This window comes from Notechis scutatus, chromosome 3 (genome assembly GCF_049901735.1).
Source record: "Notechis scutatus isolate UNSWTSFEM ecotype Mainland chromosome 3, rNotScu1.2, whole genome shotgun sequence".
In the NCBI taxonomy this organism is placed as follows: domain Eukaryota; kingdom Metazoa; phylum Chordata; class Lepidosauria; order Squamata; family Elapidae; genus Notechis; species Notechis scutatus.
The window spans coordinates 38,312,483-38,456,661 of record NC_142011.1 but is presented as its reverse complement, the minus strand read 5'-3'; the positions used below and the strand labels follow the sequence as shown (position 1 = coordinate 38,456,661).

The window sequence follows — 144,179 nt, the reverse complement described above, 5'->3', positions numbered from 1 at the left end:
ATCTCTTGTCCCCTGTAGTGAGATCGGCTCCAACCCTCCTGACCTTCTGCGAGAACCTAAGACCTGGCTCTGCCAGTTGGCTTGGGACTCCAGTGGGACAGCATCATGGTGGAGGCAGTTGATTGATTGAATTCCACTTCCACCCCCAACCATTCTGCTCCTGCCCTTCCCATCTTTTAGTTAGGGTGGAATTTTTTTTATAGTTTTTTATTCATATTCTGTATAGGTTTTATATAGTTTATTTTTAATATTGTATGACACCCAGAGTTACCCTGTGGTAAGATGGATGACCAATAAAAAATAATAAAATAAAATAAAACAATAAATAAATAAATAAATAAATAAATAAATAAATAAATAAATAAATAAATAAATAAATAAATAAATAAATAAAAACAAAAAATAATGAATTGACCAGAAGAACTGCATTTAGTCCAGCATTTATACCTCTGGCTGGAGAAAGTTCTTTTCCCATTTGTATCACCAACTTCACATGTTTCTTTCCTCTTCTGGAATCAAAGATCTCTTGTATCTTCAATACAAGCTGAAACCCAATAAGAAAAAAATCATCAAGAGGGACGACAAGTTTCAGAAAAAGAAAAACTGCATTTTTATACAGGGGCTAGTATTAGAAAACACTACAGAATTTAGCAGAGCTATAATAGAAGAACTGATGGGAACATGAATGCCCCAAACAGAAAAGACTACTTTCATCTGCATAGTGCTAGTAATATACAATGATCTTTAATCTGGATATCAAAAATATTCTAACTCATGATGAAAGCTAAATTGAATAAAACATGGATGCAAATAGGTTCACTGATGCTATCTGATGAATGCATTTACCACACAGCATCAGCGAACCTGTTTGCATCCAGCCTCCAAGCATTATAGGGTTTTGCTTTGTTTTGTTTTTTTGGTGCAGGCATAGTTTGAAGAAAAGATGCCATTGTGTTCAGCTTGATCTTGCATCTATAGAGTTTTCTTGCAAACATTATGGAAGTGATTTGCCACTAGTTTTTTTTCCAGGATTTATATTAACTTCTTATCTAGAAAAGAGCCTAGAACTGCCAGGCATTCTCCCATTTACCAACCAGGACCAATCCTGCTTAGCTTATGTGTTCAGTCAAGATTAGCTAGATACTGTTAGAACAAACTGTTAGAAAATGGTATAATTCTTAATTCTACACTTTTTCTTGGGTAGTTGGTTTCTACCAATTTGCAGAGAAATAGCCACATGTTCAACAATAGTAGTGGTGGCTGCCCAACCCATCAAGCATCATGTGGTGTCAAGTGTCTCAAGCCATAGGCAAAAGACAGAAAGATCTTCGTCACAGCATGTCTAGTCAAAACTTGCTGACGATCTCAGCTCCTGCTCAACTACTTGCTATTTTAGACAATGGCATGCAGGCCAAGTTCACTCTTGCCTGGCTTCAAGAATGCATTCAGCATTCCATGCGAAGGCAACAGGGTGGGGCCCAGTTATTCCCTTCACTGCGAGTCATATAGAGATGGAGAAGACAGTTAGCAGGTAAACAGTTCTTAGTTCCAACTCTTTTCTTAACTATAGCAACCTAAGTAGAGTAAAAAGAATTTCAGAGATCCAGTCTGCAGCTCAAGGAAAAGGTGATACAATTTGACCTCAGGAAAAGTCTGCACCTATGCAAGAAACTCTGCAGGCCTTCTACTCTTTCCTTCAGCTTCTTTTCCATTCCTCCCAAATTTTCCCAGCCCTGGTTTAAATGATTGGTTTAAGAGCTTCTTCAGATTTTGGATGTCAAACATTAAAAAATGAAGTGGACTCAGAAATATGTGGTACCACGTAAAAGGATATCAGGGAGCTGCGACTGATGCTTTCTGGAATACACGTAGATGACAGAGACTTTAGAAATATGCATTCCCCATGCATAAGTTTTAAGCTGACTGTTGCAAAGTCTGGTGCCTGCAATATTTGTAATGGCTTCAAGAATGACTAGAAAATGCTGAATGTATGATGTCAAGGTGCTGGAGAATACATTATTTTCCATGCTGGAATTGAATAAGAATGCTTGGCTTACTTGGGCATTCTTCCAGCAATCATGGCCAAGTCCTATGAGTTCAGGATGACAGAATAACATACACTTCCTCTCTCAGTAAATTACTCTGACATTTCTGAATGTGGTTGGGGTGATCATTTTGTCTGAGAAATAATGCTCCTATGGGACTTTTTAATCATCCTTCGTGGTTCAATTAATCATCTTCGTATGCTCCACACAATACTGATATGCAATACTTAGAAAGCGAGCAAAATTGACTTGTATATATGCTAGCTTTCCTTCTGTCCACCTCTATCATAATGAAAATAAATTCTAACTAACAAAGTGACTCTTTTTGCCTTCTGGCTTTGAGTAACCAAAAATGGGACCTTCTTTGGCTCAAATTCTTAAGTAAACATGATGTCTGATCTGCAGTTCTTTTCCTTTGCAATGTTTCATGATTGTGAGATTCATTAAAAGACAGTACATATGTACGTAGATTATTAAAAATTAATAAATTACTAAGGTTGATAAAAAGATACTAACTGTAAAAGATTCCAATTTCTTCAATGAACAGGCAGCAATTGTTTATTTACAGTAATTACAGACTGACCCAAATCTATACAACTCTAGGTGATAACTGATGCTTCTCAGTTTTCCTATGTTCGCCTTACTTGCACATTTCTACTAATCATTCATCCAGAAGCACATTAGGAAATTATACTGAAATTTTATTTAATAGCCTCATCTTTAATGAGCTGCTCAACAGCTTTAAAGTACAGAACAGTTGAAAGTTAAATCATGAGTCAAAAGTAAGCAACCCCAGAGAAAGAAGTCCAGGCAAAGTAAAATGAACAAGGTCACTTTAAGCAATCTAACTCAGAAACTCTGTTCCCCAGTTACTCCTGGTATAAGTGGGAACTTAACTGCGTATTAACTATATATTGCCCAATATTGCTGTTGACATCTAGTGAACCTGCACTGTAATCTAAATATAGCAAGACAAGATGTCAAGATAACTTTTTAAAGATATAATTTCAGTTATTTTCCTATTCAGGTCTTTTTACGTAATATTGTTTACCGAATATTTATTTTATTATGATTATTTTGAATTCAGATTGAAAACATTTGAAATAATAATCCACTGTTATTGCAAGACCTTCTGGATGTAGTGTGACAGCAGTTCTCAAGCTTCCATGTAGTGTGATGGCAACTCCCAAAATTCAGCTAGCTTGAATGATGGCCAGACAGGGAATTCTAAGAATTGCAATCCTACACAACTGGGGGCACCCAATTCAGAAAGATCAGCTAGGTCTCTGTTAAATTTATACAGCCACTCATCTCATGCTTCTGACTCCGAGTGGCAAGTACAATTAACACAGTTAAGAACTATAATAAAATCTGATATTACCAACAACTCTCATATTTAAATGATGCAGTAAAGAATTATTTAAGAAAGCAATTGCTTTTCATTAAAAATGACAGGAATGACCCAACCAAAGGTTGTGGTACAGAGGAGATAGGGAGAAGAAATGGCAACAAAAACTGGTATTTGCCCAGAAACTAATTATTAATATTTTGGCTTACCCGGGGAAGATTCTTTCTCTTCCTGCTTCCAGCATCTCCTGCTTTGAAGAACTTCCATTCGGTCAACGTAACTGGTAGTGTTGAATCTTTTGGCAACTTCCCGCGCAAACAGATTCGTGTGTTCTTTAGCTCCAACGTTTTACGGTGAAAAAAGTGTGGCTTGTGGAGAAGCTAAAGAAATGTGAAAGAAGGATAAAAGAATTACAAACAAAGCAATCCCCACTGAACTTGATACAAACAGACATAGACTCAAAAACGAAACATCTCACCATGCAAAAGGGTAGCTTGGTTTTTAGAAGAGTGAAAGCAGCAAGATCTAAAAATTGGATTTGCTATTATTATATGAAAGTCTTCAGTAGATATAATTAAAAGTCAGACGGAATCAAAATAATTCTTGGATTAGGGACAAACACAAGCAGGTAAGTCTACTTAGATATTCCCTCCCTTTTAATAGACTATATAAGGTCTCTATCCCAAATTATAGGTGGTGCTAACTAAGGCCTTGGAAGGAAAGGTACCTTGCCCTTTCTCTTTTCTCTCTAGGGAATCAATGTATAGTAACAATGGGACTAATAGATATGAGAGCTCTTTGTTTGAACTGTACAATAAGGGAAAAAGTTAAATCCTCTTCCTGTCCATCCCACCTTGTAAACCACAATCTCAATATTCCCTTTCTCCATGAATTCTACTTAGAATTAAAAGAGAGAAAGAAAAGAGAGATGTAGCTTTCAGGAATGAATTAATCATTATACCCATCATGGCCATCAACCACTGGGCCAGATTACAAATCACAGAAAAAATTAGGATTGTTCAAGATAAGAAATCCCATGAAAGCCACCATTCCTTGCAGTTTCTTCTTTCTAGCTTTTCCACGTAAAAAGAGATATTACTGTGGAACATAGGAAATTACTAGGGTCAAATGTATCAGTTTCAACCTCAGCAGATAGACATATGTAGCTGACCTCATAAGCTAAGCATGATGGGGCCTGATTAGTCTTTGGATGGGAAATCGTCAGAAATCTCAGTTCTATTTACTAAATTAAGAAGTTAAAAAAACTTGCATAGATACGATCATCAAGAGGTGGACTTAGATACAATCATCAATAGGCTAAACTTAAAAAAATAAATTAAAAAGAGCAAATGAAAAATACATAATCATATTTTAATATAAGCAACACATATCGTATATTTAATCTATACAGTACGGCCCATGAAGATCTGAGACTAAAGGAAAAGTAAACTGGAAAAATATCCAAAATTTCAATAGAGGAGAATATGGGCTGATTTTAGCACAAGCAGTCATCAAAAGAACAAGGACCACATTGCCTTAAACAACAAGGAGATCATATGTCAACAAATTTCAACATCAGGCAAGAAAGGGCACGGAATGATATATTAATCAAAAATATCAACAAACAGCCCAAGATAAAAAGAAAAGGAAATGAGGAATCTATTTAAGAGGATCCAAAAAAAATCATCAGAAAATTTATAGTTAATGTTGGGGCATTCAAGAATAGTGAAAAAATATATTTCATAGATTTCACTTCAAAACAAAGTAGCATAGAAATATTTTAAATACATAAATATCAAGATCTTTTAGAAAATAATATTATAGATTGACTGGAATATCCATACAAACAAAATACATTCAGAAACAATTCTACAAGAGAATGAGACACGACAGGCAGCAGATTCGCTGTTAATAAGAAAGTATTAAGTGCAGATAAAATATCTACTGAACCATTTAAAGCTGAAGACGAAGACAGCTGAAATCCAGATAAATCCATGTCAACTAATATGAAACAACATAATGTGCAGATTGGAAAGCAGCAACAGTAGTAATAGTAACAAATTATTGACCCAATTTTCACATTTTGTTTAAGATTTCATCATTAAAATACATATAGAGAGAAGATCTTATGGAGGTAATGCCAGAATGTAGAATTTGTTAACATAAATAGATTTTTAAAAAAGAATTATTTTATGTCACTTTCGTAACATAACTCTGGGCAATACACAGTAAAACTGCCCACAAAATACAAATGACACAGGTAGAAACTCCAAAATCTGGGGGAGAGACCCCTTCTTAGCAAAAAACAAAAGAAGATCCACCACTCATTCAAACCAAGGCCAAGAGAAAAACTAAGTTTTAAACACAGGCAAGTTGGGAGGTCAAATGCATCTTGAGATGGCTGAGGTGATTCCAAACAACAGGTGCTGTTACAGACAAGGCACACTTCCAGGTCCCACCAGATGGCACTGCTAAATAGGCGGAAGCTGGAGGATGCCCACTCTGCCCAATCAGACCAGTTTTTCTTTCAGAAAAATAACAGAAGGATTAACAGAAATAATAATCAGAAGGAACTTCCTAATGAGCAAGAAGCTGCTCTAAGAATTAATTTAGAGGAAAACACAGTAGTTCAGAATAAGTAAAACAGTGCAATAAGTTTACATATTGTTCCCATATCTGCATAACTTACACTGTTAGTATACATTAGGAATGGCTGGGCGAAATCAATATGTATGTATGCATATATGTTTGTATGTTTGTATGCACAATAGCTCTACTCATTGAGGAGCACAGACAGTTAAGTCTTAAATTCAAGGCTTTTTTCTTCTGCAGCAGTTTTTCCATTGCTAATCTGTCCTGTAAAAAGAGGACAATTGTATTATTTTGCTTATTAAAAGTACCGTAGACTGTAGTCAATTAGTCCTGGATTAAATAAAGGCCGATTGCTCTCTTTAAGGCAGGAAGCAAAGTCTAAAGAGCATTGGACATGTGAGGCAAGTGAATGATGGATTTGAAAAGTTTTTATGCTTGACAGGTTGAAAGAAGAAGACAACAGGCTATATCGATGGACAAGATCAAACAAGCTACAGGAATGTCCTAGGGAGAATTACACGTTATTATTGCATATAGGGCATGATGGTTCATGCAGTCACTCCAAAAACTAACTTGATTACGCCTAAAAAGTAACTAAATTGCACAAAGAAACAAAACAACAATGAGCTTTGGGGCTAAACCTTGTAAACTGCCTGGAGTTGCTGCGAGTGAGTTATGTGGCCATGTAATTTTAATAAATAACTAAATAAATAACGACTAATAAAACCTTGATTTAAATTACATGAAGAAAGATGGAATAGTATTTGTGTTAGGGTAAGCAGTTGCGTGAGAACAATTTATATCCCCATGTCTCCCTTTTTTGTGCAAAATGGTTTTTGCCTAAAATAGTTCTTCCTTTTAAATGGTAGCTGTCAGTACTTCATTAAACACCTATAAATTAACATATTTCAGAATATGTTTCAGAACATTATATTTCAGAACAGTACAGAGCACAGGTGTCAAACTCAATTGTGTCACATGACATATCACGACGTTTTTGGCCCAATTGTAGCTATTATAATTTCATTTGCCAGGGAAACATCTCCTTTTCCCCAAACCATCAGGGATATGCAATCCACTCCCATCCTCCAATCCACTGCAGGTGGTCCTCAAAGTATGATCACAATTGAGCCCAGAATTTATGTTGCTAAATGAGACATTTGCTAAGTGAGTTTTGCCCCATTTTACGATCTTTCTTGCCACAATTGTTAAGTGAGTTACTGCAGTTGTTAAGTGAATCTGATTTATCCATTGACTTTGCTTGTCAGAAGGTCATAAAAAAGGTGATCATGTGATCTTGGGACACTACAACCGTCATAAATGTGAGGCAGTTGCCAACAGTCTGAATTTTGATCATGTGACCATGCGAATGCTGCAACGATCGTAAGTGTGAAAAATGGTCATAAATCATTTTTTTCAATGATGTTGTAACTTTCAACGGTCACTAAATGAATTATTGTAGGTCAAGGACTACACGTACTAAGTACAAAAAATTAATTGGGATGGAACATTTTGGAGCTATTATTATAAGTAACTTTGGTAAGTAGTAGGCAGGTAAGAGCTCATAACATCTAATTCTCTAAAGGTTCTAAATTACAAATCTTAACACCCAGCCAGTATGGCTAATAGTAAGAAATATTTGAAGATTTAATTAAGCAACAGCAGCTACATAAGTATAGGTAGGGAAGAGAAAAGAAATAGTTGGGTTGGTTAAACAAATGGCAAGCTACACTAGCATTTGGTTTGGATCACATCCATATGAATCTATTCCTGAAAAGGAAAACCTATGCCAAACACAACTGTACAAATACTGTACAATTTTCTCCTTTTACACCTTTTCTTGTTTTGGTTCTGTGCATGGAAGGGAAAATATTCTCTTCGGGTCAAATAGAGACCAAAGAAAGTTAAATCTGCTGCACGGGCATCCATTCTCTTAAAAGTGAATGTACATGCCTCTATGTTCTTCAGTGAACAACTGCAATATGATGATTCACGTGAGAGTGAAGACAAGGCAAAACAACGAGGCACCTACTTATTTATAATCTCAGAGCGATGTAGACAAATAACTTCATTTTGTTCAGATTTCTGCATGGTAAGAGCACAGGCACAAAGCCCAATATTTAACTAGAGAGGACAATCACTAAACGTGCATTCACCTTGGGTGGCTTGAAGGTATTTCGAGGAGGAGGCAGCTTCCAATTAGATGGGATCCTCCACAAAGGCTTCACTTTAATGTCCTCATAGGGATTCTCTTTTGCAGGGTCTAGGAAAAAAAAGTATTTTGAAGCAGAGCATGGGTAGACAAACCAACCGCATACATTTGCCAATTACTATTTTTCTACAGGCACAAACTGGCATCAAGTATTACCCAACGAGTGACAAACAGAGGAATCAAAGGTAAAGGTTCCCCTTGCACATACGTGCTAGTCGTTTCTGGCTCTAGGTGCTCATCTCCGTTACAAAGCCGAAGAGCCAGTGCTGTCCGAAGACGTCTCTTCGGCATGACTGAATGCTGAAAGCGCACGGATCGCTGTTACCTTCCCACCAAAGTGGTTCCTATTTCTCTACTTGCATTTTTACATGCTTTTGAACTGCTAGGTTTGCAGAAGCTGGGACAAGTAACGGGAGCTCACTCCATTACATGGTGCTAGGGATTTGAACAGCTGAACTGCCAGCCTTTCTGATCAACAAGCTCAGCGTCTTAGCAAGTGAGCCACCAGGTTCCCAATCAAAGTAAATCCCCAAATGACTGTCTTTAATTTCTAGCTTCCCAGTGGAGGAGCTGTGTATATTCATCAGATAACTTTGAATATATTAGCACAGGAGATCAGAATATGTATTCTGGAATGCTCTAGAACTGAACCGTAGCAGTTACTTTTCTTTCAGAAGGCTGTTTCTTGTTTCTTTTAAATAGATCTGGAATCTTACCAATAATATCCTCGTAGAGGTTGTCCTCTGACTGTGTGCAATAGAGACAGACACGTGTGGTGCCATTTAGTTCTTCGTGAAGCTTTTGGTACTCGATGGCTGCTAGTCTGTTTCGATAACTTTGGATGTCCTCAAATTCAAAGGACTTTCTATAAATAAGAATAGGATATGTTATCACACATCTTAGGTGCAAAACCAAGCGCTGCTATTTATCTCCTAGCCTTTTTTAAGTGTGCTACCTAGCAATGCATGAATTTTAAAAAATACCTATGTATATATAAATATTATGTGTATTACTAATATGTATACACAAACAACCGATGTTTTAGAAAATAAAATTATGTGCACAATTTTTGAAAATCTGTCTTTCTCAATCTTCCACCAGCAATGTAGAATGGAAGAGGGGAGGGAGCCATCAAAGACAATTTGATTTGATACTAAAGCACAGTTTATTTATCCAAGCCACGCCTGCTTGGTGCTTCAGTTACATAATATAAATCATGAAATATAGTTTGCAAACCACAAAAACTGGAGTCTCACAATACTTTAAAACACACCGGATTTTTATTTGGTTTTATATTTATTCTTCTAAGGAAAAATAAGAGAACTTAGTTAGATAGTACAGTAGCTCTCTTGAATCTGGTGTCCCCTAGATTTTGGTAGACAATCAAATAATAGTACCACCAGCAATATTTTAAGTGTGTTAAGTCTGTATTCCATATCATTTTAATGCAGGGCTTAAAAAGCAAAACTGAAATGATAGGACCAACCCCATAGTACCGTGATGGTGAACCTATGGCACACGTGCCACAGGTGGCACGTAGAGCCATTTGTGCGGGCATGCGAGCCCCAGACAAACTTACCTGCACTGAGCATGTGCACGCCTCCCACTGATTTTTGAGCCCGTTATCGCCCTTCTGGAGGCTCAAGGGAAGCCTCTGCAGCCTCGGGAGACTGAAAAGTGGGCCTTCCGGAAATACTGTAAGTGCCAAAATGCACCCATTTTTAGGCTCCAGAGTCTTCCCTTGAGCCTCCAGAAGGGCAAAAATGGCCTCCCCTGGACTCCAGAGGCTGTTCGGAGACTGAAAATGGGCACTTCTGGAAGCCCCATTTTTCGGCCTCCTAAGGCTGCAGAGGCTTCCCTCAAGCCCCTGGTAGGGCGAAAATAAGCTCAAACGGGCCAACAATGAGCTGGGACACACGTGCATGCACAATGCAGATAAGGGGGCGGGGTGGGTGTGTTGCACACGCATGTGCAAGGGGGCCTGGATGCATTGCATTGTGGGTGTTGGCACGTTATCGCGTGTGTGCGCACTTTCAGCACACCACAACAAAAAGGTTTGCTATCACTGCCATAGTACCATTCTCTCCAAGACAACACAAGAAGGAATCTGAAAATCAGAATTTGTTGCCTGTAAGTAAATGATGAATGAGAGATATATTCTATATCTGGTTATACTCAGATACTTTATATCTCCATGAGTCTACAGGGTAGTTCTCAACCGGTGGTTTTACAACAGTTTAGAGTTATGATAATCTCAAAACCTGTGCTTTATGGCCTGTAAAGTACTTGAGGCTATTGTAAAATGGTGCCCCCCCATGATAAAGTGACTGCATTTTGGGTGCTTGGTAACTGAATTGCCACTATGACCGTTTGCAGCACCCTGCAGTCACATGACTGCAATTTGGAATGATTTTTGCCAGTTTGTGGCGAGTTTTGTTGGTTTCTGGCAAAAAAAAGGCCCATTCAGGAGAATGGTTTCACTTAATGAATGTGATGTTTATTTAGCAGCCATGTGATTGCCTGGCAACCACCATGAAAAATGTCAAAAACGTGTGTTTAGTCATATGTGCACCTGGACTTATGACCAGAATGATTTACGACTAGATTTCCAGTCCTAATTTGATTATAAACTGAGGGCTACCTGTTTCTATATTTCATATAATTTAATTGAATTAATTTTATTTTATTTAGATTATGACAGATTAAAGTAAAACAGAAGGAGGACAGGGATGAGCCTAGAGTCATTCTCATTGCAGCACTTGTAACTGGCTGGCTTGCCTTTTTTTTTTTTTGCTGGCTGATGACTTGCAGAAAAGGAAGGATAGGAAAGTCAGAGGAATCAGTCAATCTCTTTGCCCATCACACACTGCATATGCATAACCAAGACAGCAACATGGACAACAGAGACAGGATAGGGATTGGCAATAGGAGCAGAAAATATCATGTCAGTATAATTTTCTGCCACCTTAAAAGATCAACAGGTAGCACTTTAATTCAACAGAGGGGAATAGCTCTTAGTGCACGATACGAACCGTATCAGTGATAGTGTTCCTATCATCCTTCATTTCACACAACCAAAAATGTGAAAAACATCTGCAATTTCTGAAAGGTGTTGGTTTTTCAAGTCAGCTTCCATACACACTAATAAACTGTCATATTCCACTTTAAAAGAAATTTCTGCACCGGGATAATCCACATCATGCATAAATGCTGAATCTGACATATGTAAATGTGTTTATCTTTCAAACACAGTCATATCGGGGACTGCCTACCCATTTTAGTCTAATTTTATGATTATCTAGCTTCCTGTTACGTAGCAACAAATGCAATGTCTTCATTTTCAAGGCTGAAATTCTATTTTAATGCAGCACTTTGCATGCCAAAAATAAAAAAATTAAAGGCATATCCTATAAAGCAGGGATTGCCAACCTTTTGGACCTCAGGGACCACCGAACTCATAATTTTAAAACCTGCGGACCACTAATATGAATTTTGACTGACGGTGGCTTGCTGGCGTTGGTGGGAAAGTCGATCCCCTATTCCAGAGCTGCAGTAGTCACAGGACTGGCCCTTTGGTCATCGCGGAGCAGCTGCTCCTCCACCCGGGTGCATCGGCCTGCCAGGGACTGGAGAAGCTGCTCCAGGATGATCAAAGGGCCAGTCTTGTGACTACTGCAGCTCTGGAATATGGGACCGACTTTCCCACCAATGTCAGCAAGCCAACCTGGGGCGGATTTCCCTGTCCCGCCGTTGCTCTTACCTTCCAGTTCCAGCTTGCATGACTCTACTCAAGGTAAGGTTTGTGAAGGGTGGGGGCCAGTGAGTGGGTGGGCCATGTGGGTGGCGCAGCCTTGTATTCCCACGCAGCCTGGATTAATTGCTTTGGGGGGTGTTTTGGGGGGGACATTTCTCTGCAGACCACCAAAATTTTCCCGCAGACCACCAGTGGTCCCGGCCCACCAGTTGGCAAACCACTGCTATAAAGCACCTACAAGGATGCATGCTAGTACACAGTTTCTTGCAACTATTGCAAAAATTAACATTTTCTTCATTCATTTACTCCACTCTAATGAACAAAATTATGAAGCAAAATTATGAAAGTAAATGGAAGCAATTTTCTAAATGGAAAAATGTTTGTTTTCTCAAGAATTATGCAAGCTTCCTCGTTAATGTTTATAGGAGAAAAAATGACCTAGTGATTGACTGATTATTTGCGCTAACAAGTCAGTGTTGACTCTTAGCAATAAAATAATGATGGTGATAATAATTCAGTGACACTGGACAGTTTGCAAATTATTAAAATAATTTAAGAACAAGTAAAAATACAAGAAACACAAAACAAATAATCAAACATGGCAGGGAAAACAAACCCAGTTGGGAACAAGGAAAAGGAAGAAAAATGGTGTCCATCATCTTGTCAAAGTTCTGGGCAAACAGCCACTTCTTCAGGGCCCTTCAAAATGGCAATTGGGGGGGGGGGAGAGAGAGCAGTCAAAACTCTTTGGGGAGGGGTCCTTCGAGAGAGTAGGCACTGCAATAGAGAAGGCAGACTTCTGGGGTCCTGAAATATGACATTGTTTAATCAATGGCATCCGCAGCATCCCAACCCAGCCAGATCAAACCAGTTGGACATACAATGGGAAACAATGGGTGGTTCCACAAGTAACCAGGACGTTTGCCATGTAGCCCTTATAGGTAGTGACCAGCACTTTCAATCATACCTGGAAGCAAATTGGCAACCAATGCAGCTCATGAAGCAGCACTGCTACATGGGCATACCAAGGCTGTCCACACTACTGTATTCTGGGCCACCTGAAGCTTCTGATTATTTCAAGGGCCACCCCATATAGAGCACCACATAAATAGATTTTCTCCACAAATGACATACTACTACAGAACACGACAGTCTTAATAACTGCTTGTAACAAACAGAGCAAATTAGATTCCTCCCCTACAGAAGAGGTCAAGCTTCAACCCACCTCTTAGACCTGCCTCGGATTCCTCTGCTGCCTGTTCTGCGGTCAGACTCATGGGAGGCAGTTGCAGGATAGATCCCATTACACAGCTGTTCCAATGGCTTCTTATTGCTGGGGTATCCATTAGCAAAGTTTGCCTGGTCCTTCTCGGAATGGTAACGGAAAGTCCTCTGCGGTTTGGGCACTGGGTTGATGGCTGGCCGCCTTTCCTGACCTTCCACATCACAATATATTGTCTCCAGGCTCTTTGCTGGAGCTACATTCAGCTCCTTCTCTGTCGAACCACAGCTTTCCCGTTTCCTTTTTAAGTCCAGTGCAACAGAAGCTTCTTCATCAAAAGGAAGCGTTCCTATCTGTTTCCATAGGCCCCGTGAGGTGTAGAAATTCCCAGGGGGCAGTCTCTCCCGTGGCCATTCTGTAGCATCTGCTGCTTCAGATAAAGTGTCACTAGAAAGTTGCTCCACTGAATGGTTTCTGGAAATCTCTTGGAAGTGATGGTCCTCCTCCTCCTCCTCCTCTTCCTCCTCAGTCACAGAGCCGAGATTAGAGTTTTCCCAGAAATCTAAACCTAAACTCTGAACATTTGCTTCTATGCTCTTGTCAGGTGCAGGAGCCGACGGCTTTTCCCTGCTGTCGAGGCCATATCTGACCCCAAAATCCCTCAGTTTCTGCCTTTCTTCTTGGCAGACCCCTTTTGTCCGACCTTCCCACTGAGAAATCTTTTGCTTTATGTTCCGGCAGTGGCTACGGGACAAGGTTTGCACAGCCGTACGGGAAAAGCTGGTATCTACACTCCCTGTGGGGTGCATGGCAGGCAAGCTAAACTCACAAGAGCCCCATCACAGCATGCTGCCTTTGGATATATATATTAGAGATTAGAGAATTTCCAAAACTCAAATTCCTTTTCGTTAATTATATCCAGTTTGTGGAATGATCCAACTTTTGCAGAAAGAAGGGCATCCTGATGCTATACTGTAGAAAAAGAGACAAAGGACATTCATCAAAAAGACTAGAAGGCCCAATTAGATAATGTCACAACAAATCAATTATTTTCCACAAGACTCCCTTATTAAAAACAAACAAAAAATTATGATCTTCTCTCCTTATACTGCAGAGCAACAGACCTAGATTTCCAGCCTATTCACCGATAAAAAATATGTAACTTTTTCATTACTCTCAGTGAGAGCTAGTTTGGTGTAGTGGTTAGAGCATCAGACCAGAAACCAGGAGACTGTGAGTTCTTGTCCTAACTTAGGCACAAAGCGACCTTGGGTGGTCGACTATCTCTCAGCCATAGAAAAGAGGCAATGGCAAATTACTTCTTAAAAACCTTGCCAAGAAAACTGCAGGGTCTTGTCTCTAAGAATTGAACACAACAGAATGGAAAAAATATATATACATTTGACAGAAGTTGCAAGTAATACAAGCATTTTAGCCAATGAATTTGTATGATGTACACCAGGGGTGTCAAACTCACATCATCATGGCAGCGTCACTGTCACGTGACATATCAGGATTTTTTCCCCCTTCACTAGACCAGGTAGGGGCTTGGCCAGTGTGTAACGTGTCCGGCCCACAGGCTGGGAGTTTGACAGCCCTGATGTACACTCATCCAATTCTCAAAAATACATTTTTAAGAATATCTCATTAGATATTCTTAACACGTACTATGTTCTATATTTGTGATACTATTAAAACAGTGCTAAGAGAAAAAGAAGCCCACCATCATATCTATGAGAATTGGCTTTATATCAACTTACAACTTCGCTCCCAAATCTAGAAATTTAGCACTGGATAAAGTCAAGAATATAGGTAAGAAAATCTGACCTAGAGAAATGAGCTCAGCCACACTGAAATTTCCTTGCCTATAGAGTTGAGTATCAAATTGAAGCAAATTTGAGAACAAAGTAAAAGATAGTTCCTCAGCCACTGTTACTACTACTGTCTTGGATATTCAAACAGTAGTTGCAGAAAAATTACCATTAAAATCAAAACGCTTCAACAGTTCAAGTCAAAGGATTGGAAGCTCATACCTATTACATTTGAAGCTGATAGAGACCTGCATTAATCTCAGGGTGAAATGTCAAACAAAGTCCTTCTTCGTTGTGATGTGTAGCTCTTGCAAACTGGGTTCTTCCCAGTATCAACCAGATCTCCAAGCTAATTTGTGGCCTTGAGGTATGGCTCTAAATAAAGAATAAAATGAGCACCGTGGAAAGTCTTTACTGCTTCACTGTGCAATTTCTCCCACCTATGCTGATCAGCTGTTAGTCTATCTCTCTTTGAATTCACCCACACAAAACATTTGTGCAAAGTGAGGAGTGAGACTGACAGATGGCTAAACCCATCAGCCTATCTATCTGTCAAAACCTGTCTCTTGCCTTACTCCAGCCCTTTTCTACATGAAAGCTAATGATTGATGGGTGCTCTTCCACCAGTCAGTAATGCTTTGCAGGCAGGAAAGGAAATAAATGCCTTCCCTTAAAATGCCCTGCACCCTTCAAATGAAGACACCACCATTTGATGGCAGACCAGAATAAGCGGAATCGAAATTTGAAGTAAAGGAGCAGATGTTATGCTGATATTGTTTCCTGCTGCTTGCCAAAGGCTGTTTGATAATATTTTATGCAGCAGAAGCCCTTTGTTTCACAAAACCAATATGAGATATTGGTACAATAAGTGCAATCACATAGTACCCTTGCACTCTGATGCATTCCAAAGCACCATTTTGGAACTAAATTCGAAGCACTGCTCGGTTCTAGAATTCACCCATTTTATGGTTGGCTACATGAGCTAACCAGCAACTGACAAACGTCATTGTCACAGCAAGTCACTTTCTACTTGTTGAGATCCCAAGCTATAACTGAAAAGGGAAATGCAGGAGCATTGTACCAAAATTAAGAAAACCCTTCACTCTTGGAGTTTTCAGAATATAAAAGATTGTCTGTGACAAAGTCCAGCTCTGTGACAGCTTCATCCCAAATTACACTTATTTTTTTCCTTTTAAAAAGAAAAAAAAGATTATTTTAATTCCTACGAATCTTAACATACTTATTTTGTTCCTTGATGCCCCCCTCCAAATAGATAAAAAGTGCCCTACTTATTTTGGCTCTTTTTTGACATCACTACATATATCCTCTACAGCAGGGGTGTCAAACTCGATTTCATTGAGGGCTGTATCAGGGTTGTATTTGACCTCTAGGGGCTGAAGGGGCATAGCCAGGAGGTGTGGCCAGCTTAACATCATTCATCAAGGCTCTGTTTTCAGCTGTGACGGCCTCCTGCAGCCCTCTGCCAGTGAAAACGGAGCTCTACTCTACTCTGAGCTGCATTATCACTGGCAGAGGGCTGCAGGAGGCCATCGTGGCCAAAAATGGAGCACAGGAGGCCCACGCATGTCCCTCCCGAGCTCCATTTTCGCTGGCAGAGGCACCATGGGCTGGTCCTTTGCTGTTTCCAGGCGGGCCCACAAGCCAGATCGAAGCATTCTGTGGGCCAGATGCGGCCCATGGGCCTTGAATTTGAGACCCCTGCTATACAGTCTTTAGAAGACCAAAAATGGTGCTGAAAGTAACCCTACCATGCAAAAACTTGCCAACACCAAAAATAGATGGATACTGAAATGCCTGTATGGATGGCATCTTTAATCCAACCGTTATCTGACAAATAGGGACCTCAGTGATAGAAAATACTGTCAAATTAGTAAAGAATTCCTTGACCTCTAATCCCTATAGATACCCCAGACCTTCCCCAAATATCACTGACATAATCCATAGAGATCCCACACAATTTCACAGTGCTCATCCTGTACCACAAGGCAGTTCTCATTCTCTCAGACAGTTCTGTTCCTATTATCAGTTCAGACTCTCTTTTCTAGCATTAAGAATTAGAATCAGAATTAAGTACAAGTAAACCTATCTAGAAACAACATGGATAGGAATCGAAGGAATCACTCTGTTCTACATTCCTTTTGTCTATATTCCTCCTGGCTTGATATAGAGCAGCAACAAGGCCATTCTTCAGAGGAGACTGGCATCAAGGGCTAATGATTTTTAAAAGATCCATGGACATTTTGGAAACCAAAGAAGGATACAGTAGTGTAACATCCAGGGGTAGAAATCATCTCACAAAATGTGAAAAATTTATAACTGACAATGCAGGATTCTCATACAAAGGGGAAAAGAAAGTAGTGTTGCCTGTATGATTCAGATCTTTACAGTGATTCTTTCCCTCAGTGCTTCTCTTTCATTTCTCTTTTCAACACCAGACTAACTCCTGCTTCAACCCACATATTTAGCTAATCCTGGGAATCTTTTTGAAGCTTTTCTGATCTACCTTGCAGAGCAGGTGTCATATGATTGTTACATCCATTAAGAGATTGATTCTGCTCACATAACTTCGTTAACTGAATTATGGTTTAATCAACTCTGTTTCTGGGCTAGCCCAACATACTGAACTGCAAATTAAACAAATATTGCTCGTAAGACACACTAGAATAAATATATGACTCTGTTTGTTATAAAATCTAACCATTGTGGCCACTTCAATAGTATGTTATGTAAACCCAGGCAATCAGGTTAATTCAATGCCCTATAAGTTAAGATGTGGTAGGAACAGATCATGAAATAGCCACATGAGGTAGAAGAAGGTGACCTGGGGTGGTCGACTATCTCTCAGCCATAGAAAAGAGGCAATGGCAAACCACTACTGAAAAACCTTGCCAAGAAAACTGCAGGGACTTGTCTAGATGGTCTCTGAGAATCTTCCAGTCAATAATTGAATGGATTTTTTTTTTAAAAAAATGATGTCAGCAAGACATGATTAGAAAATCATGAAAAGGGTGAACTTTTTGAACACTGGTATTAAAAAAAAAACTATTGTAGAATCGTCTACTTTGGACAAATTAAACTACTGCTGAACTTTTTGTCTTTACGTGAGGAAATAGCATGCACCCAAAATTAAAGCTCTAAATAAAAATAAAGCTTGTCTTTGTAAAATGCCGGAGGTCAGTTTTTGGTTCTCATTGCCTTTCAGTGATCCCTTCTACATTTTCTCCTGACCAAATGACATTCTTTGAACATTGGACACAGTCCATATTAGTCTAATGGCATGTCTCGTTTTTAAAAGGAAGACCAAATCTACAATTTTCACTACAACAGGGTAGCAGGATAGCACTTTAGTATGTTGCTCTTGAAATCTGATAAAGTTTTCAAATATGATCATATCCTAATCTATCTCAGGAGAAATACTGGCTATTCTTGTTCAAGGCCCAACCCTTCATGAGCCTCCACACCCAATGGAAAGAATAGAATATTAGTATTTGAACTTGCACAGGCTTGCAAACCAGGTAACTGTATCTGTCATCAAAATAGGTGACTTTGGGTCCTGATAAGGTCTACTATCCTGTTCTGGTAAGGCACCTAGTGGACAGAATATCTGCTAGTCTTCAATGGAAAGTTGTGGCTATGACTAGCAAGCTGTGTCTGGCCAAAACACTGACAGAAAAGCCCTATGGAATGACAGTTATCATAGAACCATGTTTAATTGACCCATCCCCAACTTTTTTACATATCAAAAACAGAATCAAAAGCCATCCTCCTGTAACCTAGATGCTGTAACTGGAATCTCTATTAAAGAGTTACAGGATACCAGCTGAACATGGCCACATTCAGACCACCAGAAGGTCTACTTCTCTGACAGCATTTAAGTTCTCCTGTTAGAAAGACAGATGGTCTAATTCTAAGTGAAGCCACCCTCAAGAGAACTGACTTAACCATTACAAACTGAAACAGCCTCATGGAAGTTTTAGGAAACCTTTTAACATTCAGTGACCTTATAAAGTAGGATGAGCAATCTACAAACATCACAAGCCTAAGTGTGACTGAAAAAAGACAATTCTTCCACTGTGGTAATTGATAGTGTCTGAAGACAGCAAAATGGAACAAATGAAGTCAGATATTGAACCTTCCCTTGGTTACCAGTAAATAACATTTTTGCAAGAACAGCTAGATCACAATATGAATTAAGTCTAAGACTTCAGAAATAATTGAATGTATTTACAATTTCTTAAATTGTCCTTATGTCCTCCCAATTTCATTTTTAAAAAGTAATCAATAGTTGCTACTAAAGAATACAGGTAGTCCTCAACTTACAACCACAGCTGAGCCCAAACTTTATGTTGGTCAGTGGAACATTTGTTAAGTGAGTTTTACCCCCATTTTATGACCTTTCTTGCCACTCTTGTTACTGCAGTTGTAAAATTAGTAATTCAGTTGTTAAGTGAATCTGCTGTCCCCACTGACTTTGCTTGTCAGAAGGTCACAAAGGGTGATCACTTACATTGCAACCATCATAAATATGAGTCAGTTGCCAAGCATTTTAATTTAGGTCATGTGACCATGGAGATGCTGCAACCAAAATCATCAATGTGAAAAAGGGTTATAAGTTACTTTTTTCATTGCCGCTGTAACTGTAAGCCCAGAACTACCTGCAATATGCTAATCATTTGTTATTGAACTGATTTAGTTTACATGAATTCATATAATATATTAAACAGTAAACTAACTTGCAATTGCTGAAATTGCTCAACACACTGAGCCAATTTCAAGTGATCCAGTCACACTTGTATCTAGCATATTATTAGGCACACAGTCTCCGATTATTAAAATTGTCTCAACCACATTCATTATAAACTTTCTCACCTGTTCTTGCTGTGCTCCAGGCCTTGTTTAACTATGGTTTACCAAATAAAAAAATATCTGGCTGATTTCTTCTCACATATTAACCAATAAATCCCATTGGCTGGAGTCACATAATATATTATAACAAACTTTATTTATTGCTTTGCATGGTGTGTGAGCCCAGCCTCTCCTTCCTTTCCTCCCTCTAATTTTTTTTTAAATCACTGCCTTTCAGTCTTAAATATCTAAATATCTAAATACAGTGTTTCTCAACCTGGGCAACACGAAGATGTGTGGACTTCAACTCCCAGAATTCCAAGCGAAGCTGGCTGGGGAATTCTGGGAGTTGAAGTCCACACACCTTCAATCTGCCAAGGTTGAGAAACACTGTCTAAATACATTAAGCACATATTCATTTATGATGCTGCAACAAGCAAATTTCCTATTTTTGAAATTTGATTGGCTATTGGGCATCAGCAATAAGAAAAAAAAGATGCTTAAAAAGGATCTCCAGAGACTGTTCCAGAGATGGATTTCTATTTATTTTTAAATTTCCCCTTGCAACATTGCCAGGATTGAAAAAGAGAGCATCTTCCCTGATCTCTTTGCAGAAGAGAGAGGGCTGCTGGAAAGTGCTCATACCATGTGACATTGCATTTTTTTTTTCTAACCTCTTTCCAACACTGCAAGCCAAAACACATTTTAAATGTTTTCCATTCCAAATTCCCAACAGGAATTAATTTAATTTCCTGAAGCCAGGAGTTCCAAAACTACAGAATTGCCAGATGATTGAATATCACTGCTCCCCTCATTGCTGAGGTCAAGCCCACCCAGGGAAAGTATTTTTGCCTGCATAAACCAGGGCTGCCGCAATACAAAAGCATCGACCATCACAGTACACATTGACTCATGGGATTTGATTGTATCTGAAGAAGCCTGTTAGGTTAATAGATTCGTTGCTTGTGAGCAGGTGAGATTCCTAAGTCACTTTTGATATTCTCCATCCAAATATAGCCTTGGGTCTTCTTAAATATTTGAGATCTCCTACCATTTGATATAAATCAATGAAAACCAAGTTAAAGGTTTTGATACCCCCTTCAGAAGTTCAATTCCACAGGGAGACCCTATGTACTAATTTCAAATTATTTATATCAACCAGTCAGCATAGCTGGCTGGGGAATTCTGGGAGTTGGAGTGTCCACATGTCTTAAAGTTGCTAAGGTTGAAAAACAATTTTATATAAAGCAATTCTGAATTTGAAGGGCTCTCCAAAGGCATTTGTTGTCCTTAGTATAAAGTTCAACAGATTGCATTAAAATCTAATCCACTGCGTCCGTTAGCATCCTCAATCTCCAGCCTCTTGAACCAGTGGAAGAGTCAAGGTAAGAAGAAAGGGGTGATATTACACCTCTGGGGGTTGCCTGATGTTTCTTGAACAATGAAATATAAAATATAAAATGAAGACAATTCATCTAACAGGCCACTTGCTTTAGAAATGCAACTTTCACAGAGGCAGGTTCAGACCAGTTCTGGAGAACCAGTAGCAGAAATTTTGAATAATTTGGAGAACTGGCAAATACCACCTCTGGTTGGCCCCGCCCCCATCTATTCGCTGCTTCCCAAGTCCCAGCTAATCAGCTGGATCTTCTTTTGTTGCCCTGCAGAATGGACTGGAAAGCAGATTAGTGGGGTGTGGGTGGGGGAATGGGATTTTGCAGTATCCTTCTGCCACGCCCACCAAGCTACGCCCACAGAACCGATAGTAACATTTTTTGAATCCCACCACTGAACTTTCAGTATTAGTCAGCAAGGTGTTGGAAGAGGTCACCAATAGCATTAAGATCTAATTACTTTTTAGAAATATCTTCAGGAAGGTTTTATATCATCAAACGATTTATATGATGAAGGAAGTAATTGCTTTTAAAACTTGTGTCTTTTTTCCGTAAAGGATTTTGCGCCTACATTTTAATTGGTCCAGAAATGACATTAAACAGGAATTGAGTAATGTATGGGTATGGGTTGACAAGAATTTGCACAATTGTGGTAGACTCCTTTCAACCAATGCAGTCAAAAACTATTTGAAAATTATATGTACTTTCTTCCCAGTGCATGGTTAGATTTCTTCATTCAAGAATGTATCAAGTGTAACTTGGGGCAACCTAGAAGTTGGAGCGGGGGGGGGGAGTGTCTGTCTTCTGATTCTTTTCATAATATATGTACTGCAACTAAACACCTCTTGATAGCAATGTTACAATTACATAAATACATGTATCAAAAAATAGGAAATATAGAGTAAACAGAACAATTTATACAAATTCAGGGAATCTCAAATCTGTGTTCACCACATATCCCTCTTCATATTATAAACGAATGTTTCATTGGAATCAGATATGATCAGGAAACAAATATTGTATCAACTTGTAGTAATTTTAAGTTACATCCACTGGGGTTCTTAAATGCTGATGTACCAAAACTATCCATTACTGCCTGGGCTAGTGTAGGCAAAGTGGAGAGTAAAACCTGAAGAGAGTTTTGACAGTGTTCTTGCTTTGCCTTCTGCTGAAGCATGATAGGGTTTCACACCCATTCACCTACAAACCTCTTCTTTGACTTCTAGTTTGGGGAACTTCTGATCTATTTACCTTATAGGTCTGGCTAACCTAGCTACACTGTTTAAAAGTCTCTGGGCAGAAGAGCGGAGTTAATCCATTCTTTGGATTCTCTGCTCAGCACACTGGAGAACAGGCCATTTTTGCCACACTATGGAAGAAATGCAAAGAAGACCAATTGAGATGATTAAGGGCCTGGAGACAAAAACGTATCAAAAACAGTTGCGGGAAATTGATATGGCCAGTCTAGAGAAAAGAAGGGCTACTGACATGGTAGCAGTATTTCAGTATTTGAGGGGCTGCCACAAAGAAGAGGGAGTCAACTTATTTTCCAAAGCACCAGAGGGCAGAACAAGAAACAATGGATGGAAACTAATCAAGGAGAGAAGCAACTTGGAATTAATGATAAACTTCCTAATAGTGAGGACAATTAACCAATGGAACAGCTTGCCTTCAGAAGTTGTGGGTGCTTCATCGCTGGAGGTTTTTAAGAAAAGACTGGACAGTCACTTCTCTGGAATAGTATATGTTGATGTACCATATACCATGTATGTTGATAGGATCTTCTACTTGAGCACGGTCCAGCTCTATTCTGATTGATATTTGCTCCAAGGGCATTCAATAGAGGGCCTTCAAGAAACAAACCCTCTGGCTCAGGGGTCTCCAACCTTGGCAACTTTAAGCCTGGAGGACTTCAACTCCCAGAATTCCCCAGCCAGCTGGCTGGGGAATTCTGGGAGTTGACTGGCTGGGGAATTCTGGGAGTTGAAGTCCTCCAGGCTTAAAGTTGCCAAGGTTGGAGACCCCTGCTCTAGCTAAGCAATAGCTTTCCTGTTTAGAGATAGTTGATGCCAAGTCTTATTAGCTTTTGATGTTAATTTTAGACCCCCGGAATCTACTCAGGGTTTGTATTAAATGCTGCTATTTGGTGTGTTTTCCCTTATTGGTCTGTGGGGTTTAAAAAATAATTTTATATGATTTTATTAGTTTGCATAGCCGCATATAACTATTTGTATAATTTATAAATAAATACTCAATTCTACTGTGACTCAGTGTAAAATTCTCAAAGTGGGGGATGGTATCAATCTAGAAGAGCATTCTGCTGAAACATATGCTGCCAGTGTGGAATTATATCCAAAAGATGGATGAGTCAAAAACCAAAAATGTTGGCTCCAGCTGTTTCCAAATCATGAAACAATTCTGTTAGCACGGGCAAGAATGAGAACCAAAAAGATTTTCTGAGATGATTCTTAAAAGCTGCAAGTGCTTCAATTCATCCTGGGTTGTATTTACTATAATCTGACAGCTAGAAGGATATAATACTGACACACCTTCAATTAATGAGATATGAATAAGAATAAATTTTTTGTGGTTGTGATCTATTTTTCTATTTTGCTGCAGAAGGTTTCTTCAGACACACGAGAAGCATATTTGCTTGTAAATATTTTCAGTAAAAAGGAAGAAGAAACAATGAAACTAGCTCAAACAGAATTCATCATTTGGAAATCCCAGCTATTAATCCAGCTGATGTTTTAGTTCTCCATTTGAATACCCTAAAACCAAATCTATACATACAAATGGCATGTCTCTGCACAGATGATCACCTGACCAAATTACCTTTTAAAATAGGACTGTGTAAATGCTTTAAGAGGCACTTCAGAGTGTACAGAAATGTGTAAAAGCACATCTTTCTGAATTATTAAATTGACCACATTTTTTCCAAACTTGTGAAGCTGCTTCGGATGTTGTTCCTTACTGTTTCTGCATGCACGTTCTTTTCAATCTGCATAAGGACATAAAATAATTGTACACACACGTGTATCCAGAAAAGGCTGGGTGCACCAGTTTTAAAAAATGTTTTGCACAGGCCCCTACATGTTCTGAAATAGTTCTTTGGAAGGATTTGCCCAGCCGAAGTTATATGCTGACATGGAACTAATATTGTTTCAGAACAAGGCTGAATGAAGACTGTGTGTTGTGTTAAGAAAACCAAAGAAGCAATAAGGCATAAAACTTAGCTTTGTAGCAATGCAAGCAAAAACACATCCATGTTGTTATTCCTTAAGCTTTCTAATACCAGACAAACTTTGATTGTTGCGGAAACACAGCACCCCTTTCCTCTACTCTCAGTAAAAAAAAGCTGGGCTTAAAAAAAACCCAAACCAAACCAAAATAACATCCCAACCTAGTACAATTGTGTACAAAAATGTGGAATATCTTTATTTTGGCTAATTTAAATTTATTCTAACTTGAAAATGGTGATTTCAGTCTCCGAATCTATCGTATTTATGTTACAAAGCATTCCATTTAATAATAGTTCAGGAGTATTTTCCTTGGGTTACCAAGTGTCAAAGAAAATATTCTAGACAGTATGTTCTCTGGGACTTGGAGAGCCAACTCAAACTTCTTGGACAATTAGATTAGGTGGAGCTTCCTCACAGCAGAGAAGAAACTTGAGAGTAGGGCAGGAGATCCATCCAACATTGAGGCCCCCATTATGCCTAGAAAAAATTATGTGGACATAGATTTTCAGCAAAAAGTAAGCACCCCAGTAGGATGCCCTAGCTTGAATCATAACTAACCCTTGGATCCAATGTCTTCCTACTTTCCCATGACGCTCCAGGTTTGGGTTTTGTGCCTTAACCTCCCTCAGATTAGGGTAAGCATATTTTTCCCTCTGGTGTTAGGAATAGGGAAGGATTTAAAGAAAAAACTGTGAGGGGGAAAGTAAAATTGTTCTTTATAGTCAACTCTGGCTAACATTAAGAGTTGACAATGATGTAGTTAATATAGTTTTGAACAAAGAGGATTATTTGCCATTTTTCTTCCCCCCTTCCTCCATAAATATTGGTTAATTTGGGACTTCTCTATGTAGTACCCATGTCTTAAAAAAAGACTGGTCTGTTTTTCTATTATTTGAGAATAAGGGGTTCAAGTTTTGCAAGAAGGCATATTCCAATTAAATTTTAGCAGAAACGTCCTAATTCTAACAGTTGCCTAACAGTGCCAATGACTTAAGACTGTGTTTATTTTGCTGGTTGAGTTGAAGCAGTGACTGGATACAAATTTCTTGGGAAAGGTTAATTTGGATTCCTGCACTAGGCTGGGAGTTAGACTTAATAGCCTATTTTTCTCTGATTCTGTTAAGTCCTCCCTGGTTACGTGTATGCTTTCTGCACTGTACCAAAAAGGAATAGTCAATGCAACAGTTATTTGCATCATTTGGGAATTAAAAAAAATACACAGCAAGGAAATCGGATGACGAAATGAAGACCTATTATTAGATTTCAAATCTCTAGACATACTTTTTAAAACTATCTGACATGAGGAGACAACAGGTATCAGATCACGGCAAGCGGTAACCTTCTCTTCACATGTCTTTTTCTAAGTGTAAATCTGGCCCACCAGTTAGTTGCCCCATTAGGCAAATATGTAGGACCTAAAAAGAGCAATGAGGAAGGGAAGTGATACTTTTAATAACACAAGTTTTTAATAAAAGATGCAATAATTCCACACAAACTATTTCCCATAAAGATCTGAAATACCCTCCCAAAATAGGAAAGTACATGAAAACTCTTGCATTTTCACAACGTGAGACTAAAATTAAGATGGCTACTTTGTTCAAACTGTTGTATAAATTCAGTGAACTATAAATGAAAGTTGTAATAATTACCATGCAAATTTAAAAAATTGAGATAACTGAGTAAAAAAACGTAAGGTAGATGTTTTAGATAAGAAAACAGCCACAATCTTTCTTCTCTCCCTTATTCACTCAGAAAATTATCAGTGGTAGATACTACCAATCTGTTGATATATTGAAAGGGTGGATATACTATAATTATATTTTCAGCATATTGAGTATGGGAAAGAAGGCAGAGCATGTCAAGGATTCTCTAATCTATACTATCTTGAGAATTAAAGCAAAGAAAACTAGGAGACATTTCAATAGCAACTTCATCATAATGCCAAACTAGCTATGGGCATGCAGAGATCTTTCAGTGATGACTCCTTCATGTAGATAATATGCTAGAGGGAATAAGAAGTTTATCTAAAATATCATTTACTATAAGTAAAGACACAGTCCCTTAGAAACACTCTGTTTCACTCATCTCCAGAAAAGGTGTGGAGCAGGAAGAGTGATTCATCTAAGACACAACATTAGGCAGGAGCTGGTTTCGGCTCCAATCCCACTGTTCCTCCCCCAGAATTCATCACCCTTCAAACCCCTATTCTGTCATGTAGCTGACATCAACTACTATCAACCTATAACCAAGGTTTTGCCTGCTTTTGGAGGCACAAAATTGTCCCAGTAACACCATTTTCCCTGAAATTCTGCAATATTTTCCCTGAAGAAAATAGACAGCACATCTTGCATTTATTTTCTTCCCATGTTTTTCTCCTTGCTCAGAACAAGTTGAAAGAAGAAAAATCAATTGTACCAGCATCCTGAGAAAATCAATGAAATAAGTACTTAACTTTGTTCTCCAGCTGTAATAGTTTCACAACAAGGCTCTTACTGTTTTTCCTCTTGGCTACACTCCATTCTTCACCAACCTATTGCCCTATGGAAAGGATTCCAACATGCTACAATGCCCTTTCTAATTCTTGATCTAAAAAAAATAAATTAGTACAACTTCTTAACAGGATTCCTAAAGGAAAAGCTGCATACGGTTTCTTTGATGGCAGCCAAAAGGAAATGAAAGAAAAGAACTATGGAGTTTCAACTGCATTCAAAAAGACATTGCATTAATTCACTGACCCTGAAAACAAATCTAACAAGATATAAACTATATTCATACAACACAGAGAACCAAATATTAGGTAATCATTTTTAATTGATATATATATATATATATCAATCTGTAATGATTATCATGCATCATGTGAATCCAGAAACTGAACTAATAGACCATGGGTAAGTATGCTGTATGCTGAATACTGTACAGAACTGGATTTCAGCAAATGCTTTGAGTCATACCATGACTGTGTTCATGCAATACAGTAACCCATGATCACTGAATTAACTGCTGTAGTTGCCTGAGTCAACACATGGAACTCAGAAACTTACATTTTTGTTTGCATATTACACTGAACTGCAACTAGCCAACCACATTTCAACTCTACATATTGTACAAACTCAGCCAGAGAATCAATCATAACTCTTCAAAACTCTTCTGCACAATTATTAGGTAGAGGAGTTCATTCATTCATTTCATCATCCATTCCATCATTCCATCATTTATTCATTCGTCTCTGGCCATGCAACGTTATGCAACAGAGGACAAAACAATTATGACTATGTAAAATAATTTGCTGTTCACGGTGATTAATCTAGGAACTGTGGCAGGCAAGAGAGAGAGGAGAGTGGGAGATCTGAGTTGGCAAATTCTTCCAAAAACTTGATCCATGTGCTTCAGACAGCATTATCATTTTCTTCAACTTTCTCCCCAAAATGAGGTATCTTCAACATTTGAATGATGTCAGCAAAATAATTAAGGTTTTCTTAGGACAGAATGGAAATGCATCAATAAGAAAAAGCTGTTAGGAAAAGAATTGCAAATTCAAGGCCGCAGTGAGAAAGACATACACTCCTATATGAGAAAATTGCAGCCAGTTCTGACCAAAATAAAATTAATTTCCCTTCAGAGTTCACAGAACTCTGCACATTTAGTAGCAGCACCCCATATCGGATCAGGATTCTAATATCAAACCTTGAGCAAGAAGCACCACTTCCCGCTGAGAAAACAACTTAGATACCATAAATTTGTAATCAGCAGTAAGGTCTACGTGGTTACTGGCTCACTTCTCTTTTCTACAGGAACTAAAAACAAACATGACTCTCCTTTCTTAAAAGTAGACTGCTAACTTAGAGGCCGGAGTAGCCAACTCAACTTTTCTCTGACTAAGTCTAGAACAGGATGGACAATTGGCTGTAACTACTAAGGGGACCAGAAAAGAGACCTAAGTGCCCTTAGTATTGGCTCATTGGGGGCATTCTAACATTTCCTCAATTGCAGGACAAAGCCAAGGGCTTTTGTTAGAAAATAGTGTGCCTCATGGGGTAACCATGGCACCAATTGTGAGATAGCCCACAGAGTTTCACTGCAGCAGTTGGCTTTATAACAGAGCCGGCAACCAAAATAAATGGGTGGTGAGTACTATATCTGTCATATAAGGCTTCCTGAAAAATGTACTTCCATCACATAGCAAGCTAAGAAACAGCACAACCAGGCAAAAAAAAAAGTGGGATGCAGAAAAGGCTAATCCAGGAAGCAATCCAAAAGTGTTGCAGAGAAGCAAAGCCCTGAAAAATCAGTCCATGGTTATGTTTACACAGCAGAGTGCATCACAAACTAGCCAATTGCAGTTCAGCTTAGACTGCTCTAGGAACCCACCCATGTCATCAGCTGAAGGGTCAGGCTCCGTGCAAGCACAGACTGCATTTACACACTGCATAGAACCATATTTTATTGAACAAACCACAATGTCTGAGGATGCCCAGCATGTAAGGAGTAATTCACTGCTGACACATAACAATCCCTGGGTTGACACACAATAATCTCAGGGTCCACAACACATAAGATAAAATCAAATAAACAACATAACTAAGCACAATGTGTAAACCAAATTACTACAAAGCTAGTCTCCCCCACTGCTATTCAAATAAATACCCACAGAAAACCTTGTTTCTGACCAGCAGCCAAAGATGTAATGGAGCGTAATTGCGTTTTCCTTGGGCATTCTACAATGAGTGTCCACAAAGAGGATGACCACGTCTGGCAACTTCCCTGCTTCTCTGCACTGTGATGTGAACAAGATTATCCAGCAACCCTCGTAGCCAACACCCTCTCCCTCCTATCTGGAGGCCAGGGCAAATACAGGCTAAAACTCTGGCAAAGAGCCCAGAGATTCACAGCTAACACAAAGCAGCAGAAGGGAAGCACTGGGGAAACAATTTCTTGCAATCTATATAAATATAGACTGAACTAGGGCTGGGTTTCCTGGGAGGCACAGAACACAATAGATTTGGGGTAGACAACCGGTGCCCTCTAAATGCTTTGGATCCCCACAACTCCTGACCACAAGACCTTCTGATTAGAGCCTTTTGCGGACCAAAATAACTGGAAGGCATCAGGTTGCTAAACCCTGTACAATGGGAGCATTTTACACATCTGGCACAACGGAAGCAGTTTACACATCTTGCATCTCACACAGCTTTGAGTGTCAGTCATAAATGCTCTTGCCTGTCATTTCTTTATACACTAGATTGTAGGGCTGCAACAGTCTCCCACAAAACTGAAAAGGGCCTTTCTTAAAAACTATTTTACAAGTCATATACAACTCACCTGTATCTTATCTGTCATAAACAGCTACAGGTAGCCTTCAAATTTATGACCACAATTGGGACCAAATTTCCACTGCTAAGCAAGGTGGTTAAGTACTTTATGACCTTTTTGGCATGGTTGTTAAGTGAATCACGCAGCTGTTAAGTGAATCCTTCCCCCCATTCTCTTTGCTTATTAGAAGCTGCCTGTGGAGGTCACAATGGCAATTACATGACCCCCGGATGCTGCAACTATCATAAATACACATTGCTTGCCAAGTGCCTGAATTCTGATCAGGTGGCTGTGGGTATGCTGTGATAGTGGTAAGTGCGAGGACAATTATTTTTTCAGTGACATAACTTTGAATGGTTGCTATACAAGTGGTTATAAGTCGATGTCTATTTGTAAAAATGTCAGTTGTTAACTATCATCTTGATTTTACCTAAGAGTACAACCTGGAACTTTTTCCATGCACCTTGCAAGTATTGTACACAATGCAATTATATTTATTTCATAAAATAAAAGCTAGGGTTTTTGCTGATTACTTTGCATGCCCAGAAAGGTGAAAGGCAAACATTAGCTTCCCTTAATGTGAGGATCACCAGATATGTTACACTTTAAAGCAATTTCAGCTGTTTGGCCAGAAAGGGAGAATGCAAGTCAACCATCTACAGGTAGTCCTTGCTTAACAACAATTTCTTCAGCTACTGTTCAAAATTACAACAATGCTGAACAAAGAGACTTACAACCTATACCCAAAGTTATGGCCATTGTGGTGCCCCATGGTCATGTGATGAAAATTTGAGCACTTGGCAGTCTTCTCCCCCATTACAACCAACCACAACTGTCCCTATCCTTCTATCTCTCACTGGACAACTCCTCCCTCCACCAAACTTGGAAGGTCTCAACCGGTTCCAGGGCCAAGCAGTGCAAGTAAATTGCTCCACCTACCTTTGCATTTTTCTGCAGCTGATGATAGGCACTTCTACTCAATGTGAAGCATCCCTTTCCTATAAAGGTCGAATCACGCCATTCTGCAAGTAAGCACCACTTTCATGATCAATTAGAAGACTCCTTTTCCAAATTGCACAATTTTAAGAAGGAGATTCCCAAGAAGAGCGTCAGGTCTCATGATTATTTGGAAGGCTATAAAAGAACCTCTTTCTAGCCTTCTGAACGATTGTGTTCACTAGCTTTCCAGAACAAATGAAAACAAATGAAATTGTTAAGGAACCTAACTGGCACTAAAGCACCCCTGTGCTGTTTAATGAACTATGCAATTATTTAATGACCACAATTGGGAGAGTTGGGATTGCAGTTGTAGAATAAACCAGTTACTTACTGATCACTTTATCCACAACCTGGTTAATTGTGATCATAATTGAAAGGGCTACCTAGAGGTGGTGATAGGTTCTAGAAAGGAGAATATATGGACAAGCTCTCATGGTTCAGAATTTTCTGCAGGTAAGGATTTGCATTTGCTGCATTCATCCATGGATGTGCATGTTAAATTGTAAATGAAAAGATATACTTATTTATTTTACTTCTGCCACACTCTAGCAACTCTTAACATCTTTCGAGCTATCTAAACAAAAATTAAAACATATACAATACAGTTAAAACCAATCAATCCAATTGTAACAACTGTGTGGATAACTACAAAGAACCCCACATAAAAACATAATGATGCAAAAACAACAATAGCAAAGAACAAGAAACAGAAAGCAAGACAGCATCACATATAAACTGAAGGAAAGGCCCTCCAAAACAACTCAGCTCTTAAACATTTTCAGAAATCCAAAAGGAGCCAGCCTGATCTCCATCTTCAGGAAGATGTTCCAAAAACCTGGTGCTTCTAGAAAAGGCGTGCCATCCAGCCTCAGACAGCCTTTCCATATTATTCAGAAATGTGGGATTACAAGAAGTTCATCCCTATGAATTCTATCTCTATCCTATTACCCAGTTAAGATTTTGTCATCAATTGCTCTACATGTGATGTATCACTTTACAGGAAGACCACCAAAGCCAAAAGATCAATTTAGCCTCATAGTCTAAAACTAGAACATAACTGTGTGTATACTCTATCTTTATTGTATGGTTACATTAACGCAATCTTGCAAAACAAGATTTTCCCCATCCGGAAAACAAGGGAAGGTCCCTTCTGAAATGCTTCCCATGCCTCCTCTGCTGTGGGCTGAGACATCTTTACATGCCTGTTGTCCAGTTAGTGGCTCTTCCTCCTGTCTCCTGAGATCATTCTCACACACCATTTCAACCACTGCAGTCCTATTGAAAAAGTTTCCAAAGTTCTCCATGTAAATCTTTCAAATGGATATACAGGATACAGTGCAGGAAACAGGACTGTAAAGGCCACGCTTCTCAGAAGGATTTGCCAAAGTGGAAAAAATACAGAAAATGCAAGATTACAAGTTCTTTCACAGCAGTATCACAGATAGTCAAGAAGTGAAGCACAGTTCATGGGAGCAACTGGCAAACCCGATATACCACACTGTGAAAACATATATAAAGAATGTTTAGGGTTAATCTTTTCACACACATATCAAATAGATAACTTATCTTAAATATTCTTTTAACATACCAAATAAATGCTTGCACAATTAATCCTTTTTTCCTCTATTCAATCATGTCCACTTCTTGGAGATTGCCTGTACAATACCCTGCAGTTTTCTTGGCAACGTTTTTCAGAAGTGGTTTACCATTGCCTCCTTCCCAGGGCTGAGTGAGAAGGACTAGCCGAAGGTCACCAGGTTGGTTTTGTGCCTAAGGCGGTACTAAAACTCTCAGTTTCCCAGTTTCCAGTGGATGCCTTAACCACTACACCAAACTGACTCTCTAGATTCTACATTTAATTATAATCCGTGATAACTAGAAGGTCACTGAATATTAATGCAGAAACTAATAAGCAACAGCTTACAAGTCATCACTGTCTGGGCTCACACAATAATCTAAATCAGCAAACAAGATTATGACTTCATACAATGTGGGAATCTGGTCCACATACATACATTAGAGTGCTTAACCTTGTTCTCCAGTTGTAATAGTTTCACAACAAGGTTCTTACTGTTTTTCCTCTTGGCTACACTCCATTCTTCACCAACCTATTGCCCCATGGAAAGGATTCCAACATGCTTCAATGCCCTTTCTAATTCTTGATTTTAAAAAAAAATCAGTACAACTTCTTAGCAGAATTCCTAAAGGAAGGGCTGTGCAGGGTATATGAATCTGGTCCATATATATATATATAGAGGGATTAACCTTAAAAATATATGTGGCAAAATATCTCCGAAATATCAAATCCTGTGGAAATTCAGAATTCAGTGATATTCACTAAATGTGACAGCTTCAAGAAAACTACCAAGCTCAGAGAGCACCAAGGACCCCTTTTACTCTTGCTTGGAGTCCCATTCTTAAAACTCCTCTACTTAAAGAACTATAACTTTTCTCTGTTCTTAAGCAACTTAAAAAGGAGAAACTACAGCCACTCAACTGGAAAATGCATTGAATTGTAAAAGTGAAACCAAGTGGCTGTTCAGGCATGTTTTATAGAAAAAGCAGCTTTGCGATTCATCTCCTTGGATGATAAAAAAAAAAAAATTATAACCCAGTGAGAGTGGCAAACCAGCTAGACAGGTATCACCCACCACGCAAAAACATATTGCTAAGGTGAAGGATGTTTCAAAGACTATTTCAGAAGCATACAGAGACACAAAGATTTCACACATACTGTCAAATCATCAGGTTAGGATGGCAATATGTATTAGTTTCAGGCATCCACAGAGAATTGTTTCACTCTCCCCTGACTCTCTCAAAGAAGGACAGAATCTCACTACTCTTAGTGATCCTCCAAAACAGTTACAAATAACCACAAAGTTTGGCTTATTTTTATTCTCATGCAAAATAATGGACACAACAGATGGAAGTTAGAATTAAAATCTGTGTTGGCTTAGAGCTCCTGATTCTTGCAACATGATTAGATGTTATACACTGAACTTTATTAAAAATATTTTTCTTTTTAAAAATGCAACAATCCAAACCATTTCAATGTCACCAAAGCTGAAGAAATGTTACTCTCCCTAATCCAAATGTTATTATTACTTTAATAGCCAGATATAATAGAAAAAAACTTTTTTATTTTTTTGTAAAGACAAACATTCTTTTTATAAAGAGGCATCAAGCCCAAGGAAGTGGCTTTTCTGTTAGATAAGCTTCCCTTTTTAACAGGACAACACAGAAAGGAATAGTTCCTATATCTTTCCTTTAAACTGCAGAATGAATAGAAGGTAGATTGGAATCTACTCATAATTTTTTGAGCAATTTGCAGTAGATGAGCAATGATTTCTGGCTCTTGTTTCTAAGCAAAGAAAATAATAAACCATTACTTATCCCCATAAATTTTACATCAACTAATCCAATTTTACATTATAGGAAAAGATTGAGAAGTCTGTCCAGTGCTGAAAATTAAAACAAAATGTATGGTCATATAAATTTATAACAGATTCTAGTTGGTGAATATTAGTGTTATATGAAACACAACATAAGTTATGTCCTGTAAACTTTAACTCTGCTAATGCTTACATTAGGATATAAGGCCAGAATTTAGGTTCTTAACTCTCTTATCAGCAACTTCAGGAATCTGACAATTCAATACAATTACACTCCCTTTTGATCCTACAATGGCTGTTATGCATTATTCAAAATTCCTTAGCCAACATTTTCCCTTTGTTTCTCTACTAGGAAAAGCAGCATTGTCCTTCTCTCCTAAATATAATAAAAGGTCACAGAACACCATTACACCATTTCCTGGTAGTGCTGTGAAACTGCTTCAAAACATTGCAGGGGGAAAATTCAACTAAGCAGACCCTTTGACTCTTCTCCAACACAAACCTTTGGAGTTTGCAAACACAATTCTTAACAGCATATAGTGCTGTCCTTACCTTTTTCCAGAAAGTTGCCACTTACCTTCTGTTAATCCAGAGTGGCATATATTTCCCAAAAGTTATCGTGTTTATTTCAGGGAATATTTTTGTGGCCTGAATACTTGTATTCTGAGTTTAGCTTTGTGCATTAGATTTCCAACTTACCTTTTAAATCCAAATATTTATTTAAAATCCTAACTATAATCCTCAAGATTCAAATATCAATATAGATACATTTTAATTGCAATATTTTGGTAAACTCAGAAACAGGTTTGAAGAATAGATTGCTTTGACAGCAACAAGATGTGGTCTTTGAATCTTATTTTACTGACAGCATGTGTGAAGCAGTTGCCTTCCTAGTTCAGGACTGTATCAGAACATGATGAATTCAAGACTCAACACAAAACAAATAAGCACAAAATTGCAAAATTGCTCCTGGCTATGATGGACAGTCAGAGCAATCATTCAGCATCATTTTCTTATTTGACACAAGAACAGGCAATACTTGAAGCCTGAGCCAATGCTATTAATCGTCACTACAACAGGATAAAAAGAGTCCTACTGAATCAGACCATGCCTATTGGAACAAAAACCTCTCATTTTAGTAGCAACTAGAAGCCAGTTGGAAATCAACAAGTGGAACCTGAGAATAGCTCTTTCTTCGAGAAATTGGCATTGCCACCTCATGGAAGTTAAATGAAGTCACCACAACTATTGGTGATTAGAAGCTTTCTTTTGGGTGAATTCTCTTCACCTTTTCATTTGCCATCTACATGAGTGGCCATCAACCCCATCTTGTGGGTGGAATTCACTCATTTAACTATGAGTTCTGGGAAGAGCTACTTTTTCAGGTAGACTAATTAGCAACAGTCTTGTTATAATAAAGCATCAACCAGGCATCCTATCACGCAAGTTATTATTTAAGAGGAACTACAGGAAAAACAGAAAGGAGGATCTGCCTCAACCTTCAAGAATATTCCAACCATCCACCAGCCATTCTATGGGCATCAGTTTACCATTCTGTTTTTCGCATTTTGGGAAGTTACGCGTGCTCAAGCCGGATTTGCCATTCCTTGGCTTTGGTTCAGGATTGAGGGTCGAAGAAGTTTCTCTTCGATCCTCCCGATGAAAGATCCCCACGGGAAAGGAAGGGGGCCAAATAAACTGTCTCCGCAAAACAACTGAGGATCCCTCGGGTTTGAGCGCCGCAGGAAAGCAGAGCCTGCCCTCCACGAGAAGCACCGGTCAAAATGCCCCGCCAGCCTCTGAAGGAAAAGCCCAGAAAGTCCTCCCGCTCCGAGTTAGGCAAACAACCCTTCAAGTTAAACAGGAAGCTCGATGGCAGGACAATTCCCGCGTTTCTCCACTCACCGACTTCCATCGCTGCCCTGCTCCCACGGAATTCCCTTTCGGGCTCCTGCAGCCGCCGCCGCCGCCGCCACTGGCAACTTCGCAAGAACCTAGCAGAGCGGCTCTCCGAAGTTGACACATTTGGGCAGGGCCCTATTGGCTAGCGCTTCCGTCGCTCCGACGCCAAGCCCCGCCCTTCCCTTCTTCGCCTAGTATACAACTGCGCCCCCTCTTGTCTGCTCCCCTACCCCACCCCACCCCCCCAAGTACACGTGGGCGCGACTTTGGATGGTTGTGGCTGGTTTTGCCGGGCGCTTTTGGCCATGTGCTACACCCAGCCATTCAGCCCCGGGCGGCCGCGAAGGAAGGATGTCTGGCAACAGATGGCTGAAATATGCCGTCAGAGCTCCCTTCGGCAAAAAAAAAAAAAAAGAAAGAAAGAAAGAAAGCCAAATGAACAAACGAAACGCGAGGCGCCTTCCCAAGCAACAGAACTTAGGCTTGTTGTGCCGCGGCTTTGGCTGTTCTTCAGAGGCCCGTCTATATAACCTCGTTGCTAGCCGTCTTGGATGTGCGCGCGTCCCATCGCGCAGATAACACAAACGTTCAGGCCGTTGCACCTTCGCGCGTGCAGAGGCTGCCGTTTTTCGTTATGAAAGAACTGGGCAACCCTAGTTTTTCAGCAGCGGGGCCAAGCCAATTACTTTGAAATTAACTTGGACGCCGTGGGATCGTTCAGACCGACATTCACAGATGGCTGTAAAAACTGGATCAAAAGGGATTGTGAAACAATATGAAGTTGTATTTGGTGTTAGGCTTTTTTTTTAACACCTCAAGGATCCTCTTTGAATAACCACTAGCCAACTTTACACAACTCATGGATAATTGTGATTATGTAGATCCCCTAACAGCCAAAATGTATCACAACTTTCAATTGTGAGGCCAGTGCGTTGTATATTGCTAGAACAAACATAAAATCAAGAATCTGGGCAATTCTTGGAGGGATAAGTTGTTTTGTTTCTAGGATCAATCACTTGGGAATACTAGTTGCTGGATCACAAGCAAGAGGGTTATTTCTGCCTCCATGTCAGCCTTGCAGCGCTCTCAAAGTGATTGCCCATTTCGGGGATCAAAGTCTTTTAGAGAGACCTTTGGCCTAATCCAGCCTAAATATTTTCCTTTCCTCCTGTTTTCAGGAGATAACTCAAATTGCCCTTCTTACTGATATATCTCCCTGTCTGATGACAGCTTTCACAGCTGGAGAGGATCCCTGAAGGCTTGGACACCAGTGAGATGGCAGATAAATGCAATGAAGAAAGATCCTGTAACATCCCAAGTCATCTTTTAAAAAGAAACAAAACTGGGATTTTTTTAAAAAGTCATGATTATCTCGGGGAAAAAAAGACAACAATACTAAGCTATTGATGGTTCTTCCAAATATTACTTTATCCCAGACAGGATGCAACTCTTAAGGCAGAAGGCAAAATGAATGTTTGCATTTGTTGCCAAAGCTGAATTTCTCAATGCAATGTTGTCACTGGAAGTCACTTGATTTTTTTCCTTACGCCCACAGAAGACACACCTGCAGAATAATCACCCACTGAGCACTTATCCTCAGCTGCTGTAATGGCACAGTGCCCACCCACTCACCCACTGCAACATAGGAGAATCAAGTGTTTCACCATTGCAGCTGAAAAGCTGTGAGAGACTTTGGTCTGGCAAATCCTTTCACATTTTCTCACATTCACACCTTAGAACTGTAGCGATGTAGTGTCATTTCATTCAGATCAGCAAATGGGAGAATGTTAAAACAAATGGCTGCAAGCTGTTGTTTACACTTGAACATTAAGAAAGGAGAATGGCTATTTAGAGCAATAATGTGAGATGTTGTGACATACTGCAAAACACATGACTAATTTACAGGGTCTTCCTGAGTTATGGCTAAATTTCAATAGAATTCAAAACGACAAAGCTCTGGGGATACAAACTTCACGTCAGAGGTTGGATGGTGGGGTTACTCTGTTCAATAACTAGGCTAAATCTGAGAAAGAAAGTGATCCACTCAGTATACTGGGCTCTGTTGAAAGAGAGACATATTCAAATTGGTAATACTGGTAATGATATTTCCTAGAGAATATCCTATATCATCATAGTGATATATTTCAAATGAATAAAGGCTGATTTTCCCCCCCATGTATACAAACTAATCAAGTTTCTGGGTAGTCCCAATGTTTTTAGTCTGCCCCCCCCCCAATAGTTGAACGCAATTGTTCTGCCAATTTTGTTTTAGCTTGAGACTATCTCTTGTCATTATCCAAATAGTAAAGTATGAATGGAATATGCAGGTAGAATAGACTTGATTGCTGATGAGCATGTTAGCAGGACTTTGCTGCTTTCCTAGAGTCCTGAACTGCATTTCTCATAAACTTGGAAACTGATCTGTGTAATATGGATACAACTTGAGGAATAGTCAGTCTCTCACTGTGACACAATACATAGGTAAGGGTCTAGATTCGGTATGGTGATCAATGATCATGAGCTATGCAGGATTAGCATATAGCTAATGTTCAATTGTTTTGCCCTTGGACTCTAAATTAAAATGAAACTTGCTTTATTATATACCAGGTGCTCAAGACATTTTTCAAAACTTAATATAATGACACTAATTACAACCAAAATTTGAAATCGCAACACTAGTGATGAAAACATAAACTCTCTTCTTGAAATCCAGGGGACTAAAAATTTCCTTTCCTGAAGTTATCTTGTTTTAAACTTATCAGTACTGTATGGGTTTTTAAAAGCTATCAATATTATTGGGGTTTATGTGTATATGTGTAAATATTATAATTTGCATTTTATTTACTTAAATTTAATGGCCACTCAATTCCAGTGGATATCTTCTAAAGCCCAGGTATCATCCAACATCAACAAGTATTTTGAATCTTTGTAACAAGATTTGGTTGCAAGCTAGTTTGGTATAGAGGTTAAGGCATCAGTCTAGAAACCAGAGAAATCATGAGTTCAAGACCCACCTTAGGAACAAAACCAACTGGGTGACTTTGGGCTAGTCAGTCTTTTAATCCTAGAAAGACAATGGAAAATCATTTCTGAAAAACCTTGCTTGGAAAACTACAGGTACTTGTCTAGACACTCTCAGAATCGTACACAGTTAAACAGAAAAAGAAAAGAATTCAGTAGATGGCGACAGACCTGCTATAGTATAATGGGATAACTATGAAGTAATAATGATTCAAGATTTTTGTTATCTTAATGCCTAATATAGCAATTGCTGTATTAAATAGCTCCATACGCATGACACTGTATGGCAATCCTTTATGAATGATTATCCAAATCAGGTACACTTTTCTGTCTTGTTAAATTAGTTAATCTCAATGCCAGATGTCTTCCGTGTTTATGAAATATCAGCAGTTATGTTGATGTGGTCCGAGTTGCCTCAGTTTCAACTGAATTAAGTATTCGGAATTTTTAAGCAAAACAGAAAATGTCTGCAAATCTGAGGTTGTATTTGACTGATTTTATTTTTGCCTAATCACATACAGAATTGTACTTTGTAGATTAGAATATCATTTGGAAGAGGCTGGCTATCAGACCATTAAAACTGGAAATTTAAATGAATTTATATGAAAGAACAGACTGTTGATCCCTGATTCAAACTTGTTATTTCCCAATAGGCTAAATATTTTAGTTATATAGCTGCTCTTACACCTTATACTGCAATGTTGCCATGAACATGCATGGAAATCTACTGCTTTAACAGTCAATATCCTAGTCCCAAGAGTTAGTAGAATACAGTGGTTAAGGCATCAGGCTAGAACAGACCTGTACATTTTACAGCCTGTGGGCCACATCTGGTCCTTTCACTGTCCCTGTTCATCCCATGGCATCGGTGGTGCCAATGCCAGAGGGCAGGGCAGCATCAGGGGCAGGGGAATGTTTGTGGGAGGGGGGGCAGGACGGCATTGGCAGCCTTCCAAAACAACCCCAGTTTTTCATGTGGCCTCTTGGGAAAATTAATTGTCTACCCCTGGGCTAGAAACTGGGAGGCTGTGAGTTCTAGTCCTGACTGAGTCATGATGTCAGCTGCATAGTTTTAGGTAGGCCATTCTCTCTTGGCCTAGGAAGAAGGCAAACTACTTCTGCAAAAGGTTGCCTAGAAAACTACATGGATTTGTTGCCAGAAATCAAGTCTGAATTAAAAATGAAAGACCTCCATCTTTGTGGCTGACATCTCTTGGTCATCCAGATTTTTACTGCCCAGCAGATAGCCTTGCAAATGATTCTAGGTGCATCACGGTCAATAGTTCTAAATGGACAGATTCATTATCTGGAAAGGGAAAAAGACCTGTGAGAAAACCTATTTGGGGGAGGAATCTCTCGTAAGGGTATCTGGTTAGGAATAGATTTGGATGAATTAAAATGAAGACTTTAATACTAAATCTTCTCAGTGGCATGAAGAGGCTGTGTTGAGGTCCAGAACAACTGGAAGGCCAAAGGTTTCCTGTTCTTTTTTTAGAGATAGGGTTGTACTTTGTATCTATATTTACATGCTTTTCCTATGTCAGTTCTAAACCTAAAAGTCCTCTAGCATGGTTTCAAGTAACTACTATATTCTTCTTTAACCCTTTTATGCCAAGAACAACTTTCTATTAGGAGAGCTGTGAGTATAAACCCAGGAATCCAGGGCAGTTGGCCTGCTGGTTTTGATGACAACTATGCCCAAGGCAGCTGAACAAAATAAAGATCTAGCTGTTGGATTAGAGCTGGAAGTTGCAGGATCTTCCTTCTCCAGACAGAGAGTTTTTACTACTGCAATAAAATAATCTTTGTTGAGCATTTTCCAGCTGGATCTTGGGCAATCCTAGAAAGGAGGCGGTGGCAAACTTCTGGAAAAAAAAATATTGCCAAGAAAACTGCAGGGACTAATCAAGGCAATTGTCAAGAGTCAACAAATATTGAAAGGCACCAAAACAAAAAAAACAAAAAACCAAGAGCTGAGGAGAGGGGAGGAATGAAAACTGGTTGTGGGGAGAGATTGAATTGCTTGAGTCCATTATAATCTCTGCACAAGGGAATAGCAGATTGGAATCCTGGACAGGAGCAATCCTGGGGCAGACAGAGGCAGAACCCACTTGTTCCAATTCTTGCACCAACTCTTGAAGGATTGTCACTTTCTGCAGGAACATAACCCTATTTGTTCTAACATTTGTGGGATTAGTGACCTTGATATTAAATAAAAAATAAATTCTAGTTCAGTTTGGGAGTCTCTCGCATTCAGTCTAATTGGGTAATGAGCACAATGTACCATCAGATGCTCTCTGACTTTCATGGTGCTCAGAATCTTCCAAAAACAAGATAGTGAAGTGATCCATTTAAAAGAAAGGCATGGGATACCTAGGCCCAGAGGCTGTGTGTTGTTAATTGTGTGTGAATTCAACAAAGTATACTTGCCTTGCCTTGATTGTGTTTCGGAAGGCCTTGAAGACCTGGCTGTTTTCCCAAGCCTTGGGCTAAGGTGATTTGGAGCCCCTTGCTGGATATTAAAGTATGTGTTCTGTTTGCTGTGCCAGATTCACCATCTTGTTGTTTTCCCTCTTTTCTAGTGTGCTTTTTGTTACATACAGTATGTTATGGTTCTTATTATATATTTTTTATTCTTTAGTATAATGGCTTAACAAAATGTTTGAACTCAGTTGAAATAGGATTTTTCATCCAGGATGTTAGAAAAACTGACATTTGTAGAATAAAGAAGTGCAACAGTACCAAAAGGCTTAGGAAACATGCTGTACTTTTTTTTCTTGTTTTGAAAATATAATGTAAGCTGAAACAATATTGTCAAAGCTATCTTTCCTCCCCACAACTGACTAATGCTAAATAGCAATGGTATTCTTCTGGCTCCAGCCAGCTCCATGGTTCCAACCGTTGATATACAAGATGCGCCAACCTAGTCAAGTGATTTCATCCCTTCAGCCATGAGATCAAGCTCATAGCACAATGTTTCATAGCGGTAGGCCATCCGGATCTGCGCCACGTTGGTCCTGGAGATGTTATTACCTTGTGGCCCATCTTCATGATAGTTCTTGCCCAAAATATGGAGCTTTTCCTGTCAAAGGGATGCAATGGGTCACACATGCATTCCAATCACTTTTTCCCTAATTTCTCCAGTTAAAAAAGGAGCTTCTTTTTGTTCCTCTTCCGTCTCTGTTATCTTTTTTCCTCCCTTTGATCAACTTTGTCATATCCTCAGGTATACAGCAACTTTATATATTCCTTTGAGATTTTCTAGTAAGCCTCATGGAAAGCCAGCTTGGTGTAATGGTTAAGGTATCTGCCCAAAATTGGGAGACCATGCATTCTAATCCTACCTTGGTCCCAAAGCCAGCTAGACCTTGGGCCAGTCACTTTTTCTCAGCCCTAAGAAAGAGGCAATATCAAACCACTTCTGAAAAGCCTTGCCAAGAAAACAGCAGGACTTGCCTAGGCAGTCTCCAAGAATCAGAGTTGAATGAAAGAAACATCATACCTCATGAGATAGGCCACACTGCAGGACACTGTTGCGTGCAATCTCACACATATCACAGGTGCTGAGCTTGAAGACTTGAGCAGCAATTGCATATTCTTCCATGAGAGGCTCCTGAGGAATAAAAAAAGTGCTGAAAGGACAAATGCCAAACATGCAGCCATCCCTTTTAGCCATTTCCCATCCATTTTTATAAACAAATATCCATGAAAGGGAACTGGCTTCCTACCTTAGTGTAATGGAATTGCATGGGATCATCAGTGGAGAGAGATACCATCAGTCCCTTCTGATGGAAATCAAGGAGTGGGTTTTTGGCATACTCTAGGAAGAGACTGTTGTTGCTGAGTGGGGACATGGCAATTGGGATTTGGGCTAAGAAGTAGAGATACTGCAGCACAGGGCTCTGGGGAAAAAGACAGTAGAACTGAGTTAGTACAGTCATGAAGCAAGACTTCTAATTTCCTGTCTGAGAGAATATAGGTTTGTTCTAAGAGAAAGTTGAATAATGTTTCTATCCCTCTTATGTTATTCATTACTTGTTGTTCAGCCCTTGAAAACATAAAAGTTCCAATCATTTCAGTTATATCCCCTCTTAGAAATCTATGATGGGATCTGAATACTAGAAAAATCTAAACATTTAAGGAAGCCAGTTGGACCATGTTTTCAAACCGAAGATGCAATTTTAGTGTATTACTATGCAGGAAAATCATACAAGCATTTTAAAAGGATGGCTTCTATCTGCTTTCTTTTTCCGATTGCTACAACTCACCTTCATCAGGTTCAAGCCATGAGAAATATTATCTGCAGTCATGAAGGCAGCCAGGAGGTGGGTAAGAGAACCAGCTTCTCCACAGTGAGGACGGAATAGGAAGGTGTTCATACCACGCTTCCTGGAAAAAATAAAGCAGTCTTTATGCGTACTGTACAACTTAGGTTAATAGGATAGGAGGGTCTGTCCCACAGAGGAATCCAGCTAATTAAGACTTTATTGGATACTAACACACACACACACACACACACACACACACACGGAGGGAGGGAGGGAGGGAGGGAGAGAGATTTCCTTCCATTTCAAAAGTATAGTGAGAGGGGAGCAGAATGCAATTGGACATCTACATTTCAGGGTAATTCAATAATCTTGACCTTATCTACATGTATTTGTTCTTTCTTCTGTAATGGATTTGGAATGAAGACTCTTAAGAACTGGATTTAATGAAGGGATCTGATTGATGCAAATACATTCTTGAAATACATTAGGCAATAATACACTCAATAGGGTTAGTGGGTGGATATCAGAATCATCAAACTTAAGAACATTGCTTGACTAAAGGGTTAGTAAAGGGAATTCAGAATATCAAAGCATAGTATCAAAGCATAATCCTTTGCAAGCTTACCGTCGAAGATGATTCAGCACAAGGATATTGGCATACATATAATACAAATAATATGTATAGGATGGATTCTTTTCATGGTTCCATTCCTCAGGTTTGGGACTCTTGGTAGAAAACATGTGCCCACTATGTTTGGACTCATCATCTACACTATCAAAACCAGTAACCTGCAAATAATAAGAAAACATTGTACAAGATGGCCATCTTCATCCAAGATGCTAAAATCTGATAGTGGTGTAGTATGTATCTTATTTCTTGTTATTCTTAGGGTCAAGAACCCCAATTTGATGAGTTGTTAACCTGCTTTAGTTAAGGATATGCTGCCTTAAATTCAGCCTTTTTGATACAGCACTATCCCTGGTCTCTGGCAAGCAGTTTTAAAGAGCATGCCCAGTTTCCAACCATGGAATTAGGATCATGTTCTTTGTTCTGGGCAGGAAGTACTCACATAACGTAGGAAAACACTCAGTTCCTTATTGTCCTGGGGATTGATTGTTGCTTGAAACACAGGCAGGAAAATGTTCTCCAGCATCTTCCCAAAGTGTGGTAGAAAGTTCTTTGCCTTAAAGACATCACTGAGGGAAGAGAGAGGAAAGAGAATCAATTCAGCTCAGTTCCTATAGCACAGCAGAAGCAAATGGGCTGAAAAGACAGTGTACAGTGAGGATGTAAAACCTGCTGCCTCACAAAAGTCTTGGATGTATCCCTGCCCCCACAAGCTTCTCCAGAAGTCATAGTTTTTATTACAGATTGTGTTTAGATGCCACCAGACTCAACAGAAATTATACTCAGCAGTTTACAATACGAACAAGTAATAAACACAAGCAATATAAAAATGGTAAATACTGTATCACAGTGACCATTCATTCCTTGATGGCTCCCCAGAAGGGACTGGTGAGGATTGTGAGGGTTGGGTTATGGGGGCTTAGTTTTAGTTTTTGGAGGGAGGTTGGATTATGGGATATGGTTGTCTGAACACTTCAAATTATTGCTCTATTTTTTTCTTTTTTTTAAACTGTAAAGCTGCCAGAGTCGTTCTGAAATTAAGCAACCTCTAAATGTAATCCTCTTTCTTCTTCATCGTTTTCATAATCATCACCACAATTGCCATCTACTTTGAAGATGGAGAGTGTCCCACAACATGAAGGTTGCAATATAAAAATATTGCTTGCAAGTCCCAGCCTCTTTTACCTCTCCTATGTGACTATTAAAAGATATTGGTAACAGCCCTAGAAAACTAAAAAAAGATTCATGAATTAGATTCAAGGCCTTGGAGTAACGGTCAGGATTTTCCATCTCACACTTTTCCTTAGTTATGAGAAATACATTAGGAGCTAGAGTTTCCTTGGCATTCTGAGAATGGCCATAACCAGCGAACAGCTGTCAGGTTTCATATACGACTGAGCAGTAAATCTTTGCTCTCAAGACAGTGAAGCCCTTATTCAGAAATTGATTTACTTGGCAGAAGTCTTTCAGATCTTATCCTTCTTGATTAGTCTTGTTATTTCAAACAAGAATGAAGCCCTACATACACAGATTTCTCCATGGTATAAACAGAAACCAAAAACCTTATATAAATGTGCCAAAGTTCACATTTTATTTTTTCCCCTCCTGCTCTTCTAAGTCAACAGATGCTTGACTAACCTAAAATTCCTGATATATAATAGTTCTATCTAGCTGGGAATGTTGCCTCACCCGTTTCATTCCTTATGCCACCTAGCAAGGGCATGAAGAAGCCCACAGAAAAGGTGGGCAAAAAGACAGCAGAATTAAACCCAGGACAAATCAGACAAGAATGTGTACAGTATGTGTATATATTGCATTTTAATTTTATTTTCTGTTTCTTCTAAGCTACTTTGCAATTGCTTTAAAAATTTAAATCAGGAACCCAATAATGACTTGCAACTATTAAAACCTAGCTAGAGTCAAAACTAATGAAAAGTCCAACAGTTCAGCCCAAGTTTTAATCTGTCTTTTGTAAATGCTAACCTCACCCTTTTGTACTTACTAAATTCTGGGTACCTGGATCATCCATCTCATATTGGGCGAATATACACGATGTTGGGTGAACCATTTAGCTAATTTGGGCCATTCTTCTGGTGAACATCCATAGATGGAAAGTCGTGGCTCTGCATATTGGTATTTGGCATCCTCTAGATCAGAGCCAACTTCCTGATAAATCAGAATTAAAAGATAAATTATCTGCTTCCAGTAGATTTCTTCATGCTCAAATTCAGACTCAAAAATATGTATATATCATGCTATCTAACCTTAATGATGGTAGCAAAATACTCGCCATTGATGGCATTTTCAGTCTTCAGGTAGAGATCACGCAATTCACTGGCCCCCACTGGGTTATACTTGGCATTGAACTTATCAAAGCGTTGGAAAGTCTGGCGGCCCTGCAGCATAAAGGAATAGTCAAGTACACAAAGCCATAAATGCTTGTTTAATATTATGAGTGATGCACCATTTGTATGATTTACCCTTAATTAAGTAATAGAAATAGGCAGAACTTACTGCATGTACATCAAGTGAATCCACAGTCAGATCAGAGGGGTGAAGATTGAGCTTTTCAAATAGCTGCCTCAGCGTCAATGTTTCCTCTTTGGATTTGTATACCACTCTTTCACGATCTAACCGGTACGACTTCTTAATAAATCGTAATAGATGCTTTTGATTCATGCAAGCTGCAGCATGAATATGTGTATCTACCTGTTAGAGAAGCCAAAGGTCAGTTGGGAAGAATACGGTGGTTACTGTTGGGAATCCCTCCCCCAAAAACCCATCATAAAAATGATATATGATTGGATCAGCCTGCTCTTCTCTGGTGCTTCCCTGTTATAAAAACTACAACCCCCAGAATTCATAGTAAACCATAATAAGGGAGCTCTTCAGTTGTGTGCATTAAAATCACACTAATTTCATTTAGAAAATTGGTGTCTAAAAATAGAATATGTGAAACAAATGAAATAATTGGGCATGTAGTTTAGCACATCCTACCTTCCTCATTTTGGAAAGTCAGAAGATTTTGAAAGGAATGAAAGAGGAAGAGAGAGACTTTTGGAAGCAGGAAAAAAAATGAATCTTGGAGATCAGAGCTTTGATATGTGTTTTTGCAAGCAGGAATAAGCAATACTGTCTTTGAGGGGTTAACATTTTGCTCATTTGTTCACACACATACATATTTCCAAAAATCGTGCAAGAATGATGCGTCTGAAATAATTTCTATAACTGCTACATTTAGGTGCAAATGTAACAATGTGAAAGTCATTGTGAGAAATCTCTCCAGCTTTTTTATTTGACATTATGCTTTCTGATAAGGAGATAATGTATATCCAAATCTCTCACCTTCCGACAATTATAGAAGTCCCGATGGGGATTGTTCTTCAGCTCCTTCAATTCTTCCATCTCATTCAACATCTCATGTACGTTGAACTTGCAAGAGAGGAATCGAAGTCTTCGGTGGGTATAGGTTTTACTGCAACAGTCAAAAAAGAGACCACATATTTTTCCATAAGTGTCCCATAGAGTTAGGAAAAAAACATAGATGTAAAAGCAAGAAAGCATTTGCCAGTATCACCACCATCTGCCAAGCATGATGGTCCCCACTGTTGTAAACTTAATAAATGACAGCTTATTGAAGCTCACATTTAAAACTGAACAGCCGGCTCATACTTGTTACCAAGTAGGGCAACTTGGCTCTTGCTTCTTGTGTCTACAGGAAAGACACTTCTATTATACAACTGCTGCATTCAGCTATAGATCTCAAATGTCAATATAGGGCAGTGACTGTGGAATTCTGGGAACTGAAAGTTACACGTCTTAAAACTTCCAGGGCTGAGAAACACTAAACACTGATACTGTATAGGGAATTGGTGGTGATTGGTTTACCATTACTTCTTTTAATTGCATAAAATCACTTTTGGGAGATTTTGCACATACGCACTTAGCATTTTTAAGCTGACCCAGTTTCTATATCAATGATCCATACCACAAGGAAGCATTTCTAGGGAAGACCATTTTTGTCAGAGCTTTCAGAGCCCCCTGAATATGACTATTAAAAATTAACAACACAGCTTCCTGATATTTTCAGATGGGGAATGCAAGGAAACCAAGCAAATTTCTATTGAAAACACTCTCTTTTCTCTCTCATATGTACTTTGGCTCCATCTACTTTGCGATACTCAGTACCCCAAGAAGGGTGAAAAGCTGCTTTTCTCCACCTCAACGTCTTCTGCTTTAAGACACTTACACAGGCCCCTTTGCTATAAGGGTAAGCAAGAAGTTCATGTCATCAATAAAGACCTCCAGGTTAGGATAGGACAGGTCCATGGGCTCACCCCTGGCAGCAGCTTCTTTGTCAGCATAGACATATGCCACCCCTTCCTTCATTTCTGTATGGTAGTTCAGATTCTTGGGAAGATTGTCAGATCGCCAAAGATCTGCACTATCCTTCACTGGTGAGGTGAACACTAAAATCAAGCAAAGAAACACTCAAGTGAAGATAAGGAAAGGTATAGGACCTATGCCAGACATCCAAATAAATGGTTTGTTTATTTATTTATTGATTGATTGATTTGATTTGATTTGATTTGATTTGTCAATTGCTTACAAGATACAGGTATAAGAATGAACATAGTTTTGAATACATGAGATAGACACTTATAAGAAAAATAAAAAGAAACAATAGGACAGGGATGGTAGGCACGATTGGTGCGCTTATGCACTCCCCAAATCTGTACAAATTCTACAAATCTGTAGAATCATTAGAAAATAACTTGATATTGGGGGGAAGATTCCCCCCCTCCGGTGATGCTTTCCTTGGTAAAAGGTAAGAACTTTTGCTGAGATTCTTTCTTTTGGCTTATTACATTTTGATTGTCTGACCAAAATATTTCTCTTTACCTTGCTCCTGCTTGTCTTTTTAATGTTTCTTGCAGAACTACTATATCACATGCTCAGAGTTGTTCCTATTAAATTATCTTACCACACAAAAAATCTACTACATGCTAACAACACCAGTGAATGAAACATATATTTGTTCCACCATGTAATCTTCATTCCCCTTTTTCACTCCCCCACCCCGATACATAGGTAAGCAAATAAGGTTGGAATAGTTTTGCTGAGGTTGCATTTGGTTCCGGGGCCTGAGTTTGACCATACCTGTATTGTGGCTATTCTAAAAAGTAAAGGGAGAATGAGATTAAATTCTGTTATCATTAAGGAACTTTGTACATTTTTCTAGTGCTATTGGACATTCAAGGTTTTGTCCATTTGTTTGCACAAGAAACTTGTAACAGAAATTCCATAAAAACAATTAAAGTTTAAATTACATGCAATTGGTAGGGGACATTTCAGTTCAGGGTTCAGGGGTTCACTTCTCTTTCATGTACTATAGAAGAATATCATCCGTATATAGGAAAATGAGATACTAGCATTTTCCCTTCGCATTAACTATAAACCCAGAGCTGCTTTAGCTGACTATCTGCCTACCTAAGATAGCAAAGTTAGGCATGCTTTAACAGAATATATTTGCTCAGTCAAAGATGACATGAGAATCAGACTTCTGTAATTCCCTCAGGAAAGTTAATCTCTTCCACTTTTGTACTTAATAGACTGGTCTCACGGGGCCTGGCAGAAATCACATCTCACTAAGACAGGGGTCACCAACCTTTTGGACCTCAGGGACCACCAAACACATAATTTTAAATCCCGTGGACCAGAGACCCAGGGAAAATCCCCAAAAAACTCTGCAGGAAAATTCCCCACCCTGTTTTCCTACTGATCGATCATTCTTTATTTGGGATCGCAGGATACCGTCTCCAGCTCTGTTCTCAGGGGGAGAGAGAGAGAGAGAGAGAGACTTTTGGCTTCATGCAAGGAAAGCAGCAGAAGTCTTTCTTTCTCTCCCCCAAACTCTGCCAGAAATGAGTCTTTTTGAGACTTGTCATGTCGGCACAGCCTCTTGGAGCAAGATGCCCTGCAGGGTCCCAAAGACTCATTTCTGGTAGAGTTTGGGGGAGAGAAAGAAATACTTTTGCTGTTTTCCTTGCATGCAGCCAAAAGCAGAAGAAGAAAGAAGCAGCCCAGTAGCCAGGCCAGGCGTTTGGGGCACGTGGCGCAAGTTCCCCCCTCCACCCTTTCCCCCCTCCCCTCACTACCTCGTGTTGTTCACAAAGCCATGTGTTCCCATGTATCCTGGATTAATTGCTTTGGGGGGGTGCTTTGGTGGTCTCTTCAGACCACCAAAATTTTCTTGTGGACCACCAGTGGTCCCTGGCCCACTGGTTGGTGACCACTGCACTAAGAGATGTGACACAAGACAAAAAGTATCTTCATCTTTAGTATTCAATCTCTGCACCAACAGATTTTTACTATTATTGAGAATCCGGTTCCATAATCACTTGGTATTTCTGCTTTGGGAACCACTTGTAGGGGAAACTGACTGGGCTCCCTCAAGTATTGTTCACTCTAAAGGCAACTCTGTTTATTCTGTATGGACAGCCCAAGTAGCCTTCTTTTCAAACATAGCTATATTTTCCATGTACTCTCAGCAAGGCTTGCCAATAAGAAGTTTATTCATAAGTTACCTGGCCACATCTCTTCATTGGGCTTCCATACTTCATTTTCAATTGTGCATAAGAACTGGGAAGGAGTCTTAGGGAATCGCTGGAAAGATTTCATCATATTCCTTTCTCGGATGCATAGAGCACGATACAGACCCTGGCAGACTAGTTCAAAGTCCTCCACAGATACCTACAATGTAACATATGTTAAGATTCCTAGTTCCAGATAGTTCATAATCATAAGAGCATAAGACACAAGAGTGGCTGAAAACTACAATAATCTATTATGGATCTATATCAGGGGTGGGCAAACTTTTTGGCTCGGGGGGCCGCATTCACTTTTAAAATTTGACAGACGGGCCGGGTCAGCACAAGATTTTTTGGGAATCGCCTCACCTTCCCCCTTCTTCTCCTCCTTCCCCTCCCCTCGGAGGCCCCTGAGTCAGGAGTTGCTACTGCCGGCACGGCTCCACGCGCTCCAGTCCCAAGTTGCCTCGGGAAGGGAAAGGCAAAAGGAAGAGCCGCGGCGGTGCTTTGCAACAGCAGCAGCGGCACCGGAGGTTCAGGCTCAGCGGCTCCTGGTTTTGCCTTTCCCTTCCCAAGGCAATGCAGGACTGGAGCCGTGCAGAGCTGCGCCGGCGGTAGCAACTCCTGACAGCCCCAGCCGGACACCTGAGCAGAGCCCGGGCAGAACTGCCTGTTGCTGCTGCAGGCGCTGCTGCGGGAATCTGGCTGCCCAAGTAAAGAACCGCACCAGCTCAGGGCAACTGTGAGGAGCAAGAGGGGAGAGGCAGAGAAGGAGGCAGAGAAGGAGGAGAGCACCTGGCCAGTTGGGGAGGCTTCTTGTGCTGCGAAAGAGGCGGCTAATGATCTCCGGCTCCACTCTGCTTCTCCAACATCCGCGCTGCCCTGTTCTGTGCGCCGGCTGCTCGGACTTGCTGGGCCTGACACAGAACAGGCTGGTGCCGGATGTTGGAGAAGCAGAGCGGAGCCGGAGATCATTAGCCGCCTCTTTTGCAGCACAAGAAGAACAGGGTGGTGCCAGACCATTGGAGAAGCGGAGCAAAGCCGGAGATTAGTAGCTGCCTCTTTCGGCGCAGAAAGCTTCCCCAACCAGCCGGCTGGTCTCTTCCTCCTCGGCCATACAAAACAAACAGACAGAGAAGGAGGAGAGCAGCTGGTCAGTTGGGGAGGCTTCTTGTGCTGCCAAAGAGGCAGCTAATGATCTCCGGCTCTGCTCTGCTTCTCCAACATCGGCACCGCCCTGTTCTGTGCGCCGGCTGCTCGGACTTGCTGGGCCTGACACAGAACAGGGTGGCGCTGGATGTTGGAGAAGCAGAGCGGAGCCGGAGATCATTAGCCGCCTCTTCGCAGCACAAGAAGAACAGGGTGGTGCCGGACCATTGGAGAAGCGGAGCAAAGCCGGAGATTAGTAGCTGCCTCTTTCGGCGCAGAAAGCTTCCCCCAACCAGCGGCTGGTCTCCTCCTTCTCTGCCTGTTTGTTCTGTATGGTCGAGGAGGAGGAGACCAGCTGAGAAGCACGCTGCCAGGCGGGGGCCACGCGGTGCAGGGCAATACGCCACCGCCCAGCCCTGGCTTGGGAAAGCAGTGGGCGTTCCCGGGCGGTGGCCTTGGCCCCGCTAGCAGGGAAGCAGCTGCCCAGCTCCGTGTTGTGTGTGCAATTTTTTTGCGCGCGGCGCGGGTCTCTTTGGCCGGCCCCAATTTTTTTTTCCAGAGGGAATATTTTTTTTTCAGAGGCAGGCCGTATTAAAATGACCAACGGGCCGGATGTGTCCCGCGGGCCGTAGTTTGCCCACCCCTGATCTATATGCATTGTGCTATTGTAGTAATAACAGTAAAGATGGAGTACATCCAATAAGACCCCTTGGTAAGACTTGTCATGGAGAGAGAGAGAAAGGAAAGAGAGAGAGAGAGAAAGAGGGGGGGAGGGGGGAGAGGGAGAGGGAGAGAGATTGTGTGTGTCTCCCAGTACTGACCAACCTGTAGATCCTTACAAATGTTAATATAGACAAGCACTTTGCCAAATTTGGAGTCACCCAGTGGATGGAGCATAGAAAATATGAGGTATTGAAGAGAAGGAGAGGGTGTAACAAATTTTTAAGGTGGTGAATTGTTTTGCTTTTAATCTTGTAGCCTTGCTTTGAGATTATTATATTCATAATGAAAAGTGGCCAATAAATATTATAGCAGCAGCCATCTTCTCCAATGAACCATCATCTGAGACAGCAATTAAAGGAAATCAAAAGATGTGATAAGATGCCAAATCTCTTTTATGACAAATTTTTCTTGGATTCAGATTATGTCATTCATAATATAGTTGCTGCTGCTAAGTAAAGTAAATAGAATGTATCATTTAAAAAAAAAGCCTTAGTATCTTTTCTTCCCTACTCCATTTCTGGGTTATATCCTTTGGGATTTAGAATGTGGAATAAGGATTGGGAACAAGCAACAGTAAGATACTTTTTTACAGTATTTTATTATGTTATTGTAGAGTGCAGTCTCTCCATTTAGTCAGAGATAGTTTCAGTTTCAAAGATTTTATAGCTATGTTATATACTCAGGACAAAACTTTATCTCAGGATATATATTGGCCTCCTACAGTAGTTCTCATGTCACAGGTTCCTATTCTGTCCATACCATTCTGCAGCTCTCTTGCCAGCTTACAGGGAATGACACAGGATAAAGTGTTTAATGCATATTTGAAAGTATGTATTTCTCCCTACATACTTTGTGTAATCAATAATCAGCAAAATTTCTTATTTGCAACATCATCTTTGCAATAGGGGTCTATAACACTTAGCTTTTCCTTTGTTTGCAATTTTTGCTAGACAGTATATTAGTCCTCTTATTATACTTATTATCCTCTATTTGCTGTCTAAGATAGTACAGTGAAATGTTTCCAAGTGGAAATTAGATTTTACATAATTTTATGTCACATCTGAAGCATCTGAATGGTGCAAAGAAGTAATAAAAGAAGGCTAAGACAGACAAAGCACAGGATCTTTAGCTACTGACCCCTGCGGCATAATCCCCTGTGATCTGCACACGCTGAAATTTGGGTACATCTTCATACATAGCAGTAGTAGAGATGACCTCATCTAAAGTGGACAGTTTTGTTGAACAGTGTGCAGCAACAGGAACAACCAACGCAATGGTTTTCAGCCGCAAAAGCATCTTCTTCCTGAGGGCCAGTAAAAGGAATGGAACACAAGCTCAAACTGTTCATATTTTGGCAGCAGTTTAGTTCATTCATTCATTCATTCATTCATTCATTCATTCATTCATTCATAAGATTTTTATACTGCCTAAATCCAGCAGGGCTCTAAGCAATTCACAATATTAACACTATAAAAACAATACCTAGTTAATAACTGTATTCTTATATCCTCAGACCTACTGAAACAATATTTATTTGTTTAAAATAAAGATAAAGGACCAGTGATTGTCTTTCAGTTTTAGATTTAAGGCAGATCCCCCGAGAAAGTGGCAAATGAATATCTCTTCCCAGGCCACTGGCACGCCCACCTTACCCAAGGAAATATTGACCATAGCCACGATCCAATTCCTGATCCTCTCTCTTGTTACTTTAAGAGGAGAAGGAGCAAGACCACATTTGGCAGAGTTAACTTCACAAAGAATCCAGCCCACTTCTTCTGTAAACCCTCCTAGTCTTGAAAGTCTTTTCCAAGCAGGAATCCATTTTGCTTATCAGAGTATGTAAGTGTATCTATAGCATGTGTACAGGTAACATAAAACCCACATAACTCCTTCTTCAGCCACATCTTATGACAGATGATTTCTGTACTGGTGAAATATTTGGAATGGTGAGTATGTGTTGCTGAATTTTCCTATTGATAAAATGGGTACGGAAAGAGATAGGTGGATTATTATTTGCCATTTTACTTAGCATCCCACACTAGTCCTTCTTGGCAGAATACTCCCTAATAGATTTGTGTTTTCCTTTCCTTTTCTTAGTCCACCCTTTCAAACAAAACTCTGCCTGCCTGCCCCCCCCTCTCTCTCTTCAAAAATGCACATGGATTTTATATGGAGTTAAATATAAAGCTGCTATAGTTTCATGTCAGTTTCTCTCTTAAAATAATTAGGTGGGACTGAAAGCATAATAGGTACGGAGAAAGATGGCTATAGCCTGGCACTGGCACCATAGCAGAGACCTTAGCCTTGCAATGTTACTTATCCAAACTTTCAGGACATATGCCCAATTCTCAGGAATGGGATTCAAATTTTTGAACAACCAGTTCTGTGGGCATGGCTAAGTTGGTGGGCGTGGCTTGGTGGTCATGTTATTGGCTGGGCATGGTCAACTCAGTATCACTCACATCGAGGCATGCCTGCCTGGCCTCTCATGACTGTGGGGATGCTGCAACAGTTGTAAGTGTGAAAAATGGTCATAAGTCACTTTTTTCAGTGCCATTGGTCATTCCACACAAGCAAAGTACTAGCAAAGGAGGGGAAAAAAACTCCAGAGAAGTTCCTGAGACAGGAAGTCTAGTCCTGCCAAGAATGTAATAAGGGTTAACGGAGAGGCGGTTTCTGTAAGCAACACCAGAATGTTTCCTTCCTGCCTTCCTTACAGGATTAGGCCAGTAATTTCTTCTAACAACTGGTTCTCCGAACTGCTTAAAATGTTAACAACCGGTTTTAGCAAATAGGTGCAAACTGGTAGAATCCCACCCCTGCCAATTCTCACCTTTTATCAGAAACATTTGTGTTGTCCTGTTTGATCATGTGATCTTGCATTTCATGATGTGAGATAGGGCAGACATCTGCCACATCAAAAGGAGAGATTTCATGCCGTTCTCCTTCATCCTTCACCTCTGAGGCAAAGACCAACTCTGCAAAGGAGCGCATGTCGTCATCTGTTTCTGTGGGGAAAAGGCAATAGATCAGTAGGTCATCTTAATCCATCAGATCCATCAGAAAGGTGCATATTAACTTTGTATATATCCTGGGAAGAGATCAACCTCTCAAATCGTAGTGCTAAGAAAAAAGCATGGAAATAGCGACCCATCTGGAAAAAAAATTGTATTGGTTATAAGGAGAACACAGCAAAAGAAGGCTGCAATAATCTGTGGAATATAATGTTGCTAGTGTTACAGAGTCCGTGTTGCTTGGCCCTCACACTAAAGAAATGGGGGTATAGAAAGCATTTCAAAAGGGACCCTTCTTAGTTCTTTGGAAAGTAAAGACAAGAAGGGAGATATACATATATATTCTCAGATTTGCAGGATTCTGTTAATATAACCTTATAGTAGATTTATACAGTCATTAAATGTGGCAATTGTTAAGTGAGATTTACCTGTACATAAAGCACTACAAAGAAAAGTTGCATTTCTCTTTTATTGATTATAGTTGATGTGATGGAGTGATGTGGGAACAGGTGGGGAGAAAACTGCTGAAACAGACAGTGATGAAGAACTAAAAACAAAAGAGGGAATTAAAAGATCAAAATGCAAAAATTGAAATAATTCCAACAATGCCATCTCCTGGCTATGTAGGGTAGATTCATGCTAACTGGTATCCTTGTTTTGAGGAAATAAACCACTCTTGAAAGAGATAAATAAAATCAACCTTAGTTTTAAAAAATAAAATATACTGCAACACTTCCCCTTTTCTTATTTAACTTTAAGGTTAAAATGCAAATATTCAGCATAGAAGATAAATTATAGAATTTCCTGTATTATTTATTTATTTATATTTATATCCTGCCTTTATTATTGTTACAAACAGCTCAGGGTGTCAAACCTTCCTCCTATTTTCCCCACAACAACAACCCTCTCTCAGTTTGGGCTGGGAGAGGGTGACTGGCCCAAAGTCATCCAGCTGGCTTTCCTAGGTAAGCAGGTCTCCCAGTTTCTAGCTTGGTAGTGGTACCACTTATGTCAATTGGCAAATTAGTCAAAAAAGAAATATCTCAAAGAAAATATAATATAATGTTTCTCAACCTTGGCAATTTAAGATGCGTGAGTTCAAATCTCAGAAGTCCCCAGCCAGCATACTAGGGAGCAAATTACTATACAGAGAGTCTTCATTTTCAACCTGTACTTAATTGACCATTCGTAGTTATGACAGCCTCACAAGCGGTGTTCAATTGTCCATAAAGCATTTCCAGTTCATACTACCACTTCCTCATGGTCACACAGCTACATTTTAGGCCCTTGGCAGCCTGTTCATACCTATGTCTGGCACCTCACGGTCATGTGATTACCATTTGCAATCTTTACTGCCAGAAAGTCTGCTTCCAGCCACGCAGCCATATCCAGGAGCCCTGGAGGTTTTCAGCTTATTCCCACCCTTCCTATCCATACATGAGAGCCTGTAGCACGAGCAATAGCACTTAGACTTATATACTGCTTTACAGTGCTTTACAGCCTTACAGAGTCAGCATATTGCCCCCCAATAATCTGGGCCCTCATTTTACCCACCTTGTTAGGATGGAAAGTTGAGTCAACCTTGAGCCTGGTGAGATTTGAGCTGCCAAATTGCAGGCAGCTGGCTGCAGCAGAAGTAGCCTGCTTACTGCACTCTAACAACTGCGCCACCGAGGCTCCTAGAATGGTTTCAGGACCTACCAGTATGCACAAAGCAGCCATGGCCCAGACATCTTTGGCCATGACCAGGAGACCTTAGCCTTTTCCAGAATCCAGGAGCACACAGTTTCCTTTTCTGTTTTTCTGTAGCTTCTGAGAGACAAGCACAGCGAATACAAGGTGTGGCCTTCCTGCATAGACTATTCTGAAAGTGGGTGCTATTTTTGCAATCTTAAAACGGAGCCTCCTAAAGGGCTGAGACTGTGTGTGACCTTGTGACTCAGTGGGAAGCACACTGAAAGCATCCAGGCACATAGCAACTTCGTACATGCTGGTAGACCTTGGAGCTGGCTGAAAGCTCCCATTTGTGACTGGGTGGGGAATTGACTGATGCCTTCTGGCCTGCATCATGTTTCCATTTGCCAGTGAGCCCTGGACCTCCCCCTGAAGCATCCCCATGCTTCACTTAACAACTGCAATTGGGTGATCCAGGAGTCATTGATTGCAGTCATTGAGCTAAGTGGTTGTGTGATCTTCACATAATTACTGAGATTGTGGACCCAACTGTGTCATAAGTCAAGAACTGCCTGTATGTTCTAAAGGAAAAATGTATTTTCATAAATATAAGCCTGAGATCTGATTGAAAGCTGAACTAAATAACTCATTCTATATCTTGCACAAATACAAAAAAACAAAATTTAGCATAACACATCACATCAAATTGAAATAAAATAAAAAAATAAAGAAGCAAATAATGTATCTAATAGTACATGTATTGACGGTGGCTAGAATAATATATGCACAATACTGGAAAAATGAAATCATACCTCCAGAAACAGAACTAATAGGAAAAATTATGCCATGTGCAGAATCAGAAAGATTAACTTTAGAAATAAAAGACAAAGGAGAGTCTAAATATTATAAAACATGGAATAATTGTTTTCAATGGTTATATAGCAGAAGACAAGGTAAAAATATTAGTAGTTATGATTAGATTAATTAGTAATTAATATATTAAATAAGGAGATTACAAATGATGAAATAAAATGTATATATGTATAACAAAGTTAAGTTGGGTGTATTGTGTTGTAGTCTCATAATTAAAATTAAAAAAAAATTAAAAAAGAAAAAAACTGAAATAAAGTACTTAATGCAAATTCCTGATTGTACATTTTTCCTGTGACTATGAAAATAGACATTCCCTGAAACAGTTGTTCTTTTCCCGTTACCTGGATTTCTCCAGATTTTGTTTTAAACTGCAATTCATTCATCAGAAGTTGGTGAGATGGGGAAAGGGGGAAAACAGCAAGTGTGTTTTACAGGCCTCTCTCCATGGGCTTCTGCCAAATTCTGCCAGCACATGGAAGGGCTGGAATTGCTGAACTGTGTACATTCATAAAGCCATCTCTCAATCATAGGGAGATGTACAGTATTGTACCTGTAGCCTGCATTCCCAACACATCCAAATGATTGCTAATGTATTGCACAACATTAAACTACAACTAATATTACCATTTTACAGTAGAGGTGAAGTAATAATCAGATGGGTATCTAATCTGTTGATACAAAGAAGCAAGAAGGCGATAATGCTTTGGCAAGAGATGGGCAGGAGGAATAAACAAGATAAGCATAAAATGTCATAATGATTAAAGAGATATGCTGGAGACGAGGTTAGTGACAGCTGTGTGCAATGCCAGCGACATTGTATATTGGGAATGGGCTAGAAAGAATGCAGCCATCTCTACTTGAAGACAAAAAATAGAAGATGGTAAGAGAGGCAGTCCTGTTCTGGATTTTTACCTCCTGCCTAGAGATGTTCTTTCTGTGTAGAGTTAGCAGCTAACGATACAGACAGTTGAAAAAGAGGACAAATGTGTGGGTGTGGGAGAAGACTCACTAACTTTTTAGCTTACTTGGCATCTATGTCAAAAATTACAGCAAAAATGCACACCCCAAAAAATACCTAAGCCTACATATATATGAAATCAAAAGACTGACTTTTCAATTGCACTTTTTTTTCCTACCAATCTTTATTTTCAATAACATATGATGGCAATAACGTAAAATTGTCCACAATGCAGTTTTCAAATTTCACAATAGAAACATATGATGAATCATGTGACCAACAGACTCCATGATCATAGATTGAAAGGGGCTGAACTGAAGGTAATTGCTGGAATCAGGAAATAAATTAAATAATGTAAATGAAGGCTGTTGACACTATTGACAGATGAGAAAAAGGAAGAAGTGGAGAATTTATAAGGTCACAATCTACAAAAGTTTGAGGAGCTACTGTTGTGAAAAATGTCCCTAAGCCCCACAGACAAGACAATAAAAAAAGCCAAACCACAACTATTTTAAGCTTTTGCCTGCCAGACCAGAAGACATGAAGACAAAAAGGGGCCCTCCTTTGTCCGGACATCTGATAAGCCCATTTCATTGTTGCCAAGAACCACATTCTACAACAATAGAGAAGCCCTAGCAGCACCATACAGAGGTGGATATGGAGATGCTGAACAGAGTCCACATTCAGCTCTATCAGCCATAGCCAGATAGCCAGACAGCTTTCTCCCAGGGTAAATTGTGCCAATGATGCAATTGACTAAAGTGATTTGTGACAAATCCTCACACTTTTGCCATCTATTTATGATTGTTTCAGCATTCTGGAGTCATGTGATTGCTATTTGCGACCTTTTCTGCCAGTTTCTGACAAGCAGAGTCAATGGGGAAAGCTGGGTTTGTTTAATAAAGAAGTAACTTACTTAACAATCATGGCTAGAAGTTTGTAAAATTGGATTTGATTCACTTAAGAACTTCATTACTTAGCAATGGAAGTTCCAGTCCCAATTGTGGTTATATCTCAAAGACTACCTGTATTTCAAATATCGACTCCTTGACAATACTTTCTTCAATACATTGCAGATGTTTCATTCTCACATATGCAATTCCTATTTTCAATAGGCAAACGTCCAAAAAACTGTGGCTTAAGCTTTCTGCATATTACTTTTTATTAATTGTTCAACAGGAAGAAAGAAAGAAAATTAACAAAGCAAATGAAGGCAAATAAATGTATCCAAGGTTAATGTTGCAGGATCCAATCTGGGTCAGTGACCAGAACCAATGGTTTAGTCTTCCAAGCTTTTGGACTCATGCTGGAGCCCATCCAGCACATTCTGGTGAGAGGGAATGTTAGTTCCCTGAGGACAGGCTCCAGCATGAGTGCGAAAGCTTGGAAGACTAAACTTCTGGTCCTGGTCACCGACCCAGATTAGATCCTGCATTAACAAAGCATTGGACGACATCATGGACTCCACAAGAGAAATTTAAATGTTTCTCAAAGACTCAGCCTGGGTAAGCATAAATCTGAGAGTCACATCACCAACAGTGCTTTCCACACATTTATTTATTTATTTATTTATTTGATTTGCCAATTGTTTACAAGATAATAAGTATAAGTGTATACATAGTTGTGAATACATGAAATGGGTACATATAAGAAAAATAAAAGAAGAATAAGAGAAACAATAGGACAGGGACGGTAGACACGTTGGTGCGCTTATGCACGCATTCTTCAAATATATATTGTATCTTCCAATGTATACCTTAATAGTTACGTATTCATAAATATTAACTGCACAGATCCTAAGACACCAATCCAAAGCTCTTACACGAGCGGAATCTCCTACCTTCAAAGATAAGTGTTGTGCAGAGAAAATCAATGAACTGGATATGAATATTTTCTTAGTAAAATATATATTTCACATATACTATGTACTACATGCTCCATAAAGAAGTTAGTAGATTTGCAATGCCTATTAATTCTTTTGAGAGAATGTTAATATTTCAATAGTTGCCTCTAAACAAAACAGTTATACTTAACAAAAAGTGGTATCTTTATTATTTCTCTGGTTCCCCTGCCGCTCTTTTTCTCAGCTTCCTAGCTGTTCCATGTTCATAATAAATTTCTGAGTAAACTCCCGGCCGGCATCGGTTAGCACATTTAATTTGCCCTCAGTTTACCATCTGACTCATGACCTTATAAATTTCTGCTCAGAGATGGGAGTGGAGTGGGTTTTGCTGAACTGAGTTCACAGTCTGTTCCATCTTTTTTCACATATTTGGTATCTATCAAATGACTCCTTTGGGGAAAATTAAAAGGCTTACAAACCCCTCATTCAAATTATTTTTGCCCCAGTACAATACTTAATTAAAAAAAAAATAGAAAATAGCTTTTATAGGTACAAGTCAATGTAGTTAGATTAGAGATTAACTCTACCTATCAACCTACTGGGTGTAGACCTACCTGGAATTTTCACCTGTGGCATTTTCTTACCACCTCAGTAAAGTTTTCAGGAACTGACTTTGGAATAGGCAAGTGGAAGAGTGAAGGTTCACAGCCAGCCAGTGCTCATTTTATTATTTATCTGTGCTCTTGTAACTCAACTCCTCTTCTCTAAAAGGAATGAACAAGTAAGCAACAGACTATTTAAAGCTGCAGTCAGACTAACTTTTCGCTGCAGCCAATAATGCCATGGACTTATTTAGGGTTATTTGAAATGTACATTGAAACCATCACAAATGAAATACTATGGGCAGCATCCTATGTAGGGCTCTGGTTGGCATCAATGGGCACTCATCTTTTCTACTTGAGCAACATTTATCTCTCTCTCTCTTTTTAGAGGAGTGCACTAATCTGCATGTGTGCCTCACTGTGTTGGCTATGTACCCCATTTAGCAATTTTTGAACCAAAACAAGATATTATAAACCCACATACTTACATATATATTATATAAATATTAATGATATATTCATACATATACATAATTTATTATGTAAGCATTTTTGCATTTTGCATATACCAAATGTGACATCTTGTTTTATTTTTATTATGCATTTGACAGATTCACAAAGCATGCTTATTCAAATGTTCAGTATGAACTACAGTATTAAAAACCATAATCAATAACCACAGTCTTCTTTCTCCGTAAATAAACACAAAAAATAATCAGGAATAATTGATGCCGAAGAGCCATTGCTGTAAAAAAAGGTTCTGCTTCCAGCCACAGGCATCCCATATGAAAGAAAATCTAATCTATAAAGTAGACTGGATTCATGCAGCACCCTAAACCAGGGGTGTCAAACATGCGTCTTCAAGGCATAGTCGCTTGATGTATCAGGACATCAGGACCCTTTGCTAAACTGGGTGGGAGTGGGGCCAGCACGTGACACATCCGGCTGCATGCTGCGAGTTTGACGCCCCTGCCCTAAACTATAATGAAGTCTGATGGAAGAGCATAGACTTAGCCGGTGACTGCCCATAATTCAGAGCAGTGTTTCTGGACCTTGACAACTTAACAGGTCTGGACACCAACCCAGAATTCCTCAGGCAGCATTTTTTCAAGGGACTGAAAAAAAATTAGAAGCATTATCTAAATACTAAATCTGTCGCCTAAAAAGGATACTTTTTTTTTCCTCTGAAAGGATATTCTGTCAGAATATGTCTAGACTTTCCCCCCCAATATTTTTATTTTATTGCTTGTCTTGAAGGAGAAGATCCCATCAAAGAATTTATATTGACTTGTTAGCCAAATTTTACTTTAGCATTGATTACAGATCAGCATTCTCCACTGTGCCCAATAATAATAACAATAAGATAACTTAAGGGCTGAAGGTCAGGGCAGATAGGAAACATAGTTCTCCTTATCGAAATCTTTGTAATCTGTGCTCTCCCAGCATCTCCTACCTGAGAATGTTGCCACAGGGACTCACCACAATATGATTGCAGATAAGATTTAGGGTTTAGAATCAGGGGTCTTCAAATTTGACAGCTTTAAGACTTGTGGACTTCAACCCCCAGAATTCCTTCTCCAGTCATGTTAGCTCAGGAATTCTGGGAGTTGAAGTCCACAAGTCTTAAAAATTGCCAAGTTGGAGACCCATGACCTGCAGAACTACTTTTAACTCCAGAAAATCTCTTTCACACCAGCTACAATTGAATACAGGAATCACAAGTTACTGATCTCTCAAAGAGGCTAATTATTTGTTGGAATTTCCTCCAATATTCTTTCATTTTGAAATGCAATTGAAATGCAACCATTTCTAAATCCTAGTGTTCAGGCCCAGCTCAATATGTTAATTTACTGAATCCCGGCAGTCCAGTCCCACATGTCATCCTTGGGAAGACCTTCCCAGCTTTCTCAATCTGTTTTCAGAAAACTATCTGCCCCCTATAGCTGGCGGTAAAAACTACATTTGCTTCTAATATTTCTGCAGTTAATGTCAAAGGTATTAAAACTGCATCTGAAACCAAGAATGACCTTCAGGCTTTACAGTAACACTAATTCCCTTTTGAGCTCTTGTGACCTCTTTTATTCAAAAAGACAGATGAAGTAGAGTCGGGTCATCAGAAAAAGAACAGAAAATGTGTGCAGAAATATTTTGGAGGTTGTGGCTTTGTAATAGAGAACTACAAAGATACAACATTCCCCTTGTTATCTATACAACCCCAGCCTTATCATCAGTTTAGGAAAGCCTGTGGCTCTTCCAGCAGGCTTCAGATGATTTAGTACTGTGCACTGACACTGATATTTTATTCTTGGTTGTATTCTGTATTTCCGTCCAACATCATAATATATATTTACTTAGTATCTTTGCTATTTTTTGGTCACTGCTTTAATATTTGTTGCTTAGAGTCACTTGGATGATTGAGACAGCTTATAAATTGAACTTATTTGATCCTTAGATAGCAACAATTCCCCAGTCTACATCTCATGGCCTAGAATACACATGGTGCTAATCCACATATGTTCTGTGAACTCACTGTAATTTATAAACCATAGTAAACTTTTGTTAATTGATCAACTACAGTGGAAGTGGTTGATCAATTAACAACAGATCCCACCTCTCCCCATCCTGCTCCTGCCTTCCCCATCTTTTAATTGTGCCAGTGTTTTACTTTTTGTACTAACTTGTTTTTAGATTTTACCTTTTATGATTGTAAGCTGCCCAGTTACCTTAATTTTACAAATAAAGAAATATTTGCAAATCCATTCTTACTTATTCAAAGGGTGTTCATCCCAAATTGTTAGTCATCCAGGTCATGGTTGTCCCAAAGGCCCCTTTTCTGGAAGCAACTGGACTTTCTTGTTTGTTTTTCTTTGAAGATGTTTTGCTTCTTTTCACAATTTGGGATGAACACCCATTTTGTTGGAAGATGTATAGGCAGTTAGTTAGTTCTGTTCTTGGTTATTGCAGTTCTTTCTGCTCATCTGAATAATATCCTTACACAGCTCCTTTTGTGGGAGTTTGAGTTGTTACTTTAATAGTGGAACACTTGGTTAGTGTGAGTAGTTTTTTTGATATTAAGTGTTTCTAATTTGCTACCATTTCCTCTGCTGATATTTTTATTTATATTTTATATTTCTTAACCATCCATCTCAGATATCCAGGAAGGATAGCATATTGTTTTTTATCTTGTGAATTGTATTCCTTTGAAGATGTTGTCTCATATGTATTTTCCAGTTGCTCCTTTATGATGGTATTTTATTATTTTTTCTTTCTTTTAAAAATTACAGTAAAATATATTTTTAATATATCAAAATTGAAAATTGAAACTTCTGCTTCTTTCAAGGCCAGGATTTATTGTCTGCAAGATAGAAATAATTGGTAAGATATTTCTAAAATCATAATGAAACACCAGTAGAAAATATACATAGCATAGGGTTAAACTGTTGGGTTTTGACTTCTGAGCATATTTTCCTGCAAACATTTCATTACCAGGCTAGATAGTATCATCAGTGCACAGGAGGGTGGAGCTTGCTGATTGTTTATATGTAACAGCTTGACTAGGCTTATAGTTTCCTCCTTGATAGGTCCTTGATTAGGATATTGTTCCCTCCAGGACTTATTAGATGATGCTTTCTGCATATCTTGACTGCCATTTGTTTCCAATCTTGGTTTCAGGTTATATCTTTTAAACTGTAGGTGATCATGTGCCATCAAGTCATTTTCAGTTCTTAGTGATCACATAGGTTTTCCCCATAATTATCAATCCCTAAATCTGGTTTTTCAGGTCTTCCAATGATACACTCATCCCCATTGTAACTGAAGCCATCTATCTTGCTGCTGGCTGTCATCTTATATCTTCCACTTTTTTCAGTATGAAAGCTGGATGGATAACCTTGGCCCAGTTATTCTCCCTGAGCCCAAATTATTTCACAGAGTTATTTTTTGTGGAGAAAATAGGAGGAGGAACGAGTATTAAATAGCATACTGTGGTTTCTTGCCCTGCATATAACTTTCTCATGTGGTCAATGAGTTGTTCTGGAATTTCCATTATTTTTTAAGGAAGAAGAATGTGAAATTCACCCATACTACAATGTACTTTAGAAAAAAAAAAAAATAGAGTAGGTGAACATAAGTTTTCGTGTTCTTTTTGACAGAAATGTACATTTCTGCCAGTCTACAATACCAACATTTTTTTTTAAATTTCCAAACATTTAGCTAAAGATCTGTGACTGACCACAATACCTGGGACTGCTTTACTGAACAATCTAAGGATCTGACCCGGCCAAAATGTACTGTAATTATTCAAAGCTCTCCAGGTGTTTTGAATGTGGTCCACATCATTTGAGAAGCATTCACTTTGTAATAGTTACATGTTCTGGTAATTATGAATTGCCCACATTTCACAATGTAAAGTAGGGGATGTTGTTTCTGATCCAATTACTGAACAAACACACCAAAGAAATATTTGTATATTTTAGGGGGGGAAACAGTGTTTAGTTAAACATATTCAAAAATGATTACATTACAATGGAATTAGACTTAGTGCTTTGACAATATGTCAACCTTTAACATTTAGTGGTCTGGAACTCCAGAGAGTAAGTTCATGAAATACCATACAATGGAAGCATGGCCTATTTTTTTTTAAATCCACACAGCATCTATTGTCCCATATTAACTGGTATTCAGCTATATGAGACCTCAAAATAAGCATAACTAAAGGTGAAATCAGGTGTTACAGCAAATATGGCAGTATTCTTAAAATAAGTCGCTTTGTTATCCAAATAAACATAAAGTGATAGAATATCAGCTCCAGAAGTTAAGAATTATTTTTAGCTTCCTCTAAATTATGATCAGAATCTTGACTTCATTGTTTTATCAATGACGACCTTCACTGATATACATAGCATCTTGCCATTCATTCTTGTTTTGTCCATGTAAAATAGAGCCTAAACATGTCTAGGCTCTATCATACAGTATATTATGGTAGATGAGTAAGGGACTAGCAATACACAATCATATTTTATGCTTACATAAAAAAGATGGAATTTTTAAAGTCTTTCTAGTGAAGTTTGACTCCTAATGATTATATGGCAATAGTATGAAGATGGGTAAAAGGGGAATGGTTTGTTGGATTTTTTGTCTAAATAGTCTTGTGATACTAACTTCATTCAACCCCGCCTAGCTTTTCCAAAATCAGCCCAAATCGGCAAATTGCTGTCACTTGCTGTGATTGGAAATTTCTATTTGTACATACATTTCCAAGAATTCAAATTTATTAGGTAACAAAGGCACTTTTGTTTTCAAACAGTCCAAATGTATCTTACCAAAGTTTAGAAATCAATATAGGTATTTAAAAAAACAAAACAAAACAACCACAGATCGAAAATAACACAAGAAACTGACCATAAGATTCAGTGGATCAATTACATTTTCATATGGGCACAAATATTTCTGAAACAGTATATTAAACATTCTGAAACATTAAACAAGACAATCCACACATGACACAGTAGGCAACTTACAGAAGCCATTCATCCTGTGAAGGAAACCATTTCCTTTAAAAAGAATCAACATTTTGTCTAAGTTTGCATATTATTATCCTGCTGTATCAGGCATATCCTTTTAGTAATGGAAAATATTTAAAAATATTAAGCAGATCAAACACTGTAATCTTGTTTTCTGTTCAACAGTCCAGCAAAATTAACATGTATGGCACCTACAGCAAATTATTAGTGTAATTTCAACAGCATTATTATAATCAGTTAGAAGAAAAACAAGGAACCGTAATTGGAAGCCCAGCTTGCAATAGATTTTTTCTTCCATATCTAAGTTTCAATGTTGTGAGCCGAGTAAAATAAAAATCCAGCTTGTTTTGGAAAGGGCTTTGCAGATTTACATGAATCAGTGAGATTCTTTTCTAAAATAATACAAAGATATGCCTGATCAGCTGAGGAACATGGTTGTAAAAGTTATTTTAAAACACTATTTTTTAAATCTGCAACCAACAGACACTATCAGCATATACCATACTCTTATTCAAAACTATGCACTTATTTTAGTTATATATCTGTTCATGGCAATTTGTGAGAACCATTCTATATAAATAATCTGTGTGCTTGCTTTCCTAAATTTCCTAATATATAATCCTCAACTTACAACCATTCATTTAATGACTGGTTGTGACTATTCAAAGTTACGCCACTGAAAAAAATGACTTTATGACTCACTTAACTGCCTTGCTTAGCAACAGAAATTTTGGGCTCAACTGTGGCTGTAAGTCAAGGACTACATGTACATGAGATTTAACTTCATATTTATCACTGCTGTGTGTTATTTAAAATGTTCTCCATTGAATCCCTTTTTTGCTTAGTGCTACAGAAAGAGACAAACAGTGATCTGGAGAAGACAGACTACTCATGAATAATATATTGTTGTGGCCCAGATTAGCCACCAAAACATCCTCTGCATATAATACAAATGTAAATGTAGGAAATTTCAAGACCTGAAAGAAGGCAAGAATTACAAATGTTACCACTTTTAGATAAAATGTTTTACATGCTGAAGCAAAGTTGTTTGAAAATTGCTTCCCTCACCCAAATTAACTGATTTCACCTACTTCATTCTACAAGCTGCTTTTTAATTAACCTATGTTTCACTTGTGATGAAACATCATTTAATACAAGTGAACCCCAGATGGAAAATTACTAATATATTACTATGTGCTTCTCAGATTCATTGGCAAACATGCAGAACACTAAGCCAAAAATGACATTTAATATTCAGGTTCCTGGAATTATAATTTCAAACTGCAAATGCTAACCAAGAGGTGTGATGTATCAATAATTCTTTTAAGCCCAACAATTCACTGTACTTCTATTTAAGCGGTCCCATGTTCTGCAGTAGTGCTCCTGTACTTTACACAGCTTGGTCCCATGTTCTGCAGTAGTGCTCCTGTACTTTACACAGCTGGCCAATTTATTGAAATTAAGCAAATTTCACTGTGTTCACCAGAGTATATGCCACATATCTACCACAGAACAAAGGAATCATACTAAGGAAAAATTGAATGCTATGGAGCAACATGTAAAAGGACTTTAAAGAGTATCAATGTATTGCTCAGATGACATCAGTTTCTCAAGAAAAAGAGCTCTGATTTTCTTGGTAAAATATTAGCAGATTAGCCAGCAGTAAAGCATATGAACACATTATTGTATGGCCCTATGTAATGCTGTATGAAATTAGCTTCAGATCAAGTATGCCTGAAATGATCCATTAAGTTATATATTTAGGAAATAATATGCCAACTTTCTCACTTGGTGATTAGATAGTTTGGATTAGGTTGGACAGTGGTTTTCTATCCAACTTTAGAATGTATGCAGTAAAATGGCAATATTGTAAACCAGTAAACATTTAATGACTACAAACTCCATTTCTATTGAAGTCATTTCTGTGCTTCAATCAACATAACCACATCAATCAGATATGTAAAACAGTCACACAGACAGCTTTTATATCACCTCACATCATTTTAAGCATCTACTTTCAGTGAAGGCAGTTCCCTCACTCCCTTGAAAGTGAGATGATATACACACATGGTATTCAGGACCAGATTTTGGATACATCATATAAATAGTAACCCAATCAACTACTCCTCAGCAAAGGAAAACTCACAGCTCCTTTTCTTTTATGATAGAGGTATGGAGACTACTGAGGAATCCAGCTCCATATTTTGTAAGGATAAATGTACAGTTATCAATTTAATCCTACTTTTAAGCAGCAGGAAAATTAAAGTCACCCTCTACTTCTCTAGTTCCATTTTACCCTAGCTCTTCACTTCTAGTTTCACTGCACAGCAGTAGCTGGGAGAGAGCTTTCAAAACAAATGCCAATGAAGTTGATTCCCTAAATACATTTCTTTGCTAATACGTCTAAAGACACTGTGCTTGACAAAGGTATCAAAGGAGTAAATAAGTTTAACTAAAAATAGAAGTGCAGAAATAGCTGGGATAAAACAGATTTTTTTTTCTACACAAACTTCACACAGCCATGTTTTATGACTGAGAATGGAGTAACAGCTATTGACAGTATTCACAGCTAATAAGCGGTCCTGATGAAAACACCAGTACCTTCAAGCACAAGGTAAATGGAATGTATTATATTTAAAACTGGAAAATAGCAATTGACTGCTATTTCCTCAGGAAAATCTTAATCTCAAAGTGCTTTTCATCCAATGATGTGAGGAACTCTGACAACTAAGCCCAGTGCTGGTAAATACCTTCTGCAAAAGTTCCCACATACAGTTAGTTCATTGGGAAGCCCAAATAGAAGGATAAGACAATAAAGCCGAGCATAGATAATACTGGGTTAACACAGACCAATGAACTGAGTCAGCTTTAAACATTCAGGATGAGTCAGCTAGGAATCAGAGCTGCAACCAGCATGATAAGGCTTAAGGTCTAGCTTGCCTTTGTAAAGAGGCACTTGAAAATCAAATAATTTTACTTTTGTTATAAAAAGGCCAGAATTAAAGAGGTTAGAACTAGATGTGATTAACCTAATGTACAATAGGAATATTTAAGTACATAGTACAGGAAATGTGACAAATATTATCCTGGTTAAAAATGGCGTACAGGAAATCAAGCATAATGTTACCATACAATGCTGTGCAATTGCTTTTTCGGAATAGCATGATCACAATTCATTCCAGACTTCTTTCCAGAAAATGAGATGTTATTTCTCTCAAGGCATTGAGCCTCTATAGTTCTCATTTAATCAGTTTCTCTGTTTGAACCTACCCAAGAAAGGAAAGTAAAAAATCCCACACGTAACATATGAGATTTTCTTTGCATGCTCAACTGAGCAAAGAGGTAGATGTTCAGAAACAGTATCTTCTGGTGCTGATATAATGTTTTAGTATTGATCAATTGGCAACTTGCATGATACTGGCCAAGGCATCGTCATGAAATGCAACAGTGGAATTAAGATTCAATTTTGAACGGATGGATGATTCAAAGGCAGCTGAAATAGATAAATATGTTTTGTTAGCTCTGTTCTATTAGACGTAAAATATTATTAGCACAGATTTGTCTCAGAATGTCTCTTCAAAATCCAAGAAGACATGCACATTTAATTCTGATTTCCAGACACTTGATGCAATTGGTACCAATTGCACCAACTTCAATTGATCTGCAACATAATAAAGCAACATTCCCCAGTAATGATGAGTACAAAGTACTTTTTGCTAATCCTTTAATGTAAATGAGTTTTGTAGAGGCATATCCTTATCAGTCTTACCAGCTTGATGACAAAAAAGGAAATACATTTCAAATTGTCTTCAAAATACCTAATAGTTCAAAAATGTTATATCATACCTCAATGTTTCTCAATGTTGGTGACTTTAAGATCTGCGGACTTCAACCCCAGAATGTGCTGGCTGTGGATTTCTCGGAGTTGAAGTCCATGGATCTTAAAGTTATCTCGGCTGAGAAACACCATATTTGTACCATATTTGTCAAACATAAGCCATTAGCTAGTCTAATCCTACCTCATCACATCACAAGACACGACACCCCCATGCAGCCTTGATTTCCATCTTCATTACTGTTGAGCCTTTTCATTCGATACTGACGGATTTCTCTAACCAATGTATAAAAAGCATCTTCAACACCCTGAATGGAAAGTTGAGAAACATATGGCGTAAGCAAGTAAATTATTTCCTACACTTTATTTTCTCATATTCCTCCTGAAAAGCTCTATGGTGAATTTAATGTTCTTCATTAATGTTAAGAATTCTCTATTTTTAAAGAACTAGGATTTTGCATCCTAAACATAAACTGTTTCTTACACAGCTATTCACAATTAAAAGTAAAGAAAACATAAATGCTTAAGAACTTATGAAGTAACAGAAAATATTTAGGGAAGTGGACTGCACTTCTTCAAAATTCAGCTACTAGTTAATAATTAATATAAATATGCAAACAGTACTAGACAGTGTGGCTCTTAGAAATTAAAAAATGAAATAGCCTACAAGAAGGCTGCTCCTACCCATAGGTTTTAATGTTATGTCTCCCTTCTCAATCAGATTTGTCCATATACCTAACAATAACTCTAGCTATTTTCTTAAGATTTGAGCAGAAATACAAGAATTCATTACCTGTCTTGTTTTGGCAGATGTCTCAATGAATGGAATACCATAGCTCTTTGCTACTTCATGAGCCTGCTTGGTGTCTACTGTTCTTGTTGGTAAATCACATTTGTTTCCCACTAATACCATTGGTACATCTTCTGAATCTTTCACTCTTTTAATTTGCTCCCTGGGGAAAGAGATGATAGGGGGGAAAAATGAATCTTTCTGGGGAAAGATATGATGGGATATGTTAGTGGGACAGTGAACACATACTTTCTGTGCTTTTTTTCTGACAGTTTCTGCTGTCATTGATGAACAGCCCAAGATGAACAGCCCAGATAAAACTGATACCTACTTCTGAGTAATGAAAAGACTTGTAATCCTAAAGGAATTATTCTGCCAAATTAACGCCCTCTATTGAAGGAATTAAATCCAATATTATATTGCATTATTTTCTAGATAAAAGGGGGTAGAAATGAAATCAAATTTACTTGCTACTATGCTAGTAAAACAATGAGGTTGAAAAAAATATCCTTCAAGTCTATTTTATGGTTACCTTCATATATATATTTTCTAATCCAGGGCTCCCCAACCCCTGGGCTAAGGCCTATTTTAAACCAGGCCACACAAACAATGGGCAAGTGCGTGCATAAAGTTCCACGAGTGGTGGGCAAGTGAACATGCACACTCCACTCAGGGTGAAATAGAGCTTCACACATGAGCACTCTTCGCTCAAGCGCCTTCCACTCGTGCCTGCCACTCCCGAGTGAAGTTTTATGCATGACCGCAAAGTGGAGTTTCGTGCATGGAAGTTGTGTGCGAAGCTTCATTCGCATGAGCAGAGGATGCGCAGGCCCACTTATACCAATGGAGCTGTGCGCCTGCCACTCATATGCCCCCCCCCCCATCAAGGTAGAAAGGTTGGGGATCACTGTTCTAATCAGTAACCAGATGTTCTTAATCTACCACAATTAGTGTCAGGTAAATTTTCAAAGTTGAATTGGGCACCAATATACAATATTAAGTAAAATATCTCAGCAGTTATTAATCATTGCCTTACTAACCATCTCACTTTTAAAACTATGAGAGCTAGTGGACAATGTGCCACTCAATCTTATCTCTTGTCATTGATAGGGAGAACTTACCTGTAAAGATTTATATCTGCAAATGATTTGCTGTTGTTAATGGCAAACACACAAAGAAAGCCTTCCCCAGTTCTCATATATTGGTCCCTCATGGCACTATATTCTTCCTGTCCTGCCGTATCCAGGATGTCTAGCAAACAAGTCTCTCCATCAATAACAACTTGTTTGCGGTAAGAATCCTATGGAAAATCAATGCAGTTTCAAAAGTAAATATGCAATCATTCAATGTTAATGAGCAAAACTATTTTTGAAATTATAATTGAGATAAGATGGGGTAGAGAATCATAATATCTTATATTTTAAAATTCAGCAATCTAATTAAACATATTCTTATTTAATTTTCCCCCATTTTAATATTTTTACATCACCTCAGTTTTGTGGCATGGTTTATAACATCAAATCTTAATATGGTTCTCTGTTTGATTGTTCATCCTTACTTTTATCCTACAACATCTTCTGCCACATGCTTCCTAACAAGTCTTTTCCAATTAATTTTTCAAGACAGTGAAAATAAATATCAGAGACCAGTGATTGATGGCAAAAAGTGATAAAACAAAATGTTTAAGAATCAAGTACAGGTTCCATAAACAGAATGAAAAGGACATAAACACATTTAGTATGCTTAGATGTTAATACTCTCAAAGCCTTACCTCAATAGTAGGATCATATTCATCTACGAAGTGATTCTGGATAAGCTGGATGGTCAGGGCACTTTTTCCAACACCCCCAGCTCCTACTACCACCAGTTTGTACTCAGTCATTGCCTTCCTCAGGGGCCTATTTGTAACACAAATATATATTATTCTATGTACAAATCACCCTCCATTAAAATATCCTATGTAACAAGAATGTATACTGCCTAGAAAAGATAAGTGGCATATAAATTTGATAAATAAAATATACTTCAATGTTACATCAAAAAACATAATTAGGAAAAATACAGTTAGCAAAATAAAACACAATTCACTTATCCAATCATATTAGTAACAATGTCCACTTTATCACAAGTATAAACAATTTTAGCAACTCATCACCTTCTCTTAAAATACAAAAAAAAACACCACCTCTTCATCTTATTTTCTTAATCTTTTATCTTTGCAGTTTGTATTATTCTCTTTTTTTTCTTAATTGACACCTGGCACATTTCTTGGATAGGCTGGAATAAAAAGAGGATTAATTTACATATCCAGAGCTTCCATTCTTTTAGACAGATATGAAAAATACGCAGTCTGCAGGCTGTACTGTAGCACTCCCAAATTATCCCATCAAGTTCAATGCAAAATGATTTATTTACAGGGATGCAACATTTTTGTGTTACAGAATTATTATGCATGAGAGCGGAAGCAAAATCTTCAACCCCCCCCCCCCCAAAAAAAAACCCTAAGAAAAATAAGAATCACATTGGTAAGACACTGTCCATTCCTAATGTGGATGTTTAAAAGTTTAGAATGTTGAACAGTATTCCGCTACATGGCACAACTTTCATGAAGAGTTTAGAAGTATCTTGTCACACTTCCTGGGCAGATCCTGCAAGCAGGATTTTTTAAAAAAGTGTCTCAAATGCCCAAACCTGAATCAATTCAAGTGATGGTCAATATCAAAAGTTGCTTTGATATTAGGATATATGTTTCCTGTACTGTAGCTCTCCTGGCAATTAAATTCCTATCAGGATAACTACTTCAGCAGTAAATCCAGGGCTATGATGTTATCCAATTTCCTCAAGATGTTCCAGAGTTCTCCAAATGGGGGCAGCACTTGTCCTAAATTTCTGGGACGGCTTCTTTTTGTTTAAGCATGTATACACCACAACCTTATTCAAGATTTTGGGACATCCTCTCTTCATCAAAGAGTCATCAATCTATCCAATCTAGTCAATCCCATCTTCCCTAACTAGGTACTGCCACTTACGAAGACACCCCCCCCTCTTTCTGACCTAGCACTAATATAGTGCCTGAAAATCAGATCTCAAGTTGCAGCAAAATAAATTATCCCTTTTCCCACCCCAGCTACTCAGACTGGCATAACTGTACCAAGTCACTTTTACATAAAACTCTCAACCAAAACAATTTTGCTTTTCAAAACTACATTTGCAAAATTTTAATAAGCACCCAAGAAAGATAATATTGTTGTCACCTAAACACAGAAAGAAAACACATGAACAATTGAGCTGAACCCAATTCTTAACTGTAAGAGATACCTGCTAAATAAGTACATAAATGTGTAGAGTACTTTGTATTGAAGGTATATTATCACATAACTTCTACACCGCCCATCTCACCAAAGTGACTCTGGGCAGTTCACACATATCAGATTGCACCAATGGCAAAATGATTCAAATTCATATTCTGCCAAGAAAAAAAAATTATTCGGTAGCCTTATGTAAACTATCAATCTCACATATATGGTAGGATTGTTACCGAGACAGGAAATCCCGTTTCCTTAATAAGACAAGGAACTTTAACAAGCAAACTATTTTTTTTTTTAACCTTAGGGCTGTCTATCAACCTAGCCACAATGGCTTGTAAACCACAGCTTATTATTGAGAATGCCAGCTACGGTTTGCTCTATCAACCATAGTTAAATAAAACCTGATGGCGTGGGGTGAACTAAACAGAGCACAAGGCAGCCTTACCCACCAGCTAAGACTGCACTAAGCCCTCAAGATCCCGGGCAGAGAATAATCAGCCTCGGAGGACCCCCACCCTTCTGCTTGCGCACCCACCCACCCCCGGCAGCTGAATTGAACGCCCTGCTTTCAGAGGAAGGAAAGGCATCTAGCCCATCGGGCACCCTTTGAGGACAGGGAGACGGGATTCGAGCGGGAGCGACGGACACACCCAACTCTGAGGGTAGCAAATACCTTCCAAGGCAGCGTCTCTCAATAGCGGGTGGGGCTCGACGAGAGACCGCTGTCTCTCCTGACCGGGTGCGCCGTTTCCACGCTTCCTCTCACCCCAGACTCGGGGAGAAGAGACTTCAAAGAGAGAGACCCCACACCGCCCTCCCTGCCCAACGGCTGGCAAGTTAAGTATGAACCTCCACTTACTTCACTTCCAGGCTTCGCGGTCGCCGGAACGCCCTTCCGACGTAGCACAGCGCTGACGTCATCAACCGGTGCCGAACGCCTCGGGAGGGAGCTGTGGTCAGAGAATGCTGGAGTCTGGTTGTGGTTTGATTAAAGTCGCCTCTGGTGTGAAGCAATTCACTATACGAAAGCTTAGGACTCGCTGTCCAAATGGGAGAGAATAGGGGTATATTCCTGAGAGCAGCCTTGCCTTGAAAAAAAAAAGTTTTTCTGGTCTCCGGTTGAAGGTTCCCCTGCAGTCCTCCAGGAACTTATGGCAGAGTTCCCCAGGGCTGCTCCATATGCCTGGCTAGCACGGAACATCAGATTTGGAGATACAATACAAAGATTATGGAGTCATCTTACTGTGGGTCAGTGGAGTTTGTTCTGAGTGTGTAAATGCACCGCACGTACACCATGTGATTTTGGCAATAGCATGTTGGTTTGCTGGGTAGTATCATACTGAGGTGTCTTATTCTTCTGGACTGCACGCCCTCCCTCTTATAGTCTTGACTCTTGTAGTACCCATACTACTACATTTCCATAACAATTAGGGTATTGATAAAAGGATATATATAAAAATTATACCTGGATTTGCTATATGTTAGATGGAAAGGGAACAAGAGGACAATGATCAATATTTGGGAAGACGAATGTTGCTTTATTTCATGTGGTATGCAGTTTAGGGGCTTTTTCCCCTTCAGGTCATAGAGAAATGTGTGACTGTGAGTGTATGATAACACTAACTAGGCTTGAATTTTGGAACATTTTATGCAATTCAAGAGTAAATAGGAAGACAAAAGTGTGTGTTGTATACAGGCTGTTCTCGTGCAAGGACCACTTGTTCAGCAACCAGTTACAGCAGTGCTGAATGAGATTTACGATTGGTCCTCACGTTTGCTACTATCGCAGGATACTTGCAGTTGCACATTCATGATCCAGGTGCTTGGCAACCTGCTTGCAATTACGTTGCAGCATTGCAGGTATGTGATCACCATTTGCAGCCCTCACTGCCTGTTTTCCGAAGGAAGGTCAACAGGGAAGCTGGCAAGAGGTTGCAAATGGTGATTGTGTGATATTGCAACTAAGAACCATGTGTCAATGTCAGCAACTGGATCTACCAGAATTGCTGGAATCAGTGTGGTCGCATGACATGTTTTATCACCACATTGCTTAATGACAAGTTTCAGGTTCCAATTTACTGTTAACCAAGGACTATCTTTAATACATGTATCAGTAATTATGTAACATGCTAGTACTGAGAGATGTGTTGATTGGGGATGTAAATGTGCATGTACTTTCACATGTAGTTGGTGCTGTACAGGTAGTCCTTGACTTACAATAGTTCATTTATTAACCATTCAAAGTTACAAAAGTACTGAAAAAAGTGACTTCTGACCATTTTTCACATGAATGTTGCAGCATCTCCATTGTCACCTGATCAAAATTCAGGTGCTTGGCAACTGACATGTATTTATTATGGTTGCAATGTCCTGGGGTCATGTGATCACCTATTGCGACCTTCTGACAAGCAAAGTCAATGGAGAAGCCAGGCTCATTTAACATTTGTGTTACTAACAACTGCAGTGATTCGCTTAACAACTGTGGCAAGAAAGGTCATAAAATGGACAAAATTAATTTAACAAATATCTTGCTTACCAACAGAAATTTTGGGGCCAATTGTGGCTGTAAGTTGAGAACTATATTGTCAACTGAAAATCTGCATGATTTTCACCAAATGCTTGATGGATTTTACGATGTAAAATAAATGACATGGTGTAATATGTCATATGTTGTTGTTCATCTGAGGTTGCATTTACCAACTTTTAAGAATTGCAAAGCCCCAGGTGAATTTTTTTTAACTATGCCCTGATACATAAAACCATAGAACTCAAATAGGGTTCTATAGGGTGCACTTTCATATATTTATGGGTTACTGGCAGAACTATTTTCTCCCTATTACATTGGCTTGTTGTCTCACCTAATTAGGCAGAGGGGGTATGTTACAGATCTTTTCAGTTAAAGACTTTCAATTCCTACTCTTGCTTTCTCCCCCGCCCTTTGGAATCTTCTCAAGAGGTGAGTTGGGCCTCTACTTTCCTGGCCTTTTGGAAGTATCTGAAGACTTGATTCGGCCAACTAGCTTGGGTTTCTCAGAGAAACACACTACCTTGGAGCCACAACTTTGAAGATAAGAGATAATCAGAGTTGTTAGGGACCTTATAGGTCATCTAGTCCAACCCCCCGCCCAAGCAGGAGACCCTACACCATTTCTGACAAATGGCAGTCCAATCTCTTCTTGAAGGTCTCAAGTGATGGCGCTTCCACAGCTTCCAAGGGCAAGCTCTTCCATTGGTTGATTGTTCTCAGTCAGAAAGATCCTCTCCTTACCTTTTAAACTGTATTTTTTCTATTTTTGTTTAAGCTGCCTCCTAGTGGGATATATTGTTTCAATTGTACATTGCCCAGGATCATTCTATGAGATGGGCAGTTTCTAAATTTGATGTATAAAATAAATTCTTGTTCTTACACTTTGAAAGCATCTTTCTGGAACTGAAGCTGAAGCACAATCCTATTAAATTGGCTTCAGGCCAGATCCAGAATTATTTTGATTCAGGATAAACAACATCTACAAACTCAATTATTGTAGTAAAATTCAGTATTCAATATTTAATGCTAACAATATGAAGCCAGAAATTTGGATTACAGATAGGTCACAAATTCAAATAATGCATATTTGGGTTAGTGTGAATTGTAAATTGATACCAAGACATGTTTAATGCGACCCAATATTCGGTTCATCAGACACTAGTGCATATGCAAATGTGGTTGGGATTTTAGATGTTAATCTTCATGTGTGTAAAATGGAGAAAAGAAAATGAAGAAAATGTTGCAAGTTTAAAAAAGTGTTTTTTCGAGTTATATTGCCTGGTCATAAAAATGGGGGGAGTCTTGTTTTTTATTCAGGATCTGGAATGTCTTCTGAAAACAGAAATTGGCCAAGCAGGAAAGTGGGTGGGAGATATTTATGAAGAAGTTACAAGACAGAGGCAAATTTTCAAAATCAGTAAAACTTTATTCTATTTCCATTCTTTGCCATTAACAGAAAAATTGGAGAAAGCAATGTTTGTTTTACAAAGATAATGCATCTCCCAGAGAAGAAAAACCCTAAATTGAGAATAGAGGTAACATGGAAAAAACACAGTACTGCCCTCTATTCAAAGTAAATAACTCCTGATCTTTTTGGTTAAAGTAATACTTAGACCAATCATTCAGTTTGTTTGCTTGATAAAGTGTGGCTGAGGGAGGGAAAGGATGGAGAGAGGGGGGCCTGGAAGGAAGGGAGAAAAAAAAAAAGCACACAGACATCAACTATTTCACCTTGATGAAAGTCTCAATACAGCTATGGAAAGCCTAAGTATTCTTTTACAGTACACTGGGTGTTGGCTGAAAAAAAATGTATTCACTTCAGGCACAAATTTTTAATTTTTTTTAAATCAGTAAAATAAACCGGGTTTAGAAGCTGCAGTGTTGTAAGCAGCAAATTGTGCATTGTTTTAAATATCTTTAAGTTACCATACTGATGGCACACTTTATCCTTATGAAATTCTGCACTATGCATGCTAATTGCAGTTAATTAGAAAAACGAGTAGTCTACTTTGGAAAATATGTTCAATGAGATCTAAGAGATAATTTTGCTTGCTAAATGGATCTGAATTTAAATGAGACATAAAAAACATTAACATCTGGCCATCAAATAAATGTCTGAGTACTCATATAACATTCTATATAATACAGTTAGTATATCTATCCTCATATGAGCCTCAAAACTGGATGAAAATGAAAAGAATATCAGCCTTTCCTGCCTTGGAGAGGACAAAATAATTGAGACCTAAGGCATAGTAATACCTTGGCAAAATTGAATTAAGGAAAATATATGCATGTTGTGTCTATATATATATATTTCTTTTCAGTGCAGAATTTCATAAGGTCATCCAGAATAGAACTGTCTATAATATTTACTTAAAGAGGCAAAGTAGATTTGCAGTTACCAGTTGCTTTAAATGCACCATTCAAAAAGCTTCTAAAATGTGTTAATATAAGGCGCCACCTTAGGTTCTCCAGGATGCAACTGTGCATATTTTAAAACTGTTTCATAAATTTATTTTTAAACATAACATGAGGAAGGTGTTAAAACTGGTGTAATAGCTCCTTAGATTTTGGAAGGGATGAATACAAGGATATTCAGTACCCTCCACCAGACCCCACCCTTATTCCAATATTAGTTGTTTTGAGACCAGTTAGTCGATAACACCAGCTTGACGAATCTTTCTCTCTGTACCAAATCCCTGTAAATGGCAAAACATATCATGAGTTTAAACTGGATGTTGAAATAACAGTGAAAATAAGGACAGCTGTAGGCATCACATATATTCATTTTGCTACCAAGCTCACATTTTCCCCATTTTGCTCTTATTTGTGTTTATGCTATCTTCTAAAACACCTCAATGCATTTGTGGACCCGATATTTCCTACAATTAACCAAAAATGAATATAGAATGTTCTACACATTCCTGCTTGCAAGTCCGACTTAGTGTCTTCTTTTTTGCTATTAAAAATTATCCTAAGTAATTGCCTTTTTAATAGCCTCTGAAGTGCCCAAATATACTTTTCTTCTTCCAGGGAAAAATAATTATAGTTCTTTCCTAAAACCAAATATAAACCAAAAATAATAATATAATTAATTGCAAAGTCCTGACTAAAGCCTGATTTGTCTATAAGGGGCAAATAAATGCTGGTCAAGAACTAGTAACTTTTATCTCTAATTGAAAATCTTTGGATGGTCATTTGTGAATATACGCAGAAAGATTGTATTGAGCTTTATTTTGAAACCTAGAGCTTATAGCACTTTTTGCTAGCAACAGCTTCTTCCAATTTTCCATGGCAGTTAAATGTAGCTCACACCAGACCTTAATTCCTAAGGCTACCAGGCCAACATGGGATCCAAAGAAATACTGAGGTCATTTGATACTAAGGGGGCAGGGGGTGAAGAGGGGTCATGTGATTCACGTATATATATGAGTAATAGCTTCTTACTCAGGAGAAAGGTGAGCATTCCAAAAGTTGCACTTTTCTGGGAGTACAAGACTAGTCTTAATTCTGGATAAAGAGCCCAATATGAAGTGGGACATTCTTGCTTTGCCAACTTTGAACAAAGCAGTTTTTTGCTGCCAGTATCTATTTAGAAAAATATCAGCAAAAAACCTGTAACCTTTAAGTGGGATTTGGAAAGTCAGAAATCTATGCTGGTCTTTGCAGAATCATACCATGCATTCTAAATAACATACAAAATAAATATTAAGAGAATAAAGTGATTATTTCACTTTATTTGCAGGTCCCAAGTAGGACCTGCAAACAGGAATTTGTGTCGGGTTAGGAGCTAAAGTGGACTGTGTAGCATTGAAAAAATTGGGATCAATTTTGGAAGGAGGTATTTGAGTGAAGAACTAATTTGCCCCATGAAACCTAAGGAAGAGAGCATTTTTAATAGGACAATAGCAATATTGCTATCAAAAATGCTCCCTTCCATAACAATTAAATGGGACAGTAGCCACAGGCTCAATGAATTTTATTTATCCTGCTCACAGCACCTTCTTTTTATGGGATGAATAGGTGGCCTAGAGGTGGAGCTCTCACCTCACAATTGAGAGGCTGTGAGTTCGATCCTAGGCAGAGGCTAATCTTTGGAATAGACTCTCCTGCTTGAGCAGGAGGTTGGACTAGATGACCTCCAAGGTCCCTTCCAACTCTGTTATTCTATGATTCTAATTTCAACATTAGCAAAGAACAAGGAAAAAGCTCCAAGATGGATTAGGAGTTGTGCACAAATATAGAGATGCCAAGCTTTTCATGAACTGCTTTATCAATGATTTAGGAAAAAAGAAGGGTATCTTCCATTGAAAGAAAAAAAGATGATCAGAAAGTATATCCTTTATTGAATGAAGAATCGACACTTGCTGTTTTAAATGAAACAAATGTCAAATATGAGGGAGGTAATAAAATTGTTCTTTTCAGATAAAGTTTATAAAAGTTTTCCATTTAGCTTTATAGATTCTCAGAGCTGTGGAGAAACAAAATAGTGAAACACAGAATTGGGAAATAGATCCACCTATTATAAACTGAAGAAACTTGGTGGGGATTCTGTTCCTACAATGCAGACATTTGCAAAAATGGGGCCTTAAGATGGCTTAAGATGGTAAGTCATGTATGACTGACAAGAATTGTTTTTAAAAAGTGTGACATTAAAGAAAAATGTAAATAAAATTAAATAAAACAATATTTAATAAATATCAGAGTTCAAGGTCAAATATACTGATGTTTGATAGAGAAACAAAATGAGCTTGGCGGGAGCCAGACCTAGTCACAGGGTGGGTGTAGAAAATAGTACTCTGCAAATAATTCTGTAAGCTCTAGAACAGGGGTGGGCAAACTACGGCCCGCGGGCCACATCCGGCCTGTTGGTCTGTCCAATCCGGCCCGCCCCTGAAAAAAAATCGCTGGGCGTGGTGTATTGCCCTGTGCCGCGTGGCCCCCAAAGCTGCAAAACAGTGCGGAGCGCTCTCGGGGTAGGAAAGAAAAGAAGAAGTTTGCAAAGGCCTCGGCTGGGAGTTCGAAATCACCTTTGAGTGCGACCTCTCCGAAGGTGAGTCCCCACCGATCCCCCCTTTTTTTTCCGGGGCTTCCAGGCTTAAACTTTGCAAAGGCAAAGTTTGCAGGCTGGAGCGTCTTCCCGCCGAGGAGTGGGAAGGGTTCCGCCCGGCGGGCGGGCGGGCTGCTTGGAGCAGGCTGCTTGGAGCCACCTAAAGCTAGGCCGCTGCTGGTGGAGCCTTGCCCTGCCTTGGTGCCCCGTTTCCCGGCTCGGCGGTCCTGCTCGGGCGGCACTTTAAAAGCCTGCTCCCAGCACCCGAGCAACTTCCCAGCAACTTCCTTTTTCCTCGCGGGCGCTCGTGCCTGGCCCCAAGCCGCACAGCGGAGGGGAAGCCTGGCGGGCGGGCTGCTTGGAGGAGGCGACCCGGCGGCGCTCCGGGTTTCCCTTCTCCTTCTCTGCCTCTCCCCTCTTGCTCCTCACAGTTGCCCTGAGCTGGTGCGGTTCTTTACTTGGGCAGCCAGACGCCCGCAGCAGCACCCGCAGCAGCAACAGGCAGTTCCGCCCGGGCTCCGCTCAGGTGTCCGGCTGGGGCTGTCAGGAGTTGCTACCGCCGGTGCGGCTCCAGTCCCGCGTTGCCTTGGGAAGGGAAAGGCAAAACCAGGAGCCGCTGAGCCTGACCCTCCGGTGCCGCTGCTGCCATTGCAAAGCACCGCCGCGGCTCTTCCTATTTGCCTTTCCCTTCCCGAGGCAACGCGGGAGTGGAGCCGCGTCGGCGGTAGCAACTCCTGACTCAGGGGGCCTCCAAGGGGAGGGGAAGGAGGAGAAGAAAGGGGGGGGGGTGATTCCCAAAAAATCTTGTGCTGACCCGGCCCGTCTGTCAAATTTTAAAAGTCAATGTGGCCCCCGAGCCAAAAAGTTTGCCCACCCCTGCTCTAGAATAAGGATGTCAAACTCGCCATGTCATGTTGCCATCATGTGACGTTTTCCCCATTCGTGGAGCTGGGGTGGTGTGGCCTTCAAGTGACACATCTGGCCCATGGGCCGTCAGTTTGACACCACTGCTCTAGAAGGTTCTGAATATATTCTGAGTAACACCTAAGAGTTGTGCAGCTGTGCAAAGGGAGTACAATAAACAACTGCAGATTATTAACACAAAGAATATATTCAGAAATGTGAAAAATATCATCAAGCAAGAGCAAAAAAAAAGGTATATTGGAATGGAATGTTTTCAGTGAACAAAGATCTGAAATGAGTTTTGATAGAGTCCTCTTTAAGAGTTTCTATTCCCTGTCAGATGTGGAAACAGGAAACCTCAGAAATAAGGCCCACATCCTGACTATAACCTTAATATTAGCTATTATATCTATCTTTTGTTATTTTGAAGCGCAAGATACATTACAACCATGTTAACTACCAGCTCCTGTGATACATTTATTTTTTAAAACAAGTCAAAGATTTAAAACCCTAATCCTGTGATGGTGAACTTATGGCACGCGTGCCAGAAGTGGCACACAGAGCCATTACTGCTAGCACGTGAGCCCTCGCTCAGAGCAGGTCTACTGCACATGCACGCCGCATGCCCAATAGCTAATTGTTGTGTATCTGGTGCGCAGGGGATCTTGCGCACATGTGTAGAGACACATGGTGCGCAAGGGGGTCACGCACGCATAGGGAGTGTGGGGGGCCCTGTGCGCATTGGCTTCTGGGTGCTGGCATGAGAGCGTGCAAGCGCAAGCACGCATGCAATTTTCGGCACAGGAGCCCAAAAAGGTTAGTGACTACTTCCCTAATCTTTGCTGAAACTTACACTGAAAACATATCCTTCAAACAAATGGTGCAACTTCTTTTTCTTCAAATTCCTTCTCAAAACCATTTCTTCCTTTTGTCTGAATTATGTTAGGTAACTCCTGTCTGTTCATGATCATACTTCCTTGCCTTTTTCTTCCTTCCCTTCCAAATAGCAATTGTCATATTATTATGGGTTTAATCTCTGGATATTCTAGATTTAATTTGTCTGATACCAAAGCCCAATAAGGTGCTATATCAACATTTATTAATCAAACATCACAAACTGTTTATTTATTTACTGTTTTATGCCAACATCATTTTTCAATCCTATCTGATTCTTCGTTACCTGATGGACATCATTTTGCCAAGAATATTTAGACTACTGTATAACACCAATTTGTTTCAGCAAAATAGCTAATGTTAAGGGATTATAAGAATTGTAGTTTAAAATGTTTCAATACTAAATTGTCTATTCCTACCCTATTCCTACCATGGTCCATTTCAAATAGGAAATGTAAGAAATTCATAAATTCATTATATCATTCCAATGATGTAGCCATCAGAAATAATGTCATTCTGTCATAAAAGCTGAAATTCCAATATTTTGAAATATGGGCAAACTTCCAGTAACATACCTTTGTATTATCCGGTCCCCTTGGCTGACGAAGCACAGTTAGACGAGGAGCACTGGCATCATCCAAAGTAATGCTCTTTAAACGATTAACAAGTCTGTCTGGGCGTGGAGCAGCTACAGCCTTAGCACCTTCACTGTTAATAGAAACCAATCCAATCAATTTGGGGGGGGGGCAAAAAGAACTAACATAAAAATACTATGGCTTTTGGTTTCTTCTTCCATAAAATCCTAAATGATTACTAATTTGAGCACTACGATGAAACTCAGAATATTTTATGTCTACATAAAATTCCAAATGTAAGCTCTAGTACAGAATAAATCAAAGAAATGTCAAATTGTTCTGGTGATTCTAATAGAACCACCTTTGCAATAAGCATAATTGAACTGTCACCTTCATATTTAAAACCTCAATGACAGCCCAATAAATATTTAAAAAGAAGTTTAATTTTTTAAAAAAGAGACTAATCAGAAAATGTGTTGTGTCCAAATGCTACATAATAAGGCTAGCTGTACTATATAGCTTTCCCTCCCATTCTTAGTATAAGTCCAAACATCAGATCTGCTAACTCCTGATTTCTGGAATTCCTCTCACACTTCAGCCACTAAAATTATATTTCAGACAAAATGTATGGAGAAGTGCAGGCAAAACTAGGGATAGAAAAGTTATGGTTACACAAAGAGTAACCTACACAGATATATGAATGTAAAAAACCATGTTTTGCAGGTGACTATGATGGATCAACAATGAACATGGAAAAATAGGGAATTCATAAAAGGTGTATGTATTAACCACAATAATTCATATATTTAGAAAACATTTACAAAACAAAATAAGCCTCTGCACAAATTGAAAAAGGAGAGGCCTACCAAATCGTTTCCAATCAATGTGTTATGCTATTAATTTCTGAGAATGTAAATAAAATGGGTTCCCAACCCTCCAGGCCATGGATTGGTACTGGTCCATGGCCTATTAGGAACTGGCCACACAGCTAGAGGTGACCAGTGGGTGAGCAAGCTAAACCAAAATCATCCCCACCCTGGTCCATGAAAAAATTATCTTCCACAAAACCAGTCTCTGGTATCAAAAAGGTTGGGGACCGCTGAAATAAAAAAAACTACATTAAATTCAAATTTGGGAATATGATTTAAAATGACATTTAGAGGTACTTCTGGATCTGAGACAAATTCCTTGTGTGTCTAATCACACACAAATAAAGTTCAATTCAATTTGGAGACAAATTGCTTATCTGATATAAATAATCAAAGCAATGGCTAAAAAGAAATGGTTACATTGCGTATTCTAAATTGGTCATTTGAAGTAATGAGAAATGGGGAATTATAAACTATGGCTGTATATCTTTCTGCCCTGATACCAAGGAGAAAAATCTGATAGCATCTGTGGGAACCAATTAATGGTCGATTATGACACTATTTTGCAAGATAACAATTTTGTCAATGGGTACACTAGGAAAGAATGTTGTATTAGCAGACTTCTCAAAACACAGATTTATAATCAAGTAGAAGGCAGGATGCTTTCCTATATACTTATTTTCAAAAGATGTGATGCTTTCTTGAAACATCATAACAATCAGTGAAGGTTTCAAGTTATATTTATTTATCAGTGAATAAATGAATTAAACAGAATATACTTTTGGTAAGCAAAAAACATGCACAAATGCTGGTACCGATTAATTCACCCAAACTGATATAATGCTGCAAGAAATGAACAGCTAATGAAATATTTTTGTAATATTCCCGAGATCAGGATTGCTTAATTTATTTCTGTGAAAAGAACAATACTGCTAATGATTAGCACTTTCTTACCTAACACGCCACACATTACAGGCACTCCATTTCCCTGTGCGTTGATTGAGAATGACTGAAAACTCTACTTCATCACCAGCTTGCAATTCCACTCCATCCTGAACTTCTTTCACATGAAAAAAGAGCTTTTTGCCGTCACCCACTTCATAGTTTATGAAACCAAACTGAAAGAGGAATGGAAATTATCTTGTTAATTGAACAATGTAATCAATGTTTTCTACAGATGTTTCCTATACCCTTCAGATTGCAGATTTTGTTTTCCGGTCACCACACATTTTCTAAGACATTTAGTAAAAGGCATTTAGTATCATAACAATTTCATTCTTCCACCCAAATTAAAAAATTTAAAACTAGCTACTTTATTTAGTTCAAAGCCAAATACAAGGCCTCTAAAACTTGGCCACTATTCCATATATTCAGAATAACGTTAATGTGAATATCACAGGAGTAATTTTTAGGTTTCTAGGTGGTATGTTCCAGAAACAGGAGACCATTCAAGTGAAATCTTGTATTAAAACACATTTAGAACAAATTATCGTATCCTAGATGTTCTAAACTAGAAGACTCCCAGATGGATTTTATAAGACAAGTTGGACACAGCTGGTGTATGCTACCCCAATTCCATCTCTAGCTTCCAGCACAAGAAATCTAACTGGCCAACCTAATTCCCAATCTTCCCCGTGGTTTTTCTTCTCTCCTTTTGTGCTTCTCCTCAGCTACCACTGTAGCAATCTCCCCAGCATGAAGTATCTACCACCATGACACCAATCTGAAATACCCACCAGCACCTTCCCTTTTCCTCCCTCTCATCATTTGATGCCCTTTGCTATTCTCTCACACCCTTAAGCCAGTTTTGCCATAATACCCATATTTTGATCTGAGCCCACAACATAACAGTCTCATATTACTAATAAACCTGTGGTTCAGTTCCAACACGTGCTCTCAAAAAACAGCAGTTTCATACACATAACATTCTGCATACACATAACACCATATTTTCCTAGTTACGGGTTTCTTAAATCCAACAATATTGTTTAGGTGGATGAAGAGATGCTTTATTGCTACTATTATTAAAGTACTAGCTCGAAACCCATGCTTTGCTACGAAGCAATGTGGTTGGGCTTAGTTTTTAGGGAGGAAAAAAAGGGGGGGGGGAGAAATTCTGCCTCTGCCTACCAGCATCCATCAGTATTCAGCTGGCTAGTGTCCTGTCAGTGTGGGACAGTTGAGGGCTGTTTAGAAACTGAAACAGTATTTGCTATGTGACTAAGGAGACAGCAAGGAGCCTGGGTGTGGCTTAACTCAACTATTCTGTACTGAAGTTTGTAGGCTTTATGGTTCTGGAGATTTTGTGATGATGCATGAGTGGTATTTCGCTTTTATATATATAGAAGATTATGTATAGAAATGTGGAAAACAACAGAAGAATGATCTGTAAAGTTTCTAACCAAATTATGCCAATAAATCTGGAGAATATGGTGGCTAGCACATTGGAAATCAGTCTACATATTAAACCAAAAAAGGAGACTTAACAAAAGTGTTCAAACTGTTGTACAACATTCTTAATATAACATGCTAACAAAATAATACTTAAAAACACCCAATACAGATTTAGAGCCCTACATGGAAAGGGAGATGCTAGGTGGTCAAGCTGGTTTTAGAAAAACCTTAGCAATGGAAAACATTAATTGCTTATTGCACAGTACATATCCCAAGAACACCCCTCTACCAAATCAATGTGCTTTATTAACACCAACTAGGATTGATGATACCTAGTCAGGTAATTAAATGTCTGCAAGCAATCAAGCGCTCAAAGAGTACAAAGGACTCTATAATTTAATGCTGAGTTATATATATTCTCTTTGGAATATATATATCAAATTGGAATTTATTTTATTTGCAAGCAATACAAGCTATGCATAAGAATTATCTTCTTACCTGATCTTTCACACATTCTACAGTGGCTCTACGGAAAGATGTTATGTTGCAAGCCATTGTTTGCCCATTCTGACCAAAGACACAAAGCTGGAATTTCACGGTCTCTCCTTTCTGCAGATAGTCCCCTTTATTTGCCACGCCAACAATTCCGAAAGGGTAGACCTCACCTTTCATTTCTCCTAGAAAAAAAAACCACAAAACCAAAGATGTGCTTTCATTAAAAAAAAAAGAAGTAGCTAATACAGATAGTCCTCAATTTGTGACCACAGTTGAGCCCAAAATTTATGTTGCTAAGTGAGACAGTTGTTCAATGAATTTTACTCCATTTTATATCTTTTCTTGCCACAGTTAAGTGATTCACTGCAGTTGTTTAGTAACACAGTTGTTAAGTGAATCTGGGTTCCCCATTGACTTTGCATGTCAGAAAGTTGCAAAAAGTGATCACATGACCCCAGGAGAGTGAAACTGTCATTAATACAAATCAGTTGCCAAGCACCTGAATTTTGATGATGTGGTCATGTAGATGCTGCAACAGTTGTGTGAAAAAGTGACATTTCTGTGCTACTGTAACTTCGAACGGTCACTAAACTGTTGTAAGTTGAGAACTACCTGTATTCTAAATAAATACTAAGTTCTGTGAATTTATATTGTTACAGAATAGCATGCAAATCCTTATTATAACTAATGTACTTTTAGACTAAAGAGTTACCTAATACATACCAAGAACAACATATTAAAGGTAGTTTGGATACGTATTACTTACCATCCTCCATGACTTCAATCATTCCTTGGTATTCCGTTTGGCTAGGATCTACACTCCTGAGAGGGCGAATAACTTTACCCGTGTAACAAGTTGGGTCAGCTTCATCTGTGATGCCATTTACTGCAATAAAAGATCAATGATGCCATTTACTGCAATAAAATTACCAAGTTTGGCAAAACAATGTGTATAATTTGCAGAAACTACATTGTTTTAACTTACTGACATGAGATAATTCAGAAAATCACTGAAATCTATGTTGAATGTGCTTATTAGTACTTTCCTTCAAGAGTAAGGCCTGCTTTTGTTTGCTTGTTTGATTTCCTGTTGCAACAGAAATTGACTGGCTGATCAGCTTGTTAAATAACTATGTACGTATATAATCACTACAACGAATGGTTGGTAGTTGGTAACCAAATATATTACGCTACAGCGAATACACTATGAAGAAACTGCTTTTTAATTCAAGGGATAAAAGTATCCAACTTTCTCACAATACCAAAACCTTGGGTTACACTAAAAAGGTGAATAATTCAGGGAATATTCAGGACATACTATAGTAAAGCATAGTAACTTTTAAAAATACAACACATAACTAAATTGCATAGATTTATTTTTAAATTAAATTAAATAGATTTAAATTACTGCAGAGAACTTGAGCAGGTATGACATACATACCGATGCTCATTTCAAAGGAACTTTTAAACTTTGGATTTGAAGTGCAATACATCTCGTTTTCATTTTTCATATATAGATACACACACACACACACCCTAAGCAAAGAGGTTCCTCCCAATCTCCAAGCGAGTTGGTCTCTAGCTTACTGCAATGGAAAATCGTAAGTTTGCAGCTAGAATGGCTGGGAAAGGTACAATTTGCCATTTCATCCAGAAATCTTCATCCTCCTAATAATAGCAATGACACTTAGACTTATAGACTGCTTCACAGTCCTTTAAGAGGTTTACAGAGTCAACATATTGCCCCCAACAATCTGGGTCCTCATTTTACCGACCTCAGGAGGATGGAAAGCAGAGTCAACCTTGAGCCAGTGAGACTCGAACTCCTGGTAGTCAGCACATTTAGCCTGCTATTTTGCATTCACCTGGTGAGATTCAAGCTGCCAAATTGCAGGCAGCTGGCAGGCACAATAATTAGTCTGCAGTACTGCATTCTAATCACTGCACCATCGCAGCTCTTAATAATCATAAATCTGCAAGTTTTCTTTTTTTTTTAATGTCAGTCAAAAAAAAGAGCAGTAGCAGCAGCAGACAGACAGACATTTTCTCCTGTCTAGAAAGAGAATGTTGCCTCTTTGATACTGTCTGGCTGGAGAAAGTGACAAAAATATTTAAGTGGCTGATCTGATAGAGAACCAAAATAGAAGGGAGAAGGGTAATAGGATTTCTGCAACAACAATTCTAAGCATATAGCAATTAAAAGGGGAACAGGATGTGATTATTTAACAGATAATCAGAGTTGGAAGGGACCTTGTAGGTCATCTAGTCCAACCCCCCCCCCCAAGTGGGAGACCCTACACCATTTCTGACAAATGGCAGTCCAATCTCTTCTTGAAAGTCTCAAGTGATGGCGCTCCCACAACTTCCGAGGGCAAGCTGTTCCATTGGGTCCACACTGTCAGAAAGTTTCTCCTTATTTCCAGGTTAAATCTCTCCTTGTTCAGTTTCCATCCATTATTCCTTTTCTGGCCTACAGGCGCTTTAGAAAATAGCTTGACCCCTTCCTCCCTGTGGCAGCCCCTCAAATATTGGAAGACGGCTATGTCTCCCCTGGTCCTTCTCTTTACTAGACTAGCCAAGCCCAGTTCCTGCAACCATTCGTTGTATGTTTTAGCCTCCAGTCCCCTAATCATCCTGGTTGCTCTTCTCTGTACTTTTTCTAGAGTCTCAACATCTTTTTTATAATGTGGTGAACAAAACTGGATGCAGTACTCTAGGTGTGGTCTTACTAAGGCTTTATAGAGTGGTATTAGTACTTCCCTTGATCTTGATTGTATCCCTCTGTTAATACAACTTAGGATTGCATTAGCTTTTTTGGCTGCTGCTGCACACTGCTGGCTCATGTTTAGCTGGTTGTCCACTAAGACTCCAAGATCCCTCTCACAGTTACTGCTATTGAACCTGGTTTCACCCAGTCTATATGTGTACTTTTGGTTTTTCTTGCCTAAGTGTAGGACTTTACTTTTCTCTACACTGAATTTCATTTTGTTAGATATGGTTCAGTGTTCTAGTCTGTCAAGATCCATCTGGATCTTGAGCCTATCTTCTTGGGTGTTAGCTATTCCTGCCAGCTTAGTATCATCTGCAAATTTGATAAGTTCCCCTTCTATTCCCTCATCTAAGTCGTTAATGAAGATATTGAAGAGTACTGGGCCTAAGACGGAACCTTGTGGCACCCCACTGCTTACTTGCCTCCATGCAGACTTAGACCCATTAAGGACTACTCGTTGAGTACAGTTTGCCAGCCAGTTGTGAGTCCATCTAGTGGTGGTGCTATCTATTCCACTTTTTTCTAGCTTACTAAAAAGTAGGTTGTAGTTTACTTTGTCGAATGCCTTGCTGAAATCTAAATATATTATGTCCACAGTATTTTGCTGGTCTACTAATTTAGTCACTGTGTTGAAGAATGAAATAAGATTGGTTTGGCATGATCTGTTCTTAAACCCGTGCTGACTGCTAGTTATTACTTTACTTGTTTCTAGATGTTGGCAGATCTGTTTTTTTTATTATCTTTTCCAGTATCTTCCTGGGTATTGATCTGGTTTTTTTCCTTTTTTGAAGATGGGAACCACATCAGCTCTTTTCCAGTCCTCTGGTAGTTCCCAGGTGCTCCAGTATTTTTGAAAGATATGGTGCAGTGGTTCTGTGATGACCTCTGCCAGCTCCTTTAAAACTCTGGGATATAATCCATCAGGCCCCAGTGATTTGTTTTCATCAAGATCAGACAGGTGTTCTCTTACTATTTTTTTTTTTGCTTATTTTAACTTTTATTTCTGGTCTGTCTTTTACAGTTATGTATTTGGTGGGTTGAGCTATAGTTTCTTTTTGCATGAAGACGGATGCAATGAATGAGTTAAGCAGTTCTGCTTTCTCTCTGTTGCCTGTTACTTCCTTGCCATCTTCTCTCTTTAGTGGACTGACTGTTTCCTTGATTTTTTTTCTTGTTATTTATATGTTGGAGGAAACTTTTTTTATTATGTTTGACTTTTGTTGCAAGTCTTTGTTCGTTCTGAGCCTTTGCTATCCTGACTTTGTCTTTGCAGATTCTGGCTATCTGCTGATATTCTGCCTTAGTTGTATGTCCTTCTTTCCATTTTTTGTACTTGTCCTTTTTTCTTTCAATTTGCCAGAGAGATCTTTGTGTAGCCATGGTGGTTTCTTCTTGGATTTGTTGTTTTTCTTTCTCAGTGGTATTGTGCTGGTCTGAGCTTCTATGATCATACTTTTTAGAGTTTCCCAAGATTCTTGAGTTGTTTTCCCCTTTAGGATTTTCATCCATGGAATCTTTCCCAAGTTCTCTCTGAGTTTTTTGAAATCAGCTCTTTTAAAATCCAAGACTCTGGTGTCATTATGTTCTGTTGCTTGTGTTTTTGTTATGTTGAATTCTAGTATGACATGGTCATTCTCACCCAAGGTTCCTGCAGTTTCAACTCCCTTATCACATCTTCTCTGTTTGTAAGAATTAAGTCCAGTATGGCTGTCCCTCTAGTTTTACCCTCTACCTTTTGGACAACAAAGTTGTCAGCTAGGTTGGTTAGGAACTTATTTGATTTCTCACTTGGTGTGGAATTAGTTTTCCAATTGATATCAGGATAATTGAAGTCTCCCATTACTATTGTTGTGTGTTTGTTAGTTGGCTGGCAAAAAGGACATCTATATTTTCTGCTTGATTGGGTGGCCTATAATATACACTTATGGCCATGTCATTCTTTTTTCTTTTATATTCACCCATATGCATTCTAGGAGGTTTTCATCTTTGGTTTCATGCATTTCTGTAGCAATATAGTTATTGGAGACGGGGAGAAAAATTAACAGAATGTATTACTGACTTATTGGAAATATATGACAAAATAATATTATCCTATACCTATTAGCTACAAAGACAGGTCTTCTTACATAATCCATCCTAAACCAAGAGATAGACAAGGAGGATTATAGAAAATAGACCTGTTTGGCCTTGGTAAAACCACTCTGGATTAACCTCAGGAGCAAGACTAAGTAGAAAAAGGAGATGTGTTCAAAAGGAAAGAATGCAAAGATTGAATTAGACTTGAATATGACAAGTCCGTGCAAGGAAAATAGGGGCAAGTTTGTAGAGGAACCTAAGAAACAAATCAAGATCTTTTGAACACTATATTTACTATAGGCCGCATGAATTGTGTACACATAGTTCAGGCCAAGGACCACTTCCAGTTTCTGAGAGACTAAGAGCTATTTTGTTTTTTTCTCCTTCAAGAATTGTTTCTCTGAAAAATTCACACAAACTTTGTAGCGTGTCAAATGCTGCTTCCCTTCATATGGGTAAGACCCTTTCTTGCAGCCAATGACCAATCTTTAAAACATACCACATACATAAAACTAATATTAGTTATGAAATTAATTGTGCATGCCAAACTGCCACGTATCTTACATATTGTATGTCAAAATTTGACAATTAAATAAAATGATTTAAGTCTGAAAGTAGTAATTGTAAATAAAACTGATCAGAATGAGTGGGAAATCTGGTTATGTAGGAGTTATTCACTCACAGTGGCTATCATTATAAAACAAAGTATATTAAGAGCTCTCTAAAATTTCCAGGGTTTCCTTCTCTACATAGGCATATTCTAATTTCAAATGGAGTGCCCTTTAAAACTGCTGCTGTAAGTGCACTGACATGTGTCAAGATTAGGCTTCTCCAAGTTTGGGAATAGTAATTTAAGTACCTGGCAGGTGTGGAAAAGTGCAGGAGCTACATAAAATACATATTTAAGAGACGTCAGATCTGACTGAATATCCATGATTTTAAGGTGTTGCTTGACTGCCTCTATTTCAGGTTCACGTCATAGCACATGCATCTCAATGAAAGAAAAACCTAAAACTTTGGTTTCTTATACATCACCTTGGCCCACGATGAAACAAAGTTATCAGAAAGAACCTGATTAAATCTACTGAGGAGAAAAATCTTTATATGTAAAGATATCTATCTAGGCACTGGATTTGATCTTATTGATGCCATCCTCATAACATAGGACTGCATTAGAAATCCAACAAGGATTCAAATAGTTACACTCAGAAACAGACATGCGTAAAACTGTCATTATTAAGTATATTTTCTTCTTACCCTCCAGGACTAATGTTTGTTTAAAACAAAAAGAAAAAAAAGAACTTCACCTGCATGTGTCTTGTTCACTTTCTCTGCACTGACTTTGTTTCCTTTGCCTTTCGATAAGCTGTATTCAACCATGTCTCCAAGTTCCAAGCTATCGATATCACCACAGAATTCACTGAAAATAATCACATAAAAATCTTGAATATGCATAAATACGATCTAAAATGTTTAAATGTTTAATTTAATGATTATCTTTAAATGTTCAGCAAAAGAGCTGAACATTTAAAGCATAATGTGGAAAACAGCCACATAAATTGTGGTTATAGAGTGGTGTTCCCTCAGAAAGCATCAATGTTTAACTGCTGCATAAATTTACATTTTAGAGAAATAGGATTTAGAGACAAGTACCTTAAAGAAGCTCTTCTTTGAAGAATTATTTCCAGAAATATTAATTATTCAGAAATATTAACATCTACCATATACAATCATGTAAAAGTAATTATACCCCATATATATTTTTTTCTTTTTTAACCTACATGGACATATCAATATTTTATCTTCATTGAAAACAGTATATCAAAATAAAGACATAAACACAAAAATGAAAACATGTTGAATAACTAATGGCAAACTCAATTTAACAGAGATGCTGTTTCTTTTTATGAAAAAAGACTTAAGTACACCTTTGAATGTAGTATTTGGTATTTGCCCCCTCGGGGAGGTTTATCTTGTAAATGTCAGTTTCACACATCGATGGGAAGGAATCTTTTCCTACTGCTTCAAGCAGAATTTTTCACCTGTGGAATGTGTAAGGGTTCTTGCATGCATGGCCCATTTCAAGTCACCCCTAAGCACCTTTGGGGGAATTTAGATCCTCTTTTATCCCCCTCGCCTTCCTTGGTGGATTTACTGGAATGTTCAGGGTAACTGTCATATTACAAGAACTAATTTTCAGTTGAGTTTCAATCTTGTGACAGATGGTCTCACATTATCAAGTACCTTCTGGTACAAAGAATTCATAGTGAATTCTGTGACAGTGAGCTGCTTGGGTCCTAATGCAGCTAAGTAACCATAAACTGTAACATTTCCAGCACCATGCTTTTCTATCAGGTTCTTCTGATGAAGTGCTGTCTTTTAACAAAAGTGGCCAAATAACTCTACCTTTGCCTCATCAGTCCAGAAGCACATTGTTCCAGAAGCCCTGGTCTTTGCCTAGGTTTTCATAACTATATTTTACTCTTGCCCTAATGTTCCTTCTGGGCAGCAAAGGTTTCCTCCTGATACACCACCCATGCAGATCTGATTTGTGCAGCTTCTTTCTAATGGTAGACTCATGCACTTAGATAGCAATAATGGCTATTGGTCATGTGATAAAAGGGACTCCCTTCAGCATTTTGTATTCTGCTCTTGGGTTGAACTTTCTTGGATGTCCTGGTCAAGTTGGCAATTGTTTGAAATCTTTTCCATTTATAGATGATCTTCCAGATAACCGAATGATTGGTGTTAAACTATTTGACGATTTCTTTAAATCCCTTCCCAGAGTTGTAGGTATCTATAACCTTATTTCCGAAGACTTCAGAGAGTTCTTTCAATCTAGGCATGGTTATATTATACATTTCAACAACTAAGAACAAATCAACTGAGTATCTGAGGTTTTAAGTTACAATGTCCCTTCCAGATCCCCTAACACTGATCTAATCACCTGCACTTGGTCTAATCATCTGCACAGAATTTGGTGCATCTGATTCTTATTTAAAATATTTAAGGTAATGATAAATTTAGGGTGTACTTACTTTTCCCACATGCGAAATTTGCATTTATGTTTATTTAAATTACACAATTGGACCACAAAATATAAATAGTACATTTATTTATTGGCCACTCATCTCAGGGTAACTCTGAGTTCAAGAAATTAGTTATATTATATCCTCTTTAATATTGTTGAAATGAAGATCAAGTATTTGTATGTTGAAATAAGTTGAAAAAGTCACAAATATCAATTTGTGTGCTTTTTCACATGATTATACATGTCACATGCAAACTCAACATGAAAGGAATTTTTGTATTGTTTTCTCTTGCTACAATAAATATTTTCATTAATCAATTCAGCTTTTTACAAACTAAGCCAATACACCAAATACTAGGACAGGGGTTCCCAAACTTGGCAACTTTAAGACTTGTGGACTTCAACTCCCAGAATTCCTCAGCCAGCTATGGCTGAGGAATTCTGGGAGTTGAAGTCTGCAAGTCGTTTGGAGCCCTGCATTACAAAGCTTCAGATCTGAAGGGGAAACAATTCCTAAAAGTATGCAAAGAAAGCTCATACAGCAACGAACAGCAACTCCATAAAGCTGTATGTTTTTTCAAGGATCATGCAGATGCCCTCCACAAGGCAGAGCGATCCTGTGAAAATGTTTGGTTCAAAAAGTTGCCAAGAGGTGCTATGTGAGCAGACTCCAAAATATATCTACCCCTTCAAATTTAAAGGTATGTACAGTCACACCTCATAGTACTCTATAGTCACTGTACTAATGGGAATTTTATTAAATAAAATTCTGGTACTTTGTTTTTTATTGCTTTACAATTGTTTGTTCATGCCACTGAGTAGTTTGTTGAGGGTGGAGATGGCAAAAACACATTCAAGTTTTTATTCTGACTTCCACACAATGAGTTAGTATTAAGCTTCTATAAGAATAATATGGTACAATATACAACATTCTTCCCCTTAAGCTCTCAGAGAAAGACATATGGACAGAAAAATACATAGGGCTATATCTCATTAGATATGGCAGAAAAATCATGCTGTGAGTTCCAACAGCCATTTTAATCTCTAAGGAAATGATGTTCCAGAGAGAGGGAGCCACCACGGAGAAGGCCCTTCTTCTGGGTCCCAGCAGGTGTATCTCCCTAGGGCAGGGGTTTTCTACTGGAGATACTCACATCCCCTGGGGATGCAAGACAATATTCTAGGGGGCACAAAAACTTGGATTTAGAAGTTTCAAAATTATAGTGTATATGCATAATTCAAACCAGGCATTTACTTTTGTAAGGGGTGCGAGAATATATCAGAAATGTTGTAGGGGTATAGAAAAGGTTGGGAACTCCTGCACTAGGGGATGGGACCGGCAACATTCCTTGCCTCCCCGCTCTGGTGGGTCGGGTAGATGTGACCAGTAAGAGATGGTCCCTCAGATAACCTGATTCCAAGCCATGGTGGACTTTAAAGATGACAACCAGCACCTTGAATTCTAACTAAAAAGGAACAGACAAACCACTGCATAAAGCAGCAACAATTTTGGATACAATATCTGTGGCTAAATTTGTGGATAATCTAATGAATAATCCAATGAGTATAACTCAACAGACATTATGTTAGTGAATATTCACCCTATATATAACTAGTAAAGTTTTGTCATCAAATCCTACTGCATTGTTTCCCTGAAGTGTATATTTATTTTTTCCAAATGTTATATACTTTTTAAAAGAAATATTTTATTTTTTAAAAAAACAATAGTCTTGTAAAGAGATTCTTTGTGGTTATGTAAGAGATGCCACAAAGACTCCATTTTCACATAATGTAGTCAATCTTTACTAGTATCACTTGCCTGTAATGGAAGAAGATCTCCTTATCGTGATTGGCTGTTTCAATAAATCCAAAGTTATCCTTGAGAGTTGCAACATATCCCAAAAGTCTTTTTGAACTATAGTTTCTACCAAGCAGTCGAACAGAAGTAGCTGTTTGCAACCCAGTTCTTTTTACTTCACAGACTGTAAATTCAACCTGCACAAAAAAATGTACCTATTAACAATAATAATACTTTCTGGAAGGGTTAGATAGGCTACATGTACTTTAGGAGTAATTTATCTCTCTATATTTCCTGTCTTCTGAAATAAGATGGCATATGGTCCTATTAGAGCTTTCCTGACTATTTCCACACTTAAGCTTTCTTTTTATTTTATCATTAAAGTATCAACAAGGAAAAGTTAAAGGAGACTACTTGTCTTACTTTAATGCTATCAAAACAAGAGAGGTGTTTTTATACTAACTTTTACAATTTAATTTTTTTTAAAGAATCTCATAATTTGAAGTTATTAGTAAAATCTAATTTTATCTACACTTAATATACACACATATATGGTCCACTGTCTTATAATTTCAACTATTATGCGAAAACCATAAGAAACATAAGATTTGTCAATATTTTAAAGCTATACAACTAAAATAGCCTTGATTAGTCATTAGGAATAGTTGTACAGAACAAATTACAAGAAAATATTCAAATAATTACTTATGAATATATTACCTTATCTCCTATCTGAGGAAAAGTAGATCCTTCCACATCTTTACCCTGATAGGGAATAGTCAGCTTTTCACCACAATCATCATAAGCAATTATTCCCTCTTCAGGCTCCTAAAAGGAGAAGCAAGAATGTCAGAACTTTTGTTCTTCAATTCATCCATTTGGCCAGAGTCTAATAACACAAATGTAGTTTAGGGGGATAACTATTCAGTGCTAAGACAAAAAAATGCAATTCAAGATTTTTATATGATCTTCATTTTGTAACAAGTACGGTATCTTTACTGCTAACAAGAATACACTAACATTGAAAATGTATTGTACATTTAACCTAATCATCCAGGTCATTCAAAAAGTCTGCTTCTGAAAAATAAATTACTAGTTTTCTTTGATAAATAGAACCTTACTAAATTAGAACAAAAGCATTACATAAACAATTGCAATGAAAACAAAATCTTATTCCAAATGATGAACTGAAACATTTTTTATGTACAGAATTCTAAACTAGTAAGTTTATCTTTAAAAATTTCCAACATAGGAACATCTCTAAAATCTTCATAACAATTCAATACTATATCATACTGGATGAAAAAAATTAGCCCTACAATATTTGATACAAATTAAAAGTATGGAAATAATTTGTATTACTTAGTTTTGTGCATGCATTGCTTGTTAGAAGAGCTTCAATTTTTGGATAAGGAATGATTTGCCATTAAATCTTTTTTACCTTGACCTAAATGGAATTAACTACTAAAAGCTTTCTCAAAGAATTTCACCATGTTTTTGATCTTGTGCTTGTAATATTGGCAACTGCTATAAGATGTATCTACCAAGTAACTAACCATGAAACATCCACTTAGAAAAGGAAATTATCAAATGAAAAATGGGTTTATTTAAATTAAAAATATCATTATGGCTGAGGTAAAACCATCCTGAAATTCTGAGGCTGAAATTAAGAATACTGTGCGACTTTGCTCTTGTCTCAATTCTCTGTGGCAACATAATGTTTAAAAAGTATTTCTGATACATTAATTATGATAAAAGTCTGAAGAGATTCTCAGCCATCCAGGTCATGGTTGTCCCAAAGGTGCTTCCCCCCCCCCCCCATTTTTTTCCAGGATGCAACTGGACTTTGTTTTTTCTTTTGAAGACATTTCACTTCTTATCCAAGAAGCTGCTTCAGCTGACTGGATAGTGGGGAATGGAAGGATTTATATTCCTTACAGACAGCTGGACATTTGCATCCTTTTAGAGTGTTCTTGAAGCATTTGGAGGTTTATCTGTATCCTCAGGATCACCTGAGTAGGAACCAGGAGCACTATTCAGGTGACCCTGAGGACACAGATAAACTTCCAAGTGCTTCAACTACCCTCTAAAAGGATGGCAAATGTCCAGCTATCTGCAAGGAATATAAATCCTTCCATTCACCACTATCCAGTCAGAGCTCAAGCAGTTTCTTGGATGAGAAAAAACAAGAAAGTTCAGTTGCCTCCTGACAAAGAAAAAGAAAAAAAGCATCTTTGGGACATTAATTATGATACTGCAGAGTAATTTATTTATAGTACCAATACAAGCTATGCACTTAAACTTATTTTATTTGGTTTATTAATTTGAAAGGAGGGAAGAATTCTGATCTGATTTGAAGCTTCACCACCACCAATCAAGCCATTCACTAGATGTAATAAGCATTTATGACAAGCATAATTTCTATGTCTATTTACTAGAAAGCTACAATGAACAAGAGACATTAGACTACCTGGATTGGGGGTAATAAATATTGTGGGGCAATATCATCAAGTATTCATAATTCTATGCATATAGGATAAAACACAGTTAAATATTTTCTGAAAGGCAATTATAAAGATTTGAAAAAGGGGAGGAATAAAACAGCTACCTTTTCTTTGCCTTTATTTGGACTAGTGGATTTGACAGAAGTGGCTTCTTTTTCTATTGTGCCAATAAAACGATGATCTGATTGGGTGTGGAATGAAACTGTGCCCTTCGGTAGTTTTTTAATCCTTATAGCATGATTTCTTTGAGCAGACAGCATATCCTGAATGGAAGAAGCAAGTCATTACTTGAACAAGGAAAGCTTCCTAAAGGTTTCTAAATTTAGTGTCCCAAATTCTACATAATTATGATTCCACTTACAGGAACAACAGTAAATTCCACTTCATCTGAAATGTGGAGCTGGTTACCATCTAAAATTTCACTGAAGTGAAAGAACATGCGGGCATCTCTATCAACACATTTAATGAAACCAAAGCCATCCCTCATTGCAGCAATCACACCCTATAAAAGCAACAGAAATATTGGTTATCACTAGAACGAAGAATGCTTAGAGGATATCTATCCAATACATCTATCCAATACAGGAGTAATAAAGGCATTTGGCCAAATATAAATTCATACTGAAAGTGAAGCAAAAAGAAATTTAGTTAAACAGCTAGGATAAAAACTGGGACATAAATAGCCTGTATTTTTAGTTGTGCAAGCTTAGGCTTAAGGCCTATGAACACTATTGGACAATTAATTTTCACAAGGGATCACATTAGAGCCTGAGACAGTTGTGGAGGACTGCCACCACCCTCCCATCCCCAACCGCCCCAGGCCAGACAGTGACAGCAAAAAAGGGCCAGAATTGGCTTGTGGACCATAAAATGCTCAGGCCTGTCCCTGGGCATACAAAGATTTTTTACCAATGCTGTTTGTATAAACCAGATTTCAAAAACCCTGCAAAGAAAGTCAGTGTTATTATCCCAACAACAGAGCTAAGCTGAGGCTAGAAGGATGTGGTAAAGAAAAGTGTCAAAACAGACTTCTCAATTTGAATCTAATCTTCTAATCTGTGCACTATATGAACTATCCAGTGGCCACACATTTAAACTACGTTCAATGCAACCCTAACTATATGGGGTCACCTATTTCAAATTACACTGCTTCTCCTATAGAACCCAGTTAAGACTAGTGAACTAAATAGGCAGGAATATACCCATGCAAATAAGAAAGAAAAAATAGACATCCATTTCACACATACAGAAAACCATTATGAAGGGAGGGAAAAGCCATTAAAAAGGATAAAGACATGTAATGGAATACTTATTATTCTAAATGGATGCAAAGTAAAACTTTATTTTATTATTTTATAGCAAGGCTTTAATTTGCAGTTTAGACACTTACAAACGCCTTGGTACTCTCTGAGCTTGGTTGTTGTCTTGCAGGTGTTTCATTACCCAAATTAGGTATCATCATCAGTGCTACTGATCAGCTACTGATGATGTTATCTAGTTTGGATAATGAAATGCCTACAAGAAAACAAGCAAGTTCAGAGCAACATGGACCCCTCATTTTAACCCTGAGCTACTCTCCTTTATTGGTACTTGTAATCTCCATGCCTCAATTTTCTATAACTTCAACTTAAGGGCACAGCGCTGTCTCCTACAAGATATTTTCCTTAAGAATAAAAGCACCCTGAAATTGATAAGGTACTGACCCCATCACTACATTCATCATAAATTTGGCACCATGATACATTCCTAGTAATACAACACCCACATAGCTAAAAGTTATTATGCGTTACATATTTCCAGCTTCATTCTGCCACATTTCTTATTAAGTGCTTACCATTTCTCTAGCCTCATTAGTGACTTGAAAAGTATTGGGAAGAACTTCAATATTAGTGGCTCGTTCCAATTTGTCACGCCGATCTGTTGAAATGTTGAATTTAACGTGGTCACCTTCCAAAAGTGTCACCTTTGATTTTGTATCTTTGTCACCAAATGGAAGTTCTTTAGGAACCACAAAATCAACTTTTATGCGTCCAGGTAATGGGTCGTTCTAATTATAACACATAAGAAATTTAGATAATACTGATTGTACTCAACCTACATTTTCAGTTATTCCCTTTTTAAAAAAGTTTTCCCAATAGCAAGCATAATTCACTAGGTCACTATTACCACATTTATCAGTCCCTTATGACACACATTTAGAGCTACAGTAATAAAAATGGGAAAATTTAAAAAGTGTTACCTGATTTTTGTTGGGTACTTTTGGAATTACTTTCATTACAGTTCCCTCAAAATGTTCAATGCTAATATCTTCAAAAATAACAGTTCCTTGAGGCAAAAGCCTTACATCAGTTGCAACTTCTTTACCCTATTAAAAAAACATTATTTATTTAATTTCCTGCCTTATTGTTTTTATAAATAACTCAAAGTGGTGAACATACCTGATACTCTTTCCTCCTATTTTCCCTACAAAACCATCCTGTGAAGTGGGTTGAGCTGAGAGTGATTAGCTCAGAGACACAGTCAGCTTTCATGCCTAAGGCAGTATTAAAATTCAATGCCTCTGCTCTGCCTCCTGGTTTCTAGCCTGGTGGCTTAACCATTACATTTAACTGGTTCTCACTGAGATCATTGAAAAAAATGATCAACTTCATGCAAAGCATAAAAAGTCCAGCAATAAATCGTGTGTGTATAAATAAATAAAACTAATTAATTGTATTAAGTTTAATCTTTAATTGTATTAAGTTTAATAAAATTTAAATGTATGAAATTTATTCTTACATTTCTGTCTTTGATTGTGAACTCCACATCATCACCAGGCTGTAAGGCTTCTAGGTCACCTTTAAATTCACTATAGTGAAAGAATATCTCCTTTACAACATCACCTCTCTCAATGAATCCAAAGGCTTCCTAAGGGAAGATCACAATTATTTAGCGAAAATGTCTTCAAACATTAAGTTACTTGATAGATCTAGTCACTACAGGTAGTCCTCAAGTTATGACCATTCATTTAACAACCATTCAAGTTATGACAGTGATGAAAAAAAATGACTGGTCCTTGCACATATGACTGTCACAATGTCCCTGGGATCATGTGATCAAATTTTGTTTAATGGACATGGCAAAAAAGATTGTAAAATCAGGCACAATTCACTTAACGACCACATCACTTAGTGACAATTCTGGTCCCAATTGTGGTAATTAGTTACTGTAGTAATCAAAGAGAAAATGAGTTTAAAAAGTTCCACAGCTACAGAACGTGTATATATGGTCTCAAACTCCAATGAACATTGGCACTACATTACATAAAATGCAATAATCAATGGGCTATATTCATATACACATGAACAAATGTGACAACTATTAATATTAGCTCTTAATTTAAAATGATGTATACAATGTAAAAAGTAAAATACTATATAACCATTGATGTAATATCTGATCTGGCAATGTCATAAACTCTTTGAGTCATCATGGGCTGCACAAAAGAACCCAAAGGGCTACATGTATGAAACACCTGCTCGGTAACTCTTAATAGGGTGCATGGCAAAAGGCATAAAGGAAGCTTTTTTGGATACAATATGGCTTATTCCCAAGAAAGGATACATAGGAGTTACAGCTTTAGAAGAGATAAAATATAAGATTACCTTCAAATTTCTATGGCTTTATACTAAAAGTACAAACATCATATTTAATTCTATTACATGTAACTAAACTTAGTAAAGCATTCCTTACCTTCATGGCACAAACTACTCCTTGACATCGAGCTTGTTTCTTTTTCAAAAGCATAATATTCCGAGCACTTACAGCACCAGTACTAGGAAGAAAGTAAATTAAGATTATATAAAGATGAATACAACTCACTTATTTTACCAATTACAGAGAATCTTAATTTTGTATGCAAAATCCACATTTAGAAACACACATTATAACATGATCTTCAAAAGGAAATTCAGCCATTAATCAAAATCTTTATCTTAAAAATCAACAAATGTATTATGAAATAACCTCTTATATAGTATGGTTAAGAAAAGCATTTTAAATTTAAAATAAAATGCTTGGATTTTGGAAGGTTTTGGGGGGATAGCACAAAATATTGTTTTATTTTTAGTTTGTGAATTCATTAGAACCATAATCCTTTTATTTAGAAATATTTATCTATGATTTTAATGCTTTTAATGCTGTAAGCCACCCAGAGTCACTTCAAAATGACATGGGTGGCAAATATCTAAAATAAATAAAATTTCTGCAATACTATTGTGAGATAGTTGCCAACCAGTGGGCCGGGGGCCACTGGTAATCCACGAGAAAATTTTGGTGGTCCAGAGAGAAATGTCACCCCTAAAGCACCCCCCAAAGCAATTAATCCAAGCTGTGCGGGAACACAAGGCTGCGCCGCCCACATGGCCCATGGGTACACAAGGCTTGCGAACATGAGGTAGTGAGGGGAAGGGGGAAAGGGCGGAGGGGGGGAACTTGCCCCACTCACCCCATGTGCCTGGCCTGGCCACTGGGCTGCTTCTTTCTTCTTCTGCTTTTGGCTGCATGCAAGGAAAACAGCAAAAGTCTTTCTTTCTCTCCCCCAAACTCTGCCAGAAATGAGTCTTTGGGTCCCTGCAAGGCATCCTGCTCCAAGAGGCTGCACCAGCTTGACAAGTCTCACAAAGACTCATTTCTGGCGGAGTTTGGGGGAAGAGAAAGAAAGACTTCTGTAGTTTCTGCTGCTTTCCTTGCATGAAGCCAAAAGTCTCTTTGTCTCTCTCTCTCTCCCCGAGAACGAAGTTGGAGACGGTACCCTGCGATCCCAAATAAAGAATGATTGATCAGTAGAACGGGGTGGGGAATTTTCCTGCAGACTTTTTTGGGGATTTTTCCAGGGTCTCTTGGTCCGCAGGATTTAAAATTATGAATTTAGTGGTCCCTGAGGTCCAAAAAGTTGGTGACCCCAATATAGATGGTGTGATCTGAGCTTCATCTATATCCCACTAATAGATCCTAATTAAACAAGCAACATACAATACACTATGCAGTACTAACAGCAAAGTTTTCAACCAAATTATTGCTATACCTGTTAAATCAATTCCACATTTGGCTTGAAGACATCATGGCCATATCACTTCAACTCACTGATAATTTGGGGGTTTTCTTCTATGAACTACTTCCTAGAGGGCATGCTACAATACTTAAACTGAGTTAATGTCAGGACTTTGACTTAACTATTCTAAAAATATGAAATTGCTTCTGCTTTAGCCATTTTGTTATGTATTTGGTTTTATGTCTATAATTGCTGTTTTGGTACCATGACTCACATTAGTTTAAGCTACAGCTCAGGCAAGTGCTTTGCAGATAGATACTTCAGACATTCTCCTGTAGAATTTGCTGATGCCACCCAGAACCTATTGGTTCCTTCAAGGACAGAGAAATGTCTAAACCTTGATGCTGCAAATCATTTAACAGTCACTTAGCAATAGCAATTCTATCTATACACACTTTTGTTCAATGTTTTCCTTATAGAAGACTCATGAACATTGACATCCGAATGGCCTGCAACTCTTTTGCTGTCACCTTGAGGTTCTCTGTATTTTTTTAAAGTACTGCATGCCTTGGTCTTATAATGACTTGGATAGTCACTTCTATAAGGGTAACAATTGTATTGTATTTTTTCCATTTGTATAATAACTGCTTAACCACTATCTGATAGAAAGCAAAGTCTTTGATAATAATTCTGTAATCCATTCCAGGTTCATGAGCACCAATTTTCCCTTTTTTCTTGAGAGGTCTCTTCTGACTGGACATATACCTGGAGAGCAGTCTCTGATGATGGCAACCTGTGTCAGGAACAGCAGACTTCAATGACGCCAAAGAGCATGTATGTTAATGATTGGAGAGGACCACTCAAACTGCTACATAAACATCATCTCATTGATTAGAATTTCTAACTTAATTACTCCAGAGTTAATAATCCTAGGGCAGGAATAAGCAATCATCTTCTGCATAGGAGCCCAAAGCCATGCCACTGCGATCTCATCCTCATCATTTGCTTTAGCCAGAATCAGGCAGGGAACTTGTTCTATCCAAACTTAAGCAGCTAGTGAAACCATTATCAAATGCCCGCCTGAAGATATTATGAGTGCTTAGAAGAGCAGCCAAATGAACAATTGTTCTCTCTCTTCTCACAGGTTGGGTGGATATATTTGGTTTTGGGACTATGGGCTGCATGATTATGGAGAGGAGTTTACATCTGGCCTGCAGGCTGACTCCTATCAAGAGTTTCATACATCTTTTCCAACAAATGTTGGCTCAGTATTTCCAATACAAACATGACATAGTACACAATTTGGGATACTATTTCTTTACTCAGTTTTCTCTTTATTAATAAATAAAGCCATACATGAAGCTCTAATCACATTTTAAGATAAAATCCCGCAAGATTATAGGTAGTTCTAGATGATTCACAAACTTTCTCTCATAACTGAGTTTTGGAACAAACCAGTCATTTCCTATAATTGGAAAACTTAGAACAAACTAGAAGATGTCATATTGCTACAACTTTGTTTGAAAAGTATATTCTAAGTTTGCATCTGACAAAACAAGAACTATAAACCCTGATTGACATTACCTCAGATTACCCTTGAAACAGTGCTTTATCAATTACTGTTCCAAGATATACAGTAAAGGTAAAGGTTCTTCTGCACATGCATGCTAGTTGTTTCCAACTCTAGGGGCAGTGCTCACCTCAGTTTCTAAGCCAAAGAGCCAGCACTGTCCAAAGACGTCTCCGTGGTCATGTGGCCGACATGACTAAACGCCAAAGACACACAGAGCACTGTTCCCACCAAAGTGGTCCCTATTTTTCTACTTGCATTTTTTACGTGCTTCCGAACTGCTAGGTTGGCAGAAGCTGGGACAAGTAATGAGAGCTCACTCTGTTATGCGGCACTAGGGATTCGAACCACTTAACTGCCGACTTTCTGACTGACAAGCTCAGTGTCTTAGCCACTGAGCCACCGCGTCCCTAAGATATACAGTACTATATCCAAAAGAAGAATGTTTCATAGTTTGTTAACCATGTTTCAAGTAAAAATACATTTAAAAAAAGAAATCTTAGCATTCCAGCTAAAAAATGATTTCATACAAGATATCCACTTACTGTTTATTTGTATCAATAATAAAGTTTATTTTGTCTCCAGTTTCCAATTGAACATTTCCTTCAACATCTTCTGGGGTGTAAGTTAAGTAGAAGACTTCCTGTAAATTATAATTTGGTTGCATAAACAGTTCGCTATCATATTTAAAGTGAGACAAAATATAATCTCCAGGTTAGTTTAAACATGAATTTTGGAATTTAGGAAGTGGTCAGAAATTTACATCATAGAATTTTATAATAAATAAATTCCAACAATGAAGTTGTTTGCTAATAATATTTTAACTGACCTTTTATTCTAATCTGTATTTTGAAAATATTTCATAATTATAATCAGTATGCTAAACTTTATGCATTTATATATCAATAGATTAATAAGCAATTTAAACTTTTTAAAGCAAATACATATTTAACGGTCTATTTTGGTAAGTATTTTAGTTTAAACTACACTGGAGGATCAGTGAAACATTTTTTAGTAAATACATAATTTTTACCCCATTACGTTCGTAGCATACACTCCCTGTTGGACTCTGACCCGGGGCAGCTGGAGATTTACTCTCTAAGTTGTGAGGAACAGCACACACAACCTACCAGTCAAAAAAAAAATCCATTGCTAATTATTTCTAGAGGCACCATTATGCATCAGATTTCTATAACACACTCAGGGATGCATTTAACAGGTAACCCATAACAGTATGCCATGCTGCAAAGCTTTTATCTTACAGTACTTTTATTAACTGTAAGAATTGTTCCTGGTTAGGTAAATTTCTTAATTTTTATGTGCTTATCAAAAGGAGGAAAAAAAAGTATATTTGAAAAAAATATTTTAATGCAACTAAGGAGAGGCATGCTACATTTAATTCTATCCTTTTTTGTTTGATCACAGCAGCTGAAAATGGCATGCATATTGAAAAGAAAAACAAAAAACCCCTAAGAATAGGCACTAACTTGTCCATTTATTCGTTCTTCAGGTAAGGTTTCAGTTTTTATCTTCACCAGTTTAATTGCGATCGGTTTTCCAGTTCGCCGGTCAGAAGATACTTCAAATTCAACATCATCTGTAAACAAATTATATTTATTAATTTATAGGCTTCAATTCAGTGGTAAAACCATGTTAAGATTACTTCTAAGTCAATAAAACACTCACACAATTTCAAAAAGCAGTAATAAACATCTTATACTCTTAACTTTCTGATTCCATAGAATTTGTTTCACATTGTGTACCAAAAAACATTGCATAATTTAAAAAGGAAAATAGAAGATACCACATAGCTCAAATTTCACTATTCTCAACATGTCCCATAATATTCATTCTAGTATAATGCAAAATCCAGAATCAAATACTAAAACCTGTGTTGCAATGCACATGTGTTATATGTCTATAACTTCAAGCAGTTGTGTTTCTTCCTAGCTACATACCATAGATGTGCCCTATCCTCCCCAGATGAATACAAGTTCAAGACATATTTAAGTTCTTAAGAAATGTTACCTGTGCCTTCAAGTTGCTCTAAATTATACTTTGTCCTCTGAATCCTTTGAATCTGCGCAATCCTAGTGTATACATAACTGTTTCTTGAAGGTGCACAGTGAAAGATACTTATATGCAAAACTATTGCCATTTCTCATCTTCTCAATTTAGGAATCCTAACTAAACTTTCTAGAATGCTCTCTCCAACATGCAGTATGAAGAATAACTTTTTTAGCAGCAAGTTCTTTCATATGATTAATTTGATCCCATTATTAACATTTGAACTGAAATTTGATTTTACTTTTCATTATCTAATGGTTCAGCCACTACTCTTTACAGTAGTAGGTATGTCTCTAGAAGAAATTAGCCTTCTCGCGTACAAGAACAACCCTCTATTAGTTAATTACCTCCTACTTTGAGCTCCTGTAGATTACCATTATACTGTGAACTATGGAAGAACAGTCTAGCTTGCCGTTCAGAACACTGAATGAATCCATAGGAGGCCAGCAGTTTTTCAATAACCCCCGTTTCGCGCAATCCTGCAGAAGTACCATTGGGGTACCCGTTGTGTCCATTGTTATGGAGAAGGTTTGGATCAAAGCTCATCTGGAATTAAAAAGAAATGTGTAAGTTCCTCTAGGGATATTCTTTTCCCTTTATATTGTTACTTGTTAATTCGGGATAAATATAATGTAATAGCCAATGCTTAAACATTATCAAATAGGCATGTAGGCTTCTAGCAATTTGAACAAATTTTGTGTGACACTTTTGTACACCACACTGAAGTAATAACTTTCTACTGAAAGTTACTATGCTATTCTATATCACATTTACACACATAAAACAGATTTGAAGTTACCTATTAACATCATTTGACTTTGCCAATGGAGGTAACCAACGAAGCAAAGCCACAAAAAACCTAACAAATGCAATTTTAAGATATTTTCCAAATCAAATTAGTGTCATGGCAATTTTCATAATCTATTCTCTGAACATAGCCAGCAGCTTAATATTTATTAAATTTCAAAGCTAATTGCGATCTCCACTGAATTTAAATACTTTTCCATCCATGGAGATTTTTAAACCCACAGAAAATAAAGGAAAGTTTGAAATTTTAAGTTCTCATCAAAATGTTATAGTATTTTTTTCTTAAACCACACTTTCAAAAAAACTCCAATCTGTTTAGCTATCAAATTAAATTAAGTCCAAAAAGAGGTTAGTATCAGAAGCTCCCTGTAAGTATTTACAGTAACCATCTCATGCAAGTCAAAGAGTTCAAGGCAAAGCAACGCCAAAATCATGCATACTGTTCCTCTGTATTTTACGCAATTTCCTGTGTATCTGTTTAAGAAAACAAACTAACATTCCTATAACCATAAGGAGCTATTAAGTATTCAGAATTATAAACGTAAGCAGCTTTGAAATCTACATTTGATGAATAGTCAATTACTCATTAGACAGAGACTGATCAAACTGTTTTGGTTTTTTAAAAGTATTTCATATTAAGAGAGGGTTGTCTTTATAGACAATGCTATGAATTAACGTGGAATGCAGCTACTGCAGCTACAAAGGTTCCACTAAACAGAATTATTTAAAGTAAATCCCTTCAAAAGCATAGAACTTTCTGATTAAGTGTACCTTGGAGAGTTGAAACAAATTAGATTTTTTTTAGTCAAATAGTGCAGGAACTGGTGATGATGTGAAATACTATTGTCAAAAAATAAGAACAGAAAGCCCTCATATATACATAAAATTACAAATCAAACTAAACTAAAAACTACAAATGTGTATGTTACAATTCAGGAATAGCATCATAAGATGCAACCCTTTCCTATGGAAGTCATTAAGTAATTACAATTTTTGCACCATCCTATTGTTTCCTATTATAAATATAATCAACCAGATTTAAGCCATTTGGCCATTTCAGAGATGGTGTGATTTTTGTAGAGGTTAATCTGCTGAATTGAAAAAAAAAACACATGATATTTGACAAATGGTCCCATTTAATCCAGAACAGCATGAGCTGGATTAAACTCCATACAACCTCCAGAATGACATGACTGACATCATCTAGAGGAGAAAAACAATAATTTTTGCATATGCTTAGGACAGAAGTCTGTTCATTTTGTTCACATCTGTAAGCCAATAAAATAATTTTAACACCTTTGAATGCATACAATGAAAATACAATCAGCGTATGTATAAGAATACCAGGCTTTCATCAAGTTTCTAAAACAGATACAGGAAAGCAAATTTTGAGAACTCAGCAAGTTTGCCCATTGGCATAGATGAATTATACTCCTTAACCTGTTGACGAGATTTAATACCAGTGAGGTTAGAAGTGAGAACATATGCAGAGAATAGTTAAACGCTAAAGATTTCCATGCTGAGATGGCATGTCTGCCAATAGGTGCCCTGACTTACAGATCTCTGATAAAGTGGGGTCCTCTTCGGTTTTTTAGACCCAGATGAAGTAGAAGATGAAGAAAAAGGTAAAGGATGAGAAGGAGGGGGAGCTGCAGGAGGGGGGAGAGGATCTGATGACACAGTATAATGGTTCTCCATCTCATACAGCTGTGATAACATAGTACACAATATAACTAGTCAATAATTAGCACATCTTTAGTAATATCCAATAACTATTAAATCCAGGTTCAAGAGACTTAGCTGGAAATCAAAAGCAGTCCATTTAGATATCCTTATTGTTCTGGAATTAGTGTAAATGTATGACCAAGCTCTATTTCTAAGTCAGTAATTTCTTTCCAACAATATTCTAGTTGTTTTATATTTTCAAAAATCCAACATGTGTCACTGGGAAGAAATATATGCAAACAGTGGATTGAGCTAAAAGCTGTACCACTTCAAATATTCTTGCACTAATGCAGATAATATATTCATTATCTATTATTTTCCTCCTTTTCCACTTCAAAGGGATAGCATAACTCTGAATTTAAGAACTGTTATTAATTTTACTGGGCTACAAAAAAATAACCCAAACAAACACATACTTATGCAAGTTGCATTTGTGGCTGAAATTTTTCAACTGAATAAAAGTCCCAAAGACTTTAGTAAGCTATAAACAAAATAATTGAAGAGTTATAATTTATTATTTAGAATTAAGATACTAGTCTATTTTCACTATAGAGACTGCCATTCCTATTTTCTCAATCCTTACTTTAGGGGACAAATTATAGAAGGACCTGAATATCAGGTACAAGCACTTTAAAATTTGGTTAACTGAATTTAGTCTTAGGAAGAATGGCAAGTTAACAGCAAATCACAGTTCTTCAGCAACTTAAATATACACAATATTAAGCAAATATCAATTGAATTGTACATGGATGAATTCAAGTGACAATGCTTTATCACTTATTTATGACCTACATACTACTGAATGCATTATAATACTAATATTAAATCATACAAATTTGTTGGTCATCTGTTTGTATGCCAAAATCTACGACATAAGACATTTCTACATACATATGCAACATAAATTTAAAAAGTTTAGGTCATTAAATAAGGCAAACGCCTATACCTAGAACGATTCTTGTATTAAAACTATGAAGCTGCCTTACACCAAGTCAGATCATTGCCCATATCTATCTATCTATCTATCTATCTATCTATCTATCTATCTATCTATCTATCTATCTATCTATCTATCTATCTATCTATCTATCTAACCCAATGCTATATCTTTTGACTGGTAGCAGTATCCATGGTCCTAAGAAAAGGTCTTTCCAAGTCTTTCTGCTATATATGTTTTTAACCAGGAGATATCAGAGATTAAACAAAGGCATTTTCATGTGCTCTATCATTGAGCTAAGATGCTCCCCTCCAACTTCTGAAAGTTCGGTTTCAACAGTTCTGAACTATTTGTAAATAAGGTACTAAGAAAGGTGTCTCATATACTTCAGGGTCATGACTATCTTATACTTTATTATTTAATAAAAAGCCAGCCTTTAGAAATGTTAAGGCAGCTCTCTCTAGTGTTTTGATACACCAAACATAAGAGACAAAATGCACCTCTTAGACCTCTTGGCAAGTTTAAGACTTGTGGACTTCAACTCCCAGAATTCCTGAGCTAACATGACTGGAGGAGGAATTCCGGGAGTTGAAGTTCGCAAGTCTTAAAGCTGTCAAGTTTGAAGACCTGTCTTAGATGAAGGCTATCAACTTAAAATACCACCCTACTACATTTTAGTGATTACTAGCTAATTTTAAAAAGCTTGGAGAACCAGCATAATTTCTGTACTTGTAAAGGACCATGATACAAAAAGATTAAATAATTAACAAATATATTTGTTAAGAAGTGAAATTCTCATACAAGCAATTTTGACAGGTGTGGGCACTGCCTATTTTCAACTGGATACTTTCAAATTTTGAATTGCATAGGATTGTGGACATCTATGTTCCAGGGTAGCTTTGCCTTTAAACAGCTGGAGAGGTAACCAATTGCCCTCAAACAGGAATTAGGCCTGGCACAATGACCAATGAAAAGAATGATTGGGAATGAGGTGTGAGTGTGAAATGATTCCAAACTGAAGCTAAGGATATTTAGTCTGCTCATGACTCTGGCATGATTAAAAGAAGGCTCAGAGGTCACAAAATGAGCAGTGTTTTCTGCTATCTGCAAATTGGCCACACTTTTTCTTTTGCTCAAGGGTTATATCACACCATCTGAGCTAATTTGGCTTTACCCTTAAGAATATTGCTAGTATGGCAAAAGAACTTACTGATTGGCCATAAGGTGATAAATTCAGTCCGACTGGAGATGCATTGCCCAGGTTGGCACTAACGTATGCAGTAGGGGGAGAAGACGGCATGGAAAATTCAACAAATTCTTTCCAGGTGCTTGCCATATTTTTACGCCTGTTTCAACTTAATTTTATAATGCTGCATATAACAAAATCAAACAAGACAACCTTGTCAATGTATATCTGCCACTTATCCAGTGTCATAAAAAAAGCTGCCATTGTGGCAGCTTCCAAGAATATTAGACAGGAAGGGATTGATGTGCTAGTTAAGAAAGCATTAGGTTTTGTTTTTTGTTTTTTAGAGGGGGTTCTAAAATGAACAACACAAGCTGGTTGCTAATTGAACTCATGATTACTATTAAGGAGTTATCTTTACAGCATAAAATTCACATTTAGCCTACCAGCTTATGAAATGGAGACTCACTGACCGATACCAGTAACTGGGAGAAGGATATGGAGAAAGTTTGAGATCCAGATTTATAGCATTAGAGTAAACTGATTTCAAAAGCGAGAAACTGGAAAATAGCAGCAGAAAGCTTAATGAAAGTTACAATAATAAGACTGCATTCCATGGTTAGCTCAACAAATAGAACAAAATGGCAGTTTTAAAGAATTTCAATAATTTTAAAAGACAAGCGTCATAGCCAAATATAAGATCTGCTTTGATATTTTGACCAATGAAGACAAGATTAAAAAAAACAATTATTTAACTCATTTTATATGGCACTTTAATTTGAAATAAATATATTGCTGTTCAACACAGTACGTGGACCAACCTCGCAGTGATATTCTAATATTGCACTTTCAGTAGTATTTGCCGATTCTTCGTTTCAGCACACGTTTCAAAGTTTGAAGATTGCTATTGTTAAAAAAAAAAAAGAAATAGCAAGAGACAAGTGATCTATCAAGCTAATAAAGAATAACTGGTGCTGCACTGGGCAATTTCAGCACAGTACTGAAGAAAACAAAGACTACTAGCAGCGTTGGGACGTGCTCTTTTGAAGCTGTTGAGTAGGCACAAACTTCTTGTTTCAGATCAAGTGTTGTGTCTTCAGTGTAAAGTTTACTCTTCTTTGGTCTTGTTTTGTTGTTACGATGTAATGTGTTCCTTTCCTGATCTGAACTTGAAGCAGCAGTTTCAGGTGGTAAATTATATTCTGTTACACTTCATACTGGAGGGGAAAAAGGATAAACAAGTTTATTATGATGTACGTTTTAGACAATTCTGTATCCCATGAATACGATCCCACCTCTGAGAAGAAAAATCCCTCACAAGAATTCCAGACATTACTAGTGTTTTAATCAAATTTCAAGGAATTCAATGAAAAACAAGTGTTGCTAATGCACTAAATATAAAACCAATTAAACAAAAACGTATTTTACTGATTCATATAGAACAGGGGTCCCCAACCACCGGTCCGTGGACCGTGCAGTCCATGGAACAAGTCCTACCGGGCCGCTGGCTTGCTGGGCGCGCCATCTTTTTGATGAAAAAGTACTTCCGGTGAGCTTTTCCGGGTAGAAAGCTCACCGGAAGCACTTTTTCATCAAAAAGATGGCGGCGCCAGCTAATGCCGGTACCGGGCCGCACCTAAAAAAGGTTGGGGATACCGGGCCGCGGCGTAAAAAAGGTTGGGGATCACTGATATAGAACATTTCCACAAGAAACTAAAGTCATATTGCTCTCTCAAGTCTTATTTTAAACTCATGCCAGTAGATTAGGCAAATATATACTAACTGATCCAAAGTCACATGCTAAGTTTCATGACTGAATTTGAATTTAACGTATATCTTGCAAATTCTCATCTATCACGCTAATCATGATATTTCACTATTTACAAGTATTATTATGGCTCACAATTTTCATATTTGAAATTTAAATGTCCACTTTTTTTTCAACATAATAGGTAAAAACAAGAGTAATTATAAATTTGAAACATTTTCTAATGTCAAGAAATGTAGTAACTATAAACATCACAGTAAGTGCAGATACCTAATCCTGTTTTTATAAAGCACTCAACTATGATCACTTACAACTTGGCTGTCATTGATTTTCTTTTTTAAAACATGTCTTGTTTTGGACTTTGTGGTTGTTCATCAAGGCCTTAGAAATATCAGTATAAAATGAAATTTCTGAAAAGATTGAAATTGAACCCCCCTGTCTTGTAACATGGAATGGCCTGGGATATTTAGGAAGGTCTTCCCTAAATAATAAGGGAAGGGTAGAATATTGGTAATATAAATAGAAGACAGAATTAACGGTATTAGCAGTAATGAAGAAACCTCAAGTTCTGTATATAAATATATTTAGTTGAAGACATACATTCTGAATACTGTAAACAGCTACAGAGATGGTCTTCAAAGAAAATGTTTATAAAAAAAAGGGATGCTTGGGCAGAAGTATTCCTTGAGCTGAGAAAGAAGGCAGTATTAGGAAGAGACACAGGCTGGCTTCTCGCTAAGATACTTGGTTATAAGTGTAAGGGGAGAAAAAACAGTCAGAACTGCAAGATTACAAGTTAATAATAGCATATCCCAATAAAAATTAGCTCTAGTCTTGTGGAAACTTTCCTACAACCTCAAAGGGCTGTTGCATAGAGAGAGAGAGAGGAAGAGTCATGGGGGAAAAAGTTTTCTTAAAAGACAAACATAGGGATAACTGAAGTGAGTGGAAGCTGGCAGAACTTGAAGATTAAGAAATGCAGGTGTTTTTGGTTTACATCTTAACGTTAAAATTCCATTTTCTTATACTTAGATTTTTTAAACCAAAACTCAAATTACTTTCTTTGAAATGTTTTGGGACTTCACAGTCATGTTTTAGATAAATTGTTTTTAATCACAATAAAAGTTTGGTTTTTTTCTGAAATTATTTTCCTTACTAGCATAAATTTTTGTATTCACAAAATTAATTTCTGTAGTAGCATACATTTCTGTACTTATAAAATTAGTTAAAGCTTTATCTGCGTTTCATGTTTAGGTAGCTGGACAAGTTATTGGTCTTCTAGCTATCCTAGTTTTTCTATATATGAAACGGGTATCTTCTGTTTGAATGTGTATCATGATAGCAGTTCTGCGAAAAATAGACTTTTATGGTGGCATTCTTCACATAACCTAAAGTCCAACTGCACAGAAATACCAGACACCTAATCCTTTAAAAAAGAAATATATTTTCTTCTGAGAAAAGTTTACCTGAAAATGCTGATGTTCAGTCTGCAATGTACTATTATTGGCTATTATAGACACTATAAAATATTACAAAAAATCATAACTAAGTAGTACACTGAATAAAAGTATGTTTTAACCTAATCCTTGTACTTAATATAGTTAAATTAAGTTTGCCACCAATACATTAAACTGCTAAAATGTTTTCCTAAAATAGTTTTTATGCAGTGATTCTATATTCAAACAGGGGACAATGGTGTTACAGATAATTTTATTCTCAAATTCTATGTCCCAGAAAAAGAATATTTTAAAAGACGTAGTCCTTCAGAAACTGTTTACAAATTTTCTATTCCAGGCAAGTATGGTTTTTTTTTTTTTTTTTAATACTGTATGTTAAAGGACAGGATGCTGGGTAAACATTATGTTTAATGTTGAAGGAGTTTTCTGAGCAACCAACAATCTCTGGGCATGTAATATAGAATGCTGTTAAGAAACAACTGAGTCATTTAGCCAAAGGAAAAGGTAAAATATTTAAGATTATAATCTGGAGCAGAAGTAATCAGAAACAAATGCTAGGGAATAGGAGAGATGAAAGAGGAATGACTCCTCCAGTTTTAAAACATCCTTTTCTATCAGCTCTTAGTCCACTTTATTTTGGGAGGAAGATAACATTTCCAATTGGAAGGGCTTTCATGTATTATATTCCAGCACAGCATGCTTTAAAAACAATCCCAATAATTAAAACTGAAAAGTACCCATCTTCATATTTTACTTATCCCTTTATTTCTTTTTAACTAGCTCATGGTAGGGAAACGAACATAATATTCCTGCCCCCTATTTCCCCTGTAGCAACAACCCTGTGAGGTGGGTTGGGCTGAAAGTGATTGGCCTAAAACCATACAGCAGGCTTCCATGCCTAAAATGGGACTAGAACTCAGTTTCCTAGTTTTTAAAGCCAGCACCTTAACCACTACATCAAGATTGCTTAAACATAGGAATAGGAACTTTGAAGCTTCATTAAAAAGATCTCTCTAGCCTATGTAGCAGATGAAATCTCAAAGGTGCTTTTTTCAATGTAAGTATTCATAGAATCAGAAAATCCTTTCTGCTGAATACAGAAAACAAAATCCCAATCTTCTCTATATTTACTAAGAGATAAATGTGTATCTATGACTAAATTCACCAGGGCTCACCTCTAAGAAATATGACAACATAAATAAAATTATTTCCAAATACTTCCTACATCCGATGATCAAATCTGTTTTAGCAAAGCTGCAAAACCTTAGAAGAGCTTTCGTGAAATTAACTTGTGCCTCTATTTTAAATTCTTTACTTTTCAACTCAGCAGCTATAAATATTCCTCCTGATGGTAAACACCCAGTACAGTTGCCAAGCTTTCATTCAATTCAGTGGTCTCCAATACAACATGTGATCTGAAGGATTAGCCAAAGTCAGTCAGAGCATAGAGAAAGTTCAGACTTTTTGCCTTCTGAATATTTATTATTTGATTCTGACACATGAATATTGTTTTTATATCTAACTGCACAAGTAAATTAAATAGTAGCCCTTACTGCCGATAGGAAAAAGTTTTTCTGGGCATAATATTCAAGACAATTTAGCTTAAGTTACTTTAAAATATTTTTCAAAATATCTTTTCATTTGTAGTCAATGCATGTTATTTGATATTCCTTTATATAAATATGAAGTCTGTTTCACTTAGAATTAGGAATTAAATATAACTTTATTAAAGACATAGCAAAAGCAAAAGGCTATAATGACTATCCTATACTTAAGAGTTAACTCCCACAGATTTCAGTGAAGCTTACATTGGAATAATCATGCATGGCATTGTGCAATAAGGGTGTAACCATGGCCCACTGAATTTGAAATTTGCTTTTAAATATAGCTGCATAGGAATGACCTGTAATTAGATTACATGACTTTGAAAACAGGGCATTACACTCTTTTCTCACTGGAAAAACCAGCAGAATTGGAGCCTCTGGCTTGGAAACAAAGTAAACTCAAAACAAATTAACTCATCAACAAAAATGGAGAAAAATCTATTCTTTAAAATCTATTCTTAAAATTTCAAATTGTACTTAGAAACCATTTTGTGTCTACAAAAAATGTCCTTAGCAATACATTTGGCATTTTAAAAAAAGTATATGGCAATGAAGCCTCAATGATTTGCTCTAAAATTAAAATCTTCTTGGAATGAGGTTCCCAGGCCTCCCAAATCTAGTGGCTTCCACTCATCTGGTGTTCTGGAAGACCATAAAGCCATGGTTGTTCTCATAGGCCTTGGGCTAAGATGGTTGAAACCCCCTACTCTGAATATTAACATGCTGGATGTTAAATGTGAAATGGGCGTCTACTGGGTTTGTCATCTTGTTCCCTCCCCCCCCCTTTTTATAGTCTGGTTTTTGTTATGTTGTTTTTTACTATACTGCATTTATCCTGTTTTTTTTGCTTCTGAGACATTCAGACACAAATTGAATAAAACAAATTACACATTTCCGTAAGTGACCAGTGTCCAATTGTATTAGTAGCATTCAAATGGGAATCTAAGACTTTGGAAAAAATATTGTTTGAACGTTTTCATTAAAGAAAATAAGGGAAACGTGAGTTACCACCCCATTTCCTCCTGTAGATTTACAAAGACGTTCAGCCACAGCATGCAGTCCTTAGGCAGCAAGATGGTGGCTCCTGCTACTGAGGGGCGATAAGACTAGGCTTTATATCCGAATAGGAAGAGTGCAAAAGCCTTGCTCCCAGCAATTATACCGCTACTGAAAAACGTAAGAGTGCAATCTAGAAATGCACGCTCCGCTGCTGGCTACATAGTAGCTACTACCCCAACCGGAGATAATTCCCCCAAGTATCTGAGGCGTGTCCACTATTTGCTCCCCACCCCGAACAAGATATGGGGGGGAGAAAGAGAGAGAGAGGGAAAATGGCGGCCGCTCCCCCTCACACAAAGGAAGATTGACCGCCCCTTCCCCTCCCCACGTCCACACGCTGCATGCTGGGAAAGGTAGTCTGCACGGCTAGCTTCGCTCCGTACACTGTAAAATACCTAGAACTCCATCCCCCAGCAGGCCTAGTAGCCTAATCTTTCAGAGGCATCACGATGGGAATTGGAGTGTTTTTCATCGCCGCTGCTGCCGCACCCCTAAACTCAATCCCCCATCGGCCCTTGCGGGGGAGAGGGGAAAAAAAAGGCAAAACGCGTCGCGCACACTGGGAAGCGTAGTAATGTCGAGCCTTGGGCCCATTGGTTTTCCGTCTCTCTCTCTCTCGACCCTGCCTAAGGGCAAACCGAGGGGTTGGCGAAGAGAGCGAGCTTGTCTCGGCAACGTTCCTTCCCCCCCCCCCGCTCCCTTTTGCTGTCAAATCGGCAGGCACTCGGTGGGTGGGGGAGGGGTCCCACCCGCACTAGACCGTTGGTCCCAGGTACTGTGACAGGAGGCGTTCCAAGCCACTCCAAGCTCCCCGTCTGTCTTCCACGAAGCCGCGACGCAGGACAAGAAGGGCCATTAGTCTTCCTCTCAGAGAACCTCACTTACCCCAACAGCTCAGCGCCCCCGCTCCAGCGCCGCCATGAGCAGCACGGCACAGCACGTAGGAATAAATCCCGGCTTCTCGCGAGATTCGCGGGATCGATTCACGCATGCGCAGGAATCCAGGCCAAGAAGAGTCGGGGGAACGAAGCGCAGAGGTTCGAGTAAGTAGAAACATACGGCGCATGCGTACAGTGCTGTTTGCAGAAGCAGCGCAGTTCTCAGGCAAGTTTTAACGCCGGTGGTTCACTGAGCATCTATTGATAACCTGAGAATGGCAAAGATTACCATTTTTTCATTCCCCGTTCCCATACCTGGCGCTCCGTTTTTTTTACACAGCAGCCTGTGAGGCAATTGAACAGATTAAGAAACTTCGGGAGCTTGTTTTTTTTTTTTTTTGCAGTTTCCTATTTCTACCAGTCATGCAACTATTAAAAGACCCGAAAACGGTGATTGGGAGAGAAACCTGTCAGTCCCATTTCCTCTTTTTTATTCCCTGCATAATACATCAGTTTTGTTCACCCCAAAACCTAATTACAGGAGGCATGTTTTACGTGCTTGACCCTGGAAACATAGATTTGGTGCAAGAATATCGTTTCCTGGAACCTGTGGGTTTAGTTCTGATTCACACAAATACAGTAAAAGATGCAAAGGAGTAAATGATACATGATTGGGGATCATATAAATTAGGGATTGTACTTGGTTGTTGGTTTGTTTGTAATCCTCCAAGTACAATTTCAGGATGCTTTAAACTGGGAAATAAAAGGGTAATACTGCGTTGGAATCAAAATAATTATATTCTCCACCCACCCACCAAATCACTACATATGATACATCTTTTCCATTTTGTTGCCCACATAGTCTTCAAAGCTCCTGAGTGGGGTTAGGAAATAGGTTCCAATCACCAAAATGCTGCCTGCATTTGGTTTAAGCAAATATGTGAAATCTGCCTTAAACTACATTCTATTTCAGTAGCATTTGAAATTTGAAGAGCTATCCGCCTCCCTCCTCCCTTTGTTTTACCTTTTTAGCAAGGGGAATATACAGATTTCTGTCTTTTTAAATTTTTTCCTATTTTTTTTATTTTTTCATCCTTTTTCCATTTTATATTTTTTTCCCTTTTTTCCTACATAATTGGAACCAATTGGATTAAGGTATTCAAGTGCCTGAAGATTTTTTTCCCTTCCCTTCCCTTTTTTATTTTTATCTTTTGCTTTTATTTTATTTTTTATTGGAGTGGTAGTTGGCTGCTCTTGCTTTCTCTTCTCAATTTTCCTATTAAGTATTCTAAGATGAGCAGAAAGATACAAGCCTCAGCTTCTTCAATCCCGACTTCTTCCTCCTCACCATCTGGAAGACAACGATCAATACAGGTGATGTTACAACAAGAGAAGGAGAAAGAAGTGACACTGCAGATAATTATGCAAGGAATTCAAAAGATACAAGTAAAAACAGATAATATTGAAAAGAGAACGGAGAATATTGAGCAAAGACCTGAAAAGACAGATGAGAAAATTGAAAATATTCAACAGATGATGATGCAATACAAGGACAGAATCAAGAAAATTGAAGAACAAGATGTACAAAGAGATAAGAAGATTGGAGATATGGATACCCGATTGAGTGAAGTGGAAAGAGACAAGGGCAGAACTCTGCAATCATTGGGATGGGAAATTGATAGATCAGAATTCTATCTTAGATTTCAAAATATAGAAGAAAAAAGTGAAAACCTTGCTGAAATGATGACAGAAATCCTGGCAGAAGCATTAGAGGTAACTAAAGAGAAGATGATGGATGGAATGGATGAGGTTTTTCGTGTTTATACAAGATATGCGATAAGAAATAAACTGCCAAGAGAAGTTCATATCAGATTTACTAAGAAAATAATTAAATCACAAATACTGCAGGCGGCAAGAGAAAAAACACTAAAGTACAAAGATAAAGAAATAGTGGTACTGAAACAGGTACCGAGAAGAGTGAGAGAGATAAGAGAATATTTATTTTTGACCAAAGAGTTATTTAAGAGAGGAATAAATTACAGATGATACCCGAATAGGAATAAATTACAGATGATACCCGAAGGTCTCATGTTTACCTGGCAGGAACAAAGACACAGAATTGATACAGTTGAAAAAGCTGAGTTATTCTATCTGGAATATTTTAGAGGAAGGGAGGAAGATACAAGAAAAGAAGAGTCGTTAATTGAATTTCAAGAGGAATGTACAGCAATAATTGAAAAAGAAGGAGCCGTAGGTGGTGTACCCAGAGAACAACGAGAACCAAGATCTACTAGAGCAGTGGTTCCCAACCTTTTTTTCGCCCTGCACTCCTAAAGAAATTTCACTTGAACCTTGCACCCCCTGAAATTTATATTTTGCTCAGTTAAGTTAATCCATTGCAAAAAAAAATAAAAATGCCAACATATAGCCAATATCCTATTATCAGGCATGATATTCCCCTCTGAAAAAAAAATCGGGGCCGGCCAAAAGAGACCCCCCACCGCGCGCCAAGAAATCACTGCCCAGCTCCCTTTTCCTGCCGCTCAGCGGCCTCCGCTCGCACTGCCCGCTGCTCGCACCGCCCGCCCGGGCTGCGCTCGCACTGCCCGCCGATCGCACCGCCCGCCCGGGCTCTGCTCGCACCGCCCGCCCGCCCGGGCTCCGCTCGCACCGCCTGCCGCTCGCACCACCCGCCCGCCCGCCCGGGCTCCGCTCGCACCGCCCACCGCCCGCTTGCCCGGGCTCCGCTGCACCGCCCGCCCGCCCGCCCGGGCTCCGCTCGCACTGCCCGCCCGCCCGCGCCGCACGCCGCCCGCCGCACCGCCCGCCCGGGCTCCGCTCGCGGTGATTCCCAAAAAAAACGGAATTCCGATTTTAATCGGAAGAATATCATGTCTGTATTATTTACCTGGACTTTTCTCGCACCCCTTGGAATATTGTCTCGCACCCCAGGTTGGGAACCCCTGTACTAGAGCAACAAATCTGTCTTATAAAGTCTAAAATGGATGAGAGAAAACTGATTACAATTAATATAAATGGGCTTAATTCAGCTATTAAAAGAAGAAAAGTATTTCATAAGTTAGAGAAATTAAAATTTGATATAATCTGCCTACAAGAAGTACATATTAGAAAACAACATGATTATATATTGAAACAACAAAAATTAGGGAAATTATTTACAGCGTTGACACACTGTAAAAAGAGAGGAGTGGTGTTATATATTAGAGATACAATCCCTGCGGAACAAATATATACAGATGATGATGGAAGGATTTTGATGGTGGAGATAATGGACAATAATCTAAAGACACTTTTAATAGCAATTTATGCCCCAAATGATAATCAAGATTTTTACAGGAAATTACATAAGAAAATAATTGAACTGGACTATGCTAATATCTGTCTGATGGAAGATTTCAATGGAATAATAAATGACAAATTGGATTATAAAACACAAAAAACAGCAAAGAAAATTAGAAAGACATTGCCAAAATCCTTCTTTCAAATGGTAGATGAGATAAACTTAAAAGATGCATGGAGAGAGAGAAATGCGGAAATACCTTTTATTCAAATAGACATGCATCATGGTTGTTAAGCCTGGATTCCCCAACGGGTGTTAAGGAAAACAAACTAAACAGAATGTGCAGCGAAGTCAGATAGGAAGACAGGTAAATGTGTGAGATAAGTTTTCTAGTTAACACGCAGTAAAAATACAGATACGCTTGTGCTATCAAAAATATTGTTTATTCCATTTAAGAATTATAGCATAGTCAAAATAACGGTCCATTAGTCATATATCATTTCAGTCAAGTCTTGTCGGGGATACTCTATTTGCAAAGTCCGTGTTGAATAGCCAATGTCAGTTCACTTACAATAAATCAGTCCAATCTTTATCTTCTCTCCGTTGAGAAAAATCAACACTCCTTTTTCTCTCCCCGTTCCAGCAAGAACGCAGTCATCAATCCATCCAGTAATTAGGGATCAGTAAGCCAGAGAGAGAGAGCTGCAATTGCCTCGCTTCTTATATAGTGCTTTTACAACCACACCCTTAATTACATTCTTGCAGTTAAAGTTACACACACTTTAACTAACAAACCATGATACCTTATTTATTATTTTTTACCCAAACCAGTTAGGGTAAACAATGTTATCCCTAACAATGGTCTAGAATAGATATGATATGGATATCAACAGAATTGCTTTCTAACATACAAGACATTGAAATAGAAACAAGTACCTGGGCAGATCACAATCCAATAACACTTGTATAGAAAGGACAAAAATGGAGATCTAGATGGACTTTAAATAACACAATATTAAAGGAAAAAGACTTTAAACAGAAAATTGAGAGAGAATTGACTTTTTTCTTTAAAGAAAATACAAAAGAGGATACATCATTACAGAACCTCTGGGACACGAAGGCTTATACAAGAGGTTTGATAATGGGCTATACAAGGAAAAGAAACAGAAAACAGAAAAAAAATCCTTAAAATATTGGAAGATGACTACAAGAAGTTGGAAAAAGAACTACAGAAATCACCACAAAAAAAGGACATTAAAATTAAAATGGACATAACTAAGCATAAAATGGGGCTAATGGAAAAAGAAGAAATAGCACAAAAAATTAAAAATGCTAAGCAGAAATATTTTGAAGATACAAACAAACCAGGAAGATGGCTAGTATATAAATTGAGAAAGGAAAGAGACTCGAGAAGAATAAATCAATTGATAAATGAAGAAGGACATGTATGCTATGGAAATGCGGAGAAGAAAAAAATTATTCAAGATTACTATGGAAAACTGTACCATCAAGAGAATGTTCAGGAAGAAAGAATTCAACAATACTTACAGGAAGCAAATTTGCCCCAGATACCCAAAGATATTGAAACAATGTTAGAAAGTAATATAACAATGATGGAATTAACAGAAGCTTTAAAAAAGCAAAACATTGGGAAAGCACCAGGTCCGGACGGTTTGCCAGTGGAATTTTATAAGACATTCCAGGAAACATTGAATCTTCACTTATTAGAAATTATGAATGAAGTTATGACAAAGAAGAGAATACCCAAAATGTGGTCAGAAGCATATATCACACTTGTACCGAAGGAGGACACAGACCCACAGCAAGTTAAAAATTACAGACCTATATCACTATTAAATTCAGATTATAAAATTTTTGCTTCAATTCTGGCAGAAAGACTGAAAAGATACTTAAACAATTTTATTCATCCTGATCCAAAGGGATTTTTGCCGAAGAGACAGATTAAAGATAATATGAGAATAATTTTAGCTACACTGGAATACTATGAGGCACATCCTGAAAAACAAATGGCTCTGATGTTTATAGATGCACAAAAAGCCTTTGATAATGTGAATTGGCGTTTTATGCTGTAACAATTGGACCAAATGGGCTTCGGTAAAAAAATTACTCAAGCCATCGAAAAGATATATCATAAACAAACTGCAAAGGTTATGATAAATGGAGAGTTAACAGACTTTATAGATATAAGAAAAGGGACCAGACAAGGCTGTCCACTGTCAGCTCTGTTGTTTGTGTTAACACTGGAAGTGCTGAATAGGAACATCAGAGAAGAAAAGGAAATAAAAGGAATGAAAATTAAAAAAGAAGAGTATAAATTACAAGCCTTTGCAGATGACCTGGTATTTATATTAGAGGATCCATTGGAGTCTGCACCTAAACTGATAGAAAAGATAGAAGAGTATGGGAAAGTAGCAGGTTTGAAAATAAATAAAGATAAAACAAAGATTTTAGCAAAGAACATGTTAGTAAGACGAAAGAAAGAATTGGAGGAAGTTTTGGGGATCCAGGTCACAAACAAGGTTAAGTATTTAGGGATACATATAACACCAAGATGTAGCACACTTAAGAAGGACAATTATCTTAAACTTAAACAACAGATTGTGACAGATTTGATAAAATGGGAAAATTTACAATTATCACTGATTGGGAGAATATCTACAATCAAGATGAATGTATTGCCTAGAGTCTTATACTTATTCCAGACAATTCCAATCTGATTAGGGAAAGAATTTTTTGAAGATTTAAACAAAATAGTGCTAAAATACATTTGGCAGGGGAAGAAAGCGAGAATAAAACTTAAATTGTTACAAGATGCAAGAATAAGAGGAGGATTTGCTGTGCCCAATTGGGAATTATACTACCAAGCGACGAGTCTGATGTGGGTAAAGGAGTGGATAACACTAAGGAATACTAGACGTTTGAATTTAGAAGGACATGACCTGCTGTTAGGGTGGCATGCCTTCCTCTGGTATAAGGGAACTAAAACGCAGGGGTATTTTAGAAGACATTATATTCGAGAAGCATTGTTTCTAAACTGGGAGAAGATAAAAAAGCAATATTATTTAAAAATTCCGCTATGGTTATCTACTATTGAAGCTTTTTCCTATCCAATAATATATAAAAAGGAACAAACAGTTAGATATCGTGAGATATTGAATGAAAAGGGTGAACTTAAATCTATGCAAGCGTTGTAAGAACAAGGTGTAAAAATGAATTGGTTTTCATATTTGCAAATACAATCTAGATTTGATAAAGATGTTAAAACAGAAGGTATCTATGATAAGTTGACTGATTTAGATAAAATTTTGACAGGTACTGATGAAAAAGTAATCAAAAAACTTTATGGACATTTGCTAGAGTTTGAATTAGAGGAAGAATAAGTAAAAGAAACAATGATTGTGTGGGGGGGAAATTTCAGATATGGGATTGATTTAGATAAATGGCAAAAATTAGAAAAAAATGCAAGCACCTCTGCTACCTTCTCCTATTTGAGCTTTCTTCCCAGCTTAGAAGAGGGGATGTCAATAAACATAAAATTTTGAAATGGGTGTGCGAGGAGAATGGAGTAGAAATCCATTGGCAAACAGAAAAAAGTCAAATAAAAGAAGTTTTTTTTTCTTTCAAAGGGAGTGGATGGTCCAGAAGAAAAAGAAATGTAGAGGCACAGCATAGCATAACTATGTTGATGTGAATACTGTGAGCCAAAGCAACCCCACCCCCCAAAATTAATCAAGCACAAAGAGCTGATTTGTGTGATCAAGAACAAAGTAATAATCCATGATAGCAACGGATGAATTTCACATGAGAAGGGTTCATGAACTAAGAGAAATTGCTATCAGGCTTCATATTGATAAGAGCAGAAATAATAAGCTTCAAGAAGTGAGGTATTTCTTCATAGCATTGTAGCATGAAATCATCATCCAGAAATGAATTGCCAGTATATTAAATATTATTAAAAAGCTTCACTTGGGGGGAAAAAACCAGCAGGAAAACTAGTGGTTATAGCTTTTGGAAGGCAGGTGGATTCCCTGGATTTCCTTGAATCTGGTACCACTTCACTACAATGTTCAAAAGTTTGAAAGAAGAATTAAGTAGAGCTTGGAAGCACAGAAGGAAATTTTGCTGCAGTATGAAAACATTAGGGCTCACACCACACAAGCCACCGATGAAATTTGATTTTTGGTGTCTTATCCCATCTGCCATTTAGCACCATATATGTCCCACCTTTTCCCAAAATGAAGCAATAACCTCACAGGCATATATTTGACTTAGATGAAGAAATGGACCGTTAAGATTTGATTAAAGCAACGTAGAGTTAATCTGTGATGGCTTTAAAAAAATTGTCCCACGTTACAGCAGTGTTTATGTGAAAAAATAAATACAGCTAACAAAATAGTTAATCCCAAGGATTGTTTTTCTGTCTTCTTAAAATTTACAGCAGTACAGGTATAATTTTTTTCATTCGGGCCTTGTATCTGATAAAGTCCTTCCTGAGCTGTTACATATTTTACTTACAATTCTAATAATTACCAAAGAGTAACCAAACATGTATATGACAACTTAAACATGATTTAAGAAAGCATCATTACAGTTTTACAGGATACTATATTCTTCTTTGGAAGAGATTGCGAAGACCAGACTCCTCTCTAGAGCACTAAAAATCTCCACAGACCGTTCTCATCCTGGTCATTCATATTTCGAACTGTTACCATCAGGGAGACACTATAGGTGTCTTAAAATGAGGACTAATAGACTGAGAAAAAGTTTCTTTTCCAAGGCAATAACTGTCTTGAATCAAACAATGCATATGTGATTTAGTCCTATGTATATAGTGGCATTTTTAAACTAACTTACTGTATGTTTTAGATAGGTTTTAGACTAGGTTTATTATTATTATTATTATTATTATTATTATTATTATTATTATTATTATTATTATTATTATTATTATTTTATTAAATACTCTGTAGTGTTATTGTGATGTGGTGTTTGGGGCACTGTGCTGGAGTAGCTTTCAAATTTTATTGTATTTGTAGAATGCAATGACAATAAAGGTCTTCTCTATCCATCTATCTTCTTCTCTTCTGCTACTGATATAGGGTAGAGTAGTAAGTCTCTTGGGTACCACTTTGACTCAAGATACTTCCATTAATACCCACCAGACACTCTGCTCCATTGCTTTTGGAAAAAAAAATCTGGCATACGAGCCAAATACATAATTTTAGTACCATATTTATTGATAGAAATGTCAGTGGAAAAAGCGGGGTGGCAGATAATATAGTGGGAGCTATCATCCAATAAATGAATTTTTTTGATTGGCCGTTATCTCCATGGTAACTATTTTATAAGTAGGCAATCACCCTTTCAAAATCCATTCAGAAGTGGTTGTCCTCTTCTTTATCATCAGGCTTCTCTATCCCTATTGTGTCCATCTTATCTAGATTCATTATAATTTTATTTCTCTAGATCAATCCTAAAAATCAATACTGTAACTGTGTCCAGAGATTTAGCATGCAACAAGTAGCCACCCTTTCCACAAGCTTAATAAGATTATCTCCCCAAATTCAGAAGGCACTGCTTCTGCTTAATCTTTAGGATAGGCTTTCTATACAATATGGTCTGTAACCATAAGAAAAGCCGAAAATAAACACGAGTCCATAACCAAACACGCTTATATTGGGTCTGAGCCATTATGACAACTGTAAAACAGGCAACTGCAATGTGTGTCATTAAATAATTTTTCCACTTTAAGACATACAGTTTATTCTAGGAGTAGCCTACTTACTGCAAAGTAATGCTTAGATGCATGTTTATAAAAATGTAGGCAAACCTGATTTTTGGGTGGCAGAAGGATGCAGCTGGTTGCTTACAGGATGTGAAGAAAATAATTTGATACATAATATAAGGCAACAATACATTTATTAGTAGCCATGTGAAAGAATAATCTTTCGGCTCTAAGTTACAATATGGCTTGTTTGTTTTTGGCTTGGTAAATAAAGCAGGGTTAAAACAGTACATGAATCTAGCAGACTTTTATACTTGCAAAATAGAATTGACAAGTTGATCACATTATTTGAGGAGTGTTCTATTGGTCCTCAATTCACAGTCAATGTATCATTTTCAGAAACGTGAAGCTACAGCATTTCTTTATTAAACTTAATTAACAACCTGAGAATACAGAATATAACTCGAATGTCCAAGGATTTGACCAGAAACATTGATATCAGTCAAATTTAAAATATGTCCAAAAGCATCAAAAAAGAGGGAACCTATGGCCCTTTTCATGCTGAAAAACTAGTTTTAATATCCCTAATTACCAGCTGTTATGGCTGGGGCTGTACAACAACATCTGGCCAATAGTGCCTCGTCCTCTGCCATAAATAATTCTCTGTACAAAAAAGCCTTAGCACACAATACTGCCTCAAAACATTTATTTCAAGAAAATGAGCCAATATACATATTTAATAAGACGAGAGGTAAAGATAATATTTTTAATTTACTGAATAGAATAGGCTTATAAGATGGTAAACGATAGTGCAGCATCTCTGTAGGTAATTAAATTTACATCCTACAGGATAGTTACAAAATAATCCACAGCCTATACAAAGACTGGGCAAATTGCAGCTCATAACAAGAACTTATTGATTCTGAAGATGACACGGAAGGCATATATTTAAGGCATAATGCTGCAAAGATACTGAGTTTGTTCAGCTGATTGCATTATGCAAATAGGGCCCACATTTTAAGAATTTTTTTTAAAATCTGCTCAGCCTTTAAAATAAAATTTTCAATGTGAAAACCTGAAAATATCCCCAGATGAATTTAATCAATTAGCCTATCACTCCTTTCCACCAAACGTATGGGGCAAGAAGGAAACTAGCAAAATGACATAAATTTTGTTTAGTTATATTTCTAAAACTTAGTTAAACCAGGACAGCAAGAATAAATATGCCCAATACATTTCATAGATTCTGTTTTACCATCGGAGAATGGATACCCAAGAAATTTTAAAAGAGACATTTATAATGTGTACATTTGAACAATATTAACAAATATTAAGTATATTTATCTTCAACCATCAATCTTTCAAGAAAAATAATTTTTAAAATATTGGCAGGTGCTTGCAAAAAAGCAAATTCATCTTTTACAGGAATAAGATATATATATATATATGTGCAAATGCCTACACACAGAGTAATCTTTATAAGGTATAACAGAGACTTGTTTCCACGCATCTCCTTCCTGACATCTATGCACAGGGGCTTAATGTGACTATAAGAAATTAGAGTCAGTTTCCTTGATCAAGTAGATATTGAGAAAGACAGAAAAGGAACTAATGAGGTTATGCCCCATAATGGATTATCATACCCATTGAACCTCCTAGGTAGGCAGAAATACCAGACTTTGTTATAACCCACAGAGACATCTCCTGCGTGAAATAGTCAGGCATTGTGTGTTACTTTCAGTATTTGTTTATTTATTTCATTTATTAAATTTCTATGCTAAATTTCAACTCCCCTACAAGGTGACACTGGGTGACTTTGTTGATATTAAGAAATAGGTAATATGACAGTATATTTTTAAATGATACAATAAATGCAGCACCAAAAACAATGCTAGAAGCAGAAATTCTAGCATTAAGAGTAGGAGTGCCCAAGCTTTGTACAACAGTGCACCCTAAACATATTTAAGAACTGAATGCCACTTAAATTTAAGTCATGCTAAAAGATTTGACTTTAATATTCTTTGCTCACACTAGAAAAGTTAAGATGATCCTTGCTGCATCCTGCTGAGATTTCTAAAATCATGGGTAACCTAAAGAAAACATTGACTTCACTCTACTGCAGGATTAAGCAAAACAAATCTTAATGAAAGGGGCCATTACAACCCCCTCCCCAGAACAGAACTTACAATATGGTAACAGGCTTGGAATGGTTTCCAAGAGAAGACTAAAGGGAATTAAAGGAACACTCAGAAATGAAGCATACTCATTCCTGCAGTAGAGTTTCCAATTTCCAGGATCAACTGTTCCAGGACTGAGGTTTTGTAGCTTGAGATGCAACATCAAGTAATTCTTTCCTCACTTCAACAGATTCTTTACTGATTGATAATAATTTTCGCAACTCTTTATTTTCAAGCTGAAAATTAAAAATAATAATGTGTGATCTGTTAGTGACAGAGACAATATATTCATTCAGTGCCATAAAAATGTAATTTTGGGGACATCTGTAATTACTTTCCATATATCACTCCTATCATCTTTCCATGCCGCTTTTTGAAAGATCTATCATCAGATAAATGTCCAACACTTCCTATGAGCACCATGGCGAACAGATATAGTACTAGCTTTTGTTAACTAGCAATACAGCTTTGTTAAGGGAATTTTACTATTGGATGCTGGATCCAAGTCAATGTAATCTTTCTGGAACAAAGGATTGTTGAGCTCATCCTTGCGATTCCAAATAGCTGCTCCTCATGAATAGACCACCAAAACTGTCGCTTTTTATGATCAGTTTCTGAATGGAGTAGCTGAGAATTAGGATTTACATCAAGTTCAACCTCTCAAAGCAATCATTATGGACACTAACCTGGAGAGAGCCTTATATCTTAATCACTTTTTTGGATTTAAAAAAAAATATTTGCAGAGATTAAGATTTTTCAAACTGGCAAGGTTTTTCATCAGATGATAATTGTGTAAGTTTAATTGTAAATGTTTTATATATGGCCTTGGTATATGGATTTTGGAAAATTAATAATGGATTAAGGGGCTAAAGAATTTTAAACCCTTCCAACTCTGTTATTCATACTGTACAACTATGAAGCTACTTCAGTCTGATGCATGTAACAAACTTTAACAGAGAACATTCAATGCTCCTTTAAATTTGGATGCTGAAAAATCACAAATATCTTCCTTTTCAACAATCCCACACTTCACAGTGGTTCAGTACTTACCTCTAACTGTGCTAGCTTTTCTTGTATTTTATAATATTGATCACTGTCAACACTGACTGCTTTTCTCATAACTTCTCCCATTTCACAGATTATGTCGATCTGACTCTCAATCTCCTGAAGATAGGTTGCAAAACAAAATTATTTTCAATTAAAAACACGTAAAAGCAGATATTCATCACTATTGCAAATTAAAAACTCTAATGAAGAGAGAAAAAATAATGCTCGGCTGGAGGAATTGGCTTCTTTAAATTAAATTTGTATTTTTCAACAAGGGGGAACAGCTGATATTGTAACTAGGCTTCAATAAACCTTTTTCGCTAGACTGAACTGTTGAAATCTTTCAGATTATAAAAACGCCCTTAAATTAATGCAATTTATTAGAGAAAGTAAAACAAATGCAGCAGACAAGCAGTATACTTTAAATGATAATCAGTCCAAAATAAGGTATTGTAAAAGTAAAAGTATCTGTAATGAGACATGTCCATCCAAGTCAAGAAAACTTTTAATGAATGACTGTTGAACTCTAAAAGGCTAATTTTAAGTTGTGCCTTTATACTACATTTTATTTACCATATATTTCACTTTTTTAATATACAATACCATGGCAGATTTATGTCTTGGAACTACATTAAGTAGGAATCAACTACTGCCATCATACACTTTTTAAATAATCCTGTTATTCCATAATTCTGTTAAAATATATTTTAATTTTCTGAAAAATAGCTTTAAGACAGGCCCTATTATTTAGTAAGGAACATTTTGTTCTGAAATATTTCTAATATGTGCTATGCTTATACAATGTAGTCATGATCCAGTCTCGCCATGCAGTACCAACATACTCAGGTTTCATTTAAGAGCTGGAAAAGACCTTTTTCCTCATTGCAATACCCGCACAGATTGCACATACCCTCAACCCTCAACTTTTTTGCAATGCATCCATGATTTTTGTATCCTCTTAACAAAGATATAGTACTGCTACTGACATGGTGCTCCAATTACTAACACAATCACAGCATTGTCTATGTAATCCTATATAAAAACCATTTATATTATACAAGCTATTCTTGTTACTTCTCATTAGCTCCATGACTATTATTTTACACACCAGTTTAGGAGCAAACTGGAAAACAGGAAGGCTTTGGATCTAGCAGATGGGTACCCTCTCTTGTGTATCTACTTTGCTAGTCATGTTTTCCATTCCCAAAAAACTCAAATAATCTGTAGCAGGGGTTGCCAATCTTTTGGACCTCAGGGACCACCAAACTCATACTTTTAAATCCCGAGGGCCACTAATACGAATTTTTCTAAAAAATAATATATTTAATATAACATTTTTATTTGTTATATTAAATATAAATTTAATATTACATATATGGGTTATGTTTTCGCGGGTATTTATATATATGATATTTAGCTTTGTTCGGGTATTTTCCCACGTCTTTATAGTTGTGCTTTTAAAGTTATAGCAATGTTTATTGTAACACAATCATAACTGTGGGGCAGAGCAAAGGGAAAGGAGGTGCCTCTCTCATCCTCTGAGAAGAAAGAGGGGCCTGGAGACTGGGAAGATATGGACAGATATGGCTCCCCCTCAAACGGAAGCAAAGCAGAGCCCCTCCAATCTGGTCTCCTGTCATTTCATATCTCCTCCAAGTCAGAGGAAACCTCTCTCTCCTTAGCCAGGTGTGGCTGCCTGGAGTTGGGGGGGGGAAGCAGGGCCAGGCTAAAAGCGCTGAGGAAGACGAGCTCCTAATAACCAGGCAATACCCCCCCTTCGGCCTCCACACAAGAAGACTCCCCCCCCCATAGGCTAAGCTCCAGGTTTCTCCTGCCACTTCCAAGCAGAGAAAGTCCCTCCCTATGTGGAGGGCGAAGGGAGGGTCAAGCCCAGAAAAGTTCTTGCCTGCACAAACAGGCTGGTTATGAGGAACCCATCTTCCTCAGTGCTCTTTTGGTTTGGGCATTTGGTCTCCCCCCACCCCACCCCATGCCAAAGGAAAGCCAGCCAGGTTTCTCCTTCCCTCCTATCTTTCCCCCTGCTCTCTCCCCCCACTCAATCCTACTTCAGGACAGAGGAGAGCATGCTGGAAATGTGTGTTGGCATTTCCAAAACACATTTCTCCGGCGCTCGCCCGCAATTCTTCGCGTTCCTCCAGGCCTGACTTGCTGAGGGGGCAGAGCAGCCCTGGTGTCTCTGCTGCCCCCCCCCCCCATGGTCCCATCCATTGCTTCCTGAGGAAGGCACAGGAAAAGAAAGTGAGCAGAAACAAAGCTCTTGCTGGGGCGAAAGAGTGGAGATCAGAAAGCACAGGCAACAGAAAGCGGTGCTTTTCATAGGGGACAGTTTCTGTCTTCTCTTGCTTGTGCCTTCTTTGATCTCCACTCTGTCGCCCCAGTGAGAGCTATGTTTCTGCTTACTTTTCCAGTGCTTTCCCCGGGCAGCGATGGAGGGGAGGGCAGCAGAGCAGAGCGCCGAGAGGGACGAGAAAACTGATGCTGCCGCCACTTCATTCTGGACCTCTGAACTGGTGAGCGCAGGCTTGTCCACTCCACCCCTCCCACCACCACCAGCCGGTACTTTTCCTGCCCTGGGCCATCCCTACAGCCCGCAGCCATCGAGGAAGAGCCCAGGCCAAGAGATGCGAGCTGGAAGGTGCGGGAGTGCCACGCAAATGCAAGTAAGCATGGTGCTACTGCACCTTCCGACCATCTCCCATCGCCGCTTTAGCCCGCCTGTGCTGCCAACCCCCTCTTGCTGCGACAGCACCATCACCTCACCCTGGCTGGCGAGGGCTGCGCTGCTTTTTGCAGGTTTGTGCTTGGCCGAAGGGTGGGGGCCAGCGGGTGGGCGGGCCATGTGGGCTGCGCAACCTTGTGTTCCTGCGCAGCCTGGATTACTTGCTTTGTGGCGGACATTTCTCTGCGGCCCACTAAAATTTTCTCATAGACCACCAGTGGGTTGGCAACAGCTGATCTGTAGTATATGGAATGCCTTCTGAACAGTCATAAATTTATAGACCTACTTGGAGGCAAAATGTAATGAAATTTTGTAGGGTTTTTTGTGGCATAAAAATAATTTAATCATCCATGGTATTTACAATTATTTACTTTATAAGAACTCTTAAGTTACATCTCAGCTGCAGTACTTTCTCCTAGAAAGAAAAGGCACTTCTGAGATATTTCAGAGAAGAGACTCTTAAGAAAAAAGCAAGAGTCAAAAGGAAACAGAGCATACATCCAAGCAACTCTCCTAAATCTATTTCTACTTTTTTTTTTAGAGAGAACATAGTAATTTCTTACCGCAGACTGGCTTTGATGTACTTGCAAAACTGATTGAGAATCCACATCTTTTCTTTTCATCATGAGCTGCAGCATATGTTTTCTGTATTTGCTCATAATAAGTTCTAGTGCATCTTGATGTTCTTCTAAAGAGATCCATAACTCTGGGGAAAAAAGTGTAATTCCATGCTATGACTATATTGGTAGGATGCACATTGGTCTCTAGAATTACTATTTGTTTGGTTACACTTCCATTTCAAATTCTTTCCCTGATGGCAGACCAGGGAAAGACTAGACTTTTTTGATCAATGCACACTCTGGATTAGTATTTTATAATCAAGCAAATTTGATTTATAGTCTAATCCTATGCATTTGAGGGCACATTTCTGTTTTTCACTGAAGCTTATTGTTATGCAAATGTGTGGCAGACTGTCACCTATTTATATAACACAACAGTTAATCAGTGAGGTTACAATCTATTTTTTGAATAAGTTGCAGTTGAATAAACTTGAACAAAATTTGAGAGTTTTTTTTTGTCTTGGCATGCTTATATAACCAGCATATAATGCCACGGGGAACACCAATAATAAAATGATTTTAAGCTGGTATTTTTACCATATGATTTGTTGCATGAATAAGATATAAACTGAAATGTTGGCTCAAATAATACCCATTTTATCAAAGTTATTTACATCAGATCTCACATACTTCCAGCCTCAGAACATTCCTAAAATATTCTAAATTAAGCTCTGAAGTAAAGCCCTCAATTAATGGTAAATCAATACTTCCATAAAAATCGGGGCTTCCGGTTTTGCAAGGCTCGGCGGCAGCAGGAATTCGCGATCCTCTGCGATTCCTGCTGCGCTCGCTGCCGAGGTTCCTCCGATCCAGATGGATCTGGAGGATAGGGCTGCCCCGTAGAGGCAGCCGAAGAGAGAGGGGATCCGGATTTGGGTTTGGGGGTAACGCAAACCCCCTCCCCAGCCGGCAAAACCCCTTTTTCCCAAGGCGGTGGAGCGGCGATCAGCAATGGCCGCCACAAAGAAGCCTGCAGCTGGGTAAGATTTGTGCAAGAGGAAGTAGGTGAAGGCGAAAGTTTTGGCTGAACCGGGACTAGAAGAAACTTTTAAATACCCTGGAAACTGAATCGTCTGAAGGATACATTGTCTCCTTCAGGAAGATCTTACAAGGAAGATCGTAAAAGCAGCGAAAAAAAGCTGAAAGGGAAAGTTACTTTCTTTCACTCTCCCTTCCCACAGAAACAGCAGTTGGAAATCTGGAAAACCTGCTTGGGCATAGAAGGTAAACTTGAAATTTAAAGCCAAGGGGATAAAGGATTACTGGACATTGGAACTAAAAACTTAAAATTCTTTTTATTTGCTATAAGTGGAAGGGAAGAGGTAAAGATTTATTTTAAGATTGTACTGAAGGAGACTGCTTTGAGTTTATAAGATCAGAAATAAAAGGTATTATGACTTCTAGAAGATTACTTTGGAACTGTGTATTTGAATTCTACCCTAGGAAGAGAAAATACAGAAAGAAGAAAGTGCTAAATGAAACTGTTTGCTTTGATTTGGTTTGTTTTGTGACTTTGGGATCTTGGTGAACTATTTCTTGAAAGATTAAAGATATTTGGGTTGTTTCAAAAAAAGGGAAAAAATGCCATTATCTTTTGAAGAATTACAAATGGAATTTCAAAAATTGAAAAAAGAGGAACAGGAAGGCATGGGCTCTTCTGGATCTATTTTCCACTTTTTAGAAATGGCGATCTCTACCTATCAAGAAATACAACAGCGACAGGAAGGCTGGGATCAAGAAGAAGAAGCCATCTTTAATGGACAAATACTCTTAGTGGAGGAAGAAAAGCGTAAGGGGGATAAAGAAATGGTGAATTCAGGACTTAAAAAAGCAACCAAGAAAAAGAAAAATAAGATGAAAAATCGATATGATGTCAGAAAGCAACAGAAAAGAGAAATACAACAGAGAGGGAAGATTAAGAGAGTGAAACTTGAGAGATTGGGGGGGGGTCAAAAAGCTAGAATTGATAAGAAAGGAAGGGAAAAAGGGAAGAGAAGTCATAAAAGCTTTAAACAAGATGTTAAAAAACAGGTTTTTTCAGGGATAAGGGGTAAGATATAATTTTATAAAAATGATTCTGCAAAAGTACATAAGATTGTATGGTAGATATTAGTATTTGAAATTGAATTAGAAAATCAAAATATTATATGAATTAATAATGCATTAAAGGGAAGCTAATATTATTGGCTTGTTTTATTATTTTGAAATGTAGTACTTAGAATGTATGAAGCAGAATCAGTATGAAAAGTATGTATTATTTTAAGTGTAAAATTTAGGGGAAAGATAAAAAGTTGTCATACTTCAACCAGTGGTTACAGGAGAAATATTGTATTAGAAAGAAAGGAAAAATAGATGATTGAAAGAGAACGGACAAAAGATGCAAGTATAATTATTTAAATTGAAATGAAATAAATAAAATAGAATTAAAAGAATGAATAGGAGAGAGAAAATATATAGAAAATATAGAATGTTAAATAAGATATGAAATAGTATATTATTTGAGCACGAATTTGATTTATGTCTGTACAAAAAGATTTAACCCGGGGTAAGCCATTTTCCAAAAAGAAGTTTTATGTATTTATGTTTTGTGTAATGTTTGTTTATGTTTGAAAGGATGTTGGAAGAGAATTAATGAAACTATATATAATGAATATATATAATCTAAGGCAAAAGAAATACAATTAAACAGAAGGAAAGGGAGCAGTAAAGAGATGTTGGGAAAGGATATGAAGTTGAACAGATAAGATAAATATATATATTAAATTGTGTTTGTATAGAAATGTGATAATTTGGAATTATCTTGTTTTTAAATAAGATATTCTATGTGTTTTTTAGAAAAAGATATTTTATGTTACTACATCCTATGTTTTGTTTGCTTGTGTATGTTTTTTAAAAAAATTAATAAAATTTGTTCAAAAAAAAATACTTCCATAAAAATCATTTTAGCTCACAATTATTTCATTAGGACAATGCTCACCTCTATTTTCCTGTTGCAGATCTCTAATCTGAGTGTTTTCCTGAGATAAGAGAATGTGAGGTTTGTATTTAGAGAGATCCTTTAGCTCAGCTGCATCTTCTTGATACTTGCAAAAGAAAAACGTTTTTGTATGAGCCAGAGGACTTGTACAGTGCAACACATCCATTAACCCGCACTTGCCAATCCATTTGTGCCATTAACAAACCTGCACTCACTTTGTGTGAAAGAGTTGTACCAGCTTCTTTCATGGCTACAACTTTCTTATGCAACATAGTAGACTGATCAATGAGAGACTCGGCAGCATTATCGTGATCTTTCAGCCTTTCCAGCAACGTCTTTGCATCTGTCAAGATCTTTTCTATTGTGCAGGCCATTTCCTGAGAAGACAGGGGAGACTCCAGATTCCAAGCTGACAGGATGTAACGATTGGGTGAGGGGAGGCTAAAGAAATGAATCAATACCTACCTTGCCAGCATTTGCTAAGAGAGCTAGGCTCGCATCAGGTTGTAGAACAAGCCGGAACAAGAAAAGTGGGAAGATCGCGCCACCGTGACCGCAATTCAAGGCTTTAGGTTCAGCTATTAGGAACAAGTCAGGAAAACAGCACTGTCTAATCTTTGGTCTGTGCCACTTTAAGACCGGGAGGGGGAGAGACGAAGGAAATTCCCTACCGCTTACTTGGAAATCCCGAGGAACCGCGTTACAGCCCCTTCCCCGCGATGTCCTCCCTCTTCCGCCCGCGCGCGCGCGTACACACGCACATACCTGTGTGTGGCCACGCAATACTGGATCTTAGCTGAAGGAACGAGGAGTGGGTAAGAACCGCTAGAGGGCGCAGAGCTCACGGGCTCCGAGTCGCTGAATTGTCGTCGCTTCCGGTGTAACGTTAGGTTTCGGAAACGAAGGACGTCATGGTTCTCCAAAGGGACTTCCGCTCCCCAGTGAAGCGGCGGGGAGGGGAGGGGAGACATGGGCCTGGGAATTTACGTATACGTGCAAACTGGGGGTTCATCTGGCGTAGTTTGCATTTGTTAGTGGCAATGGTAGTGATGCGGGAGGTTAGCACTGTCTGTACAGCAATATATCTCCAAAGCCATTGGAGAGCCCCCAAAGTAGCAGCCTCTCTAACGCAGGGGTCTCCAACAGTGGCAACTTTAAGACCTGTGGACTTCAACTCCCAGAATTCCTCAGCCAGCTTTGCTGGCTGAGGAATTCTGGGAGTTGAAGTCCACAAGTCTCAAAGTTGCCAAGGTTGGAGACCCCCGCTCTAACGGATCTCTAAAGCGGACAAGCACTTGAGCCTGAGTAGAAGCAGGTAAAATGTCCAACAGGCAGCCTAAGCAAGAGCGGAGTTAACATAATTATTTAACTCTGGTTAAAACTGCTGCCTTGTTCCCTGACTAAACCCAAATGTTCTCGCAGGGCACTCTTGGCACATGTGAATACCGAAGAAGTGCATTTCAGTGATATTTTACTTCCAGGTAAATAGATACAGAAATATAGTTGTGCTTGAGGAAGTGATCAGCCACCCCTCTCCTAGAAAAATGAAATATCCTAGGAAATATTAAAAAGGCAGAATATTTCCTTTAAAAAGAGTAGAAACTCAGAAGCAGAAACTCATTTCAAAAGCAGAAACTCAGCCCCCCTCCACCTTTGCTAATGGGCCATTACTCTGGCTTAGGCCAGGCTATTTTACATAACAAAGATCTCCAGGTAGAGCTATAGGAATTGCCCAAAGCCCTTTTCATTACATCATCATCCAGCAAGGCTCAACCAAGCCTGGGACTCAGGACAGCCTACAGAGTTGCCCCTGCATGGCCCCATGGGAGTCTGACAACCAATCAGAATACAAGCTCAAATTCAAATCTAACAGAGGGTATAAAACTAGGCACTCTCAGCATATCAGCCCTTCTCTTTTTTCTTTACCCAACATCTTGAAGCATGTGATCATCCTTTCTTCTTTGGAGCTCCAAGCCATGTGGTCTTGTCCATCATTAAACCATCCTTCCAAACAGCCTCCATGTTTCCAGTGTCTTTTTCCCCACTGGAACTGCACCCAGAAGAAGCTTGTAAGTTTATATGACAAATTTGTCTGCAATATTCTTTGGGATTTTAACATCTTCTTTACCCTAAGTATGTAATAAGCAAAATATTAAAATTGAATCTCATTTCAGGTAACATTAATCACATCTATGAACCACCGCTATCCCAAATGATTATCAGAAGCTTATAAGATAAAATACACAATGAACAAGATACAATAAATACATAAATAAAACTTTGAGAACTATTAAAAAGAATAACATAAAATAACAAAACCAATGATAATCCAACCAAAATGGAATTGCAGCCCAAATGTTATCCAGGAGAGCTGGGTTCAAGTTGTTTTTGGAAGGTAATGCTGCTGAACTGACACACTGGTCTAAAATTTAGTGCCGCCACCCCAAAAAGAAACCATATGATCCTTAGCCCTCCTCACTACCCTTATGTGGGAGACCACTAGTAGCTTTGCCTAGGTAAGCTGAATTAGCTGGGCCAATTCCGGTGGGAGAAGATGGTCCTACAGAAATGATACCAAGCTATGTAGGGCTTTATAAATCAGCACTAGCACTTTAGCATCCAGAAGTCTAATAGTAATCACTATGGGGCTTACATATAAGTCATAGGCAAATAAAGATATTTGGCTGGCTGATGCACTCTAAACCAGGGGTCCCCAACCGCCGGTCCCCGGACCGGTACCAGTCTGTGGATCATTTTGGACCGGGCCGCCTACTTTGCTTGGGCGCCATCTTGTTTCGACGTGCTGGATCAAGTGCTGGTTTTGACGCCGTCCCTCAGCCTCGACCAAAAATGTCAGCTCCATGCCGTGCATGGCTGGAGAAAAAGGGGACGTTGAACAGGGTTGCCATCTGGCCGTCTTCCGGCCAAATACAAGAAATCTGGCCGTATTTCTATCTGTTTGGCTGTGAAAAAAATGATGTCTCCGGCCAAAGGGAAGTCTGCCCTCAGCAGCGCCAGTCGGCGGCCTGAGGGAGAAAGGAACGTGGGGTGGGGAGAAAGCTTGCCTCAGCGGCTCCGCCATGAAGCGCCTCTTTCCGCCTGGGGAAAGGGAGTGAGAGCGAAAGCGAGAGAGAGGCGTGTGAGCCGAAAGCTGGAATGGGGTGGAATGAAGGGGCTCAGATCCCAATCCAGACCCCTCGCGGGAGCCCCTGAAAGCAGCCCTGCGTTTGTCCGGGGTGGCAGAGGGGCGCCGGGGCCATGGCTCAGCGGCAGCAGCGGCAGCGGAGCTGTCAGCCGGGGGAGGACGAGGGTGCACGACGAAAGGCGCCGGGCGGAGGCGAAGGCAGTCGCCGCCTGAAACAACCTGGAGAGGAGAAGAGAAGACAGCAAAAGAGACGAGAATCCTAAAACACACAGGGCAGAATGTTGCTTTAGCCAAGCTACACAGTGAATATCTACTAAAAGTTTGACTGGTTTAATATGGATTTATTCCCAGGTAATTGAAAGTCTTATTTCAGCTGGAAGAATTCTAGACAATGCTCTGCTTGCCAAGGGGTTGCAGCGAAATGGGGCGAGAGAGATCCGGAAAGAAGTGGGCTCTCCAGGTATTTGGAATGAATCCCCGGAATTCCTTATATGCCTGGATTTCTGAACCTCAACAACTTTAAAATGTGCGGACTTGGACTCTCTGAATTCCCCACACACCTTACAATTGTTGAGATTGTGGAAAGCTGAAGACCATATGGGAGATCAAACCTATCCTAAATGTAAAATCTGAATTGCGGATTATTACCTTACAAAACGCTTTTTGGAGAAAACATATATTTTTGCCAAACATATATTTTTGTTTGATCATGATCAACTGAATCATGATGACTTTATTGGAGTCTAGTCTTGCATTTATACACATTTTTAGTAATCCTCCAACATTGGTTAATTTTGGTGAGTTGATAGTGTAATAGTAAATAAAATAAAAAATAAAAATAAATAATTAAATAATTAAATAAGAAATAAACAAATAAATAAATAACCCTAACCGGTCCTTGAAAAAGTGTTCCTGCATGAAACTGGTCCCTGGTACAAAAAAGGTTGGGGACCACTGCTCTAAACCAACTGCAATCTCCAAGTGATTAGAGGCAGTTTCAGGTACAATGTGTTACAGTAGTCTAAATGGGTGGTAATGAAGGTACAAGTCACTGTAGTGAGGTCCTCCTCTTCCAGGTAGGGCAGCAACTGGAACTTGTGCAAAGTCCTCATTCATCTCATACTTGCTGTTCCAGCAGAAGGCTCCATCCAGTTGAAGACTTGCTCCTTTAGGGATGGCGTCACCACACGCCTATTAGTTTTCTTGGCGACAAGAAATGCGACAGCATATGGTTTGCCATTTTCTTCTGGGAGACTTTTTAGCCTTTTCATCTAGCTTTTCCATCTGTTACAGGTAGTCCTCAACTTAAAACCTTTTGTTCACTGATCGCTCAAAGTTACAACATGACAATTTTTCACATTTATGACCATTGCAGCATCCCCGTGGTCACAATATCAAAATTTGGACACTTGGCAAACTGGGTCATACTTATGACAGTTGCAGTGTCCCAAGATCATGTGATCATTTCTTTGTGACTTGATAAGCAAAGTCAGTAGGAAAGTCAGATTCATTTAACAGCCATATTACTAATTTAACAACCACAGTGACTCACTTAACAAC

General features: G+C 38.2%; 5 protein-coding genes across 22 annotated transcripts in view; all 5 read right to left on the bottom strand.

Annotated features, from left to right (window-relative positions):
• The window catches only part of DENND2C (DENN domain containing 2C), a 59,879-nt gene extending 23,673 nt beyond the window's left edge, over positions 1–36,206 (bottom strand). Inside the window, exons 1-6 of one of the 3 annotated variants that reach the window (XM_026675134.2) lie at positions 36,096–36,206; positions 13,177–14,145; positions 8,914–9,062; positions 8,142–8,248; positions 3,603–3,773; positions 448–544 (exon numbers count right to left, since the gene is read on the bottom strand). In XM_026675134.2, the coding sequence (XP_026530919.1) occupies positions 448–544; positions 3,603–3,773; positions 8,142–8,248; positions 8,914–9,062; positions 13,177–13,982 (1,330 nt within the window). In that variant the 5' untranslated portion in view covers positions 13,983–14,145; positions 36,096–36,206. Of the gene's footprint in view, positions 1–447; positions 545–3,602; positions 3,774–8,141; positions 8,249–8,913; positions 9,063–13,176; positions 14,146–29,137; positions 29,263–35,740; positions 35,998–36,095 lie in introns of those variants that run through there. The other 2 variants (XM_087959553.1, XM_087959552.1) reach the window with 2 other exon arrangements.
• Positions 36,207–41,863: 5,657 nt separating this feature from the next.
• AMPD1 (adenosine monophosphate deaminase 1) lies at positions 41,864–61,604 on the bottom strand. Its single transcript, XM_026675108.2, has 15 exons — positions 61,448–61,604; positions 55,305–55,479; positions 53,609–53,774; positions 50,597–50,762; positions 48,259–48,478; positions 47,355–47,484; positions 46,524–46,718; positions 46,274–46,405; positions 46,012–46,175; positions 44,452–44,578; positions 44,007–44,170; positions 43,382–43,502; positions 42,842–43,015; positions 42,616–42,726; positions 41,864–42,195 (listed from the first exon to the last, which is right to left on the bottom strand). The coding sequence occupies exons 1-15, from the start codon at positions 61,467–61,469 to the stop codon at positions 42,037–42,039; spliced, it is 2,226 nt and encodes a 741-aa protein (XP_026530893.2). The 5' UTR covers positions 61,470–61,604; the 3' UTR covers positions 41,864–42,036.
• A 9,349-nt stretch (positions 61,605–70,953) lies between these two features.
• On the bottom strand, positions 70,954–75,894 carry NRAS (NRAS proto-oncogene, GTPase). Of its 4 annotated transcripts, XM_087959551.1 has the most exons (6): positions 75,564–75,767; positions 74,933–75,048; positions 73,354–73,480; positions 72,704–72,882; positions 71,586–71,745; positions 70,954–71,100 (listed from the first exon to the last, which is right to left on the bottom strand). In XM_087959551.1, the coding sequence occupies exons 3-6, from the start codon at positions 73,462–73,464 to the stop codon at positions 70,981–70,983; spliced, it is 570 nt and encodes a 189-aa protein (XP_087815677.1). In that variant the 5' UTR covers positions 73,465–73,480; positions 74,933–75,048; positions 75,564–75,767; the 3' UTR covers positions 70,954–70,980. The 4 variants fall into 4 exon arrangements, with proteins under 4 accessions (XP_087815677.1, XP_026530918.2, XP_087815676.1 ...); XM_026675133.2 differs by lacking the exon at positions 74,933–75,048 and having other exon boundaries at positions 75,750–75,894; XM_087959550.1 differs by lacking the exons at positions 74,933–75,048; positions 75,564–75,767 and adding an exon at positions 73,738–73,898.
• A 2,928-nt stretch (positions 75,895–78,822) lies between these two features.
• Positions 78,823–120,965, bottom strand: CSDE1 (cold shock domain containing E1). 12 transcript variants are annotated; one of them, XM_026675123.2, is made up of 22 exons: positions 120,874–120,965; positions 114,922–115,317; positions 114,125–114,284; positions 111,810–111,959; positions 109,793–109,991; positions 108,866–108,975; positions 108,412–108,504; positions 107,924–108,021; positions 104,509–104,590; positions 103,555–103,683; positions 103,016–103,141; positions 102,611–102,823; positions 101,138–101,278; positions 100,881–101,039; positions 98,993–99,100; positions 98,294–98,469; positions 94,751–94,863; positions 89,364–89,483; positions 88,601–88,779; positions 86,663–86,826; positions 84,840–84,972; positions 78,823–80,116 (listed from the first exon to the last, which is right to left on the bottom strand). In XM_026675123.2, the coding sequence occupies exons 3-22, from the start codon at positions 114,248–114,250 to the stop codon at positions 80,069–80,071; spliced, it is 2,667 nt and encodes an 888-aa protein (XP_026530908.1). In that variant the 5' UTR covers positions 114,251–114,284; positions 114,922–115,317; positions 120,874–120,965; the 3' UTR covers positions 78,823–80,068. The 12 variants fall into 12 exon arrangements, with proteins under 12 accessions (XP_026530908.1, XP_087815674.1, XP_087815670.1 ...); XM_087959548.1 differs by having other exon boundaries at positions 111,810–111,901; XM_087959544.1 differs by having other exon boundaries at positions 111,810–111,833.
• Positions 120,966–130,090: 9,125 nt separating this feature from the next.
• SIKE1 (suppressor of IKBKE 1) lies at positions 130,091–140,287 on the bottom strand. Of its 2 annotated transcripts, none has more exons than XM_087959542.1 (7): positions 140,146–140,287; positions 139,940–140,052; positions 139,690–139,851; positions 139,475–139,580; positions 136,441–136,583; positions 133,141–133,254; positions 130,091–132,326 (listed from the first exon to the last, which is right to left on the bottom strand). In XM_087959542.1, exons 3-7 carry the CDS (start codon positions 139,846–139,848, stop codon positions 132,210–132,212), a joined length of 639 nt encoding a protein of 212 aa, XP_087815668.1. In that variant the 5' UTR covers positions 139,849–139,851; positions 139,940–140,052; positions 140,146–140,287; the 3' UTR covers positions 130,091–132,209. The 2 variants fall into 2 exon arrangements, with proteins under 2 accessions (XP_087815668.1, XP_087815669.1); XM_087959543.1 differs by having other exon boundaries at positions 140,153–140,287.
• Positions 140,288–144,179: the final 3,892 nt, after the last annotated feature.

Bases quoted from the DNA above. Each gene is read 5' to 3' on its own strand.
- AMPD1 (XM_026675108.2), bottom strand. From the start codon at position 61,469: ATGCCACAGGTGAAAATTCCAG. The intron at 44,171-44,451 runs GTGAGTACTTCC...TATTATTTGCAG, and splicing joins TGAGTGTTTTCCTACGTTAT to GTTACTGGTTTTGATAGTGT. The intron at 42,727-42,841 runs GTAGGAAGCCAG...TTTATTCCTCAG, and splicing joins TGCAATTCCATTACACTAAG to GAGCCTCTCATGGAAGAATA.
- CSDE1 (XM_026675123.2), bottom strand. From the start codon at position 114,250: ATGGCAAGCACCTGGAAAGAATTTGTTGAATTTTCCATGCCGTCTTCT. The intron at 108,505-108,865 runs GTTAGTGCCTAT...TTTGACTGGTAG, and splicing joins AAGAACGAATAAATGGACAA to GTTGTGTGTGCTGTTCCTCA. The intron at 88,780-89,363 runs GTAAGTAATACG...TTTTTTTTCTAG, and splicing joins GATTGAAGTCATGGAGGATG to GAGAAATGAAAGGTGAGGTC.
- SIKE1 (XM_087959542.1), bottom strand. From the start codon at position 139,848: ATGGCCTGCACAATAGAAAAGATCTTGACAGATGCAAAGACGTTGCTG. The intron at 139,581-139,689 runs GTGAGTGCAGGT...TTCTTTTGCAAG, and splicing joins GTACAACTCTTTCACACAAA to TATCAAGAAGATGCAGCTGA. The intron at 136,584-139,474 runs GTGAGCATTGTC...TTTTTTCCCCAG, and splicing joins TCTGCAACAGGAAAATAGAG to AGTTATGGATCTCTTTAGAA.
- NRAS (XM_026675133.2), bottom strand. From the start codon at position 75,811: ATGACGTCAGCGCTGTGCTACGTCGGAAGGGCGTTCCGGCGACCGCGA. The intron at 73,481-75,749 runs GTAAGTGGAGGT...TGTTACAAATAG, and splicing joins CCGCGAAGCCTGGAAGTGAA to GCCCCTGAGGAAGGCAATGA. The intron at 71,746-72,703 runs GTAAGTTCTCCC...CTCTTTCCCCAG, and splicing joins GCAGATATAAATCTTTACAG to GGAGCAAATTAAAAGAGTGA.